The sequence below is a fragment of the Sorex fumeus genome, unplaced genomic scaffold, assembly GCF_029834395.1.
Source record: "Sorex fumeus unplaced genomic scaffold, SorFum_2.1 ptg000044l, whole genome shotgun sequence".
NCBI lineage: Eukaryota > Metazoa > Chordata > Mammalia > Eulipotyphla > Soricidae > Sorex > Sorex fumeus.
The window spans coordinates 9,501,905-9,626,623 of NW_026606101.1; the positions used below are offsets into that span (position 1 = coordinate 9,501,905).

The following is a 124,719-nucleotide window of genomic DNA, read 5'->3' on the forward strand; positions in this document are numbered from 1 at the left end:
TCTTTCTCTCTCTTCCTTTCCTTTCTTCCCTTTCCCTTTCCTTCCTTTCTTTTTTCCCTTTCCTTCTTTCATTCTTTCTTTTTTTTTTGTAGGAGTACTGCTATTTATTTAGCCACTGATTAGCAGATTGAATTGTGCATGAACTCCACCTTATTTTTCTTTTTTTCATTTTTTATAATTTTATTTATTGAATCACCATGAGAGCAGTTACAAAGCTTTTTTGGGTCTAAGTCTGTCATACAATGAAACACCCGTACCTTCACCAGTGCCCATTCTCCACTACCAAAAATCCCAGTATACCCCCATCCCACACCCTCCCCCCACCTGTGGGGCAGATGATTTCCACATTACTCTCTCTCTACTTTGATCACATTTAATATTTCAACACCAGACCCACCATTATTATTTGAGATTTTACCCCAACACTCAGATATGCTGAAAGGGCAACAGTAGACAATTTGTGTTCTATTGCTGGTTATGAATATCATAGGATGTCGCGTGGCTGCAGTAGGGCCATGTGATTTTGAAATTCCGAAATTTTAACACTTAAATTTGGAGGGATTTCTGCCAAAAGTCACTGGGTTTTGAGATTTGCTCCTGAGTCTCTGGGATCATGGCTGTTGAGCTGCTTGATCAGAAGCCAGAGAGGCCGTTTGTGGGCGATGACTTGGGGTCTCGTTGGGGTGGGGAGGACAGGCCCGGCTCCACCCCATCCCGTGAAGCCCAAGTTTCCTCACTGCGGGTCCAAGCTTGACTGTCCAATGGCCTCTGGAGGATGGCGGCCACCGAGCCACCAGGGGGAAACAGGCGGAGGGACAGCACCCTTTCCCCCCTGGGGTGGCCCGGCAACAGTAACCTACTGCAGGGTCTGGACACATTTCTGCCAAAAGCCGCTGGGTTTCGAGATTTGTTTGAGTCTCTGGGATCAAGGCCATTAAGCAGCTTGATCAGGAGCCAGAGAGGCCATTCGTGGGCGATGACTTGGGGTCTCGTTGGGGAGGGGAGAATAGGCCCGGCTCCCCCCCTTCCCCCCATCCCATGAGGCCCAACAAGTTTCATCACTGCGGGCCCAAGCCTGACTGTCCAATGGCCTCTGGAGGATGATGGCCACAGAGCCGCCAAGAGGCAGCAGGTGGAGTGACAACACCCTTTCCTCCCTGGGGTGGCCCGGCGACAGTAACGTACTGTGGGGACCGGACGCATTTCTGCCAAAAGCCACTGGGTTTTGAGATTTGTTTCTGAGTCTCTGGGATCATGGCCTTTAAGCAGCTGGATCAGGAGCCAGAGAGGCCATTCGTGGGCGATGACTTGGGGTCTCATTGGGGTGGGGAGGACAAGCCCGGCTCCACCCCCATCCCGTGAGGCCCTGTGTCTTGTCTCTGGGGGCCCAAACCTGACTATCCAGTGGCCTCTGGACGTTGGCAGCCACTCAGCCGCCAGGGGGGAACAGGTCAAGGCACGAAACCTATTCCCAACTGGGTTGGCCCAGCACCGGTAACCTACTGCAGGGACCGGACGCATTTCTACCTAAAGCCGCTGGTTTCCAAGATTCGTTTCTGAGTCTCTGGGATCATGGCCATTAAGCAATTCAATCAGGAACCAGAGAGGCAATGCCTCCAATTATATAGCTGAGCCGGAGGTGGTTTGTGGGTGTGTTTCCCACATACCTAACTTTTGGCCGTTTACTTTCTTGGTAAACTTTGCCCCAAGTTTTTGGGGTCTGGCCAAAGGCACAGCAGCAATTTTGGGGTATCTGGAAGTCTGAAGGTGTCATCAGGCTGCTGATGCACTCGCCTCACAGGTACAGATTGACCTGCTGGCGGCACCATACCCCCTCATTCTTTCTTTTCCTCTCTTCTTTAACAGCCAGGTCTATGCTGAAACCTGATACAAACAGAAGGATGGCATTAAGGCAATAGTCCACAGAAGAGAGTATTTCTAGGAGTAAAGAGGAATCAAGAAATGCTGCAGCTGGAGCAATAGCACAGCGGGTAGGGCATTTGCTTTGCACGTGGCCAACCTGGGTTCGATTCCCAGCATCCCATATGATACCCTGAGCACGGCCAGGGGTAATTCCTGAGTGCAGAGCCAGGAGTAACCCCTGTGCATCGTCAGGTGCGACCCAAAAAGAAAAAAAAAATACTGCTGAGCTGAAGCGATAGTATAGCAGGGAGGGCGTTTGCCTTGCACACTGCCAATCCAAGTTCAATCCCCAGCATCCCATATGGTCCCCCAAGCACCACCAGGAGTAATTCCTGAGTGCAGAGCCAGGAGTAACCCCTAAGCATTGCTGAGTGTGACCCAAAAAGAAAAAAAGGAAAAAAAAGTTGCATAGGGAATGGAGAGATAGTACAGCGGGTAGGGCATTTGCCTGGGATCAAACCCGAAACAGATAAGTTCTTCTGTGTCCCGCCAGGGGTGATCTCTTAGCACAGAGCAGGAGTAAGCCCTGAGCACCACCGGATGTGTCCCCTCCCCCCAAAAAAGAGCTGCATAGAAGAGACATCTGGACTGACACTTATTATTAATACTCAGAATGCTATTTACACGAGATTGGGAGGCTAGCCCGCACATGCATAAACCTGACTTGCCTTGCCTCTCCTATGAGAATACTTTTCCCCTCGGTGGAGATCGGGCTGCTGTCCTCCAGAAGTTTCTGTAGAGGGTTGTTATACCTGAATTCAGGGGAAGCCTGAGTCCATGTAGATCTCTCCATGAACACACTCTTCAATCCACCCTCTCCCCTGTTGTTTCCAAATAAACATAGTTGATTGTTGGAATGACAGCCGGCTCCCTCCCCACCCCCACCCTAGAGCTGGGGATGGAACTAGGACCTTGCATATACAAGGCCAGGACTCTACCACAGAGCGCCATCCACACTCATCAGGGTGGAACAGGTGATGGGGATGAGGGTGTGTTGAAGGGAGAAGACTGAGGCCGGTGGGAGAGGGTACCCCTGTGGCAAAGTCTAGTAGAAAAGCAGGACAGCATTGAGGGGTGGGATGAAGTCTGAAGTCATGGAGTGAGAGTGATAAGAGAGACAGTAGCTCACACGGAGACGTATGAGATTCGTGCACCTCTTGGGGACATAGGGAACCACGGAGAACTGGAAGCAGGGCAAGGACAGAGGGTGTATTGGATCTGCAGCATTCGTGGAAGCAATCTTCACGCTGTGCCTTAAAGTGGCAGCCCTGGCTGGGAACACTGTATTCTGTTCTTGGGACATTAACACATGAGGGGTTGAAGGAGTGGGGGTGTAAGAAGGAATTGGCACTGCTGTGCCCCAGAAAGGGATATTCAGGGAACCAAAAGCAAGTACGTGTTTTCAGAAGCCTACTGGCACCAGCTAGCTGGAACCATGGGGTAGAAATTTCAGGAAGGAAGATTTTCTCCCTCTCAGCAAAAAATTTCTCCAAGGCCCACAGCTGCTATGGAAGGATCACCACAGTCCCGTTCCAACCACCATTCCCATAGCCCACTCACGTTGTGGACTCCGCACAATCAATACTGGGATCATGCAAGAAAGGGAACATTTTGATAGTGCCTGGTGGTGCCAACCCAGACAGCCTGTTGTTGTCTCTGGGGGCTCCAAGTCAGCAAGATTGTGGACCAGGCACAAGCCAGGCTCCTGTGAGCACAAAAAGAGCCTCAGAGAACGCCGTGGGAGAGAACAATCTTGAGCTGGGGCTTAACATCAGAGCGCGGTGCCGGGGAAAGTCAGAGTAATGGGATTCCCGGGAGGTTGGACGTCAGCAAAGGAGCAGAAGCAAGGGGCTGCGGAGCTGCAGACAGTTGGGGGAGCTGGCCAAGAGGCTGCGAGGCTGCAAGGCTGCAAAGCTGTGCTCTTGAACTGAATAAGTGGCCACAGAAGGGGGAAGCGTCGGAGGAGCTCGGAGGACCATATGGGATGCTGGGAATCGAACCCGGGTCGGCCGCGTGCAAGGCAAACGCCCTACCCGCTGTGCTATCGCTCTAGCCCCTGCCGGTGGGTTTTATTCCTTGGTGGGGGGTAGAGCAGAGGGGACGGGTCCCAGCCAGCGCCCGGCCTGCTGTACTATCCCCCGCAACTTGTTGTAGGTAAGCAGATAACTAAGGGGAAACTTCAGTCTAGCTGCAGGGACGCGGCCTCAGATGATGACTGATGAGCTGTTTTTCCGGCCACAGACGCAGAGGGAGAGGACAGCGTGGGCAGATGCAGAAGGGGACGGTACCCGGGCGGGGCGTTAGCAAGATGAGATAAGCGTCTGGAGCCTAGTCAGGCGGCCCGGGGCGGCCAGGACGCGCGCGGCACGCCCGCAGTGCGCATGCGCCCAGCGGGAGGCCGGCGCCGGGGCGCGCATGCGCAACGCGCGCTCGCTCGGGAGTGGCCACACCCCGCGCATGCGCCTAGGGTTGGCGGGAGTTGAGATTCTTAGTTGGCGGCGCTTCCCCGCAGACTGCGGAGGTTGCGCCCGGCGGGACTCTTGAGGCGCCACCACGGAGGCTCGGGGAAGCGAGAGACCCCGCGAGCGCGCGCGCCTTGCTTTTCGCGGACGGAGCCTCGGGCCGGGGTCTCCTTGAAGTCCGGAAGTCGCGGGCCTTGGCAACTGGGGGCGGCCCCGCCCACTCCCGCACCTGCCTCTTGGCGGGGGGGACGCTCGCCTCAGCCTCCCGGGACCGGCCGCCGCCCGCTCCTGGGTGAGAGGAAGCCCGAGGCGGGCCGCGCCTCAGAGCCGGGCCCGAGGGTGCCGACCCCGCGCGCGCGTCCCGGGCTCCGGGTGGTGGTCGGAGGCTGAGGGCGGGTCTGGCCGGGCCCCGTCGCGCGGCCAGCTTGCTTGGGGTCAGGGACCCTCGCTGCTCCGAAACCGACTTCTCCTAGGTGCCAGGTGGAGTCAGTGAGGGAACTTGGGTGGGGGCTTGTGGCACGGACGACCGTCACCTTGAGCTCAGTTGGTGATGCCGAGGAAGCGCTTTCCGCCCTTCTGCGCCGAGAAGCTCGTCTCTTTGGTTTGTGTTTTGGGCTACACCCGGCGGCGGTGCTTAGGGACCCCTCCTGGCGGGTTTCGGGAGACCCTCTGGGGGATGGAACCCGGCTCGGCTGCTGCCGGGCGAGCACCTTTTCCCGCGGTCCTGCCGCTCCCGCCCCTCCATCCCTGCACAGGCTCTGGCCGGCAATAAGCGCTTCCTGAGTCTCTGCTTGTATTCCGCCTGTGTCAGTGCTGACGTCGGGTGTGTGGGGCGTTAGTTCCATGGCCTCCTGCGGCTGGTGCCTATTTTTGGTCTTGCTCCTCCACACTTAGAGTCATAACTCTCCACTATGTCCTCCCAGAGAAGAGGTTTCTCCTGAGAGGAGTGAGTCGGCGTGAAAGATGTGGCGATGCCTACACAACTGCTCCTGCCCACCTGTCTTTGGAAGATTCCAATTCGGTCTCTCTGGGGACACAGACCTCTAATCGGACTTAATCCGTCAGCGAGAGACCCAGGGTTGGAGTGGTCTGTGGTAGCAAAACAGGGTTGGAGAAAGCATCACATTTAAACTACTAAATTGGAAAGTGTGTGTGTGTGTGTGTGGTGGGGGAGGGGTGTGATCTGTTTTGCAGCAGCTGGTGCAAAAAATTCGAAAGTGGCATGAGAAGTGTGTGAGACAGGGCAGGAATTGGGAGGTTGGAAGTAACTGGTGAGAAGGGCAGAATATACCAGCAAACAGTTGTTGTTTGGAGAGGAGCAAATGCTGGATGGAGGAAAATTTGAGTGTTTATTGTCCCGATAGAGGTGGTAGAATTTGCGAGACCTGAATAGGATTGGTAACCTGGAAATGGAAAAGTCACTTAGACTGTTGGAGATAGAAAGGACAGTACTTTTGAGCTGGAGAGTTAAGAAGTCAAGATGATGTAATTTTTCTTAGTTTGGAAGGCTAGCACATAATGCTGTCAACTGAGTTAGGGAATTTCCTGGGTCAACAAAGTAATTGGGAAGATAGGTTAAGGGAGATATGAGTATTGCAGTAAATTGCACAAAAATTCAGAATAAAAGGTGCTGTCCCTGCTGATTTCCATGGAGAAGGTAGGTGGGGTGGGATTTGGGTTGGGCTTTGTCAAGTCGGAAAGATTTCGGGGGACTGGAATGAGCAGTTCAGAGGACCCAGAAATCTCGATCTTTAATAAATAGTCTTGAGACCCCTTAGTCTTGGCTAGGGCCGAAATATGTACAATATCACCCGTTGTTCTATTTTCAGGGTCTCCTACCCAGAGGATGACTTCCATGGCAGAGTCAGAAACTATAAAAGGTGAGTATTGTAGGAATATCTGAGCGTTCTACCTCTCAATCAATTTTAGGTTTCTAGTTAATGCTTTCCTAGGTCCTGGTGGATTTTTAATCATATTGACTTACTTGCAGAGATGCTTCTAGAGTGTTTCCTTGATCTGGGGGATACATTTTCTCTTTCCACCTTTGTAATACAGATACTTAGTTGTGGTGGGTTTGATTCTGTATTTTGACTTTTTTATAACAAGTACTGGAAGAGGAACCAATGACATCTAAGACTCATGATCAACAATTGGAATCAAATCCCCACCCTGTGGAAGTGTGTAAACCGTCTACCTCATTGGAGATGACTGAAGGCGCTTCAAAGGGAAGAATTCCCCTTGATTCTAGCCCTAAAGCTGGGGGACATTGTGATCTGAACCTCCTGGAGGAACTCCAGTCTGGATCCCTTCACTTGTCTCCCCAAATCCTTCATCAAGACAGGAGGCAGTCCTGGCGGCGAGCGAGTATGAAAGGCACGAACCGACGGAAGTCTCTTCCTCCCTTCCATCAGGGCATCACAGGTGGGGTGCTATGTACTAAGCTTGTGGAGATCCCGCTCAGATAAGAGGCAGTGAGGTCTGGAGGAAAGAGCACAATAGCAAACACATGACTTAGTGCATGACTGAGCAAATCGCTTCATCTCTCATTTTCCTTCTCTATAAGAGATACTCTAAGATGGCAGGTATTAATGAAAAGCATCTAGAAGTGTTTCATATTATTGCTATTTATATTGTTCCTTGCCTCTTGTCTTTTTGTTGTTGGTGGTGCTGTTGTTTGTTTTGGGGCCACACCCAGGGGTACTCAAGGCTTACTTTTGGCTCTGTTCTGAGGGATTACTCCTAGCTGTGCTCAGGGACCATAATGTGGTATTGGGGATCAACCCAGAGTCAACAGTGTGCAAGACAAAAGCTCCCTGCCCTCTGTATTATCTCTCTGGCCCCATATTTATTTTTATTTATTTTGATTTTGGGACCATAGCTGGCTGTGCTCAAAGCATACTCCTGGCTCTTTACTCAAGAATCCTCCTGACTCCATGCTTAGAGTACCGAATGGGGTTCCAGGGATTGAACCCAGGTTGGCTGTGTGCAAGGCACATACCCTATCCACTGTCCTGTTGCTTGAACCCCATACTTAAACGGTACTGTGTGACTTCTGTATCTCGAAGGAAATCTGTCTAAAAACAGTCACGTGGGGCTGGAGAGATGAAGGCCAGAATATGTGCTTTGCATGTGGGAGGCCTGGGTTTGATTGCTTACTCCTGCTTCTGTTCTTAGGGATTCTGGTGGGGCTCTGGGAATCATAGGGGTGCCAGGGTTTGAACCCAGATAGATTGTGTGCAAGGCAAGTATCCAATCTGCTGGACTGTCTGTTGTTTGGGCTTGGAAACTGTCTACATTTGTAGTCGTTTGAGAATTCAATGGCAACAGATAAAATGCTCATTCAGAGGCAGGGGAGAGAGCTCGATGGCTGAGCAGTGCTTTCATGCAGAAGTTTGGGTTTCCTGATCCCTGGCACTGCATGGTCTCTCACCACAGAGCCAGAAGTAGCCCCTGAGCACTGCTGGGTGTGACTCAAAAAAAAAACCACAATAAAGTAATATTCAGTTTAGACTCACTCATGGTATGACCTTGGGCAACCTTGGGCAAGTGACCCAGACCCCAGCCTTTCTGCCTCTGTGCCTTCATCTGTAAAATGGATCTGCTAAGATATGTGCCAAAAAAGTGTTAATGAAATATGTGTAGCATATAATAAAATAACCTTTAATTTATAATTTTTGTTTGTTTTGTGCCCTACCCAGCAAAGCTTAGTGCGTACTCCTGGTTCTGTGCGAAGGAATCACTCCTGGCTGTGCTTGGGGGGTGATATGGGATTCTGGGAATTAAAGCAAAGCAACCACCTTACCCACTGTACTTGTTCTCAGACCCCATAGTAAAAATATAGCAAATGTTTGACAAAATTACTATTAATGTTATTAAGTCATTTGTTAAGAGGAAACATGGTGTTGGTAGGAAAAACACAGATTTTGGTGAGACTTGCGCTTATATTCCAGTTCTACCAATTTTTGACCAGACAAGTCATCTCTCTGAACTCTGATTTCCTTCTCTGACAGTGTTATTTATTGTTTGCTTATTGAAGGGAAGCCTCAGGGTCCCAGTACTCCCTGCGGTGTGTAGTAGGGCATGTGGTATTGGGAATGGAATCTAGGTCTTTGTGGCATGTTCCAGCCCTTTGAGCCAACTTGGCCTCTTGGTGCAATGTCACAGCATGCTGGAATGTGTCATAAAGGTCTTTATCTATTTGTTTAATAGGACAAGATTGAATGCAGTACACAAATAGTCTTATACCTTCTTAAAGCTGACATAAAACATCATTCAGGGGGGGCTGGAGCGATAGCACAGCGGGTAGCGCATTTGCCTTGCACACGGCCAACCTGGGTTCGGTTTCCAGCATCCCATATGGTCCCCCGAGCACTGCCAGGAGTAACCCTTGAGCATCACTGGGTGTGACCTAAAAAGCAAAAAATAAATAAAAATATCATTCCTTGGCAAGCCTGGAAAAATAGGTGTGATTATATAAATAGTGTTTTCCATCTTTTTCTAACCATCACCCTTTCCACACTTGTTTTCTTCCTGAGTCCCCTCTCCTACTAGCTGGCCCTCTAGTCTAGTGCTGTGACTCCCGTTTACACAGTTTTTACTTGTGGACCCTTTGGAAGAGCCTAATGGCCCTAGGGAATGGCCTCTGGTTAAGAAATGCTATATATGAATTTCCCCTTAAATTATAAAGGCTTGCAGCATTAAGTCGGATTGTGTTATGAGGTAGGAAAGTTTATTACTTTGCTTCTAATTATGCTTCTAAATGGTGATATTTTATGTTAGAGCTCAGCAGATCCATCAGTGTCAACTTAACAGAAAGCAAACGGCTTGGTGTTCTCCTGCTCTCCAGTTTCCAGGTAAGGTTCTGTGGACTGGGAATCTTTACCCCCCCCCCCCCCAGCCCCCATCCTCCCCTTCTTTCATTGTTTTTTTTTTTCTGTCCTCCCCTCCCCTCCCCTCCCCTCCCCTCCCCTCCCCTCCCCTCCCTTCCCTTCCCCCACACCTGGAGGTGCTCAGGAATTACTCCTGGCTCTTCACTCAGGAATTACTTCTGCCAGTTCTCGGGACCATATGGGATGCTGGGAATTGAACCTGGGGCAGCCTTAGTTGAGACAAGTGCCTTGCCGCTGTGCTATCTCTCCAGCTTTCTCATCGTTTTTTTGATCCACACCTGGCAGTGCTCAGGGCTTACTCCTGGCTCTGTGCTCAGGGACCATATGTGGTACCCAGTATTTGGGGCCCAGACAAAGCAAGCGTTACCTCCTGTATTGTCTATTTGTCCTTGATTTGTTGTTGTTCTTGTTTTTTGTTTTGTTTTGTTTTGTTTTTGGTTCACATCCTGTGATGCTCAGGGTTAATTCCTGGCTGTGTACTCAAGAATCACTCCTGGCATGGCTCAGGGAACCATATGTGGTGTTAGGGATCCAACCTAGTTTGGCAGCTTGCAAGACAAACCAAACACCCTACCTGCTGTACTATCTCTTCAGCCCATGGTGGTTTTTGTTGTTGTTGTTGTTGTTGTTGTTTTTACTGTAGCTGTGACAGTCCTAAAGAGAGGTCAGTACTGAGTCATGTTTCTGTTAAGATGCAGATATTTCTCTCTAGTTGGAATTAATTTAGAAACCTGATATAATCCCAGCAGTTGGTTTCTTTTTGGATTGGGCTTTTTACCAATCATGTTGGTGCTGCCGCTAACCGTTCAGTTAATTAAGATTTTCCCAATCACTGGTGAAGGTACGGGTGCTTCATTGTATGACCGAGACTTAAACCCAAAAGCTTTGTAACTGCTCTCATGGTGATTCAATAAATAAAATTATAAAAAAGTTTTTTAAAAAGTAAGGTGGAGTTTATGCCCAATTCAATCAGCTAATCAGTGGCTGAATAAATAGCAGTACCCCTACATTAAAAAAAAAAAAGATGTCCCCAATCTAGTTTCTTATACCCTGGACTGCAGTTAATGGCTAGTGGGGAGGGACTAGGGAGAGTTCTGTGTTCTGGAGTGCATATTTTGCTGCCAGGAGCTCCCAGGTGTGTCACCAGAGTGTTTCTCAACCACTGATCCAAGAATAGGCCTCCCCACTACCAGCACCACCAGGTATGGTCCCAGAACCAAAACATCAAAAGTGGGTGGAGGGCCAAGCGTAGTATAGTGGGTAAGGTGTTCGCCTTATACACAACTGATCTGGGCTTGATCCTTGACACTTCATATTGTCCCTTGAGCACTGCCAGGAGTGATCCCTGAGTGCAAAGCCAGGAATAAACTTGAGCATTGCTGGATGTAGTCAAAAACCAAAACTAACAAAAAAGTGGGTGGAGATTAAAGTTTACATTGATATTTGATTCCTCACTTATTAAGTAAATAAAGCTCAAACATATAGCTTTTTGTTGTTGTTTTGGTTTTGGGCCACATGCCTAGAAGCAAGCCCCGAGCACTGCCAGGTATGGCCCAAAAATTAAAAAAAAAAAAATTGTGTAGTATAATAATGATAATTGTGATATCAGTTTAGACAAGACAGCAAATCATTGTATAAATTATCAGTTTTTCCCAGAATCAAAAATCAAGTTATATATAGTCTGAATCAATTTTTTTTTTTTTTTTTTTGCTTTTTGGGTCACACCCAGCGATGCTCAGAAGTTGCTCCTGGCTCTTCACTCAGGAATTACTCCTGTGGTGCTGGGGGACCATATGGGATGCCGGGAATTGAACCTGGGTCAGCTGCGTGCAAGGCAAACCCCCTACCCACTGTGTTATCACTCTGGCCCTGAATCAAAGTTTTGTTCTGATCTGTTTATGTGAAAAATTTGTTTGTTTTTAATTTGGGCCATATCTGGCAGTACTCGGTTTATTCCTGGCTTAGTGCTTATGGGACCACATCGTACCAGGGCTCAAAGCCAGTCCTCCTACATGCACAGCATGTGTTCCAGTCCTTTTTGCAGTCTCCCCATATATAAAAAATGCTAAGTTTAAAATAAAATCAGGGATATTTTAGCTCCACACCAGACAGGATTAGCTCTAAAACAAGGGATCATGTTTATATATGTTTACATTTATTAAACACTAGAAATTATATGAACTCAGAACTGTCTTGGAAAATATTTATTGTCATACTGAAAATGCTTCTTTTAATTTAGTTTTCTGCACAGAAACTTGAGCCTTTCTTAAAGGACACTAAGGACTTCAATCTCGAAAGATTCAGAGCCAAAGGTAAATTGCATAAATGTGTGTAAGTGGTGCTGTTGTTAGGGGTCACAGATGCACCACTCCTATGCTCCCCATTTATAAAGTGCCACTGCCTCACAAAACTGGCACTCCTCTTTTGAGAGGGGATTGCATTCAGAACATTTGAATATCTGCTTATTTAGTTCAGATGGGGTGAAAGTGGAAAGTAGGCCTCCTTCCCACCCCAGCTCCCTTCTCAGTTCCTCCCTCTTATCACCCACAGATACCATCTTCTCTAGCCTTGTGGAGGATATTTATTACATTTCTAAACATTTTCTTCACGAATCACGACCATCCTGTTATTCGTCGATTGCCTCGAGCAGGCCCCAGTAACGTCTCCTTCATCCTAGCCCTGAGATTATATTCAAGGCTCTTTAGGAGAATGAGACCCATCATTGTTACTGGTATTTGGCATATTGGGTACGCCACGGGGAGTTTGCCAGATTCTGCCGTGTGGGCAGACTACTTTCGGTAGCCTGCCAGTTTGTCCAAAGTAGGAATGACATAATATGATGTCATAATAAGATGTGGCGCAGCTGCATTCGCTGATTCCGGGAGCTGATTTTTATAGTCTCTGACCCTGGCCTACTGGAATTTGGAGGATCTGGGTGGAGGATGGTCGGCCCCAATCCGAGTAGGCTTGGAGATCTCGGCCCCGGAACGCGTGTGGCTTTGTCCCTCTGCCAGTACCTTCATGTGTGCGGAGAGTGGTCTCAGCATGGTGATGGCTGGTCCTGGAGGTCTTCGGTTGCCGGAGCCCTGGTCGGGGCGGGGAGGAAAGCTCAACCCACTTCCCTCCAAGGGGCCCCCGGCGAGGACAGTCAGGCGCGGGGGCAGGAGACTGCACTGTTCTCTTCCGGGAGCTGGTTTTTATAGTCTCTGAGTCTTGGCCGCTGATGGGATTACACGGCGCCAGGGGGCCAGTTGGTGGGTGTGACCCCGGCCTACTGGAATTCGGAGGATCTGGGTGGAGGATGCTCGGCCCCAATCCGAGTAGGCTTGGTACATTTTCTTAAAATTTTAATTTTTTCCAAGTTTTATCAAAGCACTGTGAGCTACAAAGTTATTCATAGTTGGGTTTTTGACACACAGTGTCCCATTACGGATGCTACCACCAGGGTCAACCTTCCCTCCACCATGTTCCCAGGTTCCCTCTCCTGCCTCACCCCTCCAAAGCTCTAGCTCCAGCCTGCCATCTTGACAGACCCCTTAAAAGTTTGGGTCTTGTGATTTCAGTGTCATTGATTCTGTGGTTTGAATATTTAATTCTGTCATTCCTTAATACCACCGACGTACCTGAATCCCCTTGGCCCCTGCCCCATTGTTCTCATGTTTCTCTTAGAATTGGATTATCATCAAGTAGATGTGCCAAGGTTATCTTGATATCTTGATAACTGTTTTATATCCTTTCTCCTCTAAATTCCTTACCTCTGTGATTTCCCAGATCTAAGCAGAACGATTTTAACCTATGCCCGTAATTCTTTGTCTCCTCGTTCCTTATTTCTGACTTTTTCCATTACATTCTTTCTTGGTGCCTGACTTCTTTTTTGGTTTTTGTTTGTCTGTTTTTGTTGTTCTTTGTCCACACCCAGCAATGCTTAGAGATTACTCCTGGTTTGTACTCAGGGCTCAGAAATCACTTCTGGTGATGCTTGGGGGACCATGTAGGGTGCTGGGGATTGAACTCAGGTCAGCCATGTGCAAGGCAAGTACTCTGCCCACTGTATATCTCTCCCAGGGTACCTGTCTTTTTTATGTACTTTCTAGTGAAGGCAGTTCAAATCTCTAGAAGAGAATGAAATACCTGGGCTGGGAAGAAAGCTCAAAGGACTGGAACATATAGCTTGCATATGTTGAGCCCAGTGTTTGATCCCCAGCACTATGTGGTTATCTGAGCTCCAGTGGGAGCAACCCGTGAGCACCACACTAGCGGTAGTTCCCAAGGTCTGCCAGGTACAGCCCAAAAACAAGTAGCAAAGCACAAAAAGAGTGAAAAGTCTGACTGGATATGTTGCAGTGGTGAAGCACTTGTCTGAGTCTGATACTTGGAATCAAAAGGAATAAAATGTTAATGTAGGTATTATTTTATTTTTATGGGGACCACATGAGGTTATTGGGGTGGGGGTAATGTGGATACTCTCCCCCCACCCCCCAAAATACTGTGATTAAAAGAAGTTACTTGGTTTTGAGTTTTGGGTTTTTTTCTGGGACCCTGGCAGTGCTCAGGGCTTACTCATTGCTGTGTGCTCAGGGATAGCTCCTGGTGATCCTTGAGGGATCATTCATGGTGTTGGGGATTAAACCAGGGGTGGCTACATGGAAGTTAAGTGTCTTGCTCAGGGTTTACTCCTTGCTCAGCGCTCAGGAATTTCTTCTGGCAGTGTTCAGGGAATCAGATGGTATTCTCGGGATTGAACCTGGGTAGACTGCATGCAAGGAGAGCACCTTATTTGCTATACTGTCTCTCCAGCTAGAACGCAAGAGTCTTAACCCCTGTATTATCTCCAGCCCCAAAAGAACTTATAAAGGGCCAGAAATGTGGCTTAGTGATAGAACACACACCTGTATGTTTGCTTCCCTGGAGGTCACTTAATCACTTAACTTCCCGTTAGTCGTCGATTTGCTTGAGCGGGCGCCAGTAACGTCTCCATTTGTCCCTGTCGCGTGCTAGTGTAGCCCAATGGTATCTCTTCGCTCCGGGAACATGGAGGGCCTCAAACCGATCGTTCATGATCTTGACAAAGAAGTCTGACCATCTGGTAGGTGGGCAGCCACGCGGTCTCTTGACATCCCGTGGAATCCAATCAGTAACAGCTCTAGTCCAACGGTCGTCTTTAAATCTCATTACGTGACCAGCCCATCTGATTTTCGACACCTTGGCATATGAGACAGCGTCCCTGATCCTTGATCGTCGACGGATGTCAGAACTCCGGATTCGTTCTCTCATTTGAGTGAAACGTGATATTCCAAGCATAGCTCTTTCTATTCTTCTTTGGGAGACCTGAATGGCGTTCTCATCTTGTTTGCGTAGGGCCCAGGTCTCTGAGGCATATGTTAATGCAGGAAGAACAGTGGAATCAAAGAGATGTGCCCGGAGCCGGAGGTTCTTCGTCCTCTTAGCTATTTCTTCGACGTTCTTGAAGGCGTTCCAAGCCGCTCTCTTCCTCCTGCTCAGCTCGGGTGCCAGGTCATTTCTCATGTTGACCTCTCGACCTAGGTAGACATAGCTGTTGCATTCGGAGATGGTCGTTCCATTGAGAGCGAATGGGGCGTCAGGAACAAGGCTGTTTCTCATAAACATTGTCTTCGTAAGATTCAGCTGTAGTCCTACCTTTCCACACTCACGGTCAAAGTCGGCCAGCATTTGTGCCGCTTGGCTGATGTTTGGTGTTATTAAAACAATGTCATCAGCAAAGCGGAGGTGGTGTAGTTGCCGACCATCTATCTTCACTCCCATTCCTTCCCATTCCAGTCGTCGCATGATGTTCTCGAGGGTGGCACTGAAGAGTTTTGGTGAAATGGTATCATCCTGCCGCACCCCTCTCTTGATATCAACGATCACTTCTTTGTAGAATGGTGAGATCCTGGTAGTGAATCCGCAATACAGCTCACGGAGGATCCTGATGTACTGGGCTTGAATGCCCTGATTGGCTAGGGCTTCAATGACCGCTTCCGTCTCAACAGAATCAAAGGCCTTCTTTAAATCAATGAACGTTAAGCAGAGCGGCATCTTGAACTCCCGAGAAACCTCAATGAGCTTGGTTACCGTGTGGATATGGTCGATGGTGCTGAATCCTTTGCGGAACCCTGCTTGCTCGCATGGTTGTCCTTCATCTAGTGTTCTGCCAATCCTATTCAGGATGACTCGAGTGAACAGCTTGTAGATGACAGACAATAGGCAGATCGGGCGATAGTTGCCAATGTCATGGATGTCTCCCTTCTTGAACAGTAGTACGGTCCTGCTGGTTTTCCATTGGGACGGAACCTTGCATTCAGACAGGTAGCGAGTGAAGAGCCGAGCCAGTGTATTGATGAGTACTAACGGCAGGTTCTTCAGGTGTTCAGGTCTGACCTTGTCTGGGCCGGGTGCTGTTTGCTTCTTTACCAACGAAATGGCGTGTCGGATTTCGGAAGGGAGAACGTTAGGAACGACATACCCATCCTGTGGAATTTGGTATGTCGGCAAGTGGACATGGCTATCGAAGAGATTTGAGTAGAAGTCATGGATAATCTTCTCCATTGCCGTTCTGGAGGATGTGATGGATCCATCAGGACGTCGGAGGGCAGTCATCTTGGTCTTATAGTTGGCGAAGGACAGGCGGGCGTTACGAATACTTTTCCCGGCTTCTGCCGCATCTACCAGTACTTCTGCTCTTCTCTCTTTGAGGTCTTCCTTGATCGCATCTCTGCACTGCTTTGCAAGCTCGGACGTTAGCTTGCGGTTGCCTGAGGCATGCGCCAAACCACGCTGGCGAATTAGCTCAAGAGTTTTCGAAGATAGGCGACTTTTTGTGGCTATCTCTCTCTTGGCGTTCCTCGCACATTCATGGAGGTGCTGAACCAGTCGATCGTATTCCTCGTCAATGTTGTCAACAATGGCATCTTCCCATGTTGCCGCAATAGTACCAAAGAGTTCCCAGTTGGTGGTCATTCTGGGAGTTCTCTTTTTGAACTTTGCAGCCCTTTCTCCCCGCTCTGTGAAGTAGAATTTTGCACGAAGGAGACGGTGGTCCGATCCCGTTCGAAATTTTGGGACAACAGCGACATCAGTCAGGCAAAACCGTCGATTGAATATGATGTGGTCTATTTCGTTGTGGAATCGTCCACCGGGAGACTCCCATGTCCATCGTTTAGATTCTGCCTTCTGGAACTGTGAGTTACCATGAATGGTCTTGGTCGACATGATGAACTCAGACAGTCTCTCACCCTGTTCGTTCCATTCTAGGCCATGGGTCCCGATGTGAAGTTCTTCAGCTGATCTTCTCGGTCCTATGTTGGCATTAAAATCACCCACAATGATCTTGTAGAAGGTGTGGTCTTCTTTATAGAACTTCTCCAGCTCCATGTAGAACTTCTCGATTTCTCTTTCATCATAATGAGATGTTGGTGCGTAGACAACGAAGATAGAAACTGCAGGCAGTGAGCCACATCTATTCAAATGTAAACGTCCGATTCGGGTTGTTAGGCATTCGAATGAATCAATGCTCTTGGCCAAGTTTGTGTTGACAAGGACACCGACGCCTCCAACACCTCTTTTATCGCATGTTCCGAGGAACAATTCTTCTCCGGTGTCGAAAACGGCATGGTGAGATTCGTGCCTTCTTGTCTCGGTCAGACCAATGATGTCGTACTTGATCATTCGCGCTTGTACCATCAGGTCCTCGATGGATGCATCTGATGCTAGCGTACGTGCATTGAAAGTACAGACGATCATTTTTGTCTTCCTTCGTTGTGGCAGCCTAGGTCGGCCTTGAGATTTTGTCGGCCTCTCCTTTCTCATCCTTCTCAGTGCTGCCATGTCGGTGAAGCCTTCAGGGTCAGGTGAATGAGACCAGTTGTAGTTACTGGTTTTGGCATATCGAATACACAGCGGATAGCTTGCCAGGCTCTTCCGTGTGGGCGGAATACTCTCGGTAGCTTGCCAGTCTTTCCGAGAGGTATAGAGGCTTTTGGGGTGACCTCTAATCACCCTTGTAGGTGTTACCATATTTGAACCCTATCAAATATGGTACGACAATTCCAGAAGATGGGTATTTAGTGTTTTATGATGTGTCGCGCGGCCACAAGCGGCCGAGCGGGTCCGGAAAGCGTCCTGGAGTGTGGCGACGGCTGGGTAGTGGAAGTAGTGTCGAGAGTGGAAATCTGCCAGTGGGGTATTTATCTGGGTAGGGTGGGTCTCCTGTGCACAGTTCGATCCCTGGGTAGTTGATGGAAGCAGACAGGGCAGGGTAGGGTGGGGCTCCTGATTAGAATCCCTTTGTCACCTGTGGTGGTGGGAGCAAGCAGAGAAGCTCTGTCCCTGGGTCCGCCGAGCCTGGAGTCCAAGGTCTCAGAGAGTTCCACTTATCTTGTTCTGTGGGTCTTCAGTTGTGCGTGGGTCTCGGCCGGAGCTGCCGCGCGGGTCCGGAAAGCGTCCTGGAGTGTGGCGACGGCTGGGTAGTGGAAGTAGTGTCCCTGGAGGTATGTTTCATATTTTGGATGTAATCTCTGGCACTGCAGTGGGGGGTGGAGGTGGGGTGTATGTGTATATGTGTGTAGGGGACATATCATAAAGAGGGATTTCTTCCATTGTATTTCTGTCTGTCCAAAGGAAATAGGTAAAATCCTCATTATTTATATTCCAGTCCCTCCGGTTTCCCCTCTCCTTCATTGTGGTTATCCATGTTACTGAGATGATAGGACTTGCATACATTGACATGACTTTTAGCTGTAGTGCTCATGCAGTTTCTTTTTGGCTGTGCTCACCAGGGACCATAGCACAGGCTGCAGTCCCTGCACTGTGAGCCTCAGTGTTTGCCGAGGTTTGCAGTCCTTTTGTGCTTGCACATGTACTTGCCAGGGGTCATACTATCAGTTGTGGCATACAAGTTATGTTGTGTGGGTGTCTCTGGAGGCCGCTGTGATGAGCAAAACCATGTTTGCAGATTGCCCTTCTTAGCTGTTGTGCTAACACATTTTATTCGTGGCAGGCAGGTGTCACACTTTTGGTGCCTTCACAAACATTGGCTAAGGGGCAGCCAGAAATTGCTTGTTGCACCAAGGATCACAAACAGTTGGGCTGCCAAGATTCTACTCAGTGCATGTGGGACATCAGGGGTCTGAGCTCCTGGCCTGTGTTTTCAGGACAGATGCTGTTAGTTCCTGCATGATTCTTTCTTTCTGCAAATTTATGGCACTTTTTTGAATGAATGAAAGGCCAAACTATTATAGAGAACACTGTATCACTGTCATCCTATTGTTCTACTCCAGCAGGCCCCAGTAACATCTCTATTCCTCCCAGTCCTGAGATTTTATCAGCTTCTTCTTACTTGTCTTTTCCCAACTATTGGAGGCCCTTTCAGGGTCACGGGAATGAAAACTATTGTCGTTACTGTATTTGGCATATTGAATACGCCACAGGGAGCTTGCCAGTCTCTGCCTGTGTGGGTGGGATACTCTCGGTAACTTGCTAGGCTCTCTGAGAGGCATAAATGGATAGGAAGTGTCTTATAATGTGTCATGCAGCCACAAAGCGGCCACAGAATCCAAAAAGCTGCCTGGAGTGTGGTGGTGGATGGGCAGTGGAGGTTGGCTGCTGAGGCTGGGTCCCTTGGAGTGGGGAGGGCTCTCACCCATCCCACAGCCTGGTGCGGAATTCTGGTGACATGGTTCTGGGAGCCTCCCTTTATACTCCCGTCTTTGAGGAGCATCCGTGAGTTCAGGAGGGTGGCCAATGAGATTATCTGGTGACAGCAGGGTGTGGCTTATGTGTGTGATCCCTGAGTCACCGGAGACTGGGGGGAAGCAGGCAGAGGATCTGTTTCGGGTCCTGTTGAGTCCAGAGACCAAGGTCACAAAGTTCTGCATTAGCTGGGTTCTGTGGGATTTCATAGAGAACCCTAGAGTATAGAATTGAGTATTATATCTTTGTCATTGGCTTGCTTTGAAATTTTTTTCATTATTTTTATAACAATTTTATTCTCTAGTATCCTCTGTTTCTGAAGAATTGAAACATTTTATAGACAGCTTGGAAAGTGATGGGACTCTACAAAAATGTTTTGAAGATTCAGAAGGGTAAGAACTGTTCCCTTTAAATTATAAATGAATTGTCTTTTATTTATTTATTTATTGTCTTTTTTTTTAATAGCCATTTACTTAGTAAACATTTCTGTATAGCATCTTCTTTGAATTAGGCTCTTTTCAATACTGGAGAGAACAGAATAAATCAGTAGTATTATATATATTTTTTAATTGATAAATATATAGAAAATAAGGATTTTAGACAATCAAAGAAGCTAGTAAATAGTGACTTGCGAGGGTGGGTAATTTTAAGGCGTTCCCAGTAACTGACCTTTCAACTGACTGCTATAAGATTGGAAGCTTGAAACAAAACCAGCCATAGGAAGATGGGAAAAAATACGTTCTTCAGACCTTTACTAAATTTGAAACCAGCCAATATTGTTTAATGTTGACAAGCAAGAATACTAGGAGAGGGACTGCAGTGATGGTACAGCAGATAGGACACTTGCCTTGTATGTATGTAGCTGATCTGGGCCTGCCTGAGTCCCCCCCCTGCAAAAAAGTTATAATGAATACTAAGAGAAATTTTCAAATACCACCTGCAGACTTCCAGTTCCTTTATAGGGCCTGGGCTCGATCCTCTTCCCCAATCTTCTGCTCACCAACAAACCATATTAGTTGAGTTAATGTCTTGAATATTTGAATTTTGACTTCACAAAATCTGATTTTTTCCATAGATCCTTAGAAATCACATTCCTTTTCAGAACATAAAAATTGTTTTAGATAACATGATATCCCTATGCATTAATAATGCAGGTTTTTAAGCCAAAGGCTGCTGCAAATCAGCTAAAGGTGTGTCACAGGCCTTGGTAGAAAAATGAAAGGTGACATCGCTAATAGATCTTCAGTACCTACTTCTTTTCCTTTAGAATTAATCACCCAGCTGAGTTTATATTGGTGTAAATATAACATAATCTCAGCCCATGGATGGATTCAGTTTAGGATTGAGATGCTATGTAAAGAGATTACTAGGCCTTAAAGTTGTTAAGGTTTTGATTAGTGGGAGAGTAGCACTGTAGCACTGTCCTCCCGTTGTTCATCAATTTGCTCGAGCGGGCCCAGTAACATCTCCATTGTGAGACTTGTTACTGTGTTTGGCATATCGAATACAGCACGGGGAGCTTGCCAGGCTTTGCCATGCGAGCGAGATACTCTTGGTAGCTTGCCGGGCTCTCCGAGAGGGGCAAAGGAATTGAACTCAGGTTGGCCAAGTCGGCCAAGTGCAAGGCAAACGCCCTACCCGCTGTGCTATCGCTCCAACCCAGTGGGAGAGTAAGAAACTAAAAAATTATATGAACAGGCATGGGATGTGGCTTAGGTGGGGTTGTGAGGTTATAAGTTCAAACCCTGGCACCACATGGTCCCCTGAGCTCTGCTGGGTTGTGGCTCCTATAAAAAGAAAAAATTGGTATGAATAGTAGTTTGGAGACCGAAAACCCCCAGGTATTTGAAATCCAGGCTAAATGGAATTAATGCAACTGCTAAAGAATAAAAAGAATCAGGGCCGGAGCAATAGTACAGCGGGTAGGATGCTTGCCTTGCTCATGGCCTATTTCGGTTTGTTCCTTCAGCATGCCATATGCTTCCTGAAGCACCACCAGGAGTGATTTCTGAGTGCAGAGCCAAGAGTAACCCCTGGGCATCATCAGGTGGTGTGACCCCCCCCTCCCAAAACAAACAAACATAAACTATAGTAAAAAGAATAATATGGGGCAGAAGAGATAGGTACAGCAGGGAGGGCACTTTCCTTGAATAGGGTTGACTTGGGTTCGGTCCCCAGCGCTCCATACGGTCGGTCTCTAGTATTGCCAGGAGTGATCCTATGTATAGAGCCAGGAGTGAGCCCAGAATACCACTGTGTATGGCACAAAAGAAAAAAAAAATGAAAAGAAATACAATATGGATCCGGAAAGATAGTACAGTGGGTGGGTAAGGCATTTGCCTTGCATGCAGCTGACTTGGGTTTAATCCCTGGAACTGCATATGGTTCCCTGAGCACCTCCAGGGGTGATTGCTAAGCACAGCTTGGTGTGACCCCCAAACAAAACAAAAAATAAAATTGATGGCCAGGAAAGAGTATAGAGGTACAGGTGCTTGCTTTGCATGAGACTCGCCTTGATTTTATTTTCTGTACTTTATATGGTCTCCTGAATATACTCGGGAGGGATCCCTGAGCACAGCTGGGTATGGCCCAAACCTCCCCTCTCTACCAACCTCCCCTCTCTACCAACCTCCCCTCTCCCCTCCCCCAAAGGGAAAGTTGATGAGCTGAATGGAACCAGAACAAGCCTTAAATGACTGGTTAAGGAAGGTTGACTTAATACAGAAAAACAGAATAGGGCTATGGGATGTCTAGGTAAGGAAAGAAAATTAGAGGACTATATAAGAAATATTAATGAGGTAAAATGAAAATGATAAGGAAATAATCTAAAGAGACTACTTAGTGTTACCTAATTGGGCTAAAGTAACAAGCGGGTAAGGCACTTCTCTTGCACGCTGCTGACCTGGGTTTGATCCCTGGTATACCGTGTGGTCCTGTGAGTACCACCAGGAGTAATTCCTGAGTACAGAACCAGGAGTAGTAATACCTGAATACTGCTGGGTGGAGTGGGAGGAAGGAAGGGAGGGAGGGAGGAAATGAAGGAAATAAGGAAGGAAATATTATCTAGGACAAAAGTGAGAATCCAAGAATAAATATTTTGGGGCCAGATAAGTAGTTCAGTGAGGTTTACATACAACTGACCCAGTTTTAGTCCCAGTCTTGCATATAGTCCCCCAAGCCCTGCCAGGTGTGGTCATTGAGTGCAGTGCCAGGACTAAGCCCTGAGTACAACTGGGTGTGTCCAATCCCTCACACACCAAAAGGTTTGATACTAATATTTCATAAGGTATCATATTGAAAGTAAGTGCTTCTTAAAAGATTTGTGTTAAGCTCAGACTTCTATCTGTATTACAGAAAAGTTCCAGATTTGTCTCTTGAAGCATCAGTGGCTGAGATGAAGGAATATATAACAAAGTAAGTGAAGTGAGTAAACTTTTGGTAGAAATGTAAGTTCATCTGCTAAGTCTGACAAAATCATCAATAAACATCTTGTTGAGAGTATTAATACCAGGGCCTGGAGGGATAGTTCAGGGGAAAGATTCAGCCTTGCATGGCTGACTGGGGTCTATCTCTGGTACCCCAAAGGATCTTCTTTGCCCTTCCAGGAGTGATCCCTGAGTACAGAGCTAGGAATAAGCCTTGAGCACTGCTAGGTATGGCCCCAAACAAACAACAGAATGTCAGTACCAATTTATGAACACTAGGAGTTGAAAAATTGAATGTTTGCACTTATTATGTTTTCTTGATGGCCAGTTCTATAGAATGCTTTCTAGGGCATAGGATGTTAATCGTATTTTAATAACTCATGTTTGGTTTGACCATTAATATCCTATGTTATCAGTCAGGCTACCTCATGCTTTAATGATGTTGATATTCACATTCCAAGATCTTGTATTTTTATTGTATTTTGTTATTGCCATGAGTGATTCAGAATGAGATGATAGAAAATTAACTTTTTTTCCCTCTGATTCTATAGATTTTCTTTGGAACAACAGACTTGGGATCAACTATTATTGCGTTATCAGAAGGAAGCTAAAGAGATAATATCCAGGTCAGATTTATCACTGGAAATAGGAAACTCTCTTGAACTTGTAGAGTTGTACTTGAATTGCTTTTTCTTAGCACAAAGGGAATGAGGACTTCTTTCTCATAGATCATTCAGGTCGTCAAAGCTCTGTGAAGGATGGATTTATGCTTTGTAAATGAAGAATGACAGGAGGGGAGAGAGAGTTGGTGTCACTATTTTTAGTCAGAACAGAATTGCCTCTGTTTTGTATCTTTGGCTATTATTATTCTGCATCCTGTGGGAGATAGGCAGGACTCTGCCCTGAACCAGCAACATGGGACTGGGCCAGGAACAGTGGGCAAGAGACGTCAGTTTCAGATGCTCGGACAGTTCCTGTCATGCTTTTCTGGAGATACCCAGACATGAAAGGGATTGATAAAAAGCATTCATGGAGAGAGGGCATTTGTGTTGGGTTCTTGTATAAGGTATAAAAAATTGGGGGTGGTGGACAGGGAAAGTAGGGAAAGCTAGATTTTGATTTAGTTGACCATGTGAATGATTTTAAGCTTATTTTTTCAAAAAGAATTTTTGCTAGAAATACAATTATAAATACCTTAGTCCAGGGCCAGAAAGATAGTACAGTGGGTAGGGCACTTGCCTTGTACGTGATTGACCTCAATTTGATTCCTGATATGGTCACTGGAATCTACTAGGCGTGATCCCTGAGGACAGAGCTGGGAGTAAGCCCTGGGAACTTTCAAGTGTGGCCACAAAACACAAAAATTCTGGACTGAGAGAGAATACAGGGATTATGGCATTTGCCTTGCATACAGCAGACCAGTTTGATCCTCAGCACCACACAATCCCCTGAGAACAGAAAATATTACCCAAGAACCACCAGGTGTGAGCCAAAGACCCAAAATACATATAGACATACACACATATATAAAAGCAATGTATATAAGTCTGAGCATAGCCTCAGAGTTTGATCTCCATTCTCAGTATCAAATGGCCTTTTCTGTCCTTCAGATTCTTCCCTTCTGATAACCATCTCAGAGTCTAAGAGTTATTTTTGTTGGGTTTTGTCAGTTTTCTTTATTTATATCCTACATGTGAGTAAAGGCCTTCGGTAATTGTTCTTTCATTTTCCGACTTAGCATAATCATCACAAGTTCTATTCTTGTTGTCACAAAGGCCAAAGATTTCATCTCTTCAAATAGCTGAGTAGGATGCATTCCATTGAGTACTAGATTATTTTAGATAATTGAAGTGGGCCAGGCAGAATTCTTCTTTATTTTAGTTGGCTTTTTTTTTTTTTTTTGGTTTTGCTTTTTGGGCCACAGCCGGCTATTTTCCTTGTATTTTATTCAAAGATTAGAGACTGGCTTCAGGATAACAAGCCTTGGCTTTGCTCAAACCCCAGGTTAGGGGTCCTGAAGTCCTAAGCTGGAGCAGTAGTATAGTGAGCATGGCGCTTGCCTTGCTTGCCTTGCTTGTAGTTGACTTGGATTTGATTCTGGAGTTGACCTAGGTGGACTTCTGATTCCCGCCCCCCCCCCCCCCCCCCGCCCCACTTTAGGTAAACACTGCAGTTTACAAAGTTGTTCATGATGATTTCTGATGGAATATTGATGACAGTTTATAGTCCAACACCAGTCCCACCACCACTATCAGCTTCCCTCCACCACTGTCTCCATTTTCTCAACCATCCCTCAAACCTGACCTCGTAGAAAGCCCATGGTAGTTTATTTTATATTGCTTGTTGTCATTAAATGGCTAACAGAATGATCATAAGATTATTTCCATAGAAAAAAATTGTGAAAATTGTTGTATCTCATCATGGGGACATTAAGTCCTTGTCTGAGGTTTTACTAGTTGAAAGCCTTCTGTGTTAATGTTTTTGTTAGTTGACATTGGTTGGCTTCTGTGTTATATCCCATTCAATCTGGTGTGCTCCCATGTGGTTTTCTGAGCCCTGTGAGGAGTGATCACTGAGTGCAAAGCTAGGAATAAGATTTATTTTACTGCTAGTTATGGCCCCCTGCCCCCTCCAAAAAAAAAAAAATACTCAGAAGTCAAGTTCAGAGTCCATCTTTGTAAATGGATCTAACTTATAGTTGGAATCAACGGACATGAAGCTTCTAGCATATTTTGGAGTCCAGTGGTATGAAATATTTATTATTAGATAGTGATTAATATTTATTATTAGATAATTGTTGGGCTGGAGCGATAACACAGCGGGTACGGCGTTTGCCTTGCATGCAGCCAACATGGCCGACCCGAGTTTGATTCCTCCACCCCTCTCGGAGAGCCTGGCAAGCTACCGAGAGTATCTCGCCCTCATGGCAAAGCCTGGCAAGCTCCCCTTGAAGTATTCAATATGCCAAACACAGTAACAACAAGTCTCACGATGGAGACGTTACTGGGCCCGCTCGAGCAAATCGATGAACAACGGGAAGACAGGGACAGTGACAGTGACAGATAATTGTTGAAAGAAACTACACTTACATTATTGTGGAAGAATAATTCTTTTTGTTTTGTTTTTTGGATTATATGCAGCTGTGCTCAGTGCTCAGCGATCACTCCTGGTGAGGCTTGAGGGACTATATGGGGTACTGGGGCTTGAATCTGGGTTGGCTGTGTGCAAGGCAAGTGTCCTCCCTGTTATACCATTACTCCAGCCCATATTGTGGAAGAATAATTGTTTAGATTAATAAAGTCTTCTAGAAGTTTTTTACCTTTTAGGTAATCTTTCTTATTTTTCCCACAGCATGATTAGAACATTTCTTGAGGCCCTTCTCATTTGTTTATTTTGTTTTAGATCAGCTGAAAACAAAATGACTGAAGTTGAGGTAGAGCCTACAATGTATCTTGGGTCTTCCCAGAGTGAAGTCCTTAATACAAAACCTGATTACCAAAAAATATTGCAGAATCAGAGTGAAATTTTTGATTGTGTGGAGTTGGTGGTAAGTTGGCTCATTTTTTTGGGTTGAATTATCACACGTTGGTACCTTGGTGATCTTAGAAATTAAAAACCTGGAGAGGGACAGGGGAAATAGCCCAGAGGGCTGGAGTACATGCTTTGCTTGTGGGAGGTCTGAGGTTCGATCCCCAGTAGGCATTGCACTGTGTACTTGCTGGCAGGAGACTCTGAACACAGCTGAGGTTTAGGTTGAAAACAAACAAATCAAGCAACACAAAACACAAAAGATACGGAGAGAGGCTAGAGTGATAGTACAGCAGGTAGAGCGCCTGCCATGCTTGTTGCCAACATGGATTTGATCCTCATCACCCTATATAGTCTCGTAAGCACAGTCAGGTTTGCCCCCAAAACAAAACAAACAACAAAAAGACCTGGAGAGTAAGCTAAGTATATTCAATTCTATCTTGGGGAATTATAGAAGAGACGATAGATATTATGTATATGACGTATCTATTGTATATGTATATATATGACATATACATATATGTATATGACATCTATACATATGTATATGACATACATAGACAATGTATATGCTCTGTGCTAATAATACGGGGCAAGCACAGAGGGATTTAACCCAGTGTTGGAGCACCTGCTTTGCTCAAGTGAGATCGCAGAGGTGGTGATTGATCCCAGCAGCACTGCTCTTTGAGCCCCCAGAGCCTCAATAAATGTGTCATCTGTAGTGAGCTCTATACCAAGTGTACAGTCGCTGAACATCACAACAGCAAAGGAATGGGAAGGTGGAGTGGATCAGGATATGGAGAGAATATGCAGGAAAGGCACAGGTTGCTTAAAGAATGTTGAGGCTTCTAGGTGCAAGAAATAGCATTGGGGACATTTGGGAAAACAGGGTGTCTATCTCAGTACCAGCAAGAGGCAGATGGCACTGGGTAGAGGGTCATACCAGAAGAGTTTAGGTAAAAAATGGTTATGCATAACATTAAGGGGTGGGTATGGGAGAAACATGGGTTAGTGAAAAATGCTGGAACTCAGAGAAAGTTGAGCTCTCTGTCCCTAGGCCTGAGAAAGAAGGAGAGGAGCAGTTACTTTGGACTCTGCTAGTGGGAGAAAGTCATAGCTGACTGCATGGAGCATCATGAATTTCAGTTGACAGATACTTCTAACTCAACCCAGAACAGAGCTGGGCAAAAGTACTCTAAGCTCATTCAGCTTCTTCCTACTTGCATCCCTCTAAGAAGCTTAATGTCATGAGATCCTATGCATAGAGGCTATACAGGTTGGCCTGCGGGGGCAGCAGCAGAATGCCTACATGGGTGTGGATTTGGAGGAGCAGAAAGGAATGTCTGGTCTAAGTATTTTAAATTGGAATAATAGTAGAAGTAAAATTTCTGGGTAGGTGATGCCTATGTTTAAGGAACCTCAAAGAAGTCCTGGATCCTTTGAATTCATTGCTCCTTTCTCTGCAGATGGATGAACTGCAGGGATCCATGAAGCAGCTGCATGCCTTTATGGATGAAAGCACTCAGTGCCTCCAGAAGCTGTCAGTACAGCTCGGTAAGCCTCTCTTATGGGGTACTGGGATGTTTAATATCTGCTTGTCCTTCAGATATATGACCTCAGTGTAAAACCTGTATAAGGTGACTTCCTTTTCCTTCACAGTAACTATAAGCTTTGGGTACTCTGGAGCTGATGGGAAATTTCTAGATGTATATACCACAGAAGTACAATGAGCTTCCTTTAATTCTTTTAAAGCCCTGTAAACTGTGTTGTTTAGTAAATACAGTTTCAAAGAAATATCTTTAGTTGGGGCAAGAGCCATAGTATAGCAGAGAGGCGGGTAGGGGTAGGGTGGGTAGGGCGTTTGCCAATCTGGGTTTAATTCCTGGCATCTCATATGGTCTGCTGAACCTACCAGGAGTCACCCCTGAGTGCAAAGCCAGAAATAAGCCCTGAGCACAACTGGCATGGTCAAAAAGAAAAAAAAAATGTATTTCTTTCCTTCCTTTCTCCCTCCCCCCCACCCTTGCTCTCTTTTTGTTTTGTGTTTTTTTTTTTTGTTATTGTTTTGTTTTTAGTATATGGGCCATATCTGGCAATGCTAGGGGCTACTCCTGGCTCCATGCTCCTGGTATTGCTTGCACCAGTTACTCCTGGTGGTGCTTGTGGGACTGTGTAGTACTAGGGATCTGCAGAGAACCCTTTCCAACTTTTTAAACCATTTCCCTCATTCATTTTTGCTGTTCATTCTTCTGAAGTTCCTAAAGGACACTGACATTTCATCTTCAATGTTTTTCCTGACCTTCTTCATTCCTGAGTTATTTGTTCCATCTACCATTATATCCCACTATATTATACTTGGAGCTAGCTCTCCTACCAGACTGCTATTTCCTTGAGGACAATGACTCTTATTTATCACTACTATGCTCTTCAGTGTCTGGTAATGTTCATGCAGTGTTTTTAATAAATATTATTTGAATTTAATTGATTTTTTTTCCCTTCTCTGCAGGGAAGAGAAGCACACAACAATTAGATTCCTCACCAGCTCGAAAATTGCTCAAGCTTCAGCTATAAAAACTCTTTGTGACACGTTGCCCTAGATCTTATTGGTCACCTCATGCATCTTTTCTGCAACTAGATGTTTAGAGTCCAGGAATGGGACTGGAATGTCATCCCTGTAGCAGTGAGCAGATGATTCCTGCCATTACCTTAAGGAATAACTGACTAATTATGGACTCCTTCAGTGTTTTTCTAAGAGTGATGTAATTTATGCATCGAAAAAAATGTTGTATAGACACTTTCCAAAAATGTGCAAAATACTTAAAACTGTTTTGGAATAGCATTCAGATTTATTTGCTTATTCTTTTTAACATCCATCTTAGTCTCTGCTCTTCCATCTTGAGGATATGATTTCAGTCTATGAAGACTAAATCCTGTGAGATATTTTAGAAGTCAAACTAGTTTCCAATTGTAAAGGGATAAAACTGCTTTTCTTGGGGCCGGAGAGGCAGTCCAGCAGATAAGGCTTTTGCCTTGCATGCAAAATCTGTATTTATCAGATGCTTATCAGTTGCTTATCCTCAGCACCCCATATGGTCCCTTCAGCACTGCCAGGAGTAGTCCCCGAGCACAGAGCCAGGAGTCTGTCCTGAGTACTACTGAGTATGGCCCAGATACAGAAACAAAAACTGCTTTTCTAATGTGACTCAGAAGGTGATTTTAGGTAGAGAAGTTTGAGCATTGTTTGTGTTATGTTTATACATATTTCATTTAAAATATCCACACTGAAGGAAATGCTACTACTCATTTTCTGTGTTTTCCTACATCCTCGATTATAGAAAGGGACTCCTTTCTTTGCTCTCTGTATTTCTTAATAGCCTGCATTATAAAATTGCACATGATCAAAAGTTCTCCCTTGTATTTTTGTATATCTTGAGTGTATTAGAAAAATTAAAAGACCAGTTTATGGAAGTGAGCAGTATTGCGGCCCTAGGCCTTAGCACTAATTACCAATAAAAGTACTAGTTCATTGATTGTTAATGTCACTTATTCTCTGGTTCTTAATAAGGAAAACTCATTTCATTCTGGGGCTGCCCCCCATGGACACTGCTAGGGGAGGGATGTTACTCTTGGAGGTGCTCTGGGGATAGACATTGCTGGTTGGGGCAGGGGAACTGAAACCAGGCTTTGCATTACCCCCATGAGCTGTCTACCTTGGCAACCTCTCTAAAATTTTGACCCTTAGTTTATAAGTTATTGAGAGGTGTTATCTCCTTGCTTTGATTTCCATTCTTATTTTTTTGTTTCTTGAGTCACACACATCTTGCTCAGGATTTACTTCTGGCTCATTGCCCAGGGATCACTCCTGGCAGAGCTCAGGGGACCATATACCGGGAATCTAACCCATGTTGGCTGCAGTCAAGTGAGTTACCCTGCTGTACTCTCTGGCCTCGACCTCTATTAATTATTTATTATATTTATGGAACATGGTCCCTCTCAGAGAGCCCAGCAAACTACCAAGAGTATCCCGCCTGCATGGCAGATCCTGGCAAGCTCCCCGTGGTGTATTCAATATGCCAAAAACAGTAACAAGTCTCAAAATGGAGACGTTACTGGTGTCCGCTCGAGCAAATGTATGAACGATGGGAGTACAGTGCTATAGTGCTAATTGGGAAGAGAAAAAGAACTAGAATGCTTGATACAGTCTACTAGACATGGGACAAGAAGATTTAACTGTAGAAGTGATACTTCAGTTGATTTGGGAATGATGAAAGAGTGAAATAGGGCAAGTATTTGCAGTAAAAAAGAATAACACTTTCAAATGAAGGAGGGAAGCATTCTGGGATACTAAAAAATTAGTATGTTGAGTGCCAGGAGTGATCCCTAAGTACAGAGCCAGGAGTAATTCCTGAGGATGTTGGATGTGGCCCAAAAATCAAAGGGGGAAAAAGAGTAGAATTTGAAGTGAATCTTCATCTTGAGCCCTCAATTTCCTTATCTGATAAAGTCACCTATCTCCAAAGGTGATTGTACTTTCCATATTTAATATATTACATGTTCCATTTTTCTGTTCAGTAAAAGTTTCTTAAACTCAATTTTTATTTTTTACAAAGTTATTCATAGTTGGGTTTTAGACAATGTTCCATCACACATCCTGCTCCCAGTGTCATCTTCCCTCCACCAGGAGGAAAATTTTTTTTACTTACCTTCAACCGCTAAATAGAGCACAGAAAAGATAATGTGTTCATATGGAGATGGTTGTCTTTACCAAGGGGACACATACACACACATCACACACAACATACAAACTTTAGTACAGACGGAAAAAGATCCAGTTTGGAATATATATAATAAAATGAAGTGCTCGAATCTAGTTTTCCCACTTTCCAAATTTGGTTCTGGAATTGTACTTGATGACATTTTTTTTTGAGGTCTTTTTTGGAGGGGAGAAGTACTAGATATTAATTAAACCCAAGGCCTCACACATGCAAGGAAAGTCCTCTGTCACTGAGTTACATTCCTGGCCCTAAAGAATTTTTGCTGCCCTTGGGATATATGATAATACTCCTTTCATTTGCACTAATTTAGTTAAGAAGGTGTCTTACATTTAGTCGTTAACATCAGTGGCTTAACTAAATAATGGAATGGGTGATGGTGGTGGTGTTGGTGATGTTTCATACATTTTGGTGGTGTTAAAGTTGTTGGCCTAAGCTTAATGGAGGTAAAAGGTAGAGCCTGATACCCTGATACCTCAAAGGGTGCATGCTCACCTGGCCCCAGAACACTGGTGGGTGTACCTCTGTGGCCCCCAGAACCCTGGCAGAGCAGCACCCCATTGAAGGCCAAGCACCAAACCAGGTCTAGCGCTTCTAGCTGCTATGAGAGTGACGCCCACTTCTTTAGTCTCGAAGGGGTGCATCCCCCATTTACTTCTCACATTGCTCTCAAGAAGAGATGGTATGAGGGCTTGGAGATAGTACAGCACTTGGGTTCCAGGAACCACATGGTCCGCCAGCACTGAGCGCTGCTGGGGGCCATTCTGGCGTCCATACTGCACCCCAGCACTGAGCATCTCTGGATGCAGTCCTAGAGGTCTCCGCGGTACTGCAGGGCTGGCGTGGGTTGTGCATGGCACTGCCTGCTCGGCCCTGGCACTGAGAGTTGCCAGTAGAGTCCCTGGGCCCCAAAGCACTAATTGGGAGCCCCCAGTTAAACAGAATCAAAACCAAAGAGAGGGTATGACTGGCAGTTGTTGGGAGATGTTGGAACAGAAGAGTGGGAATCGGGAGCCCTGAGTCTCTGGGCTCTGGTTCTGCAATGACTCAGTTCATTCAAAATTTACTAAAGCCACTTCCACCAGCCGAACCCTCTGCGAGACGCCTTGAAGCCAGCAGTAGATCTCTGCGCCTGTTAAAAGGAGGTGGCCAGGCCCCGCCAGGCTTTCCCCGGGCAAGGGGCTCGGCGGAAGGGGCGGAGGCCAGCCCGACGCAGCCCTCACGCCCCTCCCTCGGGGCAGCGCTAATTGAGGGTCCTCCGAGGAGACGCCGCAGTCAGAAAAACTACATCCAAGATGGCGCCTCCGGCCCCTCCCGGCGCCGCCACCATCATCTCGGTAGTTCTCGGGGCCGGCGGGCCTAGTGCGCCTGCGCGGCCCGGCCCCCTCAGCGCGCCTGCGCGGCCGCAGCGCTTCCCCGCTGCCCCCCGCCCCCTCCCGCCTTCCCCCGCCCCTCAGCGCCGCTGCTGCTGCTGCCGCTGCTGCCGCTGCCGCTGCTGCACTCACGGCGGTACCCGCGCCTCAGGTGAGTGAGCGCTTCGGTCGCGGCCGCGCGGAGGGGCGCCCGGCGCCGCCGGCGGGGCACGTCACTCCCCGAGTCTCGGTGACGCGGCGGGACCCGGGACTCGCGCTGCCTGCCCCGGGCCGGGGGTCTGCCCCGGCACCCGGCGTCCTCCTTCCTCGCGCGCGGGCCAGCCCGGCCTCCCCGCGGCCGCTCCCCCGGCCCGGGCTGTGAGGCGGCGGCCGAGCCTCGGGGCTCCCGGCGCGGCGACCCCCGCTCCGGCTCCGGCTCCGGCTCGGCGGGCGGCTGTGCTCCGGGTGGGCCTCGGGGTCGGGCATTCCCGTGCCCCGCCCGCCCCTCAGGCGGGGGACTCGGGGAGACGAGCTGGGGAGCGGGGCTCGCGCCCCTGCGGCCGCGGGTGCCGCCGAGAGCATCCTCTCTGGCGGGACCCCGACACGGCCCCGCGACGCGGCCGCTTCGGGAGTCCCACTTGACACTGTGAGGAAACTGAGGCACGGCGCGGCGGAGAGCCCGGGCTCAAGGTCAAGAGGCGGGGCTGACTGTTTGACCTCAGGGTCTCTCGGCTTCTCCCAGCCGGCGCAGGTGGAATTTGATCTTCCACCCTTGGAGGAAAAAAAAATTTTTTTTTTTTTAATCTACTTGTCATCTGTGGAGTTGCTTTTGGCGGCGTCCTAAAAGTCTGCTGCAAAAATAAAAAATGCATTTTCCTGTTAGTGGCGGAAGATTGAGGGGGCTCTGTATTGATGAAAACAATAGTTGTGCTCCTCATAAGCTCTAACGTTGGTCTAATGCGTGCAGTGGCCAGAGGTTCTTGGCTAAACCGCCCGTGCAGATTATCCCACTTGATACTGGCGCGCTGGCCAATGCAGTGTCTTCCCCAGGTTCTCTCCTGCAGCCTTTTTTTCTGCAGAGCTGGTCTCCCTGTCACAGGTAGACCGGGAGCCTCATGCTCTCCCGTGGCGCTTTCCTGGCAGAGCAGCGCGAAGCCGTGTCTGCCTGCATCCAGATTTTCCACCTAGCCTGGCCTCCAGAGGATATAATTAGCTTCCCCTTCCTTGGCTGCTAGCACAGGACTGGGGCGAGCTGGGCTGGTTGGATTTGGAGGTGACAGAGCAGATTTGGCCGACACTCACCTCATTCTGGGGCTTTCTGGCTCCTTTTCAGTTCTGGACTCAGTACTTAAGAGAAAGTCAAAAGAGACAGAACCTTGACAAAGTGGTGCTGAATGTGAGACACTGCCGTGATTTCAAGGCCAAAAGGAACAGCCATAAACATATGTGAATGCTTCATCCCCAAAATAACTTGCTGCAAATCTTTTTTTTTTTCTTTCTTTCTTTTTTCTCCCCTTCTTAGCAAATCCTCCTACACACTTCAAAATTCCACTAACTCACCACCTTCTCTGTGAAGCCTCCCTTGCTTGATTTTTCCAGTTAGGAGCACACACACATACTCACACACTCTCATGCACTGGAGGCTGGAGGCACAGTCTTCCCCTTAAGGTCCTTACCTCCTTGAGGTTAGGGTCCCTCTTTGCAGCCCCCCAGTGCTGGGCTCCTATTCCGGGCCCATGGGAAAGTGTCAGTGAATTTTCCACTGTTCCTTTTCATTATTCAGGCAAGGAGTGAAGGCTTTCTCTATCCTTCGGTTCTTTTTTCTTAGCCTTCAATTTTTCTTTGCTGTCCCTTCCTTTAGATTGAACTGATTTCTCCTGCCTCTTAGGCATCTTTGGTTTACTTTGCTGTTTTTGAAAATTTGCACAGGAGGATCCAATATCGGGTTTATCCCAACTCTGGAACTAGCACATGCAAGTTCAGAGTACAGGATAGTGTGTGTGTGTGTGTGTGTGTGTGTGTGTGTGTCTTTGTGTCTTTGTGTCCGTGTGTGTGTGTTGCAGCAAGATTGCCTTGGGATTTTTTTTTTTTTTGAGGGGGCAGTTTGGGTCACACTTGGTGGCAATGCTCAGGGATGGTTACTTCTGGCTCTGCACTCAGGAATTACTCCTGGTGGGCTCGGGGGACTATATAGGATACCAGGGATCAAAACTTGATTGTCCATATGCAGGGCAAACACCCTTTCCACGTGCCATCACTTCAACCCCACCTTATGATCTTTTAGTGTTTAAGTTTAGTCTGTCCCCAAATGTATATAAGATTCCTTTTGCATTCTTTCCCCTTCAGCTGGTTGACTGCCCCTGATGCTGACAAAGTAACTAATTCCATAAATCATTTCCTATTCTTAGTATTTATAATAATAAATATTTAAAAGGACCCTTTGGGTGATAACCGATCTGTGCTTTGGTTTTATATATAAGTAAGACATTCATTTATTTTTGGGTTTGGGCCGATGGTGCCTTGCAGTGCTCAGGGATCAGTGCTGACTCTACATTCATGGTCACTTCTAGGGGGGGCTTGGGTACCATATGGGGTTCTGGGGATTGAACCCAGGTCAGCTGCTTGAAGGGCAAGCACTCTACCTGATTTACTATCTCTCTGACTCCTAAATAAGGCTTTTAAAAGTTTTACCAAGTAATTTTCTGCAAATTGCATTGTTTGTTCCAGGTAATTATGTTGAAAGTGTTATGACTGAAAGATTCAGAGATGAATGAAAATATCATTCTTACTTAATGAATATCCTAGATAACTATGAAAAACCATGTTTATAATGGCAAATTTTAAAATGGCCACAATAGCATTATAAGCTAAACGACATGAAAGCATATGGGATAAGATATTATAATATGGAACATTTCATAAAACCAGCAATGTTCAGACTAAGAAGGAGTCATCAACTCTTATTATTTTGGGGTGCCATATCCCTGGCTGTGATCAGTACTTACTCCTGGCTTTGCCCTCAAGGATCACTCCTATCAGTGTTTAGGGGACCAAGTGGGGTACCTGGGTTGGCCCATGCAAAGCAAAAATCCCTACCCTCTGTTCTATAGCTCCAGTCTTCAAATCTAATTTAAACATCATTTAAACATCATTTACAAACCAATGCCTGAGAATTAAACTTGTCCAAGGTTATAGTGGCCTTAACTTGAAATTCCAGAGTTTGGGTGTGAATCTGGCCCCTTATGCATGCAGAGCTTATACTCTGCCACTGAAACACACCCCCGCCCAGAATTTCAGACTTTTTAATCCAGTCAGGTTTCTCAATATTGTTCTCAGTGAATTCATCAAAATTTAATTTATGTGCTTTGAGCAAGATTGAGAAAGCTATAAAAATATGATTCATATCTTTAAGGAGTTCTGATCTGTTTGGGAATAATAAAGATGGTCTCCAGCATTGAAGACAGTGTTTAATTGTGTGGTAGAGGGGTTAGGTATATCTTAGGAGTTGGGGGAAGGGCAAGAGGGATCTGTGTGATGTGTGGTAATAAGAGTACTCTGGGGGAGAAGTTAGGACTTTTTGGACTTTGACAGATCCGTAGGGTCAGAAAGCAATTTGAAACAGGGCCATAGAACAAGGTAACAATGCCTGATGTGTTTAAGGGACAGTGGAAGAAAACTGGCTTGACAAGGGTGGCTTAACTGAAATTGAGCAGTGGTTTTCAACCTTTAGTGCAGGTCAGACTCACCCTCATCCAGTGAGTTTAAAATGAAAATATTGGGAGATCCTACCTCTAGAGTTTCTGACTCTGCAGGTCTGGAGTATGGCCTAAAAATTTTTTTTCCCTGGGATTGGGGTGTGGACCCATATCTGGTGGTACTTGGGAGCTGTTCCTGGTTCTGTTTAAGGACTGCTCTTGGCAGTGCTCTGGGGACCATGAGGTGCCTGCTGGAGATCAAACAGGTCAGCTGCATATAAGGCAAGCACCTCCACTCTCTAGCGCTCTGCTTTGTTGTTATTGATTTGTTTGGGTGCCTAATCGGGCAGTGCTCAAGATTTACACCCAGTGGTGCTTGGGAGACTGTTATGTTAGGTTCTGGAGGTTGAACTAGGGTTGACTCCCTTACCGTGAACAACCTCTGACTCTGGCTCTGCATTCTTTTCTTTTTTTTTTCCTAGTTTTTGGTCCAAACCTGGTGATGCTCAGGGCTTACTCTTGGGAGGACTCAGGTGATCATTGTAGTGCCTAGAATTGAATCCAGATCACTGACATGTGCCTGGCTAACACTCTGGCCCTGCATTGTTTTCATATTGTGCATATGTAGCTTTTGTAGTTTAAAAGGCAATTAAGTCTTTTTTTGAAAATGTTTTCTATTTTAAAATATTTATGAATCAAGGAGCTTGCTAAAGCAATCTAATGTCTTATAACAAACATTTTAGTTTTCACTGTATGCCAGATGCTGCTGGGTTCCGAAAACAAAGCCTTCGCTCAGGCTTGCAGTCTGGTGATTGAGATGGGCAGATAATAGCTTACTGAGTATCATGTGAGCTTTCTAAAAGCAAGGACAATGGTCTAGCACTGCACCTGGGAAATAGTGGTAAATGAAAGAACAAATCCAGGCAATGAAGTCAGAAAGAATGAAAAAGGTTGAGTGGGAGTAATTATTGTATAAGAAAAAATAAGGACAAGTTGGGACCAGAGCAATGATACAATGGTCAGTGTACTTGCCTTTTATATGGCTGACCAGAGTTCAATCTCCAGCACCACACATATGGTCCCCAGAGCCCTCCGGAAGTGATCCCTAAGCACAGAGCCAGGAGGAAGCCCTGAGCACAGCTGGGTGTGGCCTAAAACAACAACAAAAACTGGACAAATCTGAGTAGGAATGATTAATGGGTGTATCAGGGACTTTCAAGTGCAAAGATTGATAATATTTTGGGTTTATTGCTTTACCATACATCAAGCCATCTATTCTGAAGAACCTATTTATTTAATCTCTTCTCTGTTTTTCTTTTTAAAGAGATTGTTTTGAAACAAATCCACTAAAACTTTACCTCGATTGAGAATGTACCAAACTTCCTCTGGTAAATATATCTGTCACTGTCACTGTCCTCCTGTTGTTCATCGATTTGCTCGAGTGGGCCCAGTAACGTCTCCATTGTGAGACTTGTTGTTACTGTTTTTGGCATATCGAATAGGTCATGAGTAGCTTGCCAGGCTTTGCCATGAGGGCGAGATACTCTCAGTAGCTTGCCGGGTTCTCTGAGAGGGGTAAAAGAATCGAACCTGGGTTGGCCAGGTGCAAGGCAAACGCCCTACCCACTGTGCTATCTCTCCAGCCCATCTTATTTGTAATCAGTGCTTTCTGTATAGTTTTACTGTGGTCAGTTGATGAGGAAGGATATTACATCTGAATCCATTAGGAATATCTTTATAATTTCCTACCTCTTCCCTCACTCCTTAGCCCAAAACAAACCAGACCTCTCACATAAAGAAAGATGCTTGGATCATAAATCAGATTGAATTTGAATAACAATTTTTCAGTCTTGGAGCGGATTTTTGAGACACATGCGTTCTTTTGTTTCCTTCTCAGTCTGGAGGTGTGTGCATTTTGTTTCTCACACTGGTAAATATATATATGTGTGTGTATATATATATATATTTAATCAATACTAATTCAGTTATATTTATAATATTTACTTATAATTTTTGCCAGTATTGCCTTATTTATTGATGTGAAATTAACAGATATATGGAACACTATTTTGCTTTGAGTCATCCAGGTGGTGCTCAGGGGCTGTCAGCTCAGTGCTTAGGTGAGAGTCTTCCCAGTGATGCTTAGGGCACCCCAGTTGAACCAGGGCTCCAGCATACAAAGCATGTGCTTCAACCCATTGAGCTATTTTCCTGGTCTTGAGGATGTTTTGTGTTTTATTGGGGGAGTGGGCAGGACCCATACCTGGCAGTGCGCAGGGGCTGATTCTGACTCCTGTGCTCTGGGATTGCTCTTGGTCTCTGGGGGAACCATGTGGTGCCAGGGATCCAACTTGGGTCTCCCATGCACAAAGCAGGCGTTCAGCTCCTTTGAATATTTAACCCAGGCCTCATTTTCTTATTTGCAAAATCGGGAGGATAACATTACCTGTCTTAACCTTTTAGTATCAGTATTGCAAACCAGTGTGTCCAAAAAGGGGGTGAGGAGGGAGGGAGAGGGGAGAGAGAGGAGGAGGGAGGGAGGAGGGAGGGAGGAGGTAGGAGAAAGAAAGAGAGACAGGTGTAGGGAGGAAACCTGGGACACTGGTGCCGGGAAATGTACCTGGTGGAGGGATGGGTGTTGGAATATTGTATGACTGAAATCCAATTATGTAAAGGTCTATATCAGTGATTCAATAAAAAAGTTTTTAAAAAAGTACCTGTCTTATAAATATGTTGGGAAGTAAAATGCTTTTCATGGTGTTTGGCATAGAATACGTGTCCAATAAATTAGGCTCTTAATTAAATTAAACATCTTAGGGCTCTCATTTGTCCTTTATCTCCACTCATACTGTCTCACAGAACAAATTGTTTTCAGGGATTCTGCCTTGCAGCTGGCATTAACCCTAAGCCCATCCCAAGAACACATACTAAGCCCATTGCCAGCAGTAGTTTTCTTATGTCTTGAGCTGGATCCTTCAAGAGTAGAGGGTGGGAGGCAGTGTTTCTACTTCCAGGGACTACTTTCAGCATGACCCCCCATATTAGAGCTTTGACTGGTTGTTGTGCATCTGGGATTAACAAAGAGACCCCTAGAATAATGTTTTGTTGCTTTGTTCTGGTAGTCATCTGTACCAGTACGCTGGAATTAATAAACTGGAAATATAGGGCAGACTCAGATTCCCAGCTTGAAATCTCTGCAAATCCCTCATCTGCCATCTGTTGTCAAAACATCCGTGATACAGTAGGAAGGTAGGACTCTTATAAAGGGCTCTGACTATCCTTTCCTTTAACAGAAACATAGGCATGGATGATCTAGGGCTGAGAACCAGTTGATGTTTCCTGCTAAAATGGAGGTCTGTCAAAATGAGCAACTTAAGCACTTCCCATTACTGACCCCTATCTTTGCTTATAGGGTAGCATCTTTGAGAGCACTTTTTTTTTTCTAAATGGTGAAGAGGAACCCAACTTTCCTTCATGAAGTGAAAAATATGCTGTATTTTATTTTATTTTAAAATTTTTTTGTCCATACCCAGTGGTGCTCAGGGCTTTGCACTCAGGACCAGGGATCCAGCCTTGGTCAGCCGCGTGCAAATTGAATGCCCTCCTCTCTGTACTATCTTTCCAGCCCCAAATATGCTGTATTTTAAAAAGTCATTGCTTCCTCCATGAAGCTGTGTGGTTTGGCTTGTTTATCTGGCTTTCTGGGGAGTCTCCTGAGAACCTTTCCTAAGGGCTCCCAGGAGACAACAATGAAACCAACATCCATTACCCTAGACACTTTAGGGGATGCTTATGTCGATAGTTTTATGATTAGATTAATTCAGGCTTCAGTCCTGACAAAACTTAAAAGTCAAGTCGTCAGATAATTCTGCTTCTTATAGACTGAAGTATGGAACTTAGCTCACTACTTTTGATATCTTCCAGAACCTAGATTAGAAGTTGTCAAAATGAGCAACTTAAGCACTTCCCATTACTGACCCCTATCTTTACTTATAGGGTAGCATCTTTGAGAGCACTTTTTTTTTTCCTATTCCAGCCTTATACCCAACCATCTCTGAATTTAGACAGATTGCTAAATTGCTAAATTTCCCATTTTTTTTTGGAGGATGAAGATATGATTTATGGTTCCAAAATGTTATAAGCAGTAACAATTACCTGTAGAACTTTAAAAACAGTACTTGGGAACCAGCAGATAGTTCAGAGGACTAAATGAATGACTTGCATACAGAGGCCCCGAGTTTGATTTCTGGTACCCCATTGCTGTCCCCCGCCCCCCCCCCCCCCCAAAGTTACTGGGTGACTCTGGTACGTTAGTGCATTGCTGGCCATAAGCACTGATGTCTCAGGCCTGTACAGCTGGGTCTAGTGTTGCTAGGAGGGGCCCCTAGGCTTCAGGGTGCAACTGGCTAGTCCCTCCTCCACCCCCCACATCCCCACATCTTAAATACTTGGCTCCATTCTAATTCAGTTAAATTAGATTTTTAGAGTTGAGACCTGGGTCTTGATAGCCTTCAAATTAAGCTTCCTCAGGTCTTTCTAATATGTATCCAAGGTTACACATGACAGCCATATCTCCCTGCCCCTTAGGAGTCCTCAGTACTGACTGTCCTCAGTAAAGTCTGATTCATATCGTCTGTGTTCTGATGATCTTTAGGATGATCTTCTTTCCCAGCTGTTGTTCTGCATCTCCTAGATATAGTGCCATTTCTTTCTTTCAGCCCAGATATCCTCACTTGGAATGTCCTCTCCTCTCTTTTTGCTCTCTGAAATGTAGTCATGCAAGGCCCATCATGATCTCTTTGGAAAACTCCTAGCCATCCTTGTTCTCAGTTATTTTTCCCACCTATGTGCTGCTTCTGAGCTTAAGACATAACATTCTGTCCTCTTGGAAAGATGGGACAAACAAAAAAACAAACAAACATTGTCCTCCTATTGTCATCGATTTTCTTCGAGCGGGCCCAGTAACTTCTCCATTTTTTTGAGACTTGTTGTTACTGTGTTTGGCATATTGAATTCGTCGCGGGTAGTATGCCAGGCTTTGCTGCGCAGGTGAGATACTCTCGATAGCTTGCCAGGCTCACTGAGAGGGGCGGAGGAACACCCGGCCCGGCCGGGCTGGCTGCACGAGAAGCAAACGCCTTACCGCTGTGCTATCGCTCCAGCCCTAGGAGGGGAAGATGGGACAAACGGAAATACCATTGGTTTGACCTAAACATTTAATTTTAATTTAATTTAGGGAGTTGGGCTACATCCAGCTGTGTTCAGGGCTTACCAAGCACTTTATCTGCTCTACCTTATCTCCAGCATGACCTAAAGCTTTTTTTTGAGAGGTGGGGTGGGGGGACCATACCCAGCAGCACTCGGGGGTATTACTGGCTCTGCACTCAGGAATACTGAGGGGAGGGGACTATATGGAGTACTGGGGATCAAACCCGGCTTGGCCATGTGCAAGGCAATTTCCCTACCCACTGTACTATCCCTCCAGCCCCTGAGCTAAACATTTTATTTGTTTTTGTTCTTGGGTCACACCCAGCAGTGTCAGGGCTTACTCCTGGCTCTGCACACAAAAATTACTCTAGGTGGCATTTTGGGCTATATGCCTTGGCAGGGATCGAACCTGGGTTGGTGCGTGCAACCAACCAGATAGATGTTTAACTATCTGTGACCAGACTGATGGACTTCTTCATCCTTATCTCCTATTTCCAACAAAATACTTCTGCTCTTCCCAGCAGACCTGTGTTTTGTATCTCCTTACTTTGTTTTTGCTTTGGGGCTACTTCTGGCAATATTCAGGGATCATAGGGGGTGCCAGAGACCAAACCCTAGTCTGCCTCATTCAAGGCAAATGCCTTACCTACTATGATACCTCTTGGCCCCACATCTCCTTACTTTCAAAGTTATTCTTCCTTTTTGGAATTTCACCTATTTTTTAGGGGAGGGGGCACACCTAGCAGTGCCCAGGGCTTACTCCTGGCTCTGTGCTCAGGGATCACTTCTGGCAAGGCTCAAGGGACCATATGGGGAGGTGGGGATTGAACCTGGGCCAGTTGCATGCAAAGTTAGCGCCTTACCTACTGTACTATTGCTTCAACCCTTCACCTACTTATTATAAGGGTTTGGGGGGAGCACATTCTGCAGTGTTTGGGGAGGATCTGTACCTGTTCGAGTATTTAGGGGCCACTCCTACTAGTGTTGAGGAACTATATGATACTGGAAATGGAATCTAGGGTTCCAGCATACAAGTTGTGCTTTAGTCCTTGAAGCCATCTCCCCAGACTTAGAATTTTGCTGTTCTTCAAGGATCAATTCAAGTATGAAGACCTTTGTGATTTTTTTTCTTTGTTTTTGTTTTGGGCCCACACCTGGCAGTACTTAGGGATTACTCCTGGCAGTGCTCCGGGAACCATATGGGATCCTGGAGATGGAACCCCGGTTGGCCTCATGAAAGGCAAACACCCTACCCACTGTACTATCACTCCAGCCCAACGCCCCCATTTTTTTTCTTATTTTCAACTTGCATTGACTGACCTTTGTTCTAAACCTCTGTGACCCTTAGAGCAGTGGTTCTCAACACTCTCGCAGTGTGCTCTGCAGAGAACATTGGGTGATACCTGGAATAAATTTTGGTTGTTGGGGAAATGTTTAACTAAGCAACTAATGGGTATAGAACAAAGATTCAGCTAAATATTCTACACTGCACAGAACAGTTCCTCATAAGAGAGAATTACCCAGGCCAAAAATGTCGGCATAGCCCTGGAAACCCCTGAGCATCGAGCACTGCCAGGGTGGCCTGGTGCTCCCTGGTGCCAAAGGGTCCTAGAAGCGCTGTGTCCTTGGGTTGTCTGCCAGCCAGTTGACTGAGTGCTGCTGGAAGCGCCCCCTCAGTCCTTTTGAGCACTGCTTGGGAGGATCCTACCCCCCAGAAGAAATGTGTTTTGTTAATTATAAAGTACTATAGTAATTATTCACTGAGCTAGTGATGTGTAAGGTAAGAAGTTGTGAGTAGGCTTACTGTAAATGTCCCACTGTTGACCTTTCCAGACTGTCCCCTGGCCACTTCCTGCAGCTTTTCAGCCCTTGATTCAGACTGAATGTCAGCTGAACCCTTCCAGCTCATTCTCCTCTGTAGTCCTCCTTTGTTTGCTGCCTTCATTCTTTTGTGTCTGTCTGACTCCATCTTGCCAAAAATCAATTATTGACTCTACCCCTAAATAGCACAGCGGGTAAGGCATTTGCATTGCACGAGGCGGACCCTGGTTCGATTCTTTTGTCCCTCTCAGAGAGCCCGGCAAACTACCGGGATAGAGAGTATCCCGCCCACAGGCAGAGCCTGGCAAGCTCCCCTTGGCTATTCAATATGCCAAAAACAGTAACAACAAGTCTAACAATTTGTTGTGAGATGTTACTGGTGCCTGCTCGAGCAAATTGATGAACAATGGGAGGACAATGCTACAGTGCTACCCCTAAATACAAACTAGGTAGCCTGGTGTCATTATATCCTGGAAAAACCTAATGAAGGCCAGAAAAATTACCTAGGTCACAGGATTAAGCTGCAAGAGAGTTTATAGTTCAGAAAGTCAGTACTGTGTCTTTCACTTTGTAACAAAGCAATGTTTTAAACATTAGAAATCTCAATGAACTTCCTTTCCTTTGGGTTTTGTTTTGTTTGTTTGTTTGGTTGGTTGGTTATTTGAGGTGGGTTGGATTAACACCTGACAGTGCTCAGGGGAGGGCCTCAGGGGACCGAATGAGGTAACAGGGGGCGAAGTTGCCCACTGCGAAGCCAGCACTCCATTCACTGTACTATTGCTCCGGGCCCTCAGTGAACTGTCTGTGACCAAATCATCCAGTGTGTGGTGAGCTTAAAGATTGAGAGCCTTGTATCTCTAGTTTTAGGCTTTCCCTTTGCTTTTCTGAACCCAGTCAGGTTAGTGACCTCTTACGGATTGCAGTGAGAGGCTAATGGGGTGGGGTTGGGGGGGGAGGGCAGTGTTGAAATTTAACCTGGGAAAGGATAGAATTACTGACAGGGAGTTTGTTCATTCAGCTTGAATGATGGCTTTTATTTGGTTTTGGTTTTTGGAACACATCCAGTGATGCTCAAGGATCCCTCATGGTGGGGCTCTGGAGACCATATGGTGCTAGGTTGGACACATGCAAGGTGATCCCCTCTGCCTACTATACTATCTCTCTGGCCCCTGTCATCCTGAGTAATCAGCCAGAAAGGTCATTTGATGAGCCAGAAAGGTCATTCTACCTATCTTTTTTTGCCTTGACCAATGAGAAACAGGACGAAAAAGAAAAACTGCTTAGTCTAGAGCTTTTCAGCCCGTTAAGTTACCACCTCAGCTTGGAGACCTTATCAAAGGTGTTTATGGGCTTTTCCATGATTAGAAAAACGTGGGCATCCATTTTTTTCTAAGTAAACCAGGTAGTACTACGTCTTTAAGCTGTGCTTTGTAGATCTCTGTGACCTCATCAGCCAGAGCCCCTACATTTTTGTTTACTGATTCTTATTTCAGAATTTTGGTACAAAAATTAAAGGTCAGTAGTATTGATTTTTAAAGGTTCTCTCACAGTGGGATCTCTGAATGTCAAAGAACATGGTTGTCTCTTTCATGGTTGTCTAGTAACATTTTAGCTTATATTTCAACTTAACAGTGTCAATTTCTGTAATTGTAAAAAGGGCATGACACAGTCAATGGACTTTTGACCATGGAGAACTGAAACTCATTTTTCCCAGATTTTAATGTCATTGTCTTTCACAGTCTAAAGATAACAGACCGTAACCGCCCCCCTCACCCCCTTTTGGTCTGTCTTAGCTTTTTTTTTTTTTTTTTTTGCTTTTATGGTCATACCCGGCAATGCTCAGGGGTTATGCGTTGCTGGGAGGGCAGGGGGGACTATATGGGATGCTGGGAATCGAACCTGGTTAGCCGCGCGCAAGGCAAATGCCCTACCCACTCCAGCCCATCTGTCTTAGCTTTTACAGTTTTCTTTCCCTGGCATGTAAAGCTCTCTTCTCCCTGGATTTATTTTACATTGTGTTTCTTCCTTTTCTCTTGTAGCTCTCAGTATTTTTTTTCTTCATCTGTTATTGCTTTCTTTTCCATCACAGATGTTGAGCTATCTTTTAGAAGAGTACATTGCCTCCAGCTATTTCTTATCTATGGTTTGGTAATCACCTACACTATTTTCCTCACTCTTCTCACTGCTACCCTGTCTTCAAATTTCAGCAGTGACTACAAGATGATTTTTGATTTTAGGCCAGTTTCTGTGTTTCTGAGGTAAAAGGCCTAATTATTAGCAACAATCCTAAGCAAAGATGGAAAAATGGGTAGAAAAATATTCATTTACTATCATCATGTCTTTTTCAAAAAGCTCCTCTTTCCATTTGTGGTGCCGTACTTTTTAAAATCCCTCTTATTAGAGACCTTAACAGCATCTCACTGTTTTTAATTATAAAATTAAAATTATATACAGCAACTTTATATCTTCAGATCTATCTCTGCCTCTTTCCCTCTTTTTTTCTCTTCTCCCTCTCCCTCCCTCCAAATTTTAGGGATTATTCTGACTCTGAATTTAGGATATCCCCTGATGGGCTGGGGGGATCTTGTGATATGGGTTTTCTTTGATGAGTATGATGAATCATATCTTCGTTCTAAGGTGTTTGAGTCACTGGTTCTATAGGACTGGGCTAAGCTTCTATTACCTTTACTTCAAGGAGGAGGTTCTGTAGTATCTGTAGAAACCTTTCTTTGAGAAAGGTTTTTTTTTCCCCCACGGTCCTCTTCCTAATAGATGGAGTCTGGCATAGATAGAACGGTCTAGTGTGGAAAGCAAAGGTTTTAAAATTCTTGCCCTGCTGCTTAGAGAAGTGCTACTGGCAAGTCACTTAACTTCTATAAGCTTAAGTTTCCGATCTGTAGAGTAAAAAATTAAGATCTACAGCTGAAAGGTTTACTGTTAGGAAGAGACATTAAGATGCTTAGATTAAGTTTCTGGCATGGACTAAGAATTTAATGTTTCCCTTTTTCCCTTTCTAGTCATTTGGTTCTAGGCTCATTTTCTAGAGTTAATTAATAGTCTTCAGATGACTGGTTTTTACTTGCCAGTCCTTTCCTCATAAAACTGGGGGGAAATGAGCATTATATTATTTCGTCGATTGCCTCGAGCAGGCCCCAGTAATGTCTCCTCCATCCTAGCCCTGAGATTCAAGGCTGTTTAGGAGAATGAGACCCATCATTGTTACTGGTATTTGGCATATTGGGTACGCCACGGGGAGTTTGCCAGACTCTGCCGTGTGGGCAGGCTACATTCGGTAGCCTGCCAGTTTGTCCAAAGTAGGAATGAGATAATAAGATGTCATAATAAGATGTCGTGTGGCCGCTATTATTTATTGCGCGGACATCTATTATTTAGTGCTGGTCATAAAATCCCTGTTAGCCTTTAAAATTTTTGGTTTTTGGGGGGCTATACTCGGTGGTTCTCAGGGGTAACTCCTGGCCTCTGCACGGAAGAATTACCCCTGATGGGCTTGGTTGAACTACATGGAATTCTGGGGATTGAATCAGGATCAACCTCGTGTAACGCAAGCGTGCTACCCACTGTACTATCTCTCTGGCCTCTAGCCTTTAAAAAATATTAATAGCCCTTAGTACCAGTTAAGAACTGGTAGACATAATTTATGCTGATGAAGGATCTATAGGCTCTCGATCCCAGGTGGGAGTCAGTATGTGTAACTGAGGGTCTATCTCTCTATGAGATGGCGTTTTCCACCATGTGATCCTAGTCTTGTAGGCATTATAAAACTGATCACTGACAGAGGCTCAGGACAACGAGAACTGAGCAAGAAATGACTCTCTGGAAGAAAGTACTAGGTTCCCTGTAATGTGGAAGATGAACATCTTCATCTTGTTGCTAATTCTCAAGTCCCATCTGGCAGTTTACTGTCCTGCGTAGAATCTGTATTGGCCCAGCTGATAGGGACAACCTTCTCATTTCATTCCTTTCGAGATTGAGTGTTTTTCTTGGCACAAATATAACCTTTTTCCCCCATCTTTTAAAAAATGCATTGGGAACACTAAGGTTAATGCCAGTCATTCTGGACCTGAGGGCAACTCAGGCTTTCTGGCTTTCCTCCACCCCTGAAGCTCCTTGACATTTTTTACTGTTGTTTGTTTTTTGGGGGGCCACACAAAGTGTTCAGGGATCACTCCTGGCAAGGCTCAGGCGACCGTTTGTAGTTCTGAGGATTTAACCCAGTATTGAGGATTTAAATACTGATAGTCAGGGGATCACATGCAAGGGAAGTCCCCTACCTGGTGTACTCTTTCTGATCACTTCCCCCACGAGTCTTCTGGAGAAGAATAATATTTGAATAATTAACACCTTGAAGTGCCCTCCTTTCAAATGAGACAATTAAAGTAAGGAATAATGCAGGTGAGTTGGAAAAGGAATTTCAGGTAAGCACCTTTTAATGATTTCCATGGGAAAAAAACTGAAATGGAAATAGTGGTTTGTTTTGTTCCCTCCCACATTCCCCACCCCCTCTCCTATTATTGTTGTTGATGAGGTTGTTGTTAAGACCAAGGTCACACACACCTGACTATGATGCTTGCTTGGAGTTGGTGCTCGAACACTTGGTTGCAGTGCTCACTGAGGTTTATTTGCCTTCATTTATTTTTTTGGTCTTTGGGTCATACCTGGTGGTACTCAGGGCTTACTCCTGGCTCTACTGTTAGGGATCACTCTTGGTGGGACTCAGGGGATCATTTGGGGTGCTGTGGATTGGACCCGGGTACACCGCATATAAGGTAAATGCCCAGTTTGTGTGCTTTTAGTTGCTGGTGCTTGCACATGTGCCAACCAGGGCTCTCAGTCATAGGTAAGGCACACTAGCTATGGTTGTGGTACTCATTGGTGGTCGCACTTCCTGGCAGGGACTCTTGCACATCATTTTAGTTGTAGTGCTCCACAGGGGTTGCACCCTTTTTTTTATGGTGGTTATACACACGTGGCTGTAGTATGGCCAGAAATTACTTGCAGCACCAGGGAGCACAAATAGCAGGGCTATTGAGATTGTTCTCGACACACGTGGGACACTGGTGATTTGATTTCATGGCCATATGGTTGCAAGGCAGGGACTATTAAGTGACTGCTCTTTCTGTGGGCCAGTAATTATGTTTATTTTGGTGGCAGGGGTTGAGGGCCCAACTGATGATGTTCAGGGATTCCTCTTAGCTCATTGCGCCTGAAGGTGCTCAGAGGATTTTATGGTGCTGGGGATTGAACCTGGGGTTTCTGCATGCAAAGCTTGCACTCTAGCCCATTGAGCTGTCATTCTTGCCCCAGAAATTATCTTTTGGTGGGAGGGTTATGAGTAAAATATCTTAATATTATTCCTTGATCCCATATCTTCTAAAGTCAGCACATACTGACATATTGTTTTTATAATAGAAAAGAACTAGTTTTTTTGTCTGCCAAGGGTAGAGCTTGGGCCTCATACATGCAAAACATGTGCTCTAACACTGAGCCATATCCCTGGTGCCAGGAAAAAGACTTTAAAATTGCCTTTTTTACTGAAGTGAAGTCCAGATGGGTAGCAGTTTATAGGATAATTAATAAACACAACAAGTAGATTGTTGTTAGGCCAATATTTTGAGAGTTAATTAGATCAAATACTATAAAAGATAATTGGAGATGCTGGTTGAAATTTGTGATAATAGGTTCAAACCACCTGCCTCATCCCATTTTGAAATGTGATTAGTATAAAATCAAGATAAAGACTTGCTCTTTAAGCCCATGTTCTCCCTTGAACACGTATCTCACTTGCTTATCTCTTTGTATCTTTGCTAGCTTTTTCTACTCTGGAGAAGCCTGTGTTTTCTCTTGAACATGTGCTTTTTTCTCTCCCCTCGTGTCTTTCTATATAAATTTCATTCAATAAAAATTGTGCTTCACTTATTAAAAATAAAATCAAGATAAAGTGGTCAGGGAGATCACTCAAAGGACAGGAGCACATGGTTTTCATATAGGATCCCTGATTTGATTCCTGGCACCAACGGAATGACCCCAGCTTGAGCCTCTACACTGAGTTGATAATGTATCCTGGGAACCACTGGGTATGACCCAAACAAACGAAAGAAGATAAAAATTTAGCTCAATCAAGTTTATAAGTCGTCTGGGATCTGAGTAGAGAATCATGACCTAAAGGGAGGTTAAATATCATTAGACTTATGCTAAGTGACACAAATGTTTCGTATGTATAGGTTGGTGTGTGGGGTTCATAGTTTAGAACTATTCTTGGAGGCCAGAGTGATAGTACAGTTGATAGGGCATTTGCCTTCCACACAGCTGACCGGGTACAATGCCCGGCATCTCCCGAGCCTGCCAGCAGTAATCCCTGAGCACAGAGCCACGAATAACCCCCTGACCATGGCCAGGTGTGCTCATAAAACCAAAAACCAAAACAAAACAGACAGCAAAGGAATATTCCTAACTAGTATCCTTTGGGTTTTATCAAAGGATGTCTTCCCTAATGTAGTCAGGAACATAATTTTTTTTGTATATTGATCATAAGACAGAAACGTGCACTGCCTCTAGTGGTAAGGTAAAACTGCAATCTAATTTCTTGGAGGGAAACCAGGAAAATGGAGTAATAACCTTATTTCTTGGAGGGAAACCAGAAAAATGGATTAATGCAGTTCACTAGTATCTTATAAAAGTTTGATTTCTACCAGTCAGAAATAATTACTACTCCTTTGAATTCCTCTGGCCCAACTTATTATTGTTTTATTTTTATCTTTTGGACCATACTCACTGGTGTTCAGGGGCTATTTCAAACTTGATGCTTGGGGATTGCTCCTGGCAATGCTTAGGGGATCATGTGGTGTTGGGGCTTGAACCCAGGTCTCTTGCATGTGCTCTAGCACTTTGAGCTATCTATTTGGCCTATCACTAATTTTTTTTTTAAAGTATTTGGCCACACATGGCAGTGCTCAAGGCTAAGTTATCCTGGTTCAGTACTCAAGGATCATTCCCAGCAGGGTTCAGGGCACCATATTGAATTCCAGGGATCAAACCCAGGTTGGCCACTTGTAAGGCAAGTATCATACCTGCTTACTATCCCTCCAGCCCTCCATCCAACTTCTTTCAAGTTTAAGTAGTTAGTTTTATTGATTGCTTGTTTTTGGGTCATGCCCAGCGGTGCTCAGGAATTACTCCTGGCAGTGTTCAGGGAATCAGTGGGATACCAGGCCATGTTCAAGGCAAGTGCCCTACCCACTAGATCCTACCCCTGTACTTTTTTTTTCTTTTTTTTTTTGTTTGTCACACCCGGTGATGCACAGGTGATGACTCTGCGCTCAGGAATTACTCCTGGCGGTGCTCAAGGGACCATATGGGATGCTGGCAATCGAACCCGGGTCGGCCATGTGCAAGGCAAATGCCCTACTTGCTGTGCTATCACTCCAGCCCCATGAACCCTGTACTTTGTTTTAGACCTGCCATCTCAACCCTTTGGAAATCTCCTAGAATCTTTACGAGGATTTTTTTGGTTATCTTCCATAATGCTTTGTACTGTTACCCAGTAAATATTTGTTGAATGTCTGAAATCCCAACTGTTGAATTGTAGTTTTCTAGATGGATGAATTCAGAGCTAAGGCAGAGGAGATGAACCCTAGATCTTTGGAATCTTGGTGGAAATTACTTGCCTGCAGTATCTAGATTTACAACATCTTCTCGCAACTTCCTGTACTGTTGCAAGGAGGAAGGATTTATTGTCATTACTCTGTCTTCGTGCTGCCAACTTCCTCTTCCCTCAGTACTTTTTTTTTTCTTTTTGGGTCACACCGGACATCGGCGATGCACAGGGGTTACTCCTGGCTCATGCACTCAGGAATTCATCCTGGCGGTGCTTGAAGGGACCATATGGGATGCTGGGAATCGAACCCGGGTCCGCTGGTGTGCAAGGCAAACGACCTACCCACTGTGCTATTGCTCTAGCCCCTGGGGGGTTTTGTGTTTGGGTCACACCCAGCTGTGCTCAGTGCTGATCCCTGGCTTTGTGCTCAGGGGTCACTCCTAGTGGGTTTAGGGGATTATTTGGGATGCTGGGAGATTAAACCCAGGTTGCCCGCATGGCAAGGCAAGTGTCTTAAATTTTGTGCTATCTCCCCAGCCTTTATTATCTGAAGTCCTGATTGGTGTTAGAAAGTACATTTTCACAGACTCACTCACATGCCTGGTGGATTGTTATTGGCAAGTTGGTTCCTCTCTACGTGGGCATCTTCAGAGAGTGCTCATGTGTGTTCACACACTATGCTAGCTTGCTGTTTCTCATTCTAGAGAGTGAAGACTTTAAGCAGAAACTATAGTGTCTTTAAGCAGAAGTGATAATACTTTCTATAACATAACTTCAGAAATCGCGTTGTTGTTTCTAACATAATCTGTTTGTTGTTTACATAGACTATCTTTGATTTATTTGGATGGAAGATTACGATCACATCACCACCATTATCACATCACGACCATCCTGTTGTTCATCAATTGCCTCAAGCAGGCCCCAGTAACGTCTCCTTCATCCTAGCCCTGAGATTTTTTAAAAAGTGCCATATTCAAAGCTCTTTCAGGGTTAGGAGAATGAGACCCATCATTGTTACTGGTATTTGGCATATTGGGTACGCCACGGGGAGTTTGCCAGACTCTGCCGTGTGGGCAGGTTACATTCGGTAGCCTGCCAGTTTGTCCAAAGTAAGAATGAGATAATAAGATGTCGCAAGGCCGCAAATGCGGCCGTGCGCTTCCGGGAGCTGAGTTTTATAGTCTCTGGGTCTTGGCCATTGATGGGATTACACGGCGCTAGGGGGTCAGTTGGTGGGTGTGACCCCTGCCTACTGGAATATGGAGGATCTGGGTGGAGGATGCTCAGCCCCGATCCAAGCAGGCTTGGAGATCTCAGCCCCAGGACCTGCATGCCTTGGTTCCTCTGCCGGTACCTTCATGCGTGTGGAGAGTGGTCTCAGCATGGTTGTGGCTGGTTCTGGAGGTCTTCGGCTGCCGGAGCCCTGGTCTGGGCGGGGAGGGAAACTCAACCTTCTCCCCTCCAAGGGGCCCCGGCAAGGACAGTCAGGTGCAGGGGCAGGAGACTCTGCACTGTTCTCTTATGGGAGCTGTGTTTTATAGTCTCTGGGTCTTGGCAGTTGATGGGATGACACGGCGCCAGGGGGCCAGTTGGTGGGTGTGACCCCTGCCTACTAGAATATGGAGGATCTGGGTGGAGGATGCTCAGCCCCGATCCGAGCATGCTTGGAGATCTCAGCCCCGGGACCCACATGCCTTGGTTCCTCTGCTGGAACCTTCATGTGTGTGGAGAGTAGTCTCAGCATGGTTGTGGCAGGTTCTGGAGGTCTTCGGCTGCCAGAACCCTGGTCGGGGCGGGGAGGGAAACTCAACCTGCTCCCCTCCAAGGGGCCCCGGTGAGGACAGCCAGGCACGGGGGCAGGAGACTCTGCGCTGTTCTCTTCCAGGAGCTGGGTTTTAGATTACACATGAGTACAAATTTCAAGAGATCAGTGGCATTGGGCTCATCGGATGTGGGCTACCTTACTCTTTATCTATTGCTGTGACTTTGCAAGAGAAAGTGAGGGAGTGCAGCTTTGATTCAACTCACGCTCCATTTCCATTGCCATTCTTAATTTCCATTGCCATCAAGACCCCTATTCAGTCTGGAGAGGTAGAACAGTGTTGCCTTGGATGCTGCCAATCCCATTTTGATCCCTGATAATGCATATTAATCCCCAGGCACATATTAACCCCCAGCTAGTGTGATCCCTAAGCACAGAGTCAGCTGAAAGTTGAAAGTACTGTTGGGTGTCCCAAAACAAAAACAAAATGAGACCTCTCACCAAACTCTTCAGTTTTAGCCTTCAGTTTTCCCACTCCCTTAATCTGTCATCGAGTTATTGCTTCCTGAGGTGTAGTTCTGAATGTACTGTTCTCTTCCACATCTACTTGACTGAAATATATGTTCTGTGAAGACAAAGACTGTTATTTGAATTCTTGTTGCATAAAAATGTAGCTCAGTCACGGAATAGGAAAGAATATTTACCCAATACCCATCTGATAAGGGGTTAATATCCAAGATATACAGGACACTAGGAGAATTGTACAAGAAAAAAACCTCCAATCCCATCAAAAAATGGGGAGAACTGAACAGAAGCTTCCTCAAAAAAAGAAATACAAATGGCCAAAAGGCACGTGAAAAAAAATGCTCTACATTGCTAATCATCAGGAAGATGCAAGTCAAAACAACAATGAGATATCATCTCACACCACAAAGATTGACACACATCAAAAAGAACAAGAACAACCAGTGCTGGCATGGATGTGGGGAAAAAGGGACTCTCTTTCATTGTTGGTGGGAATGCCTACTGGTACAGCCTTTTTGGAAAACAATATGGGCATAACTTAAAAAACCAAACCCTAGCCCTAACCCTTACTCATATGACCCCACTATACCACTTCTGGGAATATATCCCAAGGCTGCAGAAAAAGCACAGTAGAAATGACATCTGTACCTGTATGTTCATTGCAGCACTATTCACAATAGCCAGAATCTGGAAACAGCCAGAGTGCCTGAGAACAGAAGACTGGTTAAAGAAACTTTAGTACATCTACACAAATTTGTACATCTACTATGCAGCTGTTAGGAAAGATGAAAGTCATGACATTTATTTATAAGTGGATGATCATGGAGAGTATCATGCTAAGTGAAGTCAGGAAAAGAGAGACAGACATAGAATGACTGCACTCATTCGTGGAATATAAAATAACATGAGACTGATACCTAAGGACAGTAAAGACAAGGGCCAGAAATATTGCTCCATGGTTGGAAGCCTGCCTTATGAGCTGGGGAAGGCAGCTGGATTAGAGAAGGGATCACTAAGTCAGTGATGGTTGGAGGGATCAATCAGGATGGGAGATTTGTGCTGAAAGTAGATGAAGGACCAAACGCAGTAGCCTCTCAGTATCTGTATTGCAAATCATAATGCCCAAAAGTAGAGAGAGAGTATGGGGGAAGTTGTCTGTCATAGAGGCAGGGGGAGGGGTGGAATGGGAGAAGATACTGGGGACATTGGTGGTGGAAAATGTGCACTGGTGGAGGGATGAGTGCCTGATCATTGTATGACTGAAACTCAAACATGAAAGCTTCATAACTGTATCTCACGGTGATTCAATTTTTAAAAAATTGTACCTCAGAAGCAGAATATTTGTTTTATATGTGTGAGGCCCTGCATCTGCACCCAACCAACTGAAAAGAAAAGAAAAAAATCTATCAGGTCCCATTAAGCCACTAAGTTTGAAGTAATGTCTCTCTCTATATGGATATCACGGGGCTAGAGAGGTGGCTCAAAAGGCTAAGCACATGCTTTGCATGCAGGAATCCCGGTTTAATCCTTGGCACCACCAAGAGTACAGGGTTAAGATCTCTGAATACAGAATTGGGGGTAGCCTCTGAGTATAACCGGGTTTGGCCCCCCAAAAAAGCAAGCTAAGTATAATGACTTAAAAGAACACCCATTCTTTTTTGGGGGGGAGGGGTTGAACTGCACCTAGTCATGCTCAGGACTTACTCCTGACTCAGTGCTCAAGGGTTACTCTTGGTGGGACAAGGCAAGCACCCTACTATCACTCTCCAACCCAGAGCACCCATTTATTATTTCAGTTTCTGGGACTGAGGGTCAAGACTCAAGCATAGGTCTCCTGCAAGGCTGTTGTCAGGTGGGGCTGGCTTCTCAGAACTCATCCTGGGAGGGCATTTGCTTCCAGTGCATGTTTTGGTGGGCAGCATTCCCTTTCTTGATTGCTTTCAGTTGGAGCTTTCCACAGTTCCTTGCTACCTGGCCCTCTCCCAACATTTCAGCTTGCATCTTCAGAGTACATTTTTTTCAGCAAGAAAATTGTTAAAATTGTATATGAAATTATAATATACAGGTACTCATGCGCATTCCTTATCTTTTGCCAGATACTGCTAGTTAAAAACAAGCCACAGTTGCAGGGGGCGCTCACATGAGAAGGCAAGGATCTTGGAGCTTTTTATCTCTTGGGACTGAAGAGGTAGCACAGCAGATAGAGCATTTGCCTTGCACATGGCTGACCTGGGTTCAATCCCTTGTACCCCATATGGTGCCCCGAGCCCAGCAGAAGTGATAACTGAACACGGTCAGAGCTGTGACCCAAAACCAGAAACAACAACAAGAATTTGTCAATATTGTCCTGCAGTGCATGACACACTAAGCTGTAAGATTTGAATGAAGACATGTAATGTAACCATTTATTTAGCTCCTCCTCCTCCTCCTCCTCCTTCACCTCCTTTCTTCTTTCTTCTCCTTTTCCTTCTTCTTCTTCCTCTTCCTCTTCTTCTGCCTCTTCTTCCTCTTCTTCTTCCTCTTCTTCTTCTTCCTCTACTTCTTCTTCCTCTTCCTCTTCTTCTTTCTTTCTTCTTCCACCCCTGGAGATGCTCAGGGATTACTCCTGGCTTCGCAGTCAGAAACTACTCCTGGCAGTACTTGGGGGGGCTATATGAGATGTCGGGGATTGAACCCAAGTTGGCCACGCACAAGGCAGTTGCCCTGCCTGCTGTACTATTGCTCCAAACCCCTTTAAAAATATTTAGAGACATTCCTTGTGCTGCTCAGAACTTACTCCTGGCTCTGCACTCAGGGATTACTCCTAGCATGACTCAGGGGACCATTTTGAACGTTGGGGATCAGACCCGGGTTGGCCACATGCAAGGCAAGTACCCTACCCACTGTATTTTCTCTAGGGCCTCTCAACACTTATTTCCAGCTTTTCAATTTTTTTCTCTTTTGTTTCAGAGTTCGTGATTTATTCTTGAGAATCCTTTACTACCATTGTCCTCATGGATGAACTTCAGGACGTTCAGCTTACAGAGATCAAACCACTTCTAAATGATAAGGTAAAAATTGCTTGTTTTTACTAAAATATCTATTTTTCTTTGATTAGTTTCTATATTACTGGAATAGTAATGAACTCAAAATATACTAGCTTAACATTCTATGGGAGGAATTATTTTAGAAATATACTTTTATTTATTTATTTTGGGCCACACCTAGTTGTGCTCAGGGCTTACTCCTGACTCTGCATTCAGGGATCACTCCTAGTGGTACTCAAAGGACTGTGTGGGGTGCCAGGGATCGAGTCTGAGTTGGCTGTGTGCAAGGCAAGCACCTTACCCACGGTACTATCTCTCTGACTCCCTAGAAACATACAGCTCTTTTGGGGGCGTGAGAGTGTTTGGGCCACACTTGGTGTTGCTCAGGAGTGGAGCTGGAGCGATAGCACAGCGGGTAGGGCGTCTGCCTTGCATGCGGCCAACATGGCCGACCCGAGTTCGATTCCTCCGCCCCTCTCGGAGAGCCCCGCAAGCTACCGAGAGTATTCGATATGCCAGACACAGTAACAACAAAGTCTCCAATGGAGACGTTACTGGGCCCGCTCGAGCAAATCGACGATCAACGGGAGGGCCTTTACTTTACTTTTTACTTTTACTCCTGGCTCTGCACTCAGGAATTACTCTTGACAGGGCTCTGGGGATCGTGATTGAACCGGTGTTTGCCAGATAGTAGGAAAGCGCCCTACCCACGGTACTCTCTCTCTAACCCCACAAGTATAATTCTTAACATGATTTTTTTTTTTTTTTTTTTTTTTTTGCTTTTTGGGTCACACCCGGTGATGTACAGGAGTTACCCTTGGTTCATGCACTCAGGAATTGTTCCTGGCGGTGCTCAGGGGACCATATGGGATGCTGGGAACCGAACCTAGGTTGGCTGCGTGCAAGGCAAACGCCCTACCCGCTGTGCTATTGCTCCAGCCCCTTAACATCCTTTTTGATATCTTTTTTGCTCTTTTCTTTTTTCCAACTTTTGCTTCCTCAGATGAAATTTAGTCAAATATCTGGGGTTTGTTTTGTTTTACAGATATGAAATATTAAGGGGAAAAATAATATGGCAAATTAAACAAAGTATGAGTGAGATTTGACTTAGAACTAAGTGTCTTGACTTTGGTCTCCATCAATTTTCTTGAGTGGTGATGAACTATGATCTGACCCTCTTCCTAATGTCTGTCTGGCTTGTGCTGTGACCTTTCTGTCAGCATTGAGGTTTTCATCAGTGATGCCTGGATTTTGGTGAGATACTCGATATTATGTACCACCATGTGGTGATCAATAGCACAGCTCCAGCTGCCAGGATTTAGCCCAGTGGAATAGGGCGCCGATAGGAGCTATCAGTAAGCTTAAGGTTATTCTTTCTGGTTCCTCTTCAGTCAGTAAATACATCTGAGAGTTCTTATCAACCCTAATGTTTTTACTTCCTGTCGTGTTCCCTGTTAAAATACACCTGTAGTTTGATTGAGTGAGTCCATGACATTCTTTCTGAGGAAAATATCAATGGGTGTAAGGGTGAAGATGGGTGAGATGTTTGTGGCAGAGGTGGGGGGGGGAGGTGCGCCAGAGGATGCTGTTGGTTTCTGTTACCTTTTCTTTCCCAAAGCAAGGCCCTTCTTCTATCTCTGAATGCTGTTGTTTTTTTTTTTTTACTATGTTAATTGCATTTGAATCCTTGCAGGCCCCATTTTCTTTCCTGTGACCTTCTCTCTTGAGACCAATTCCTACCCCTCCTTCGTCATCAGATTTCTTGCTCTCTCACTTGGTAAACTTCACACTCTTTTAAACCTCCTACTGCTTCCCCCTCATGTTTTAAGAAAGTCTCTTCTTTAAGTGCTTTTTTTTTTTTGCATATGAAGGGCTACCCAAATATGGTGTGCTAGAAGAGACAGCAAGAAGTAAAACCTGAATCTGTGAATCTTAGTAATAGCCACAGAAATGACTTGTTACCAGGCAAATAGGGAGAGGCAATTTAGTACCAGGAATTTATAGTCTGCCCTAGACCTGACTGATCCTCCGTGTCAGTGGAGATTTGTTCAAAAATAGAGTTTCTGAGTTCTACTCCAGACCAAGTAAATCAGAATCTGAGAAGAGGGGTGCAGGGTGCTCAGAGATTACTCCTGGCAGAGCTTGGGGGACCTTATGGGGTTGTCTGTGTGCAAGGCAAACTCCCTACCAGTTGTACTGTTGTTCTGGCCCCTACTGGGGAAGAATTTTTTGTTTTTTGTTTTTTTGGGGTTTTTTGAGCATCACACCAGATGATGCTCAGGGAATACTCCTTGCTTTGCACTCAAGAATTACTCCTGGCAGTGCTTGGGAGACCCTATGGGTACTAGGGATTAAACCTGGGTCACCCGCATCCAAGGCAAGGATCCTATTTACTATACTGCTCTCCAGCCTCATACTTGAGATGCATTTTAGGTTACGGATGCTCAAGTTGTTCCTCCAGAGATTCTTACTGCATTGGTCTGTGATGGCAACTGAACTTTTATGAAAGGTCCCCAAATTGAGAATCATGCCTAGGAACTGGAGCAGTAGTACAGTGGGTAGGGTACTTGCCTTGCATGTGGCCAACCCGGGTTCGAGCCCCAGCATCCCATATGGTCCCCAAGTAATTCCTGAGTGCATAGCCAGGAGTAACCCCTGAACCTCAATAGGTCATGATCACGATCACCATCATCCTGTTGTTTGTCGATTGCCTCGAGCAGGCACCAGTAACGTCTCCTTTGCCCTAGCCCTGAGATTTTAAAAAGTGCTGTATTCAAGGCTCTTTCAGGGTTAGGAGAATGAGACCCATCATTGTTACTGGTATTTGACATATTGGGTACGCCACGGGGAGTTTGCCAAACTCTGCCGTGTGGGCAGGTTACATTCGGTAGCCTGCCAGGTTGTCCAAAGTAAGAATGAGATAATAAGATGTCACGGGAACTGGGTTTTATAGTCTCTGGGTTTTGGCTGTTGATGGGATTACACAGCGCTGGGGGTTTGGAGGGGCAGTTGGTGTGGGTGTGACCCCTGCCTACTGGAAGATGGAGGATCTGGGTGGAGGATGCTCAGCCCTGATCCAAGCAGGCTTGGAGATCTCAGCCCCGGGACCCGCTTGCCTTTGTTCCTCTGTTGGTACCTTCATGCGTGTGGAGAGTGGTCCCAGCATGGTTGTGGCTGGTTCTGGAGGTCTTCAGCTGCCGGAGCTCTGCTCGGGGCGGGGAGGGAAGCTCAACCCACCCCCCTCCAAGGGGCCCCTCAATAGGTGTGATCCAAAAAAGCACTCCCCCAAAAAAAAATTTAAAAAAAAAGAGAGAATGATATCTAAAAGGATTCTGATTAGCCTTTGCTGGAAACCCCCAGATAAGAGGAGGATCTTTCCCTGACTCTGAAAGTCCACTGGATGCTAAGCAGGTACCTCCATGAAAGAGCTTCAGGAGTTCATCGACTAGATACCATAGAGGAGGCATCTGGAAGAGGAAAGATTCATTGACTGCTCATTATAGAAAAAAAATGTTTAATTAGCATCTAAGTCTTTCTCTCTGAGGCTCGAGTCATACTCTGCATGTTTGAAGGTGCCCAGTACTGTGAATAAAATTGCGACACCTTAAAAACAAAAATGTCACCCCTCCCCAACTCGACCCCTGCAATTTGTATCTTGAATCCCCTTTCCCCACATTGCTAGGGAGCAGGGGGAGTACTTTAAGGAGGTGAGTAAAATTATGAGATTAAAATTATTAAGGAAGTAATTAAAATTATGAAGCCCTGAACCTGTAGAAGTGGTAGATCCATGAAAAGAGAGCAAGGGAGAGGAAGGAGTTCTCTCTCTCACCCCATTATGTGAGGACACAGTGAGATGGCAGCCATCGTTCTGCAAGCCAGAAGAGCTCTCTGAAGAAATCAAATCCTGCTAGAACCTCTCTTGGATTTCCAGCTTCCCGAACTGTGAAAAAATTAATTTCTGTTGTTTAAGCCACCCAGGCGGCTTGAGTGTAAGACACTAAGCAATGTCTCACTTTTTAACATCTGTTAGCTCCTCTTTGATATGCCTGTGCTGTTCCTACCCACTTCCCACGCTCCATCTTGCACCTCTCTCTCCCTCTGAGAAGCCCTCCTATCCCATAACTATTCATGAGAGCACCCTGCTCCAGTGAGCTGTTTTGGACATCAATTGGCAGGAGGCCTTCTTTGGATGGTGGCGTTCTTTTGGGGGGATGCACAACCGGTGGTGTTCCTCCTGGGTTGGTGCTTAGAGACACTCATAGTGGTGTTTTGGGGGTCCGTGTTGTGCTGTGAATCAGACTAAGGCCTCCTGCCTGCCAAAGCATGCACTCAACCCCATTGAGCTCTCTCTATCCCCAGATGGTAGCATTCTTAAAGAATATTACCACACCAACCTCCCCCCCCCCCAACTTTGGTATACTTTGTTCTTTGCCCAGGGAGTGGATGCTTTTTATATAGTCACATGTCATTGTGAAAGGTGATACGATGAGGGCTGGGGAGATAGTACAAGGGTTAAGCAGTTAGTTGCCCAGCACCACATGTGGTTTCTCAAGTACCAGCAAAAGTCAGTCTTACTCAGAACCAGGAATTGCCCCTGGATGAGACTCAAAAAAAAAAAAAAAAAAAAAAAACCTGAGTGGGAAACCAGAGAGATGGTAAGAGAAAGATACTTGTCCTGCTAGCAACCTATTCAGGTTCACATGAACCTGAGCACCACCAGGACTGATTCCTCAGCACAGAGCCAGGAGTAAACCTTGAGCATAATCGGGTGTGGCCCAAAACCAAAACAAAGAGATGCATAATGATGAATATCCCCTCTCTTTCATGATTGTGTTTGAACCACCCAGCAGATATTAGGAGCCCAGATCAGTCTATTCTCTTATTGTCAGGGAGGAAACTGGCTAAGAAAGGGAGCTTACTCAGATTGTGTACAGAGGAGTGCTTGCCATGGGGCAGTTTTCATTCTAGGCTGTGGGAATGTTCTGGACTAGGTAATTGTGGGGGACTGTCCTGTGTATAACAGGCATTTAGTGGTATTCTTGGCCTCTGCCCACTAGATGTCAGTAGCACTCCCAGCCGTGGCAGCTAGGCATGTCTCAAGATACTGCCCTATGACCCATAAGAACCTCTGCTACTGAGATATAAATTGCCTTCCATGTTTGAATAGGAGTACATGTCGTGAGGTTTTTTTGGTTGAAAGAAAGTTGTTTTGTCTTGTTTTACCCCCTGCCTGCAATAAATTTTGACATTTTTACAATTGTAAAAATACCTGACTCGTAAAAGGTACTTGTGCCAGAAGTAACCCCTTTTAAAAAATTATTAGAGTATTCCTTTGAAGTAGATTGTATTTTTCTCTGCTTAGCAGATGAAGAATCTAACAGATTTTTAAAAAGGCTTACTTACCTAGTCTACAGGTGGAAGTCACACTGAAATCCAGATCTTTCCTACTCCACTTCATTGTGTTCATCCTACTGGTGTTTTCTCATCACCTCAGTGACTTACCTTGTCCTTCTTTGTTGGTTTTTAGTGTCTGAACCACACCCAGCAGTTCTCAGGGGCTGCTCCTGACTGGTGCTGGGGTTGGGGTTGGGGAATGAACCAGTGCCTCCGCATGCAAAACGATCTCTCTGACTCTTACCCTGCTGCTTAAGGACCAGTTTGGGGATGTGATTATTTTACCTTTTAGTCCATTCTCCTTATACTTTTAGTCAGAGACATTGCTGGGTCCTTCCAAACTTCAGGGAGCTTAAAGAAGCCTAGATACAAGCCTAGAAGCCATTTGTCCTGAGATGACTACAAGGAAGCATTCTCAAAATAACTCTGAGGCTTATATTAACTTTTCTCTTGTCATTTGTTGGTACTTTTCCCATTTAATTTTAGTATGCCTATAATTTTTGTCTACAGCTTAGAATTGTGAAGAAGTGACTAATTTTACCATGTTTCTTTTGGCTCTGGGGATGAAAAGAAGCAATTGCTGGTACTTACCTTTGTTTTGGGGGACAGAAATTGCACAGACATATGAAATTTTTTTTGAACTATTAACCATTCTGACAGATATCTCATTTGATTCTCCCAACATCTGAAGTAGTTGAAATTCTTTTCTTGATTTTGGCCCACAGCTGGTGATGTTCAGGAAGTATTGTTATCTTGGTGCTTGGGGATGTGCAAGCCTGGCAGAGCTCAGGAGATCATGTGGTGCCAAGGATCAAACACAGGGGTCAGAGCAATAGTACAGCTAGTGTAGTGTATAGGGTGCTTGCCTTGCACACAGAGAACCCCCAGATTCAGTCCCCAACATTTCATATGGTCCCCTTTGCCCGCCAGGAGTAACCCCTGAGCACTGCTGGGTGTACCCTCCCCCCCCCCAAAAAAAAAGGATCAAACACAGCCCTCTTGCATACAAAGAATGTGCTGTAGCTACTATCTCTCCTGTTCAGTTAAAGGTATTTTTAACTTCATTTTTTCAACTGAGTCTCAGAGATTATATGAATTGTTAATAGTTATTTTTTGTTTGTTTGAGGGGTGGGACACACAGTAGTGCTCAGGGCTTACTTCTGGCTCTGTGCTCAAGGATCACTCCTAGTGGGATGCGGGGAATCATTTGGGGTGCTGTGGATTGAACCTGGGTCAGGTGCATGAAAGGCAAGCACCTTACCTACTGAATTATCTGTAAGGCTTCCAGAGTTACTGTTTAGTAAGGTGAAAAGGCTCAGACTAGAACCCACAACTGTTGATGTCAGCCTGGATTGGGGTCTGAGGCAGTGGTTTTCAGTGGCCAAACTTCTTTCTGCCTTCCTTTACGTAACGTCTTCAGATACTCCTCAGCCTGGTGAAAGCCAAAGGCTAGAATTAAGGGGGAAAGGAGGAGACCATAGTTGACTTCTGTAGGCTAGAAAAAAACATCAAGAAGAGGAGAGCATATTTATGATGGAGAAAAGAAACAAGTTAATTTCCTTGGTTGTTGCAGTAGAAAGTGAAGTAGACCTACTAGAAAGCAAGTGGTTGTAGTTTCCCTTCCTATCAGTACTGTTGCTCAGAGGCCTGGCTCAATACTTGGGGATTGTTCCTGGCAGTGCTTGGGGAATCATGCATGTGCTGTCAGGAGCTGGGCATTGAGTCTAGGCCTCTCAGATGCAAAGCATGCACTCTAACCCTTTGAGTTAGCTCTCAGACCCTTAAATCTTTTTCTTTTTTTGAGCTCAGAGAATATGACTTTAATTGGCTATTGTTGAGTATAGGACTAGCTAGTTATCTCCATTCAGAAACTTTGGTGCTGAGGGCCCAGAGCGATAGTATAGCAGGTAGGGCACTTGGCTTGCAAGTGGCTGACCCAGGTTCGATCCCCCGAGCCTTCCAGGAGTGAGCCCTGAGTACAGATCCAGGAGTGAGTCCTGGGCACTGTGATGTGTGGCTCAAACTGTCCATTCCCAGATTTAAAACAAAACAGAAAACCAAACTTTGGTGTCAGACACTGTCAAATAGTTTTAGCCTTTCAGCAGTCTGATCACTAATGAAACATGAAACAATCCAAGAGTACTGGTATCTCTTTAAACAAAGTCAAGAAAACAAGCATTTAAGAGTCATTTTCCAATTGTTCTTTTTTACTGGGAGTCTAGCAATATATATTGAGTTAATAACATGTTCAAGAAGAAAAGATAGGGTCTGGAGCAATAGTACAGTGGGTAGGGCATTTGCCTTGCATGTGGCTGACCCGGGTTCCATTCTCAGCATCCCATATGGTCCCCCAGCACCGCCAGGAGTAATTCCTGAGTGCATGAGCCAGGAATAACGCCTGTGCATCACGGGTGTGACTCAAAAAAGCAAAAACAACAACAACAACAAAAAAAAAGAAGAAAAGATAAATTTAGTTTCAGGAAAGAATAACCTCTTGGGCATTTCTCAGTTCACCTCAGGGGCATCAGTGAAACTATACACTTGATGACTGTGATTACATGATTGTGAGGAAGGGGGAATTTTTCTTTGTTTTGTTTTTTTCTGTTTTGACACCTAGCAGTGCTCAGGGCTTACTCCTGGCTCTGAGTGCATGGATTTCCTCTGGCAGGATTTGGAGAACCATATGCAGTCCTGAATAGCACAGCAGATAGGGCGTTTGCCTTGCAAGTGGCCAACATGGCCAACTCGAGTTTGATTCCTCCGCCCCTCTTGGAGAGTCCGGCAAGCTACCTAGAGTATCTTGCCCGCACGGCAAAGCCTGGCAAGCTACCGGTGATGTGTTCGATAGGCCAAACACAGTAACAATTGTCACAATGGAGACGTTACTGGGCTTACTCGAGCAAAATCAATGAACAGTGGGAGGACAATGATGCAGTCCTGGGAACCAAACCGAGGTTACCCACATGCAAGGCTACTTGCTGTGCTATTGCTCAGCCTGAGGTAGGGAATTCTGCATATAGTAATAGCAGCTTCCCAAATGGCTCATCAGAATTTCTCCTTGTTCATGACCAAGACTTTTAACTTATTTTATTTTTCCATGACCATTAGGGATGGGGATGTGTGTGCATCATCAGATCATCTCTCATCAGAGAGAGAGAGAATGTGGGATTATAATTATTTTCTCTACACTCTTATAATGCGCATGTAATTTAAAAAGGGGGCCAGAGAGATAGAACATAGCCAACTCCATTTGATCCCCGGCGCCACATATGGTCTGCTTAGCCCTGCCAGGAGTAACCTCTGAGCACAGAGCCAGGAATAAGACCTAATACCAGTAGATGTGGCTTAATAAACATAACTGTGCACCCCTGCTTTCCAAACCCAAAACTCTAGAATGGGATTTGGTAAGGTACAAAAATATGTGTAATAATATTTTGTCAAAAGAATATCCATTTAATCTACTGAGGAATAATTTATAATAATGTCAGAACATATATTAGGCCTTCAATCTTAGTGAAGTCCCAGAGGATTCTATAGAGTAATTAGAGAAAACATTCTAGTCTAAACTAAAAATTTTGGGGGAGCCATGGCCACCATCCTCTCTCTCTCTCTCTCTCTCTCTTTCTCTCTCTCTCTCTCTCTCCCCCCTGCTCCCTCTCCCTCTCCCTTTCCCTCTCCATCTCCCTCTCTCTTTAGGGAAATAAGATCATTTTTATTGAAGCTTATTTAGAAAGATGTGAGGGGGAGAAAGAGAGAAGTATGTATTTAAGAGAGAACACAGGTGGAGCCAGCGTGATAGTTAAGTGAATAGAATGCTTGCTTTGCACAAGACAAACCTAGGTTCCATCCCCTAGACCCCATGGTCCCCATACCTGCTAGGAGTGATTCCTGAGCACAGCTGAGTGTGGCCCAAAAATCAAAATAGAGATAACACAGGCTTCCCTAGTATGGAAATAGGCAAGCAAAGAAAGAGACAAGCAAATGAGATACATGTTCAAAGGAGAATCTATTTAGAAATAACAACTATCGCTAATGTTTGGTTCTAGTCTTGTTTTTCTAGTCTTATGTTTTTCTTTGGGTTTGTTTGTTTTTGGTGCGGGGCACAACCATCAGTGCTGGGGGAAGATAGGGGATGCTGGGGATTGAACCTGGGTTGGCAACATGCAAGGCAAGCATTCTACCCTCTGTACTGTATCTCCAGCCCCTGTTTGTTTGGGGGCCACACCCAGCAGTGCTCAGGGCTTACTCCTGGCTCTGTACCCAGGGTTCACTTCTGACAGACTTGAGCATCCATATGCGATGGGACGCCAGGGATAGAACCCAGGTTGACCACGTGCAAGGCAAGTACTCTACCCACTGTACTATCTCTCCTGCCCCCAAACTTATTTAAATACATACATACATGTGTGTGTGTGTGTGTGTGTGTGTGTGTGTGTGTGTTTATGTGTGTTTATCTCAAGCACCTGATTTATACCAAGACCTGTGTTATATGTAGAAGTGCAGTTTGAATCCGGAACCAGGAACTCATCAACCGATTGTTTATATCCTTTTTTTGTTTTTTTTTGGTTTTTTGTTTTGTTTTGTTTGGGGGCCATACCTGGTGGTTCTAAGGGCTGACTCCTGGCTCTGTGCTCCAGTATCACTCCTGTTGGTGCTTGGGTGACTATATGTGATACCGGGGCTCAAACCCAGGTCTGTTGAGAGCAAGGCAAGAGCCCTCCTTGCTATACTATCCTGCCCCCATGGTCTTGGTTTTGCAACTAAATTCAGTGGTACTTACAGGCTCCCCTAGCTCTTTGGGAGTCGCTCCCCGTGGTGCATGGTGCTATGGGCCCATATGGTATTAGGGGTCCAACCCAGGCCCCCCTCATGGAAAGCATGAATACTAGCCCCTTGAGGTATCTTCCCGGCCATTTTAGTTTCTATTGACATTATCTATCTTAATCCTTAAGGACCCTGTCTTCTCATAGTCTAACAAGAAATTTAAATACAGTGACTTCTCCAGCATTTTATTAGACTAGAAGGAGCCGTGGAACATTATGATCCTTTTTAGCAATGGCAGTATCCTTCGAAATTGTTACCCAGCCCCATCTGCTCAGTATGTTAGTTGTTTTTCTTTGTTGTGACCACTTTTATATTGTGAATTCTATCTCCAGCCAGGAATAATACTTTAGACTTTCCCCCTCTTTGCTGTTCTCACTATCATCTACAGGCTCTTGATTGGTAATAAATATGTTGTGATTTTACTGCCATCTTTAGAAAAACTCTAGTTCTTCTAAAGGCTTTGTATGTGTACAATACCCTGCTGTCCAGTAGACATGTCTGTAGTAATTAGAAGTAATCTCGGTGCTATCTAAAGATGTAGTAGCAACTAGCTGCGTATATCTGTTGAGCATGTGAATTGTAACTAATTCAACTGAGAAACTGAGTTTTTAATTTTCATTGGCCTATTTGGCATAGTGGCTGCCATAAGAGGTGGTACTATTTTAGATTATCCCAGTTGGTTTTCCTGGTTCTTCTCATAAAAGGTAAAGTGGCCCTCCCATTGTTCATCAATTTGCTCGAGCAGGCCCAGTAACATCTCCATTGGAGATTTTGTTGTTACTGTGTTTGGCATATCGAATACATCACGGGGAGCTTGCCAGGCTCTGCCATGCAGGCGAGGTACTCTCGGTAGCTTGCCGGGCTCTCCGAGAGGGGCGGAGGAATCGAACTCGGGTCGGCCATGTTGGCTGTGTGCAAGGCAAATGCCCTACCGCTGTGCTATCACTCCAGCCCCAGGTTTTTCTCATAAGGATGGAATTTGGTTTCTTTGAGAGTGTGCATGCATGTGTGTGTGTGTGTGTGTGTGTGTGTACATATGTGTGTGTCTGTGTTTGTGCGTGTATCATATTGGACTGTACTTCTCTTTTTATTTTATTTGTGGTGCCTGGATTAAATGCAGGCCTCACATTTGCAAGACATGGCCTCTGCCACTTAGCCACATGCTCAACCATGAGCTATGTTTTTAAACTCAGTTTTGTCCTGTTAGCACTGTTTGTTGGGGTACAGAATTGTTTCTAGACTGGGGTTGGTACTCTTTATTAGAAACAGACATGTGAATTTTCTTTAGAGGATCAACCTTTGGGAAGGTGTTTATTAGCAGCTCATAGCTTCTCTAAATTGTTATAGATGGAAGAGATAAAGTATGATAGCACAGTTTTAAGTAAGAGGCTTTTTTTAGGGAGATGCTAATATTCTATGAAAAAAACAAGTTGAAAGGTTTTTTCCCACCCCGGAACATTGCCCGGTAACTTTCAGTGCTCTTACATCAGTCTTGCGGTTTTGGCATCTGAAATGCTGCAGAAATGCCTGAGTCATTGTCATTGATTGTTTCCTTTCAATCAAATGTTACTATGATATAATCTCTTTTTAGAAGCTTGATGGCTTTTCCTTGGCTCTTTTGACTGTTCCACTTTTTAAATGATTCAGTGATTTTTTTTTTCCTCCTCCCAGCAGTTCCCTGAATGCTGCAGATAAACCACTGTTTTAGGAACCTGCTTCATCTTCCCTCTTCTCAATTAGTGACGAATCTTTATTTCCTGTTGAATTTTATATCTTCTGTTTCTAATCCTTCTGTGGCTTTGTCCTTTCTTTAATTCTTCTGTTGTCCTTGTTTCTGGACACTCTGACTCCTGCATACTTTGCTCCTCTAAAGGTTGGTCTTCAACTTCTTTCCTTCTGGGTACTTCATGTGTGGGTTGTGAGTGTACACTTAGACTCTCATCCATGTTTAACCCCCTTTCCAGAAGTTCTCACTGTTCTTAGGTGGGAAGTAAGGAATTACACCTTTACTGGGAAACCAAGCTTCTTTTCTCTATCTGCATAGTTACCCCAAGGAAGTGTAATTTCCCCTCAAAGACTCACCCTTTACTAACACATTAGTCAACCCTGCCTCTGTAGCCTTTTGACAATACCGTTGTAGTTTTATGGCAGTTTAGAGGTTGCACATGTGCTGCTTTCACTGTGAACTGAATTTGTTGCACATTTGGGGAAGCCACATGGGAAGCTGACTGTGTTTTCTGCCTTCTGTTGACAGAATGGTACACGCAACTTCCAGGACTTCGACTGTCAGGTAAGGACTTCCCGAGCATCAAGGAGAGCTGTGTGCAGGATCTCTGCAGTGCTTCCCTCCTGTGGTCTTGTAGAAGTGGACCTCTCTTCTGAGCTCATCCTAACTCTTTTGTGTTCTTTTGGTCATTGGAGCAAATTGAAATAAAATTATTGGCTGTAATGTCCACAAAAATTATTGGCTGTGATGTCCACAAAATGCCTGCCAGGTACTGTTGTATGGTTGTAGGAGCTATCTCTCCTTTCTTTAAAAGGTGTTGGAAATTCCAGTCACAGATGTCAAATGGAGATTTGTCATCTCACTGCAGAGAAGTGGGGGAAGGACAGTTTGTAAGGGACAAAAACTAACAGCAACATCCTTTACTAAAGAAAAAAGACAAATCAAGTAAATTTGATTATTACGAAATGTAGATTTCTTTTTGACATATGTTTGGAAATGCAAACATGACACATTAGTATTTCCTTAAATGATCATCTTCCTAGTCTGCTTTTGCCTGTAGCTCTGTTACTAATTTAAAAATCAATAAAATGAGTCAGCAACTCTCCATTTACCATCTCTTAGACTGATTCTGAAAGAAATATGAGGAAGAAATGAGTGCATGAGAATGATAGTCTCGTAAGAACCTGACTGAAGCCTGCCTCTCCTATTTTTTGGATAGATGTCCAAGCAGTGGTTGTAGAAACGACCTGAAAGTAGATTGAGAAGATATTGGGCAAGGATAGGGATATCAGTTATTGGGTTATCAGCTTCCTTGCTTAAAGGATTTAGCGACCCTGTACATGCTTAGGCAAAACTTTCAGATACACATTTTATGTTGAGTAGGGTGAGCTATATGGCATTAACATAAAAATGAGGGGCTAGGGGCTGCAGCCATAGTACAGTGTGTAGGGCATTTCCCTTGCACACAGCTGACCTGAGTTCTGTCCCTGGTATCCCATATTGTACCCAGAGCATTTCCAGGCGTGATCCCTGAATGCAGAGCCATAATTAATCCCTGAGCACTGTCATTCATGGCCCCAAAATAAAACAAAAATGAAGGGCTAATGTCTACATCAAACAAATTCTTCCTGAATTCATAGCTATTCTTTCCCACCTGGAAATTTCTGGAGCTCAGATGTTGTAAGGGCTTGAGTTGAATTTGCAACTGAGGTTCACTTTGAATGGTGTAGGCTTTTAACCCTGTTACAGATTTCTGAATCCCAGTACAGAGCATTTTTTGATATTTCACAAAAAATTATCAATATAGTGCTGTTAAGAAATCATTTACTATAGATCCCTTGCTCAAAACCAAGAAGCTGCTGCTGGGGAGATAGTCCAAGGGCTAAGGACTCGTGCTTTTTATATGTGGAACCCTACTTTGATCCTTGGCACCATCTGCGCCCTAGAGCACCACTAGGTGTGGTCATGGTGGCTTCCATATACTGCCGTGATGGCCTTGTCCCAGGTGAGGTACAACTTGAGCAGCATTGCATCCCTGGGCCCTAGCATTGAACTGTCTAATCTGTGGCCAGGTGTCCAAGAAGTCTAAGCAGATAGCCTTAGGTACTGCTTAGGAGGCCCCCCCAAAAAAAACAGAACCAGAAACTATGAATTTTTATAAATGGTGGTAGTCAAGTTTGTACTTAGTTGGGCAGTTAATTTGATTAACTTTGTTTGTGGTTTGGATCCCAGGTTGAACCTGCTGAACTTGGTCGCCGTTAATACTTGGTATTATTTAACTAGAGAGAAAGATATTTGAGAGAGAGTGACTATAAAACTCAAGGAGAGGCATTCCCATTACCATCTAAGTCTATTCCTGTATATGCTTCTCTATCTAAAAACGGATAGAAGCGTTTTCATAAAACTGAGCACTTTCCCAACCAAATAACATAGGAAACATTATAGATATGTTATAAAATAGATAAGAAAAAAATACAGTTGAAAAACAAAAGTTGTTACTAATTTTTGGTTTTGGGGCCATACCTGGCTGTGTTCAGTGCCTACTTCTGGATCTACATGCAGGGATCACTTCTGTAGGTGCTCAGAGGCTGCCAAGGATCAAACCCAGGTTGGCTATGTGCAAGGCAAGCACCCTGCCTGCTGTCTATTGCTCAAGCCCAAGTTGGCTCATTCTTCTTGGTTGAGTTATGCAGCTTTGTCACTTTGCTACTATTAGAAAATAAAGGACTGGAGTGGGCCAGAGAGATGTACAGGAGGTAAGGCACTTGCTTTGCATGTGTCTGTGGTGGCTGTCACCCTGGTTCAAATCCCCAGCACCACATAAGGTCACTGCCAGGGCTCAGTCTTGAGCACAGAGCCCTCAGCACTGATGGGTATGCCCACCCTCCAAAATAATAATAATAATAATAACAACTCACAGTACCTGACAAGGATTTAGGAGATAGCTCAGAGGACTGGAACATGGGGCTGGAGCAATAGCACAGCGGGTAGGGTGTTTGCCTTGCACACGGCCGACCAGGTTCGATTCCCAGCATCCCATATGGTCCCCTAAGCACCGCCAGGAGTGATTCCTGAGTGCAGAGCCAGGAATAACCCCTGAGTATCGGCTGGGTGTGACCCAAAAAGCAAAAAAAAAAAAAAATTGTCTAGCATCATAGACCAGTTTACAACTTCAATTAAAATCTTTCCATTTTCTTTACTGTGTGCTTTGTTTTCATTCTGTAATTAAAAAGTATAATTAGAAGTCAACCATTTCTCAGAACTAGAGAGATAGCTGAGGGCATAAGGTACTTGCCTTGCATGAAGTTCACCCCAGTTTGATCCCCAGCACGACTCATGGTCCTCCAGGAACTACCAGGGATCACTCCTGAGCACAGTCAGAGATAGCTCCTGAGCATCATGTAGTGTGATCCAACCCCCACTCGAAAAAAGTGCACTATTTCTCTCTGTTCTTTAATTTTCCTAAGTGACTTCATTGCTGTATAACTCTCCTATAGCAAACAACCATTATCTTGGGTTACAAGAGTAATGAAAGAAGGGGTGATTAGAGGTGACATCCTCTAGTTGATGAGGAAGGAGAAAGCACTGGCTGCCGGATAAAACAGTGAGTCAACCAGACTTAATGTCTTTCATCCAATTCATTACTCTTAATTCTGTCTCCTGTGAACCTTTCTTTTTTTTCCCTGTGAACCCTTTTAAAAGTTTGAAATTAGAGACTGGAGAGGTAACCCAGGGTCTAAAGTGCTTGCCTTGCATCCCTGAGACCCATTCCAATCTCATGACTCTAGAGTATTGCCAGAGGTCACTCATGAGCACTGTGGGTGGGCCCCTCATCACACACGCATAAAGATTTTAAAAATTAAGTTAAATAGATTGATATCGTTTCGGCCCCAAGACCTCTAATCATTTGCTTTACCAGATAAAACTTGTGTGGATGGTCGTGCGAGAGCGCCAGCACAGCGGTAAGGCTTTTGCCTTGTGCGATAGCATAGCGCTAAGGCATTTGCCTTGCGTAGGGCCAAGCCAGGTTCGATTCCTCTGTCCCTCTTGGAGACCCCGGCAAGCTACTGAAAGTATCTCCCCCGCGTGGTAAAGCCTGGCAAGCTACCCGTGACATATTTGATATGCCAAACACAGTAACAACAAGTCTCACAATGGAGACGTTACTGGGCCTGCTCGAGCAAATCAGTGAACAATGGGAAGACAGTGCTACTGTGCTTCAGACTAGTTAAATAGATAGACTTTTAAAAGTTTGGAATTGGAAGGGCTGGAGACCTAGTAGAGTGGGTAAGGTGCTTGCCTTACACACACCTGACCCAGGTTCAATCCCCATCATAACATATGGTTCTCCAAGCACTACCAGGAGTAATTCTTAAGTGCAGGGCCAGGAGCAATCCCTGAGCATTGCTGTGACTCCCTGCATCCTCCACGACCCCCGCAAAAGTTTGGAATTAGAGGGTCTGGAGAGAGAGTGCAGGAGGTAAGGTGCTTGCATTGCACGTGGCCATCTTGGCCAAACTTGGTTTGATCACCAGCACTGTCTGACTCTTGATCACCACCAGGAGTTCCTAAGCAGAGTCACCCCTGAATACTCTATGTGACCAGAACATAAACAAATAAAACATTTGGAATTAGAGTTCAGATAAATGTTACAATTTCTCTGAATATTATGTTATGCTGATAAATTGCTTTAAAAGACAACACTGGAATGTGACTTAGTCATAGAGTGCTTGCCTCATATGTGAGGCCCTGGGTTTGATTCCAGGCACTGCCAAAAAAAGAAAAAATAAGAAAAGAAAAAGCCACCAAAAATATCTCAGAGAGCAAAGTGCAACAAAACAAGATATACTGGTTCTTTGTATTAGATATGGGTATATCATAAACTCTCAATTCTTAAGCTGTTTTCCTTCTTTTTGAACTGCATCTGGTGGTGCCCAGTGCTTATTCCTGGTTTAGTTTTTAGGGTCTCTCCTGGTGGTGCTCAGGGCAGGGCATGGGATCCCTGACTTGGGGGATCCCCAGCAGTGGTGGGAATCAAGCTTGAGCCTCTCCGCATACAAAGTATGTGCTCAGGCTGTTGAGCTGGATAAGTACTTCCAGCCCTTAAAAACTTTCAAAGTACATCTTAGATTAAGAGGCACAACTTAATACCTCTACTGCAAACCACAACACCCAAAAGGAGAGAGAGCAAAAGGGAATGCCCTGCCACAGAGGTGGGGTGGAGGGGACGGGGTGGGGGGGTGGAAAGGATGCTGGAACCATTGGTGGTGGAAAATAGGTACTGGTAGAGGGATGGGTACTCGACCATTGTATGACTGAAACGCAAGCACGAAAGTTTGTAAGTCTGTAGCTGTACCTCATGGTGATTCACTAATAAAAAATTTAAAATTACTACTAAATATTTTCAAGATACTCCACTTATGGGCCGGAGCGATAGCATAGCGGGTAGGGCATTTGCCTTGCACGCAGGCGACCTGGGTTCGATTCCTTCGCCCCCTCTTGGAGAGCCTGGCAAGCTACCGAGTATTCCGCCCACATGGCAAAGCCTGGCAAGCTACCCGCGACGTGTTTGATATGCCAAACACAGTAACAACAAAGTCTCACAATGTAGACGTTACTGGTGCCTGCTCGAGAAAATCAATGAACAACGGGAGGACGGTGCTACAGTGTAGTGCTACTCCACTTACAGTATAAAACTTGATAATTACAAAAGCCATGCCAGTTTACTTAGATATTATTCACCTTGTTCACAAATAATTAAACTAAAATTTGGATAAAAAAAAAAAGAGAGAGAGAGAAGTATGTCATGGACCAGTATGATTTGAAAGTTATTTCATAAGCCTGAACTAATTAAGGGCTCTGCTACAAGACATAGATAGCTTTGGAGGTGGTAAATAAACAGAGCCCTCAGAAATATCTCTGACCAGAGCCAAATTGACAGTACCTTGGGCTGTGCACTTTGAGCAAGGGCTCTCATTATGCTGTCACACCCTTTAGAATGCTGGGTGAAGGGTTGAGGTAGTTGAGAAACAGCCGCCTGTGACTTAATAGTTGATCCAGCAAAAAGGTGGCCTCAGTATCATCCACTGCAGTGGCCTGACCCTTGAATGATCTTCCTAGTTAGGGTCTTTGCACACTCACCCACACTCCAGATGGATACTTGTTCAAGCTACTTAAAAACAAGGACACCACTGAGACGGTTACAAGTCCACTTGGAGGTGAGTGTCTCCTTTCTTTTCATATTATTTATGCTAAGGCCATTCACACACTTTGAAAATGAAAAGAAGTGCTAGGAGACCCTGGTAACCAGGCAGTTAGTGCAAGTGACAATTGAATTGACCAGTAGGACCCAGATCTTCAGGCTCTTGATTCTTCCCTAGTTACACAGTTTGAGGGAACATTTTAATATTACTGGGAGATAGGAGCTGAGATATTCTTAGAATGCTTACTCTTTGAGGGAGGTGACTTTTAACTGATCTGAATTTCATCAAGATTGTGAAGTGACATTATAGCAAGTTCTCACTGGTTGTCAGAAGGTATTTAGAAACTGTGACTTTAAGCGAAATGACAGTCTCTCTCTCACCCTCTCTTCCTATCTCCCAAAAGGAAACAAGGTCCTGAAGTTCTTGTCCTCCAAGTTTTGTTTTATTTTGAGGGGTTGGCTCTGCACTCAAGGATCATTATGGGAATGTTGAGAATTGAACCTAGGCTGGGTCTGCCATGTGCAAGGCAAGCACCCTGTTTGTATTAGTGAACTGTACTAGTTTACTGGTCCCTCCCGAGGTTTTTATATATCTTACAAGTTTTTATGTATTTGTATGTAAATATACATAATTTATAGGTTTTTGTTTGGTTTTATTTTGGACCATACCCAGCAGTGCTCTACACTTAGAGATCACCCCTGGTGGGACTCAAGAGACCATTTTGGGTGCCAGGGATCAAATCCAGTTTTTTTTGCCCATTTATAAGACAAGCACCTTACCATAGCCCTACACTATCTCTCTGATCCTAAATCTATATTGCTTACAAAATTTATTTTTAAAAAAAATCTGAGTGGTACATGATACACAAGAGTGGTACAAGATATACAAATCTATTTCTACCCAACATCATGTTTTTAAGATTGCTCTATCTAGTCATATGTTTTTAGTTTGTCATTCTCTTTCATTATATGAATTGTAATTCATTTATAGTTTCTATGTTGATGAATATTTAGACTATTTATGAATTTTTTTCTTTAACATAGTAAATAAGTGCCATAACCTTTGCTGGGCTTGTCTTCTTCACGTGTTAGATTATGTTTGAGTATTTCTTTAGATGATACCTGTAAGTTAAACCTCTATAAGAGAACACATCTCACATCTCTTTTGTTCACTCTTTCCTCACAAGAATTCAGAGTCTAGTATTGGTGTGGCAAGATAAGGATTATTTAATGGATGAATCTGGTGGTGACAGGGGAGGATGTGAATGCTATAGGAGAAGTGTTTATATGATCACGATCACAATCACGACCATCCTGTTATTCGTTGATTGCCTCAAGCAGGCCCCAGTAACGTCTCCTTCATTCTAGCTCTGAGAATTTTTAAAATGTGCCATATTCAAGGCGCTTTCAGAGTTAGGAGAATGAGACCCATCATTGTTACTGGTATTTGGCATATTGGGTACACCACGGGGAGTTTGCCAGACTCTGCCGTGGGGACAGGTTACATTCGGTAGCCTGCCAGTTTGTCCAGAGTAGGAATGAGATTTGCAGCCGCGCACTTCCAGGAGCTGGGTTTTGTAGTCTCTGGGTCTTGGCCGTTGATGGGATTACACGGCGGGGGTGGGGGTGGGGGTGGGGGGGCAGTTGGTGGGTGTGATCCCTGCCTACTGGAATTTGGAGGATCTGTTTACATGATGTCAGAGATTTATTTAAATTTAAAGTTTTCCCATCCAAACCCTGTGCTTTATTTTGTAATCAATTCATAGATGAGCTCCTTTCCGTTTCTTACTTCCCTTCCCCTTTTCAAGCCTTTGAATAGAGAACAGTAGAAATAATGTCACCTTGTGGTTTGATTTGTAGACTATCTGCTCTATTTGGGGCCTATGTTTTAAAATACATATTCAGTTAGCTTAAGATTATGTTCTGCCCCTCATCAGGAAAGAAATGAAACAGGACTGGAGCTATAGTAGAGGGGTTAAGACTCTTGCCTTGCATGTGACTGAGCCTGGATCTGTCCCATACCACATATGATCCCTCTCCCAAGCACTAAATCTAGGAATGACCTCTGAGCACAGAGCCAGGAGTAAGCCCTGAGCACTGCTGGTTATGGCACCCACAAAATAAAAAGAAAAATAAAGGGCCAGAGTGATAATATAAGCCACTAAGGCATGTGCTTTACATTTGGTTAACCCAGGTTTGATCCCTGGCACCCCATAAGGTCCCTGATTACAGAATGAGGAATCACAAAACAAATCACAAATCATCCTGTTATTTGTCGATTGCCTCGAGCAGGCCCCAGTAACGTCTCCTTCATCCTAGCCCTGAGATTATATTCAAGGCTCTTTAGGAGAATGAGACCCATCATTGTTACTGGTATGTGGCATATTGGGTACGCCAAGGGGAGTTTGCCAGACTCTGCCCTGTGGGCAGGCTACATTCGGTAACCTGCCAGTTTGTCCAAAGTAAGAATGAGATAATAAGATGTCGTAATAAGATGTCGCGCGGCCGCATTCGGTTCCGGGATCTGGTTTTTATAGTCTCTGAGTCTTGGCCGCTGATGGGATTACACGGCGCCAGGGGGCCAGTTGGTGGGTGTGACCCCCGCCTACTGGAATTTGGAGGATCTGGGTGGAGGATGCTCGGCCCAAATCCAAGTAGGCTTGGAGATCTCGGCCCTGGAACCCGCGTGACTTTGTCCCTCTGCCAGTACCTTCATGTGTGCAGAGAGTGGTCTCAGCATGGTGGTGGCTGGTCCTGGAGGTCTTTGGCTGCCGGAGCCCTGGTCGGGGCGGGGAGGAAAGCTCAACCCGCTCCCCTCCAAGGGGTCCCGGCAAGCGAAGACAGTCAGGCGCGGGGGCAGAAGACTGCACTCTTCTCTTCCGGGATCTGGTTTTTATAGTCTCTGATTTTAAGGTCCCTGATTACAGAATGAGGAATAAGCCCTGAGAACCACTGGGTGTGGTTTAAAACCCAAAAGAAGTAAAAAGGGAAGAAAAAAACTAAAGTTTTAATGGGGGTATTTATTTATTTATTTGGGGCCACATCCAATAGTGCTCAGGGGTTACTTCCTGATTCTGCACTCAGGAATTACTCCAGGTGGTGATTGGAGAACCATATGGAATGATGTGGATTGAACCCAGTTCAGTAGTGTGCAAGACAAGTGCTATAACTACTGTACTATCTCTCTAGTCCTCTAATAAGGCTTATTACTAGAGAAGACATTTATTTTGGAAACGCATGCCCACCTGACTCCAGTAAACTCTTAAATTCTGCAAACATGGCAGCCAAGAGGTACTGCAGGGTGAAGCTTCTGGTTTTGCTCCTTTATTGTTGTGTTACTGAGTTTTAGCTGGCTTCTTAAACAATTTACTAATCTCTTCCATAGTCACTGTGATATTTCCCCCCTATGTAGGACTAAACCCAAAGCCTCATACATGCAAGGCAAGCGCTTTTACCATTGAGCTACATCCCGGGTCTTTCAGTGTGAATATATTTTTAAAAGATCCCTGACTATGTATGTAAAAAGGTATAATTTTCTCCTGATTTGTTTATCTGGAAGAAAAAGTTTGGATATTCAGTGTAACATATCTAAGGAATGCTTTATAGTTCAGTAATACGCATTCACCTTAGCTAGTGAGAATAGTGGTGAATGAAGCTTATTGAAATTTCAGCAGTCTGAGATGTCCATTCTGCCTTTGCTGAGACCTACATTCTCTTGTTACAGGAGCACGACATAGAAACAACTCATGGTGTGGTCCACGTTACTATCAGAGGCTTACCAAAGGGAAACAGACCAGTTATTCTGACCTATCATGACATTGGCCTCAATCGTATGTATTTGATCTTGTACCTCCCCTCTTGTACTTAGTACTTAATCTTGGTATAATTTTTTAAAAGAAGCAGAAAGAAATCCCAGTATCCGAATAGAGCTTGGGTTTTTTCCTGTCCACTTTAACTTTCCCTCCTTATTTTTGCAGATACTAAGAACTAAGGTTCCCAGGAAATATGCAGGAGAATATGTTTGTGGAAGCAGGGGATAATGCTAGAATTATAGCTATATTGCATTTGTATCATATCCACTAAATACTGAAGATTTTATGATGAGCTAGTTAAGGATAACCAGTTTGTGGGCAGGTTGTTTGATTGAACTTACTTCTTTCATGTTTCAGGTTGAAAATCTAGAATTTAAACTTTATTGTGAACTCTTTGGTGAACTAGTAAAAGTATTCTTGCAATTGCCCATCATCAGTACTTTAAATGTACCTTTCATTTTTTAAAAGTGGACTTTAGATGGTAGCAGAAGATGCTGGCCTTAGCCACAGGGGCACAGATACTATCTGCATCTGTTTTCTTTCACGCTTATCTGGTTTTTCAGAGGTAGCCCACAGTTGCTACTACCATCTGGGGCTTAAATTAATTTTTGTTTTGGGTCCACACCCGGTGATGCTCAGGGGTTACTCTTGGCTCTTCACTCAGGAATTATACCTGACATTGCTCAGGGGACCATGTGGGATGCCGTACCTGGGTTGACCACATGCAAGGCAAATGCCCTACCCACTGTATTTTCACTCTGGCCCCAAATTAAGTTTGTTTGTTTATTTTATTTATTTATTTAGTTTTGCCTTTTGGGTCACACCCGGGCTATGCACAGGGGTTACTCCTAGCTCTGCACTCAGGAGTTACTCCTGGCAGTGCTCAGGGGACCATATGAGATGCTGGGAATTGAACCTGGGTCGGCTGTGTGCAAGGCAAATGCCCTACCCGCTGTGCTATCTCTCCAGCCCCAAATTAAGTTTAGTCTCTTTAGCATGAGAAGTGACTTTTAACAGTTTAACAGGGTAGAAATTGAAGATCTTCCCCTCCCTGTACCCCCAGCAGTTTTTTTGAGGGTCAGTCTTCTCCTTGGTAAGTGTAAACAGTCCAGAATGTTTACTGTAACCAGGTTCTTGGTATTAGTCAACATCTCTCAGGCAGATAGGGGCATAAAGTAAAATTAGAAACACAGGGCCGGAGAGATAGTACAGTGGGTAGGGCACTTGCCTTGCATTCGGCTGACTCGGATTCAATCCCTGACACCCCTTGTAGTCTCCCAGGAGTGATCCCTTAGTGCAGAATCAGGAGTAATCTTTGAGCACTGCTGAGTGTGACTTCCCACGCAAAAAAGGGACAACCTTACGGATGTAAGATTAGTTTTTGGAGCACCAAGATTGATTTCCACTTCCTTGACATAATGTAGAATTAAGAAATATGTTCTTTTGGGGGCCGGAGCGATAGCACAGCGGGGAGGATGTTTTGCCTTGCACGAGGCCGACCTGGGTTTGATTCCCAGCATCCCATATGGTCCCTCAGGCACCTTCAGGAGTGATTCCTAAGTGCAGAGCCAGGAGTAACCCCTGAGCATCGACTGGGTGTGACCCAAAAATTTTTTAAAGAAGAAAGAAATAATGTCCTTTAAAACTCACGGAGAAGCACATTATTCATCCTTGAGGGTTGCTTGACTCATGGTGTTTAGATATCTCTCTTTAGCAGTGATTGAAAGAGAGTGAAAGGGTGATAATGTGGTTTTGAATAGGGGGTGACTGGGAAGAAATGGATAATCTGTGATATAAGAGTATTTTCATTTTTGCAGATAAATCCTGTTTCAATGCATTCTTTAACTTTGAGGACATGCAGGAGATCACGCAGCACTTTGCTGTCTGCCACGTGGATGCCCCAGGCCAACAAGAAGGTGCACCCTCATTTCCAACAGGGTAAGGCCACAGGCAAGGTCTCCTGAAAGATCTGCACTCAGATGAACAAATAACCAAAACCCTGTAGGAAGAGTAGCATGTTCTTCCCTTCTCAGTTTATGCTAGCATAAGTTTTAGATTATATTTAGCAACCAATAATCCCCACATTTTCTCTCCTTGCTCTGAGTGGACTGTTACGTGCAGTCTATTGAGGAAAACAGCATGTTTTTCATTACCCAGGAAAGAAGGCTCTCAGTAGAATTGCCTCTCTGTAATCACAAGACAAGTGTGTGGATCAGACACTTCTAAGCATCTTTTTTTTTTTCTTTTTTTTTTTTTTTTTTTGCTTTTTGGGTCACACCCAGTGATGCACAAGGGTTATTTCTGGCTCATACACTCAGGAATTACTCCTGGCTGTGCCCAGGGGACCATATGGGATGCTGGGAATTGAACCCGGGTCGGCCGGGTGCGAGGCAAATGCCCTACCCGCTTTGCTATCGCTCCAGCCCCACTTCTCAGCATCTTTTATCTCTTCTTCCTCACATCTTTTAAAAATCTCTCACTTCTGTGTCCTTCCCTGAAACTTTACACTGAACTCAGCTTCCTTTGAGCTTCCTGGGAGTATCTTGGCCACTCTTTCCTCCCAGTGTGGTGGCAGGAATTTGAATGTCTGTATGGTCATTTATTCTGAAAAGCTGCCCTGAATGTAGAGATATATTTTGCCTGAATTTGGGGCACTGAACCTCATTCTAATCCTGCTTCTCATGGACAGAGCTACAGTGATCCTCACTCTTTAAGAGAGTCTTAGGAGGAGGAATGAAATTGCAAGCTATGAACGCTAGTTCTTCCCTCTACCTTTATTCATCTTCAGAGCTACTCTTGCCAGTGACTTGGGAAATATACCCTTTGAATGATAGCACTTAAAACTTTTCTGTTTTGTTTTGTTTTGTTTTGTTTTGGCGGGGTTGGCTGGAGAAAGTTTGGCCACAACTGACAGTGTTCAGGAGCTACTTCTGTCCCTGTGTTCAGGGTTCAGTCCTGGCAGTGCTGGAGGACCACACGTGCTTATGATCAAACTGGGGGTTGTCTGCGTTGTTGTAGGGCAAGTCCTTCTTAACTTCCATACTCTCTCTAGTTCTCACAGTTACAAACAGTTTAAATGCTATTCCTGATTCTGCTTTGAATTATTATTGTTTTTGTTTGTTTGTTTTTTGGGCCATAGGGTAAGAGCTCAGGGATTACTGAGCTCTGCTAAAAGCTCTGCACTCAGGGATCACTCCTGGCAGGGCTCAGAGGACCAGATGGGATGCCAGGATTGAACCTGGGTCAGTCACTTGCAAGGCAAGTGTCCTATCCACTGTAGTTCTCTTTGACCCCTGCTTTGAACACTTTTCACTTACTTCTCACAATTCTAAGATAGGCTTATTTTTGTTTTACACGTGAAGAAAATAAGGTTCAAAGGTACAAGTAACTTAAGCAAGATTAAATAACAAGTAGCAGAACTAGGATTCCTCCTAGCCCCACCTTGGTATTTTGGATCACACTTGGCACTGGGGGATTGGACTGGGGTCAGAGAGCTGGGATTTTAACCCAGACTCTCTCTTTTTTTTTTTTTCCTTTCGTTCCACTAGGTGATTGGACTGGGGTCAGAGAGCTAGGATTTTAACCCAGATGATCTTTTTTTTCTTTTGTGCCACACCTAACTGTGTTCAAGGAACACTCTATGTCCATGTGGCGTGCCAGGGATCAAACCCGGTTCTGCTGCGTGATTGGCAAACTCCCTGCCCGCTGTACTATTGCTCAGTACAGTCTTGAGCCCAGAATATTATGGTACTGTGTTCACTTTATGAAAATAGATTTGTGACCAGTTCATCTACTAACAAAATTTAAATCCAGTTTGTTATTTCCCCCCCATTTTGTGCACAAGTGGCTCACGAGTATTTCATTACCTAAAGTGTTTCAGACAGAGTATGACTGACTTCCCAATCAGACATAGAACAGATTTGCACCTCAGATAAGATTGTCTTAAGTGCCCTTCTAGCTTTGATTCCTATTTTGTTTCTTATTGCGGGAAATTTCTAAGTCTGAGTCCCAACTGAAGTGATGGTTAGAGATTTGGAAATAGCCCTGAGAGAGAGCCCTTCTTATGACTCTTTACACCTCACTTTCTCAGATCCCAGAATATATAATCCTTTCCTTCTTTTTGTGGCAGAGAAGTCATAGAATATACTTCATGGTACCACGTTGCCTCCTTTGAGCCTTTGGTGAAGCGAATGCTTTTATTAAGACCCCTTTATTTTTCAGGCCAAAGTCATGGTATAGCACTTTAGGGCATTTACCTTGTACGTGTCTGCCCCAGGTTTGTTCCTGGCACCACATATCAATTCCCCAGTCCCACCAGGAGTAAGCCTTGAGCACAGCCGATATGACCCTATTTAGGAGGGAGGAGAGAGAGAGAGCGCACACCCTTTACTTTTCTAGCTCAGTTAGTATTATTGGGGTTTTTTGGTTTTTGGTTTTTTTGTTTTTTTGCTCTTTAGGTCATACCGGTGAAGCTCTTGGCTCTGCACTCAGGTATTACTCCTGGAGGTGCTCGGGGGACCACATGGGATGCTGGGAATGGAACCTGGGTCGGCCATATGCAAAGCAAACACCCTACCTGCTGTACTATTGCTCCAACCCCTCTAGCTCTACTAGTGATCGAAAATATTACTAATTCAGAAACTGTCCCTCTGATTTTCAGATACCAGTACCCCACGATGGATGAGCTGGCTGAAATGCTGCCTTCTGTTCTTACTCACTTAAGGTAGATTCCTTCTGTAATTCTTCTACACCATGCTTTTGTTGTTGTTTTCTACAAAGACACTGTGTCTAATCCAGGAAATAAGATGGTTTTTGGTGATTGCCCCAGACAATTCTTGGAAAGCCCCAGGGTCCCCTCCCAGCTGTTCTCAGGCAACCGGGTTGGTGGTCCATTAGGAGAACCCTGCAGTCAGTTTCTGGGATTACCCAGACTACCCCAGCTGGGTTGGCCGCCTCCAGGGCTGCAGCTCAGAGCTGGGTAGCGACCTTGTAATGCCAGGAATCTACTGAAATCTATTGCATGCAAAGCATGTGCCTCAATCCCTGTACTATCTCCTGCACTAGTTTTGTTTTTATCATTGTTACTGTGTATTTCCCAGTTTAGTCTTTTTAAAAGGATTTCTCTAGGTATGTATATTGCATACCCCCAATAAAGCAGAGGATATGCTACCAGCCAGAGGTGGAGATAGCTTAGAGCACTGGAGTACTTGCCTGCAGTGCAGATACCAGCACAGTATGGTTCCCCAGAGCATGACTGGGGCGAGTTAGTGGCCCTTGGCATTAAAGGGTCCAAGTAGCATGGAGCATAGAATCACCAAGAATAGCCCCTACCCCCCTATTTTCTTGGGCACTGTTTTGGAGCACCCCCCCTCAAAAAAAAAACAAAACAAAACAGAATGATGCTAATTGTGGTGAAAATATGTTGGAGACGAGTATAAGAAAAAAGGCAGGGAGACCAGTTAAACTATTCCAGTAGTCCAGGTGAAGAATAATGAGAGCTTTGTACTAGGTGCTGTTGAGGTGGATGGAGGAAAGTAATTGGAGGTAGAAATATTCTGAAGGTGACTGTAAGCATATTTGAGAGTTGGACATGGAGGTGATGAGTGAGCTGTCAAAGTAACTCCCAAAGTTTAGTTTTTAGTCATATTAAATTAATTTTTAACTCTTAATATCATGTTAGAAGCAGACAGTCATATTCTTGTTTTATAGATAAGAAACAGACCTGGAAATAAAATATACATATATTTTTGGTGGGGTGGGCACAGGTGATGCTTGGGTTACTTCTGGCATTGCCCTTCAGGAATTACTCCTGGTAGTTCACAGGGATCCTGTGCAAGGCAAGTGCCTTGCCTATTGTACTATTGCTCTGGCCCCTGAAAATTAAATCTTAATCTAATTCTATATTTAATATTACAGTCAGTTGTATTTTCCCCATTAAGTATGCTGTGCCTCCTTCAAAATAGTTAACACTGTCAATGTTGGTATGTCCTCTTGCAGTCTGAAAAGCATCATTGGGGTTGGAGTTGGAGCTGGAGCCTACATTCTCAGTAGATTTGCAGTAAGTACATGAAGGATTGGTCTCAGCATCCCCAAGAGAGGCACTGCCCTGTCATTATTCTTAACTGTTGTCCATTGACTAGAAACTATGTGGGTCTTAAGTCAACTTTTCTATACACTCTTTAAGCTATAGATACAGGTTTATATAAAGCTATGTTTACCCGAGAAATGAAAAAAATGAGGACAGTATATCTTTTAAAAATTATTCTTATGATAGTTCTGATGGAATTTTGTATAGCCATTAACACTTTCGACTCTTTTTTGGTTTTGGACCACACCTGGCAGTGCTCAAGAATCACTGGAGTGACCTGACTTTGTGCTCAGGAGTAACCTGGCATTGTGTTTAGGAATCACTCTTGGAAGACTCAGTTTCATATGGGATGCCAGGGATTGGCTTGGGTACAAGGCAAACTCCCTACCCACTGTACTGTTGCTCTGGCCCTAAGCTAGTAACAGTTTTTTAAGATCTTAGGATTTGTGATTTGTAATTTATAGATAACATAATATAAACCAGAGAAAGTTATAATACTCATTCACATAAAGTTTATCATAGTCATAGGGAAGGATTTAGAAGGAAATATATAAGAATATTAACAGTGATTGATGTTTTATGGTAAAATAATGAGTTTTTATTTTTAGTTTTTGGGTCATACCTATCAGTGCTCAGGGCTTACTCCTGACTCTGCACTCAGGATTTATTCCTGGTAGGGCTCAAGAGACCATATGTGGTGCTAGGAATCAAACCTGGGTCATCTGCATTCAGAGCAAGAGTCCTACTAGCTATACTGTCATTCCTGTCCAAGGTGTTTTGTTTTGTACATATTTTTTCTACTTATAAAATTTTATACAGTGAATATAATCAGTGCTATGTTACACAAAGAAAAAGTAAGCTAGTTTTTAGTTAACACAAATGCTATTTTAAAAATAGATAAATAAATAAATGTTCCTATTTTTATTTAAGAGACTTTTTTTCTGAATGCCTCCTGGATGATCACAGTCCTCTGAGGACAGTATGACCTGTTCATAGGCTTTCAGGAAAACAAAACAAAGTTTGAGAAGCCCCTATTAAGATGAAGGGATGAGAGTAAAGAACCCAGTCAAAGCTCTCCAGCTCCTCTGCCAGGGCACCTTCCCTATAGGAAAGACCCTCCCTGGAGGCAAACAGCTACAGGGATGCCAGCTTCCTTTCTCTGTTCTAGACTGACACGTGATTCCTCCACTAGATTTTTTTTTCAGCAGGATTATTTGGTAGCAGTTTTATAAGCTCATTTTCCACGTGCTAAGTCAAATGTATAGAACTGTCTTTCAAAATATCATCCCTGGTATCTGAATATTTCAGACCTGAGGTGTTAAGGCATAAGAATAACCATGCTGCAGATATTTTTTAGTAGTACCTTCAGAGTAGAACTGTCAAGCTAAATTGTCTCTTGCTTCTGTTTCAGCTCAATCATCCAGAGCTTGTGGAAGGCCTTGTGCTCATCAACGTCGACCCTTGCGCTAAAGGCTGGATTGACTGGGCTGCTTCCAAAGTAAGCTCCAGAGGGTGTCCATTGGCCCTCATCCTGTTCTCTTCTCAAAATGGCTTCCCTGTTTTTTTGTTGAGGTATATACAGAAAAGGACAGATGTATTAAGTATACTACTTGCTGAATGTCTGTCTATCTATCTATACACCATATAAGTTACCATTAATCAAAATGTTGAGTCTGTTCAGCACTGAGAATTTCCTTTGTGTCTTTTCTTTTCTCTTCTTTTCTTTTCTTTTCTTTTTTCTCTTCTTTATTTTGGGACAACATCTGGCTTTGCTGGAATCTATTCCCACTCAGCAAGTGGAGAACCAGGAAGTCCCAGCTGTGTAGACTGTACCCTGGACTCCAGTATGCCTGCCAGCCAGCCAGTTGAGCTGTCTCTTCAGCCTTTGCATTTTTCTAGTCTTCTCCTTCCCAGAACTAGCTGTTACTCTGACTTTGCTGTAGATTGGTTATTTCTAATCTTAAACTTCATGAAATAGGAATAATGGGATGTGTGCTCTTTTTAAAACATTTTTATGTAATTAAAGAACTGTGATTTGCAAAGCTATTGATAGTTGAGTTTTAGGCATATAGTTTTCAGTATCAGTCCCACTACCAGGGTCAGCTTCTTCTGCCAGTATTCCTATATTTCCTCCCCAGATATGTATTCTTTAATTTCTAGTTTCTTTTATCATTTTGATTCTTATTTGTGTTGTCTGTAGTAATAGCCCTTTTAGATTGGTTTTTATTGGTCTATTGTATATGTACACAAAATAAGTTATCTTGTTTATTGTAAACAAAACTCCAGTGCACATTGTTTTACATCTTTTTCAGTAGACAGCACAGTTTTCTTTTTGTTGTTATTTTGGGGTTGGGGCCATACCCACAGTACTCAGAATTTACTCCTGACTCTGCACTCATTCCTGGCAGTGATCAGGGGACCATATCGGATACCAGGGATCAAACCGGAGTTGGCCACCTTCAAGGCAAATGCCCTACCCACTGTACTATTGTTCTGGCCTCCCTGTTTTCTTTGGGGGTGAGGACTTAGGGCTCCCAAGCAGTGCTCAGATCAGGGATCCATTCCCAGTATTGTGTCATACTTGGCTCTGCTTTGAGCAAGCATGGTGATGCTGGGGGTCAACAGGGCTACATCTGGTGGTACTTAGGGAAATGTGTGCCGAACATATGGTCAAACAGACATGCCTGGTATGTGTTCAAACCTTTTGAATATCTCTTGAACCTCTTTTTTTTAAATTATTATTAATTAGGGACTGGAGCAATAGCACAGCGGGTAGGGCGTTTGCCTTGCACGCGGCCGACCCAAGTTCAATTCCCAACATCCCATATGGTTCCCCAAGCACTGCCAGCAGTAATTTCTGAGTGCAGAGCCAGGAGTAACCCCTGAGAATTGCCAGGTGTGACCCAAAATGTTTTTGGTGCCCTGAGATCAGACTTCTCTCACTCATGCAGGGCATGCATTCTTACCAGTGTGCCATGTCCCTGCTCCTCTTTCCTCTTCTTCTTTGGGGACTGCTCCCATCAGAGACACACCTGGCATTAGGTCAGTGGTACTGAGGTCATTGGACCATGTGGGTTACATCTGGCAGTGCTAGGAGTCACCAGGGCCACAGCCAGATTTCTGTTTTTCCATTTGGTTTTTGGGCCACAACCAGCAGATCCGTGAATTACCAAGGATCTAACTCAAGGTCTGCATATGCTAGGCAAGTGCTCTACAACTTGATTCATCTCATGACTCCCACATACACATTTGTGTCTCGGGTCCAGACCTAGAAGTGGAACTGCTTAAGTCATAGGACATCAAAATGTTAAGCTTTAGTTAAATATTGCCAGTATTCCAAAGACGCCAACTTAAAAGTTCCATTCATTTTTGCATCCTCAGCAGTGTTTAATAATCTCAAGCGCTCTAAAAATGAACAATTTGTTGTTGTTGTTTTCTACAGAGGTCACATCCAGCAGTACTCAGGAGCAGTATGTTGAGGGTTAAACTCAAAGGCTCACACATGCTAGGCATATATGTGTTCTACTCCCTAGTCCATGAAAGATGAGCAGTTTCATTTGTTACATTAGGGGGTTTTATTGTTTACTTGTAATATTAGTTTTCTTTATATGGTATTCATCACAAAAATGATTACGAGACCGTTTTTAATCATAAAATCTTTAAAAATTTAAGCTGTCCTTGTGCAGGATTTTAAGGACCTATCACATGACTCACATTTTCTATAACTTGTTGATCATTTGAATATCCTCTTGGAAATGACTTTTCTTTCAAGTCATTTGAAAATGACCCCCATTTTTAAAAATCAGATTATTGATTTCTTTTTTTCCTTTTGGTTTTTGGGCCACAGCCAGCAGGCATTATTCCTAGCATGTACTGGGGATCATATGGGATGCCAAGGATTAAACCTAGATCTGCATACAAGGCAGCATCCTACCCGTTGTACTGTCTTTTCGGCCCTTGATTTTTTTTCTTATTACTCTGCAAGGATTCTTTACATAATTAGGCTTATGAATTTTTTTTGTTCAATACATTAACTACTTCTCCCAGATGGAGAAGTATCTAAATCCATATTTAGATACTATCTAAAATCCATATTTAAAGGGTCAGAGAAAGTTCATCAGACTAAAACAAAGGCTTGGCATGCAAGAAACCTCAGTTTGATCTCCAGCATCCTGTAGTCTCCTTAGCACCTCTAGAAGTGACCCCCAGGGACTGAACCCAGAGTAGCTCTTGAGCACCACTGGTGTAGCCCAAAAATGAAAAGCCAAAATCTCTCCCCAAGGAGATAGAAAACTTGAATGTTTAGGGTCTCACAAGTATAAATGATTACAATAATAAATGAAAAGAGGGAGGGAATAGAGAAAAAAGCATTACATGGTGTCTCATTTGCATTGAACTCACTGATGCTAAATAATAGCTCAATGTTTTTAGGTTGGAAAGGAAGCAGTTTTGCAACATTTTCCCTGCAGAAAAACAAATGTTATTTGTATGTTGTTTAATCTTAAATTGTGGGGTTTATTAGTTTAGTTTTGGGGCCACACCTGGCCGTGCTCAGGGGGCTGTTTCTGGCTCTATGCCCAGGGGTCACTCCTGGTGGTGCTGGGCACCATATACAGTACCACGGATTGAACCACGGCAAGTGTCTTAACAGCTGTACTGTCTCTCTCCAGACCCCAAACTCTGGAGTTTAGATTAGACGAGTGATGATGAAAACTCTCTAGACGCATTCTGAGCCCTGGCCAATAGTGTGCCTTAGCAGAAAAGTACGTATTTTGTAGACATGAGATCTGAACTCAATTCCAGCACAGGAAAACAGAAACTAAGAAACCTGAGCTTTGGGGACTGGAGTGATAGTACAGCAGGCAAGATGTATGGCTCTGATTTGATCCCTGTCACCCCATTGTCTCCCTTGAGCTTTCCAGCAGTGGTTGATCCCTAAACACTGAGCACTAACTACCAGGTGTGGCCTTAAGAAAAAAGAAAAACAAAAAAAAGAACTGAGCTCTCACTGCTTATTAAAAGATTCCTAATATAAGTATATTCATTTGAGGGGGTCCACAGTTCTGGCATTTTCTACCTAATTTGGCCGGTAATTCAATGCAAGGGCCCAAGGATGTGATGCCGTTCGGGCCTGGGCAGTGCAAAGGATCACCTGAACCACCCACGGGTGCTTAGGAGACAGGGCTCTACCCAGACATGTTCCTGGAACCATGTGGTACCAGGAAGCAAACTAGAATTGACTACATGTAAGTTATGCACCTTAACCCCTATGCTATCTCTCTGGTCCCAGTAATCTTAATTTTTAAACAATTGTCTACTTCTAAGTACTTTCAAGCTTAATGTTTTTTTCTAATACTCATTGGAGAGTATTAGAATAAACATTGTTGGTTTGGTGATCCAGAGTAACACCACCAGTTGTATTACATCAAAATCTGTAATAACACTTAATCATGGCATTTAGCAATTTGAGATGTAAAAACTGAAGGATAATTAGTGATACTTTGAAAGGTTTAGGTAGAGGGATATGTATTTAAAAAAATTTTTTTATTGGTAAGAGGTACTATAGTTGGCAATACTCTTTTTGTTGTTGTTTTTGTTTTGGGGTCACACCTGGCGATGCACAGGGGTCACTCCTGGCTCATGCACTCAGGAATTACTTCTGGTGGTGCTCAGGGGACCTTATGGGATGCTGGGAATCGAACCCGGCTTGGCCATGTGCAAGGCAAACGCCCTACCCGCTGTGCTATCATTCCAGCCCTTACTCTTAAAGTAATTGTTTCAGTTTTAGAGTTGCCAAGCTTCTAAATCAATTTCTCCGCCAGTGTTATAAGCTCACCCGCATTATTCCACAGTTCCTTATTTTTGTAATTTTTTTAATGAAACCCCATTTAGTACTTACTGTGTATGTCACAAATCACAAATCATCCTGTTATTTGTCGATTGCCTCGAGCAGGCCCCAGTAACGTCTCCTTCATCCTAGCCCTGAGATTATATTCAAGGCTCTTTAGGAGAATGAGACCCATCATTGTTACTGGTATGTGGCATATTGGGTACGCCAAGGGGAGTTTGCCAGACTCTGCCCTGTGGGCAGGCTACATTCGGTAACCTGCCAGTTTGTCCAAAGTAAGAATGAGATAATAAGATGTCATAATAAGATGTCGCGCGGCCGCGAATGCATTAGCGGCCACGCGGTTCCGGGATCTGGTTTTTATAGTCTCTGAATAAATAAATTAATAAAGCGTTGTTTATTAAGTAAAAAATACAGAAAACTACATGAGTGCCAAAAATATGGAATAACAGAATTGTTCTACAGCTTCAGAATAGGATACTTTATAACTTTCTTTAAGTAACCTAAGTATATTCTTGGTTATTTAAAAAAATGCAGGGAGGGGCTGGAGCAATAGCACAGCGGGTAGGGCGTTTGCCTTGCACGCGGCCGACCCAAGTTCAATTCCCAACATCCCATATGGTTCCCTGAGCACTGCCAGCGGTAATTTCTGAGTGCAGAGCCAGGAGTAACCCCTGAGAATTGCCAGGTGTGACCCAAAATGTTTTTGGTGCCCTGAGATCAGACTTCTCTCACTCATGCAGGGCATGCATTCTTACCAGTGTGCCATGTCCCTGCTCCTCTTTCCTCTTCTTCTTTGGGGACTGCTCCCATCAGAGACACACCTGGCATTAGGTCAGTGGTACTGAGGTCATTGGACCATGTGGGTTACATCTGGCAGTGCTAGGAGTCACCAGGGCCACAGCCAGATTTCTGTTTTTCCATTTGGTTTTTGGGCCACAACCAGCAGATCCGTGAATTACCAAGGATCTAACTCAAGGTCTGCATATGCTAGGCAAGTGCTCTACAACTTGATTCATCTCATGACTCCCACATACACATTTGTGTCTCGGGTCCAGACCTAGAAGTGGAACTGCTTAAGTCATAGGACATCAAAATGTTAAGCTTTAGTTAAATATTGCCAGTATTCCAAAGACGCCAACTTAAAAGTTCCATTCATTTTTGCATCCTCAGCAGTGTTTAATAATCTCAAGCGCTCTAAAAATGAACAATTTGTTGTTGTTGTTTTCTACAGAGGTCACATCCAGCAGTACTCAGGAGCAGTATGTTGAGGGTTAAACTCAAAGGCTCACACATGCTAGGCATATATGTGTTCTACTCCCTAGTCCATGAAAGATGAGCAGTTTCATTTGTTACATTAGGGGGTTTTATTGTTTACTTGTAATATTAGTTTTCTTTATATGGTATTCATCACAAAAATGATTACGAGACCGTTTTTAATCATAAAATCTTTAAAAATTTAAGCTGTCCTTGTGCAGGATTTTAAGGACCTATCACATGACTCACATTTTCTATAACTTGTTGATCATTTGAATATCCTCTTGGAAATGACTTTTCTTTCAAGTCATTTGAAAATGACCCCCATTTTTAAAAATCAGATTATTGATTTCTTTTTTTCCTTTTGGTTTTTGGGCCACAGCCAGCAGGCATTATTCCTAGCATGTACTGGGGATCATATGGGATGCCAAGGATTAAACCTAGATCTGCATACAAGGCAGCATCCTACCCGTTGTACTGTCTTTTCGGCCCTTGATTTTTTTTCTTATTACTCTGCAAGGATTCTTTACATAATTAGGCTTATGAATTTTTTTTGTTCAATACATTAACTACTTCTCCCAGATGGAGAAGTATCTAAATCCATATTTAGATACTATCTAAAATCCATATTTAAAGGGTCAGAGAAAGTTCATCAGACTAAAACAAAGGCTTGGCATGCAAGAAACCTCAGTTTGATCTCCAGCATCCTGTAGTCTCCTTAGCACCTCTAGAAGTGACCCCCAGGGACTGAACCCAGAGTAGCTCTTGAGCACCACTGGTGTAGCCCAAAAATGAAAAGCCAAAATCTCTCCCCAAGGAGATAGAAAACTTGAATGTTTAGGGTCTCACAAGTATAAATGATTACAATAATAAATGAAAAGAGGGAGGGAATAGAGAAAAAAGCATTACATGGTGTCTCATTTGCATTGAACTCACTGATGCTAAATAATAGCTCAATGTTTTTAGGTTGGAAAGGAAGCAGTTTTGCAACATTTTCCCTGCAGAAAAACAAATGTTATTTGTATGTTGTTTAATCTTAAATTGTGGGGTTTATTAGTTTAGTTTTGGGGCCACACCTGGCCGTGCTCAGGGGGCTGTTTCTGGCTCTATGCCCAGGGGTCACTCCTGGTGGTGCTGGGCACCATATACAGTACCACGGATTGAACCACGGCAAGTGTCTTAACAGCTGTACTGTCTCTCTCCAGACCCCAAACTCTGGAGTTTAGATTAGACGAGTGATGATGAAAACTCTCTAGACGCATTCTGAGCCCTGGCCAATAGTGTGCCTTAGCAGAAAAGTACGTATTTTGTAGACATGAGATCTGAACTCAATTCCAGCACAGGAAAACAGAAACTAAGAAACCTGAGCTTTGGGGACTGGAGTGATAGTACAGCAGGCAAGATGTATGGCTCTGATTTGATCCCTGTCACCCCATTGTCTCCCTTGAGCTTTCCAGCAGTGGTTGATCCCTAAACACTGAGCACTAACTACCAGGTGTGGCCTTAAGAAAAAAGAAAAACAAAAAAAAGAACTGAGCTCTCACTGCTTATTAAAAGATTCCTAATATAAGTATATTCATTTGAGGGGGTCCACAGTTCTGGCATTTTCTACCTAATTTGGCCGGTAATTCAATGCAAGGGCCCAAGGATGTGATGCCGTTCGGGCCTGGGCAGTGCAAAGGATCACCTGAACCACCCACGGGTGCTTAGGAGACAGGGCTCTACCCAGACATGTTCCTGGAACCATGTGGTACCAGGAAGCAAACTAGAATTGACTACATGTAAGTTATGCACCTTAACCCCTATGCTATCTCTCTGGTCCCAGTAATCTTAATTTTTAAACAATTGTCTACTTCTAAGTACTTTCAAGCTTAATGTTTTTTTCTAATACTCATTGGAGAGTATTAGAATAAACATTGTTGGTTTGGTGATCCAGAGTAACACCACCAGTTGTATTACATCAAAATCTGTAATAACACTTAATCATGGCATTTAGCAATTTGAGATGTAAAAACTGAAGGATAATTAGTGATACTTTGAAAGGTTTAGGTAGAGGGATATGTATTTAAAAAAATTTTTTTATTGGTAAGAGGTACTATAGTTGGCAATACTCTTTTTGTTGTTGTTTTTGTTTTGGGGTCACACCTGGCGATGCACAGGGGTCACTCCTGGCTCATGCACTCAGGAATTACTTCTGGTGGTGCTCAGGGGACCTTATGGGATGCTGGGAATCGAACCCGGCTTGGCCATGTGCAAGGCAAACGCCCTACCCGCTGTGCTATCATTCCAGCCCTTACTCTTAAAGTAATTGTTTCAGTTTTAGAGTTGCCAAGCTTCTAAATCAATTTCTCCGCCAGTGTTATAAGCTCACCCGCATTATTCCACAGTTCCTTATTTTTGTAATTTTTTTAATGAAACCCCATTTAGTACTTACTGTGTATGTCACAAATCACAAATCATCCTGTTATTTGTCGATTGCCTCGAGCAGGCCCCAGTAACGTCTCCTTCATCCTAGCCCTGAGATTATATTCAAGGCTCTTTAGGAGAATGAGACCCATCATTGTTACTGGTATGTGGCATATTGGGTACGCCAAGGGGAGTTTGCCAGACTCTGCCCTGTGGGCAGGCTACATTCGGTAACCTGCCAGTTTGTCCAAAGTAAGAATGAGATAATAAGATGTCATAATAAGATGTCGCGCGGCCGCGAATGCATTAGCGGCCACGCGGTTCCGGGATCTGGTTTTTATAGTCTCTGAATAAATAAATTAATAAAGCGTTGTTTATTAAGTAAAAAATACAGAAAACTACATGAGTGCCAAAAATATGGAATAACAGAATTGTTCTACAGCTTCAGAATAGGATACTTTATAACTTTCTTTAAGTAACCTAAGTATATTCTTGGTTATTTAAAAAAATGCAGGGAGGGGCTGGAGCAATAGCACAGCGGGTAGGGCATTTGCCTTCCACACAGCAGACCTGGGTTCAATTCCCAGCATCCCATATGGTCCCCTGAGCACTGCCAGGGGTAATTCCTGAGCGCAGAGCCAGGAGTAACCCCTGTGCATCACCGGGTGTGACCCAAAAAGCAAAAATAAATTAAATAAATAAATAAATAAATACAGGGATAGCCCAGTGGATAGGGCACTTGCCTTGTACGCGGCTGACCTGGGTTTGATCCCTGGTCCCCCGAGTATGGCCAGGAGTGATTCCTGAGTGCAGAACCAGGAATAACCCCTGAGCACCACCAGTTATAACCCCCCCCAAAAAAAAGGAAAGAAAGAAAAGAAATGCAGGGGAATTTTTGTTGTCATTTGGGCAGCATCTGGTAATGCTTTCAGGGCTATTTCTGGATCTTTGTTTGGCATTCACTCCTGGAGGTGCTCAGGGGTTACTCCTGGTTTCACATGCCATTTGCCTCCAACATACAAAAATAGGTGCTCAGCTTGTTGAACTATCTCTCCTGGCCCCCAGATTCTCATGTTTAAAAAGTCTTAGGTGGGAGAGCCCAACAAGCTACCGGAAGTATCTCAACCACACGGCAAAGCCTGGCAAGCTCCCTGTGACGTATTCAGTATGCCAAACACAGTAACAAGTCTCACAATGTTACTGGGCCCGCTCGAGCAAATCGATGAACAATGGGAGGACAGTGACAGTGACAGTGACAGATGGGTAAGAAAACTACTACAAGTAAGGCTGCCTTGATCCACACATACTACAAGGGGTCACTTCTGAACACAGAGCTAGGTCTTAGCTCCTGAACATTGCCAGGTGAGGATTAACAAAAGAAAACAAAACTGACTTAGGGTTAGGGAGATAGTTCAAATAACTAATATATATGCTTCCCATGCAGGAGGCCGATGTTCAATTCCTAATATCTTAGGGCCCCCAAGTACCTCCAGAAGCAACCCCCAAACATTTAGCTGGGAAGTAGTCCCTGAGCACCAGCAGATGTAACTCATCCCTTCCCTCCCCACAAAAAAAAAGAAAATTCATAATACTGAGGATGTGGCTCTGTGGTAGAGCACCTGCCTTGTGTATGTGAGGCTGTGGCACTGAAAAAAAAACAAAACACTACCAGGTGTGACCTCTGCCTCCTCACCCCCAGCCTCTTTTAAAAAAAAAAAAACCCTTAAGAATGACCTTGTGGAGGCCAGGGAGATGCTTAGAGGGCTGGAGTGTGTGCTTGGCTCCAGGTTCAGCTACCTCAGCTCCTTAATGGCCAGCCCCACATGTAATGCCTGGAGTACACTCTCTCCCCCCAAAATAACAGCAATTATCATCTGTGGGGAGGAGGGTATTTTGGGGGCAACAGTCATCAGTACTCAAGAACTACTCCTGGCTCTGTTTGACAGTTGTTTTTTGTTTGTTTTTGTTTTTTTGTTTTTTGGGTCCAGCAAGCTACCCACAGCAGAGCCTGGCAAGCTACCCGTGATGTATTCGATATGCCAAACACAGTAACAACAAGTCTCATGATGGAGACGTTACTGGGCCCGCTCGAGAAAATCGATGAACAACGGGAGGACCGTGGTTCCGTGGTTACCCAGCGATGCACAGGGGTTACTCCTGGCTCTGCACTCAGGAATCACTCCTGGCAGTGCTCAGGGGACCATATGGGATGCTGGGAATCGAACCTGGGTTGGCCTCATGCAAGGCAAACGCCCTACCCACTATACTGACAGTTATTGTTCAATGTTCACTTATAGTGTGTCATTCTCTGCTGACCTATGAGAAGACTTCAGTGCATCTTAGACTTCATTCTTCTTGATTTTTTTTTTTTTTTTGTGAGAGGGCCACACACAGGTCGAGTATGTGCTCTGTGACTGAGCTACATCTTTAATCTTTCTGGGACTAAATGTTCTTCGACACATTCCCAGGGATCTCATCCTCTTCCTTCCCCTTCTTCCCTACTTTCAACTCAGTATTTCACCTCTGATTAAGTCAGGGGTAGAATTAAATATAAAAGGACTAGATTAAGATAAGAGTACAGGAGTTAAAAGCATTTGCCTCATACACAGAGATCCCTAGCACTGTCTGGACCCTCAAATACAGCTGAGGACAATCCCTGAGCACCATTTGATGTGATCCCAACCCCTCCCACAAAAAAATAACAGAGAGAGTAAGAAATTGAGCATAACTCAAAGATGTGCCTTAGAGTATCTGCCTTGCATGTGTGAGGCTCAGGGTTTAATAGCTGGCACCATTTAAAAATTAAAAAACTAAGGAAGAAGGCTGGAAGGAAATCAACATTATTTGAGTTGGAAGTCTTCTAAAAGTAAACTAATAGTCTTCAGATTTACACAGATTGCTGTACATCAGAGTGTGATATGCATTGTTTTGAAGTGGGGAAAATTAGGAGAAAAATGTTCAAAATGCAAGAACATTCTGTAAACATAGTTACTTCCTCCCACTCCCTGAAATAAAGATAGCAGAAAACTGGAAGAATTTTCTTTTTTAATTGCTTTTGTCTTGGGGCCAGAGAGATGGCTCAGAGAACTGAAGTATATTTTTTTGCCGAGCCTCAGATTCTTTCACACACACACTGCGCGCACAAACACAAACACACATACACTCTGCATAGTGCCTGGTGCATCTCTAGGAATAGCCACTGGGAACCACAGGTGTGACCCCAAAACAACAACAAAGAAAAATTTCTCTAAGCCAGAGCCATAGTTCAGTGGGTAGGGCACTTGCCTGGCATGCGTCAGACCCAGGTTTGATCCCTGGCATCCCATATGGTCCTTCGAGCATCATCAGAAGTAATTCTTGTGTACAGAGCCAGAAATAACCCCTGAGTTTCACTGGGTGTGGCCCAATCCCCCGAGCCCCCCCCCAAAAGAAAATTTTTCATCCAATGGCTTGGGAATGGTTCTGAGTCAGTTTATAGTAGTCATAAATCTAGTGTAAGCATAGAAATAATAGGATAATAGGCAGGAATGAAGTAGCAAATTGTCACGAGTTTGTTTGGGAATTTGTTTGGTTTGGTTTTGTTCCACACCCAGTACACTTAGGTGCTTCGGGCTGTTCCTGGCCTTGGCATTTGGTGGGGCTTACTTCTGCTAGTGCTTTGTTTCACCAACCCTTTGAACTATCTCCTCATCTCATAGTCAACGAGCTGTTTGTTTTTCTTTTGGTTTTTTGGCTACACTTAGTAGTACTCTGGGATTACTCTTTTGTAGTGCTCAGGGGGACTGTATGTGGTGCTGTGAATTGAACCCAGGCAAGTGCCTTCCCTGCTGTGCTATCTCTCCAGCCTCCCTTATGCACTTTATAATCCTCTTCCTTTCTGCTCACCTACTTCCCCGTGTGATTTCCGTTTGTAACCAAAGGCCAAGAGTTTGTCATCATTATATATTATCTATTCCCTTGTTTCATTCATTTCATTCATCACTGTCACTGATGAGTGGAGATCGTAAGGTATTGGTTCTCCTTTGGAGTTCTTTTAACATAATGCCATCCAGTTCTATTCAGGTTACAGTGAACTCTAGGGTTTCATCTTTTCTTATAGCTTAAGCTGGCTATAATTGGCAAGGCAATTTATTTTCAGTGACTCTCTTATTCTCATGCCTCATAAAACCACTGTCTCATGAAAATGTGCAATGCTGAGTACTGTTTTTGTTTGGTGAAGCGTGACACCACTCAGTGCTAGAGTTCACTCCTGCATGTAAAGTATGTACTCCAGCTCTCTCCTTCAACCAAGTATCATAATCTTAAGTGGACAGCTTGGCAGGGGTTTTTTTATGTGCTTACTCCTTTGATAGAGAACCCTTTTTTTTTTCCCCCCCCCAGCTCTCAGGCTTGACAACCAATGTTGTGGACATTATTTTGGCTCATCACTTTGGGCAGGTAAGTACTTATTTCACCCAGGAAATCTACATTTATTGGTTTGCATACTGAACTTTTACTTACCTCAGGAAAAAGTGATACCTTTGAATTTACCTCATCCTAGCAGGTAACACGTCCAGTGCATTGTGAGCCATATGTGCCTAGCAAAGGCCAGTTTTGGCAGAGAGGTATAAACTCAGTGCCACATGACTCTTGGCACTTGGAAAGATGAGAGAAGGCTATTATGCCTTGCCCCCCACCTGTTCCCTTTAAACTGCATGCCATCTGTTAATGTTTGACAACATCACATGCCCACAAGTATCTGTAGAGCTCTGGGAAAGTCTTCACAGAAGTCGTCTTCAGAGAAATTTAGCACAAAAAGAAAACATGAAATGTTCCTGCTACCAGAAGGCAGAGATGATCTAGTTCAGTCCTCACTTTACTCCTGAAGTAACTGAGGTGGAGAGAGGAGGTGACGCTTTTTGGACAGTAGCTGTGTGGGAGGTGGGACCACACAGTCCTCTTTGCAGAGGTAAAAATAGTTGTGTAATAATGATTATGACACTAAGTCTTAATACTTTTTTCCCGTAATCCAAACAGTTCTCAGGCGCCAACTGAGTATGCTGCATTTCATGTCAGTGCTTACACTACCTCAAGGTAGCATCTGATCCCAGCCAGAGGAATCAGTCCCAAAAGACTACTTCCACCCTTCTTTCCATTCCCCATGCCCAGCCAGAAGACCAGGTTGTCACCTGTGTGGCTGACTCACTGACTGTAATTTCAGAATACCAATACTGCCTTCTTAGGTTAAATAATTTCCTGCCACTACAGAATACAGCAATTTTTTTCCCCTGAGGGGCCAGCACATTGATTTATTTTTGGGGTGCTGGCGGTGGAATCAGGGCCTCCTCCATGCCGGGTGGGGCCTGCACACGGGCTCATTTTGTCCTCGGCTCCTGCAGGCTCCTGGTTCTCACTCACTCACTCTTGTGGGGGACGGAGGCCCAGCCAAGGCAGTGGGCAGTACCCCCAGTGCACAGCAGCATGGGCAGTCGGTATAGGAGGCTGTCGATGCCCCTGCCTTTCAAGTGCATGAACCTTTCAAGGTCATTGTCCTCCTGGAAGAGTTTCTGTTTCTCTGCCACTCTGTTCTAGAAGCGGTTTCAGGTGCTGTTGCTGAAGCCACGAACCAGTGCCCGGGAGATCCGCGGGGCTCTCATTCTGTCCTTCTCTTCTGCCGGTGTCACCTCCCCTCTCCGCCCAGGGACAGGCAGTGACGTCCCCTTCAGCAAAATGTTTAACTAAATGGATTATTCATTTATTATAAAAACAACCTAGAATAATAACATGGATATTTTATGCTCATAAACATATCAGAAACAGGCAGGTGAGGAAAAAATGCTTCAGGCAAACTACCTGGAAAGAGCTTTCATGCCCTTTCCAGAGTGTTCTCGGAACACAGTGTGCTCCCAGAGTCACCTCCATTCCACCACTCTGTTCCACCTGTTCATTGGTCACTCCTGGCTGGGTCACAGCAACATTTTGATTGCTGGGGATTGAACCACCACTGGACTAATGTAAGGCAAATACCTTACATCTGTTCTGTCTCTGTAGTGCCACCATTTAGGTTTTCATTGATTGATAAAACTCGTTGATCAGGCATGATTGATTAAATCATTGACTCTGAGCCGTCAGCAGTGGAGCTTGAGCTCCACCTCCTCTTAGGTTCCGGATAGGACTCACAGTCTCAGTCAGCCCTCTAATCGCATGGTTGCTTGCTCCTGGCAACCAGCCCCTGTCACCAGTAGCCTCATTAGACTGTTTTCCAGCACCTCTTCTTAAAAACAAGACAACTTGGGCTCAATAGAGAATCCTCAGCCCTGCCAGAGATTGGTCCCCTAAGAAACACCAGGGGGCACTCCAGAGCACAGAACCAGGAATAGCCCCTGTGCACAGCCACAGCTGGCCCAGCAACTGTCGCAGAACTTATGTCAAACAGAACCATGGGGGAGGGGGAGGGATTAGGGGGTCGGGGAGGAGTGGGAGGCGTGTCTTTTCAAGTTCTTGCTATCGTCAACAAAGAATTTAGACAGATGGGGTAAAGAGTTGGAGCAGAGCAAGGGTTTACTTGAAAGAAACACGTGCACTCTGTAAAGCAGGGCACACAGCAGAGTGGCTCGTGAGTTTTAGGGCCTCTTAATATTATGGCCCAAAAGTCAGAGAGGGTTTCCAGGGTGGTATCGGTGGCCTGTTGAACATCTGAGGACTCTTGACAGGTCTGGATTGGCATGGGTGGGCTGTGTTACAGGACCCCTACAGCTGTCAGCTGTGTCAGCATCTCTAACTTCTGGCATTTGACTGCAGAATGAGTGGAGTAGTGTTGTACTGTCGCTTTGACCCAGATGTAGGTGATTGTTCCCTATGTATACTGCCTATATCATATATTTTCATCATTGTGGATATTTCAAACTCCGTAGTCTATTTTTCCTTCATTAATTTAGATTATACTTTATCATAGTAGGACGCTTTCCTTGCACGCACCAACCCAGGTTCAATCCCTGAAACCCCATATGGTCCTGCAAGTCTGCAGTTCAGGAGTGACCCCTGAGTGCAGAGGCAGGAGTAAGCCCTGAGCACTGCCTGGTGTGGCCCTAAAAGAAAAGATCAACTTATTTACACCAGATTACAACTAACAGCATAATGAGGGGAAAGATTTAAAGCCAGGCTTACCTGGCTATGAAGTTTTCTTCTTAGTACCATGTCAAGGTGGCCTTAGGGAAGGGCCTAGAGAAATTAAAAAACTGGAGTTTACTTCTACTTAGGGTATCAGGAAAAGATTCTAGCTAGAGGGGGCAATCAGAGCTGGGTCACATTTTATAATTAATAAGAAAGGGGGACATCCCAGGGATAATTTACTCAGAAGTTCAGCAGAAGGGGTTGTAAGATGTTTTCAAGGAGGGTTAAGTAACCTGGGAGACACTTTGTATAATACGCCTGCGGAAGCTTGATTATATGGGGCAGTTATTTCTGAAGCCTCTGGACAGGTCCCGACATGTGAAAATAAAGCTTTAAGATGTTTGTGTTCAAAATGTTCTTAGTATTTCAAATAGGGAAAAACTAAAATCATAATTTTAATAATTTCTATAAAATAAGAACTTTTGCAATATATTCTTAATGTGATGAACTTAAATATGTGGACTTAGTGGGTTTTCTGTCCGTGAGTTCCTGTGCAAAGAACCCATGAGCTTCACCAGGTATGGTTCAAAAATCAAAACAGAATATTTATTTGGAATCTAAATGGGCCAGAGAACATAGAATACAGGGCCTGAAGATAGTTGCCTTGTATATGCTCACCCCACTTTGATCTCTAGCACTGCATATGGTCCCCTGAGCACTACCAGCTGTAATCCAGAAAAAAAATTTTTTTAATATAAAGGTAAAGGTAAAGGCCCTCCCGTTGATCGTCGATTTGCTCGAGCGGGCCCAGTAACGTCTCCATTGGAGACTTTGTTGTTACTGTGTCTGGCATATCGAATACTCTCGGTAGCTTGCCGGGCTCTCCGAGAGGGGCGGAGGAATCGAACTCGGGTCGGCCATGTTGGCCGCGTGTAAGGCAAACGCCCTACCCGCTGTGCTAATATATGCAATAAAATTTAAACAAGAAAAAGGGCCAGGAGATGCATAGAAGTTTGTGCCTGTGCTATCAGCTAATCCTTATTCAATCCCCATTATCCCAAGGCCCTTTGAGCATCACCTGGCTGCCCCTGAGTATCCCTGGATATAGCCCTGGTGGCCAACACTGCCAGGATGGCCCTAGCAGCAACACATTCCTCAGCCCCTGGCATTGAACTGCTGGCCCAGTTGGCGGAGTATATCTGGCAGTGTGCCTGGGCCCTCAGCATTTCTTGGGAGCCTACCCCCAACGAAAAAGGGGGGAAATTTTAAGAAGAAAATACTTGTATTTTATTGCTTTGAAATGGCAACAAACAAGTGTGTAAACTCACACAAAGTGGGGGGCACGGCACTCACACAGCGGCGGTGGCTCTATCTCTCCCGCCGCCCGCGTTCGGTGGTCTCACCCTTCTCCCACCCCGGAGAGGTCGATGGCGATGGTCAGGCAGAGGAAGGAACGAGGGCCAGGCTGGTAGGTATTAGTTGTAGTTTATTCTGATTCTCTCCTCATCTGTCTCTGCTCCTGTCTCTCTCTGTCTCTCTCTGCCCCCCATTCTTCCTCCTCCAGCTAATTCATTCTCCTTCTCCATCCCCCTTCATCCTCCTCTCTCTTCTGATCCTCTCTGAACTCTCTTCTTCCTTCTCCCCCTAGCCCACTCCTACAGTACAGTTAAATCCTTTCTCCATGAGGAATTGGGGGAACAATTACACATAGGTGTGGTCACAATCAATAGGGGTAGAAATCAATAGGGGTAGAAATCTTAGCCTCAGGGAAGACCACTCCTAGGACAGATCCTTCCTCAGCAGGAGGACCCACCCTAGAGCATAATCCCATGGGCGTGCCTCTCCTCTCCTTGTCCGACAAGCATGTAAGAATATAATATAAATCATTTTGTATGGATACAGTAAGAAATATCTTAAACTTATAGAATTGCTCTCCTAGGGCCATCTCGATCTCAGACTACGGTGCTCAGGCCAGATAGTCTTTCCCACCCCTAGCAGGATCCTAGTCTTGTCGTTACCTTTGGATCATGACAGCATTTGTCTATGATCAAACTCTTAACTTATAGTTAAGAATCGTGGCACTTTGGCCTGGCCCATTTCGCTGCCAGGGTAGCTCACCGCTTGCCCTGGGTCCATTCAGTCCCTCGTCGGGACCCTGCTTTTGGGGTGTTAGGAACTAAGGGCAACTGAAGCTTAAGTCGAGAAAGCAGATGCCCGGGAGTGAATAATATTCAAGGCCAATCAAATCCTAAGTTACAAAGCATAATGTTAACGGTCTTCCTGTATCTATACAAAAAGGATATTACTTTAAAGTAAACTGTTCATAAGGCATAAGGAGAGGAAAAAGGCAATATTTCACTTACACATATAAAATCATAGATTTCTGGGAAACTGATCTTACAAATTAACAAAATCTGATTAAGGGGAAAACTGATTAACTGGGTGGGAAGGAGAGCATAGGGAAGACTGTTTACAGATAAACACGATGGAAGTGGAAGTGCTTCAGGAGCACTGTGATGGGTGTAACCTGATTGATGGGTGTAACCAGATAAAACCTAAGCTTCTTATAGAGGGACAAAGCAATGTTACCCAACAAACAAGATTTTTATACATGGGCCATGTTTATTATCTTCACTATTAAGAGGCCAAAACCAGTGTTAGAGGCTGGAGAGATAGTAGATAGTATAGAGGGTAGAGCACTTGCCTTGCACGTGGATTTGATCCGTGGCATGCCATTTGGGTCCCTCAAGCACTGTTAGGAGGAATTCCTGAGTGCAAAACCAGGAGTGAGCCCTGAGCATTGTGGCGCAGGAACAAATGAAAGCATAAGTGAAAGTCTCTTATAATCTATCCAATTGTCAAAAAGAGTGATTTTGTACTAGCAAATGCTTAGGGAAATAAATAGTAATTCATATAAATGAGACAGCACTATATGTTCTGATAAGGAAAAATCTCTATTGTACCTTTAAGTGGAAAAGCAGATTATAGAACAGTATGTCTAGGAGTCTACAATTTGTGTTTAAAAAGCAAAAGGTGTTGGGGAGGTGGCAATTTATGCATAACAGCTTTGCCTAAGGTGTTCTATTAGCATTTAAGTCACGTTTATCTATTCTTTTAATGGTTTATGGTTTTCCTGCATGCAAAACATTTGCTCCGACCCTTTGAACAATATCCTTGGCCCTTGAACATCCTTTAGTTATGGTGTCACTGGGAGTCACATCCCTTTTGTGGTGCTTACGCTTTCCTGGCTGTGGTGTGGCCAGAAATGAACTGTGGTGTGAGGGATCACAGAGCAGAAGCGCCAGGATTGTGCAGGAGGGACATCAGGGCTTTGAACTCGTGACTGTGTTCTTGTAAAGCAGGTACTCTAAGTCCCTGGGCTATTCCTCCAGATCCACTTATTTTTTCTATCCCCCCCCCCGCCCATTTTGGGGGGTTCACACCCAGCGTTGCTCAGGGGTTACTTCTGGCTCTGTACTCAGTAATCGGTGCTCAAGGAACTATATGGAATGTCAGAGATCGAAGGTCGGCCTCATGCAAGACAAACGCCCTATCTGCTGTACTATCGCTCTGGCTCCATTTCTTCCCTTTTTTGTCTCAAATTTAGCTACTGAAATTCCTCTCCAGTCTTCTGGGTGGAACTGACTCAGTTATTTCTTTTCTAACTACTGCAAGCTTAAATTGTTGTTTATATAAAAATAATAATATAAAGGCCCTCCCGTTGATCATCGATTTGCTCGAGCGGGCCCAGTAACGTCTCCATTGGAGACTTTGTTGTTACTGTGTCTGGCGTATCGAATACTCTCGGTAGCTTGCCGGGCTCTCCGGGAGGGGCGGAGGAATCGAACTCGGGTCGGCCTTGTTGGCTGCGTGCAAGGCAGACGCCCTACCCGCTGTGCTCATATCTTTAACATTTACCAAGTTTCCGTGGAATGATTGCAGTTCCCTTCAGGTTTAGACTCTGATCCACCTGGTCAGTTTTCTGGCTCACATCACTCATGTGCAAGCAGATATTTCCTTATCTCAGTTTCTGTACAAGGCTTGAGGGCAGTCTTTACACATTATACCTGGATTAACTGATTTACCATTACTGATACATGTCTTTCTCCCAATGCAAATAGCTCCCCAACTGTTTAAAATGGCTCACTGAGAAGTTGTGTATGTGTATGTGCACATATACATGTAATTTACTTATATGTAATGCAAGGTCTTGACAACTAGTTCTAATGGCTTTTGAAAAGGTCAACAGAAAGGACCCGGAAGATGACTTAAAGCTCAGTAGTTTAAAGGACTGGCCCAGCAAGCACAAGGTCATAAATTCATGTTCTGGGGTGATTGGGAGACTCTGCTGTTTGTGATCCCTGAAGAGAAAGACCCAGTAACTGGCACCATGGCTTAGGAAGCACCTAGAACAAGCATTAGACATGAGCTTTGTCCCTGATGCTGTGCGTGTACTGAAGCGATCCTGACCACCTCAATATCTGGGGTCCTTAAAGAGGAGGGGGGAAAAGCAGTGAGACAGGAGCCACTGGACAGTGGGTGATGGGCAGGTTTATTGTATTGACCATTTTGTTTCCTTTATATTTTTACCTTATCTATAATGACAGATGCACTTAAACATCGCAAATAGGGCATAATTTATAATTCTGTAATGTACATTATTAAAACATGGGGTATAAGTAGGTAATGAACTGACTCTGAAGGTGGAGTACTTTATTCAGATGAATGGCTATTAAGAAAATGCTACTTCCACTTACATATTTTGCAGTATACATAACTCTTCTTTTTTTTTTTTCTTTTTGGGTCATACCCGGCGATGCTCAGGGGTTACTCCTGGCTCTGCACTCAGGAATTACTCCTGGCGGTGCTCAGGGGACCATATAGGATGCTGGGATTCGAACCTGGGTTGGCCGCATGCAAGGCAAATGCCCTACCCGCTGTGCTATCTCTCCAGCCCCGTAACTTTTCTTTAAAGGACTTGGAGAATTAGCTCAGTGAGCAGTGCCCATGAAGCCTAGGTTCAGTCACCAGCACACCTGGTCCCCAAGCACTGCTGGGAAACAGTCCTAGCACAAAGTGAGGAGTAGTCCCCAAAGCACTGTCAGGTGTAGCCAAAAAAAAAAAAATCTAAAAGGAAGAACTAAAAAATGTTTTCTTTCATTTTTGTCTATTTGTAGATACTAGGGGAGAGGGGGGAAGCAAGGCTACACTTGATGCCGGGGGAGAATGCGTGATGTCAGGGATGAGACCCTAGACACTGTGTTCCAGGCGTGTGTGCCAGCCCTGTGAGCTATCTCTCTACCCCCTATACAATTTTCCTTAATCTTTCATATTTTTTTTTCTCCCCAGTGCCAGGGATTGAACCCAGGGCCTCACACACATTTAAGACTTAGCTTGTTCTATTAAGCCATATCTCGGGCCCTGCTTTTTTTTTTCTCTTTTTGGATTACACCCGGTAATGCTCAGAGATTATCCCTGGTGGTGTTTGGGGGACCACCTGGGATGCCAGGGATTGAACCCAGGTCAGCCACATGCAAGGCAAACACCCTACACACTGTACTATCACCCCAGCCCCAGGTCTTACTTTCTTAATCTGTAAAACAGCTCTTTGGGGTTGGAGCCATAGTACAGCAAGTAGGGAATTTGCCTTGCATGCCAACCTGACACTCCCTATGGTCCCATGAGCACCACCAGGTGTGGCCCCCAAACCAAAAATAAATAAAACTGCACTTTCAGGTAATCATTTAGTCTCTTCATTGGGGGGGAAGGAATGTTAGGACTACACCTAACAGTGCTCAGGAGCTATTCCTGGCTCTTTGTTCAGGAATCACCCCCAGCAGTGATTAGGGGACTATATGAGGTGCCAGGAATCAGCGCTAGGGTGGCCACATGCAAAGCAAGCACCTTAACACTCTGTACCATCTCTCAAGCTCTAGTCTCTTATAGATGTAACCTGTTTTGACGAGAACAGATTAAGAACAAATAAAAATGAAAGTAGGCCTCCAAATATAGGTGTCTGAGTTCACTAGTTCCACATACTTGAATGTTACTCTAGTACAATTTCTGCTTTTCGTCAGAGGTTAAGAAATGCAGAATGTGCCTTTAAGTTTTTGCACTTAACATTGAGTTGACTGCCAGCCTTTTTCCATTAGTTTCTTTGGTCCCCTCCATTGTCACAGAGTATGACAGCCAGTGTGATGAAAATAAAGATTTCAGAGCTAAGGATATGACTAACATGTGAGGCCTCAGTTTCAGTCCCTGGTATGACCAAAAAACTGAGAGATGGTTCAGAAGGCTGGAGCATGCTTTGCATGCAAGAGATCTGGGTCCAATCCCTGGCACCTCATGGTTCCCTAAGACCACTGGGGTATGGCTCAAAAGAAAAAAGAAAAAAAATTTTTTTTTTAGTCATTCAGTCTACCAGTGGACATCTGTAGACTCCAGATCTGCCCCATTACAGGCCTTGCATTGGGAGTGCAAACCAAACAAAATAAATCTGTTCTATGCCTTAGAAGTTTACCTGTTTCTTCTTTTAATTTTTTAGGAAGAATTACAGGCCAACCTGGATCTGATTCAAACTTACAGACTCCATATTGCCCAAGATATCAATCAAGAGAACCTCCAGCTTTTCCTGGGTTCCTACAATGGGTATGGTTGTCTCTTGTTTGCTTACCTAAATGCATGCCAGGTCTAAAATGATTGCACTTTGTTCAGTGCTCTGTGGCAGGATTGCTTTTGTACTTTCTCTCCATAGTAGAAGTACTCTCAGAGAAATATGAAAAAAGCTTTCAAGGATAATACAAATGTGGGAGAGGTACAACAATGTACACCAAAAACAGAAACATTAACACTATTGTAAATATTACATATGTACGTTTTATATGTGTGTTTACTGGGGCCGCTCAAGCAAAGTCAGTTATGTATATATGACTGTACACCATTACGTAATGACCTGAACACCATTTAATTAGGGGCCAGAGAGATAGTACAGTGTATCCACTTACTTGCCTTACACACAGCTAACCGAGGTCAACCTCAGCACCATATGGTTCCCTAAGCTCTGCCAGGAGCCAGAGCACTACCAGGTATGCCAGCCATCAAAAAAATGTATAGTTTAGGTAAGATGATTACAGTAGTGTTTGTTTACAGCGTTGATGTATAACGTTACTGCCCACCACCACCACCAAAGTGCCCATGACCCTCCATTTTCCTTATGTCACCTCTGATAGATCTTCATTCTCATCTTTAAGATGTTTTAAATCAAAATAATAAAATACAGAAGGAGCTTGAGGTAATTCAGAAAAATATGAGGAAGACAAAGGAAAGGACATGAGCCTTGACTTTAGATTTAGTTTCTTTCCTGGTATCTTGTCATCAGATAGAATACATATACACCACTAGTAAGCTCTCTTTTGTATGTGTGTATCCAACCTATTGTTAAATCTCCCCTAATTACAGAGACAGCCTGATTCTTATCTTGGAACCAATTTCTCCAAGATGAAAATGTTAGCTCTTTCTGTCTCTCTGGGTTCTGGGCACATAGAAAAAGATTAAAGAAATAGGTAGGTTGTAGTTTCCTAAAGTCACACAGAGTCCTTGCCAGCAAGGAGCAAAACAAGTTTTTTAACCTCTTCGTAATATCTTCCTCTGAGTAATGGAGCCTCGTTTTAGTTTTTAGTTTCAGAAAAGCTAAAGTATCATTTCAAACTTTGTTAAGAGAAAAAAAAAGTGCTCTTCTCTTAAGGAATTTATTTCTGTAAACTGGGCTGGAGCAATAGCACAGTGGTTGGGCGTTTGCCTTGCGCGCAGGCAGCGCGGCCGAGCCAGGTTCAAGTCCTCCGCCCCTCTCGGAGAGCCCGGCAAGCTACCAAGAGTATCTCACCTGCAGGGCAAAGCGTGGCAAGCTACCTGTGACGTATTCAATATGCCAAACACAGTAACAAGTCTCACAATGAAGACATTACTGGGCCTGCTTGAGCAAATTGATGAACAAGTGAGGGCACTGGAGGACAGTGCAGTGCAGTGCTTTCTGTAAACTAGTTGAAAATTTAAACAAAGCTTAAGGATTTCAATATTAAGGATTGGTGTTGAGTTGAAGTTGTCTCCTTTCAGTATCACTTTATTTGGAGTGACCCACTAGAAGGAAAGTCCCCCAACCCTGTGCATCTCTCCCCAGCCCTTTAGTGTCGCTTTATAGCACCTCTGGGTTGGCCCAGGAGCCTTGTTATATTCTGCACCAGATAGCATGCCCTGATATGGCTCCTAGTGAACCAAATGCACAGGATCTCTCCCACATCAGGTGTGAAGGAAAGATCTCTTTCGTGTTGCTTGATATATTTTGGCTTGTACGACCAGGACCTAACTCAGCTTGCTATAATTTTACCTGAAATTTTACTCTGCCTCTAGACGCAAAGACCTGGAGATTGAACGACCCATGCTGGGCCAAAATGATAACAGATCAAAGACGTTGAAGTAAGTGAGAGCTTCCTTCCTATGTGGCTGATAAATTTTCTCTTTTGTGGAGGGATTCAGTGTTCGTTGGGGTACATGGGGTGCTGCTGAGTGTCATCTCTTGTCTTCCCCAGGTGTTCAACTTTACTGGTGGTTGGAGACAATTCACCTGCAGTGGAGTCTGTGGTATGTACTAATGTGAAGATAAATGAAATTAAAATATGGTAAACTGGGGCTATGGAGTTGGCTCAAGAGTGTATGTATGCCTTACTTGTGTGTGCCCCACATTCAATCCCGGCACCACTGTGAACAGTCCCCCAGCATTGCTGCATGTAGTACAAAAAATGAAGTAAGATGCAGTAAATTGCATACATCAAAATGCTGATGGACCATCAGTCCAGAGAGACAGTAAAGTGCTTGCCTTGCACATGGCCAACCCGGATTCCATCCCTGGCATCCCTTTGCTCCCTTGAGCACATCTGGGCATGCCCCCAAAACCAAAAAAAACCCAATGCTACATATGGTCCACTGCACATTATCAAGAGTGATTCCTAAGCACAGAGCCAGAGTAAACCCTGAGTAATGCTGGGTGTGGCAAAAAAAAAAAACCCACAGAATTGGCTGGGCGGGTAATGGAAAGATAATACAGTAGATAGGGCCCTTGAACACAGCCTGCCTGAACTCTATCCCTGGTACCATATATGGTCCCCTGAGCACAGCCAGTATGCCCTCTCCTCTCCCTCCCCCCAAAACAAAACAAAACAAACAATCATGCATATCAAACATTTGCTGGTGATAAATCATAATTTTAATAACAAATATTCGTGTGACTCAGGACCAAATGCATTGCTGGGGATCACACCAAGATCTGATACATTCAAGGCAAATGCCTTAATCCCTGTACAGTTAGTATGAGCTGTACTAGCTCTCTGGTCCTTAAAAAAAAGAATTAGGGGGTGGTGGTCTGACCCGGGTTTGATCCTCAGCATCCCATATGGTCCCTCAGCACCACCAGGAGTAATTCCTTTGTGTAGAGCCAGGAGTAACCGCTGAATGTTGCCAGATGTGACACAAAAACAAAAAAAATATGGCAGGGCAGGGTGGGGGGGTGGTGCACTCAGTGGTGCTTAGGGCTCATTCCTTATGGGGTTCAGGATGCGAGGGAGCGACCTCATGCAAGAAAATCATCCTACCACTGTGTGATTTTCCAGCCCCAAAACAAAATTCTGATTTAATACCACCTGCCCCTATTGTGTAACTCCATGCAGGGTCAGAGACCCACAGTTTAAGAAGCTAGAACCTGGGACCATGTTGTCCACCCTGCCCCACCTCTCCAAAATCCTCCTGGGGGCAGGAAAGAAAAAGCAACTTGAAGGACTGAAGAGATAGTACAGCAGGTAGGGCGCTTGCCTTGAACCAGGCTGACCCAGGTTCAGTCCCCAGCACCACACATGCTCAGCCTCTGAGCACCACCAGCCATGATACCTGAGTTCAGAGCCAGGAGTAACCCCGGTGCACCAGCTGGTGTGGCCAAAAAATATATAAAGAATGGGGTGGGGGGGAAGTAGCTAGAGGGACTAGAGCAATAGAACAGCGGGTAAGACAAACTTCCTTGCACACTACGAACCGGAGTTAGATCCCTGGCACCCCATTTGGTCCTCAAGCCCATCAGGACTGATCCCTGAACACAGGGCCAGGGTAAGTCATGAGCACCTCTGGGTGCAGCCCAAAAACAGAAGAAAAAAGCTCGACCCTAAAGGACAGAAGGCACCTGGGGTTGAGTGCTGTAATGGACACTAATGCACCCGACCTGATCAACGAGTAGTTCTTTAAGGACTGCTGTAATAGATAGAAAAAAAATAGATCAGCCATTTCCAGGTGATTTAGAAACATCTGCTGTGAAGTGCATTGTCTCTCTCACTTTCATGTTCCTCAGACTGGTTCAGCCATCTCTGAAATGAACTCAAACGGAGGTGTTAATGTGGGTCATTTTATTTTAAGAGATTTTATTTTCGGCACCATGGTTTGCAATACAGTGGTAGGGTTTCATAGCACAGTCACTCACCACAACCTCCCATAGACTGTCCACTTCCTTCCACCATTGTCCTATCGTCTCCGCCTCATTCTAATGCCCCCATCCCTCCCTTGTGGTAAGTTTTAGAATGTCATTCTTTATTGTTCATTTTATTTTGTTTTGGGGCCACATCTGGCAGTGTTCAGGTCTGACTCCAGGTTCTGCACTCAGGGATCACGACTGATAGGCCCAGAGACTATATGGGATGCTGGGGATTGAACCCGGGTTGGCCTCATGCAAGGCAAGCACCCTGCCCCCCGTACTATCACTCGGGCCCCATGGAATGTCATTCTGATGCCAACCATTTCTTTACTTTTCTAATGGTTTATAAAATTATTTTTCCTTTTTTCTTTTTTTCTTTCTTCCTTTCTTGCTTGCTTTCTTTCTAGGTTGAATGCAATTCTCGCCTGAACCCTATAAATACAACTTTGCTAAAGGTAATGTGTCTTCTTTCCTCATTGTCAGTCATTTGTTAATGATTTGTGCATCATGAGAACTACTATATTTCTGGCAAGCTCCCCGTGACGTACTCGATATGCCAAACACAGTAACAACAAAGTCTCCAATGGAGACGTTACTGGGCCTGCTCGAGCAAAATATTTCTGAGCCTAGGAGATGGCTTAAAGGACTGGACTGCAGACTTTGAACCGGATTCAATCCCCAGCAGACATGGTACCCTGAGCTTTTCTGGGAGTGCCCCATCCTACCCCCAAAAAATTAACTCTACTTCTGGAATAGATGCTTAAGGGGAGAAAAGGGGGAGATTTTCTTTTGTTTGTTTGTTTTGTTTTTGGGAGTCACACCCGGCGATGCACAGGAGTTACTTCGGGCTCTGCACTCAGGAATTACTCCTGACGGTGCTCAGGGGACCATATGGGATGCTGGAGAATTGAACCCAGGTTGGCTACATGCACAGCAAATGCCCTACCTACTATACTGTCGCTCCGGCCCTCTTTCACTTTTTTTTGTGTTTAAAAATGTTTTTTCCTGAGTACACTCCTATAAAAATTTGGAAAGATGGAAAACAATGGAATAAAATATACTAATATAAACAAACTCTCAGGCAACAACAAAAATCCCTAGACTCAGAACTATGGTTATCCCCAGGGGGAAAGGGAGTCAGGAAATAAGCAAAGGAGGTCTCTTGGATGACCAGAAGGTGTCTTCAGGATGGTCCTGAAAATTTGGTGGTGGGAGTAGTGACAGTTACAGTTATAAAGCTCAACCCCTGAAATGCCTTAATATTGTAGCCTAACGATAAGTCAATGAAAAATGAAAAGCTTGCTAACACAGAATCAGAGAGAGAGCACAGCAGGTGAGGTACATGCATCACACATGGCCGGCCTGGGTTCAGTCACTGTTACCCCCATATGGTCTTCCAAACCCTGCCAGGAGTAAGCCCTGAGCACTGCTGGGTGTTGCCCGAAATCCAAAAAATAAAATCAGAGTATTTGTAGTCCATTATTTTATTCTATTTTTTGACATGAACATCTGCCTGTGTCATTGAAATCTTTATAAAGATTATTTGTTTTGCTTTTATTTGGGTTTTTTTAATTTAATTTTTTTGGTTTGGGGCCACCCCCAGCTGTGCTCAAGGCTTGTTTCTGCGTCATATGAGGTGTCTGGGATCAAACCCAGGTCAACCATATGCCAGGCAAGGTGCTGTGCTATTAGTTCTGGCCTCTATAAGCATTATTTAATGTGAGAGTTAATTGCTGAAAGTTCTTTACATGCTAAATCCATTGTACTGGTAATAAAGATTTATTACTATTCTAGTGATGAGGGTGGGTGCATTTTCTACAAATAAAGGCAACTTTTACATTAAATAGCTGGAGTTTGCACCATATTTCTTCCTCTTTTAATCATACCCCAGGCCAAGTTTTAACACCACTTTTTCTGGTATCTGACACCTAGTTTGAATTTATACTACTTTACATGTAAGTGCTAATCTTATGATGCTTGCTGCTACCTTCTCAGCCAGAAAGACCTCTGCCTTCCGCCCTCTCTTTGAAGTGTGCTTGAAGGGAAATCTTATTATCAAAAGCAGCCCTTAGTTCCTGGGAATAGAATAGGAGGTTATGTGGGTGGGGGGGATACTGGGGTCATCGGTGGTGGAAAATGGGCACTGGCAGAGGGATAGAGACTCAAGCATTGTAGACTGAAACACGAGCATGAAAGTTTGTAAGTCTGTAACTGTACCCCATGGTGATTCACTAATAAAAAATTTTAAAAAATAAAATAGAACAGGAGGTTAATGCTTCAAGGTGATGAAAGTCAGTGTTCAGGACTCCAGATTATCAATAAATTCATCTGATCTATGAGTTTATATAGTTTTTGTACTCAGGCATCAAAGGCAGAGCTTTATACATGAAGGTATTTGCTCCTACACTCCTATATCTCTAGTTAAAATGTGTGTTTCTTTTTTAAATCTATTAGTTTTTCTCAGAAGGCTTGAATCAGTATTCTAATGGACAAAACAACTATATAATAACCATTATGTGGTAATCGGTAAAAAGGCCCCAACTACAGCAGCATGGTTGAATTGATTCTTCACATGTGATAGCCATTATGTTGGAAATAGTATGTCCCTTTGCATGTGGAACTGCTTATTGGGTCTGATCAATTTTCAACTCCTAAGGTTCATGAAAATACACACTATTCCAATTGGACCTGTTTTACAGTAAAATCAGATATAAAATGTTTCTCAACTTATGTTTTTCAGTGAGGGGCCAAGCAAAATGGAATGGCAGATAAGGTGCTTGCCTTGCACACAACCCAGCCTGAGTTCAATTTCTGGTTCCCTGAGCCCTGCTAGGAGTAATCCCTGAATGCAGAGCCAGTAGTAAATAAATAAACAGTAAATAAATAAACTTGAACATAGCCAGGCATGGCCCTAAAACAAACAAAAATTTATTTAAAAAAATTTCTTTCTGTTAAACATAAAATAGTGCAAGGATTAAACACAAAATTAAACACAAAATAGTGCAAGGATTAAGACACTTGCCTTTGCATACTGCCAACCCCAGTTCAATCTTCAGCACTGCTTATGGTACCCCAGTGTTGCCAGGGATCACAGAGCCAGGAACAACTCCTGAGCACCTCCAGGTATAACCCAAGGCTCCATTCCCGAAACCCCGCTTTTCTTCCAAGGGAACGTGTTTCTTTTTGTTTGTTTTTGGGCATACTCAAGTGGCAATGTTCAGGGGTGACTCCTGGCTGTGTTCAGGGGACCATATGGGATGCCAGGGATCTAACCCAGGTCAGCCACGTGCAATGCAAGTGCCCTACCCACAGGCTCCAACCCCAGTTTTTGGACATTTTGTTTGGTTTTGAGCTATACTTGGCCGTTCTTAGGGATTGTTCCTAACTTAGTGCTTTGGATTCCCTCCTGCCAGTGCTTGGAGAACAATGTGATACCAGGGATTGGAGCTTATTGAGTGCTTTAATACTTGAACTATGCCTCCGGCCCCAAGACTTTTATATGTGTCTAAAGAACCTGGGATCTAACCCAGGGCCTCATGTGAGGCAGCTGGTTTATCTCTAAGCTCCATCCCCAACTCTGTAGGCCATGAAAGTAACATTCTTGGGCAGGAGAGACAGCTGAGAGACTGAGCATATACTTGGCCTATGGGGAACTCAGATACAATCCCTTGCACTGAATATGGTCCTGTGAGCACCACCAGATGTGTGAGCCCCACCCCCTGCAAAGAAGGAATTTAAAAAATGAAAGTAGGGGCCAGAGAGATAGTTCCAGGGTTGAAGCTCTTGCCTTGCTCATGGCCATCCCCATTTCAATCCTGGCGTCACATAACATTCCCTGAGCACCACCAGATATAGCCCCCAGGAAGTTATAAAACAAAATTAATGTAGCATTCTTCAGTTAGAGGCAGGACCATGATTTGAAGGTTAAATTTCCTGTTACCCATAACGGAGAAGTTTGAACACGGGCCTAAAGCCAGGCTTTGTATCTTAACTGATTAATCTTTCCAGATTTGTATCCAAAGTTATCACTAGAATTTAAGTCTTGTGTTAGAATGCGGTAAGGAGATGCACTCTTGAGGCAGTTAACAGTAAGTTACAGACCTTAGGCTCAGTCCTGTCCTGTTTTAAAGGATTCCGAGATGTTGGACTATGGCCTAGTTAACTCATGTATATTCTCTTCCAGATGGCAGACTGTGGTGGACTGCCCCAAGTAGTTCAGGTAAGGAGATTTTCTTATTTTCTTTAAAACACCGACTTTGATTTTGTCTCTGCCTATGTAAAAATTAATGCCCTTTTTTGTGTGTGTTTCCCCCTAGCCTGGGAAGCTCACCGAGGCCTTCAAGTACTTTTTGCAGGGAATGGGCTACAGTGAGTAGTACACAACTTTCTCTCTAGCAAAACTATCCATGGTGGGGTTATGTTGGCATCCAGGGAGCCCACAGTTCCCAGGGCATTCACTGCTAGTTATCCCGAGGTGATGTAAACCCAAACATTCCCGATGTGTTCATGCGTGCATATGTATTGGTTACTAGGCACTTACCTTGTTCCAAGCACTCTGCAATTATCACCTCGACAGGTAAGTTCTGTTATTGTTCCATTTTTTAGAAAAGGAAACTAAGGCTCATATCAGAGGCTAAACTAAACAATTTCTCTGCTACAGCACATGTCTTAATTCCTGGCATTCTGACTCCAACTAATGTTTTCAACCAGTGAAACTTAGCCTGTCCTACTTGTGAACCTGAAATTATGGTTTGTGTTTGAACTCAGCTGGTAGGTGACTCCTGGCTAGAGAAACAGAGTGGCCCCTCCAGCAGTAAAGGTACTGACCGTAGGCAGTGAGGGTGCAGAGTGTGTTAGCGTGAGGCCAGGGAAGCACCGTGTGCTGCTGTCCTGGTCTCCCAGACTGTCAGACCTCTGGGCTCTCTCATTCACCACAGAGTTTCCATGTTTGCTCCTTTCCTGCACTTTTAAGAACAAAAATCCTTCTGCCCAGGTACAGAGCTCTTTACCCAGCAGGGTGAGTTTTCTCCTGTCTGTGTTATCTATGGATTATGGCCACTGGGCGGCTGCCATGAACAGCAGCGGGTCCCTGGGTATAGCCCTGTACCGAGCAGGTAGCACCATGTATGTCTTGTCATCTCAAGTGACTCTGTTGTCCCTGTTTGTGAGCCACTACCAATCAAGCCCATACCCATGTCTCTGGCTCACCGAGATGAGCAGAAGTCCCTCTCCTCCCTGTCTGCGTCCCTTTTTTATCCTAAACAGAAGAGCTCATCCCGGTGGAGGGCAAAGCATTGCCAGTGAGAACAGCCTTCTACACGCTGTTGAGACAGTCTCACCTCCTAGCTGGGACCTGAAAATAAAACTGGCTTAAGAGTACCCTGTCACTGTCTCCTCGGCAGCCGAGGCTATCACTTGGCACGCTCAGGTCACTAACCCGCCTTTTCCTGTGTCCCTCCTGCTTCCAGTCCCGTATGTGCAGCTCAGTCACCTGGGCACCGAGTCAGGTACCTTCCTCTGTGCTGCCCCTCCCCCACCCCGCCTCCCAGCCACGCTCTCCTGGCTGCATTGGCTGCCTGCAGCATGTCCGCGGTTTTCCTGTACAGTGAGAGCCCGATAGAACGTGGCTCGTTGTGCCCCAAGAGGATTAGCTTGCAGGCCTAGCCCTCATCCTTCCTGAGGAAGACCGGCCTTGTTTGCCAGAGCAGCACCTGAAATTCTGTAGACAAGGCTCCTGTTCCTCCAGTCTCCTGATCCATGAGTAGGCACTGTAGGCAGCCTCGATTCTAAACTAGTTGGGGAGAGCCTGTGTTCAGAGAACCCTGCAGGGCTTGGCCTCTTCTGACCCCCAGCATTGAAATGACAGCCAGGAGTGTGGCTGGTGCCTCAGGAGAATGAGCAGGGAGGTTGTCCGAAAGTGCCCTGTCCTGGCTGAGCTGGAAGGACTGTAGGAGTCACAGCGGTGGCAGGAGTCAGAATGAGAGACCCACCCCATCAGAACTCTTCCTTAGCAAGCAGCCTGCTCCTCACTGCCAGTGCCAGGCCCCTCCACTCGCCCACGTCTGTGCCTTGCTCCGCCCCTCCTCCCAGGTAGTGTAGCCTATGGACACGGGTGGTAGTCTCGTTGTATCGGGCTTGCACTGTGTTTGTGAAACACCTTCATACTTGTGTGGATTGTCTTTTGGTTTAGTTTTGCATGCACTGCAGGTTTGGGGTAACTGTTTGTGTTGCCAAAGCCACCTTCCCACTCACTGTGTGAATGTCATGAGGGGCTCTCTTCTGGACTTTATTTCCCCTTGGTCTGCTGTGGTCTAGAGTTGACTGAGTCCAACCAGATCCAGAGGAGTAAAGTAGCCCTGCTGGTAGCTGCTCCCTTAGAGCCAGTAATGCAATATGGAGACGGCTGTCTCTTGCCCGGGGTGTCACCCTCCTGGGGCTGAGGAAGCTATACAAAGCCCTTGGTGCGTCATGTGGATTGGCCAGGGCTTCATCTTCTAGTCTTCTCGGTTCTATTTTACAGTACCGTCTGCCAGCATGACTCGACTCGTCCGATCTCGAACCCATTCCACCTCAAGTAGCCTCGGCTCTGGAGAAAGTGCCTTCACCCGATCTGTCACCAGCACTCAGTCAGATGGAACTCAAGAATCCTGCGAGTCCCCTGATGTTCTGGACAGACCCCAGACCATGGAGGTGTCCTGCTAAACAGATGCTCCTCCACGGGATCACACATGTCCACCTTCTTCAGATGACCACTCCATAATTTAACATGTCACCCAGCAAACTGGCATCTACTCTCTTTTACCTCCTGCATGGCCACTGACTCTCTGGTACCCTGGATCTATCATCCTTTCTGCCTGCCCACCCTCCTTTTTGTATGTACCAAGAACCACTTCCATGACATTTCTGTCACATTCCAAAATCTTTAGCTTATTGATCTCCTTCTCTTGCCAGCTTTTTCCCGTGCTTTCCCAACTATGTATCTGATAAGATTCTTTGATCCTGACGTATGTATGTGAGCACGTGTGTCTGTGTTTGTGTGTGCATAGTTCCGTGATTTTAGACATGCTTTCTTGTAGAGCTTCTGCAGAAAAAAAAAAAAGAAAAAAAGGGATCTTTTTCATTTTCAGTGGTGTTTTTAGGGGAAACAGATTTCTAGGTTGAATAGGCCGCTACACTCATGTGGTTCCAAATCGATCCACAAGATTTGCAAAGTGACTTCAGGAGAGAGCAGCTCTGAGGAATGTGGCGGATCAGAATCCCGGTAGGACTGTTGGTTGTGACCAATGGGATCATGCTGTTACAAAGAAAGAGGCAGGTAGCTAGCGCCCGCCCCTGTGTAATGAATTCACAGCCACTCTTCGGGACAGAAAGGGAAGGGACATAATTCTGCTAGAAGTCCACAGACAAGGAGGTTCAGATGCAGCGTGGAATTTTCCCCGGGTAGTGAGTGCTGAACTCTTCCGAGAGGAAAGTGGGAGAAAAATGCCGGCCTCCACCCTGCCAGAGCAAAACCACAGTCCCTGCAGTGTCTCATTGGACAGCTGCCTTCTGTGACAGTGTTCTCACGTCTCACCTCCCCGAGAGGACAAGAGATTGCCTGAAGATTCTGTCACTGGTGAGGGCATGGCTGGGGTTGGAGAGGAGCACTTCTTATCTGACTGTCATGTTTGATACGAATAGTTATGATTTCTGTCACCTCACTAGAAGCTAGGTTATACTGAACAGAGATTCCAGGTGCTCCTCAGAAGGATTCTTAATTCTGGCAGCTCCCTTTTAGTCAGAGGCACGAGCTTGTCAGTACAGGCAGCCTTTCCAGGTAAAACTGCTCAGCCTCCTTCCTGTCTGCTGCTCTGTGATGTGGTCACAGCCCACCATGGTGTCGCTGGGGGCAGGGAACCCACAGCTGCACAACAATGCCAGCTCAGGGCTCAGGTTCAGAACCTCAGAAAGGGGCTTGTGAGACAGTGTCCGCTTTCTGCTGAGACTGGGAATGCGTCACTCTGCCAGAGTAAAACTTTTTACACATTATTAAATAAAGCTGTATATGTCTCATTGTTACCTGGTTGCTGGCATTATTTCTCACGAGCCACGCGTGGGGGCTCAGGGCAGGGCCTGGTGACTGAACGTGTGCTCCCTGCTCAACATTGCCACACACTGGTCATTACCTCCTCGGTGAGGAGTGGAAGACTCAAGAGAAGTCATCTGCTCCGAACTGTGCCAGCTCAGTTCGGATTGAACCCCAAGTCTCTCTGGTGCTTATATTCCTCTCGGACCAGAAGTTGCGAGACACCCAGCACTGGGGTTCAGCATAAAGGAGAAGCTGTGGTCTTGGGAAAGTGTTCACATCCCGGCTCTGCCATCTGAGGGGTGGTTATGTTCCATACCTAGTATGGTCTTCAACCATTAGTCCAGGTTCCTCAAAGGCTCGTTTCAAGAAATTACTTTGAGCCAGAGTCGTCACTTGACGGGCTGAGCTATCTTTGTATGCTGTATCTTGGCTCCCCTGAGCACTACCAAGTGAAACCCAACCTCCACCCACCCTCTGTATCTAGTTTACAGATGATGAGGAAACTAGCAAGCTGCGGTTAAGGCGTTTATCTTTTATTCCCACAGTCCTTCCCTGTTACCTTACAGCGATGACTGCAGGCTCCCACATACCTAGATTGTGGTGCTCACCAGGGTCTGCGCATGGAGTTGCCGTGTCTGACTTCTCAGCCACAGTGCTCAGAGTGGGGTTGCATTCCTTCCGTCTTGGTGCTTGAGCACAGAATCTGCTTGTGCTCACATATACTTGCTGGGGGTTGGGGAGGACACGCTTATGGTACACAGTGCTCAAACACCCAGCTGTGGTGCTCCAAAGTTCACATGTTCAGTTGTGCCAGGGTTCCAGTCAGAAATTCCAGCGGGGGACTGAAGCGATAGCACAGCGGGTAGGGCGTTTGCCTTGCACACAGCCAACCCAGGTTTGATTCCCAGCATCCCATATGGTCCCCCAAGCACCACCAGGAGTGATTCTTGAGTGTATGAACCAGGAGTAACCCCTGAGCATCACTGGGTGTGACCCAAAAAGCCAAAAAAAAAAAAAATCCAGCAGGACGGCTCAGCTTCCATGGGCTGCACCTGGGGTCAGTCTCACGCCTTCACACTTACAAGCTAGTTTCTTTTTGTTTGGGGCCAACCTGGAGGTGCTTAGGGATCCCTGACAGTGTTCAGGGGCCCATATGCAGTGCCAGAGATTGAACTTCTTGGTCAGTGCAAAGCAAGCACCTCCCCCCTATATTCTTTCTAGCCTGAGCCATACCGCCCCCATCACTATCCTTTCTAGATATGGGCGGTACCTCCTTTGGGAAAGGGAAAGTTTATGGTCAGGTTTTGGTTTGAGTTTTGGAGGTCCAGTGGCCACACCCACCAGGGTATTACTGGTTCTGTGTTCAGGGGTCACTTCTGGTATTCCGGTGATCACAGGTACCAGGGATCAAACTGGCAGCACTTTAACCTCTGTTCCCTCTCCAGCCCAGGGTTTTATTTGTGTTTGGGCGGGGAGGGAGTGTGCTCAGGCTATTCCTGGCTCTGCTCAGGAATGATGCCTAGTGTTGCTTCAGGGATCTTATATAGTACTTGGGAAGGCTGCCTATAAGGCAAGAACCCTACCTCCTGTACTATCTCTCTGGCCCCTTCTTCCTGTCTTATCTTTTTATAAGTTTTGGGGCCAGAGAGAGAGTACAGCAAGTAGGGTGCTTGCCTTGTATAGCTGACCTGGGTTTGATCCCCAGCACCCCATCCGGTATCCTGAGCACCATCAGGAGTAATCCCTGAGTGCAGAGCCAGAAGTAACCCCTGAGCATTGCTGGGTGTGGCCCCCAATTTTTTTAATTGAGCTTTAATTTTAAAAATACTTGTTTTGGGGTCTTGGGCCACACCTAGCGGTGCTCAGGGCTTATTCCTGGCTCAGTGCTCAGGAATCACTCCCAGTGGTATTCAGGGAACCATGCAGGGTGCCAGGAATCAAACCTGGTCCAGGCCCTACCCACTATCCTATCATTTAGCCCCCTTTTTATTTTGGTTTTGGGGCCACACCTGATGATGCTCATGGCTTACTCCTGGCTCTATGCTGAGGAATTATTTATGGCAGACTCGAAACAGTATGGAATGCCAGAGATCAAACCCAGATCAGCCGCATACAACCTGCGTCCCTTTTTAAAAAGGGACCAGAGATAGTCATTTCTACTTCCTGTGTCATACATAGAGCCCACCGTGAGGTCAGTCTGAAAGTCCGCCTGTCAAGTGGAGGTAGAAAGTTATGGAGCAGGAGCTAGGGCATCCTGTGCCATTCCCTCACCGTAGCTACGTTCCTGAGTGCCCTGTTCTGATTCATCACTGGAACTTTCTTGCAGAGGATGTGCTTCTGCCATCTTTGGCTCTCCACGCTAAGTGCCTGTAGGTGAAATCCCTAACCCATCTCCCTGGTGAGTTCCAGTCTGAGTTGGAATCAAAAGCCACCTTTTGACTCTGGATGGTTTTAGGCTAAAAAGCTGCAGTCACCAGAAATAGCAAGGTTGGTGTAGTTATTCCAGTAGGAATGAACCTAGGATTGATTGACTTTCTGCATGGCGGATTAGTTATGAGTGGTCCAAGACCCGGTGGTGCTCAGGGCTTGCTGTTTTCAGAGGTCACTGTCAGAGGTTGGGGGACAATCTGTGGTATCGGGGATAAAACCGGGGCCAACCACATGCAAGACAAACACCTTACCCGCTGTACCATCTCTGACTCCATTTAAGGTTTGTTCCTGTTGTGGGGTGTTGCTTTTGAGCCACATCCTGGCTCTGCACTCAGGAATCATTCCTGATGGTGCTCAGGGGACCATATGAGTTGCTGGGGATCAAACCTGGGTCAGCCACATGCAAGGCAAGCACTTATCCGCTGTACTCTCTCCAGTCTCTTGCTTGAGTTTGGAATGATACCAAATAGGCAGTTCTGTAAAATTCCTTTGTTTTTCATTTTTTGGGGGGCTACACCCTGCTGTTCTCAGGGGTTAATCCTGGCGCTACACTCAGGGATTACTCCCGGTGGGGCTTGGGGAACTATTTGGGGGGTCGGGTTGGCTACATATACAGCAAGTGCCCCTACCCACTGTACTATAGCTCCAGCCCTTCTATGCCGTTCTTGATCCTAGACAGGTGATGGAGCTTGAAGCATGGCACCATCACCCTGGGACAAGCAGGCCCACCACCTGGGGGCGCCCTGGGGTTTCCCAGTGAGTACCTCAGAGATGGGGCCTTTAAACTTGCATATTGAATAAGCTCCCAGGAATGTTGGGCTGTTGGTCTGCTCTCCAGCATGGGAGAACTCGAAGTCGGATCTTCATCCCAAGGAACTGGGCCTCACCTATGAATAGGGCATGCAGACCCCTGTGCCCCTGCCCCCTCGTCACCAGGCCCACTGGACCAGAATCTGTAGTTGAATAAGATCCCAAGGATTCCCACCTACCTCAGAGGTGGACATACTCCCTCCAAATCCCAGCGTTTCAGGGAATGTCAGTGGGGCCAGGGAGGTGGCTCAAAGGACGGGAACAAAGTGCATCAGCTGGCAGAGCACCTGTGTTGCTGCCAGTGCGTGTGATACCCAAGCACACGTGATGCTGCCCAGCGTGTATGATGCCCGAACCACCTGTGTTGTTGCCTGGCACGTATGGTGCCCGAGCATATGTGTTGCTGCCCAGCATGTGTGGTGCCTGAGCACACGTGTTGCCTCCATCTCCCCTCTTGAGATGTGTGCTTTCCTACTTTAACAGTGGGATATGTACTGGCCCCCACCCCTCCACTCTGGATAAACCTGCGTTCTCTCTTGAGCATGTTATTTCCTCTCTCCCCCCTCATACCTGAAAACTTTCAAATAAAATCTGTTTTTACTGGGGCTGGAGCGATAGCACAGTGGATAGGGCATTTGCCTTGCACGCAGCCGACCCGGGTTCGATTTCCAGCATCCCATATGGTCCCCCGAGCACCGCCAGGAGTAATTCCAGAAGAGCCAGGAGTAACCCCTGTGCATCGCCGGATGTGACCCAAAAAGCAAAAAAAAAAAAATCTGTTTTTACTTATTAAAAAAAAAATAGGATTGAATGCTTGACCTGTGGATGAGCCCCAGGCCCGCTGGGAGTGGCCCCAAATAAAGAGGAATCTCTTGGGAATGCTGGGTTGCCTCTCTAGTGACTGTGACCTGGGAGGCAGAGGGTGACCCATCCCTCGGGTGCTGGCTCGGATGAGGCAAGCTCAGAAACGCCCCTCGTTGGTTCGCTCAGTAACTGAGCTCTGTATTCCTGGGGCCAGCCCAGGCCTGGAGTGGGGGTGGGACCCTTTCCGTCCAGGATCATGACACGGCAGCTGCTGCTCCCCAGAAACCGGAACTTGGGGAAGGTGGCTCCTCCACGGAGCGTGAGGCTGTCAGAGGAAACGGGTGGTTGTGAGAACCACAGAGCAGCAGATGTGAGCGAGGAAACCTGCAGACTCGGCAACGGAGGGCCCACCCTGCTCTGCACCCCTCGCCACCTCCCTGGCCCCAGCCGCCCCCAGCACAGGGCCGCTGCCCACCAGGTGTGCAGACTGCCGGACTGCCAGCCACAGGCTCACGTGCCACCCATCCCCTCCCTGGCGTCCTCTCAGATCCAGGAGGTTCTGGGCTTCCTCAGGCTAAGGACACCGGCAGGCCAGGAGGGGCCCCCCGAAGCCCCAGCCAGCACCTCTGGCCGGAGCAGGCATCTCTGCTGAGCCCACCCCGAAACCTCTGGTGACAGGAAGCTGGTAAGTGTGCTTGCTTTTGTTTTCCAAGGGCCTGGGGGCAGCAAGGAAGGAAGGACGGTCCCCTCAAACTCTACATGGGGAGCCAGCAAGTGTTTAGAGTCGAGAAGAGGGGCTCCAAGTGAGGGAGCGTGGTTCAAGGCTAAAACGGGTGCTGAATGCCACCTCCTACACCAGACTGGCCCCCTCCGGCCTGACTTCATGCTGGTCCCAGCTCCGTCGCCAGCATGGCTGTGGGGACTCAGCGCCCTTCCCCAGGCCATCGCCTTCCCTTAGGAGGGTAAGAGAAGTCTGGGCTGGAGAACAGAATCCCTTTAGCCCACCACACTCACCTCCGCCCTGGAGGAGCTCAGCTAAAGCACAGAAGGACCCAGCCACACTCCCCAGTACCGGGCCCGGAGGACTGGATTGTCCTCCCGGCCCTGCTCACTTGTATTTGACGGGATTTGGACCTTGCTGGCCCCTCAAAGGGTCAAGGGCGCCGATCCCCCAGCAGCCCTGGGTCCCTATCTCTGCGCCTCCGCTGTTCCTGCCTGGGGCCCCTAGGAGCACCCATCCTCCCCCAGAGAGGCTCAGCGCTCGTGCTATTCGTGACTAGGTTCTTTGCAACTTAGTCATGGCCCAGAGACGTAGCTTTGAACTGAACCGGTCATGGCCTACAGGAAGAAGGCCCTGGTCCAATCCTACTGCCACAGGATCCCCTGAGCACCACTGGGAGCGACCCCTGAGCGTGGCTAGATGTGAAGGGGTCAGGGAAAGCTGGGGGCTGGCAGCCGGAGGACCCCTTTTCCTGCTCCACCTACAGCAGGAGGAATTCTCGGGGCTTAGTGAGGGAAGGTGGTGACCGTGATGAATTTGCCGGAAGGGGATGGGAGCTTAACCCTGACCAGCCTCTGGCATCCTCCAACTATGGAGCAAAAGGCAGCCCTGCCTCATAGATGCGACTCAGAGCGTGACCCTCTTTGCCCAAAGCTACCAGCACAGGCCCCACTGGGGAGAATGACTCCCTCCTGGGCACAGCTGGGCTCCAGCCTGCTCAGGATGCAGGGCCCCGAGGC

General features: G+C 45.1%; 2 protein-coding genes across 3 annotated transcripts; both read left to right on the top strand.

The window, feature by feature from the left end:
• The first annotated feature begins 4,665 nt into the window (after positions 1-4,665).
• DSN1 (DSN1 component of MIS12 kinetochore complex) lies at positions 4,666-29,397 on the top strand. Its single transcript, XM_056121488.1, has 11 exons — positions 4,666-4,677; positions 6,215-6,265; positions 6,492-6,806; positions 9,165-9,238; positions 11,514-11,586; positions 19,287-19,374; positions 22,337-22,396; positions 22,959-23,033; positions 25,810-25,954; positions 27,402-27,489; positions 28,442-29,397. The coding sequence occupies exons 2-11, from the start codon at positions 6,232-6,234 to the stop codon at positions 28,504-28,506; spliced, it is 1,017 nt and encodes a 338-aa protein (XP_055977463.1). The 5' UTR covers positions 4,666-4,677; positions 6,215-6,231; the 3' UTR covers positions 28,507-29,397.
• A 2,736-nt stretch (positions 29,398-32,133) lies between these two features.
• Positions 32,134-118,925, top strand: NDRG3 (NDRG family member 3). 2 transcript variants are annotated; one of them, XM_056121486.1, is made up of 17 exons: positions 32,134-32,231; positions 55,635-55,735; positions 68,184-68,219; positions 77,582-77,687; positions 79,487-79,607; positions 82,330-82,392; positions 83,667-83,727; positions 85,169-85,255; positions 97,649-97,705; positions 106,905-107,008; positions 108,767-108,832; positions 108,946-108,997; positions 111,275-111,322; positions 115,051-115,086; positions 115,184-115,235; positions 116,336-116,374; positions 117,388-118,925. In XM_056121486.1, the coding sequence occupies exons 2-17, from the start codon at positions 55,679-55,681 to the stop codon at positions 117,567-117,569; spliced, it is 1,167 nt and encodes a 388-aa protein (XP_055977461.1). In that variant the 5' UTR covers positions 32,134-32,231; positions 55,635-55,678; the 3' UTR covers positions 117,570-118,925. The 2 variants fall into 2 exon arrangements, with proteins under 2 accessions (XP_055977461.1, XP_055977462.1); XM_056121487.1 differs by lacking the exon at positions 116,336-116,374.
• Positions 118,926-124,719: the final 5,794 nt, after the last annotated feature.

Bases quoted from the DNA above. Each gene is read 5' to 3' on its own strand.
- DSN1 (XM_056121488.1), top strand. From the start codon at position 6,232: ATGACTTCCATGGCAGAGTCAGAAACTATAAAAG. The intron at 19,375-22,336 runs GTAAGAACTGTT...TCTGTATTACAG, and splicing joins TGTTTTGAAGATTCAGAAGG to AAAAGTTCCAGATTTGTCTC. The intron at 23,034-25,809 runs GTCAGATTTATC...ATTTTGTTTTAG, and splicing joins GCTAAAGAGATAATATCCAG to ATCAGCTGAAAACAAAATGA.
- NDRG3 (XM_056121486.1), top strand. From the start codon at position 55,679: ATGGATGAACTTCAGGACGTTCAGCTTACAGAGATCAAACCACTTCTA. The intron at 85,256-97,648 runs GTAAGCTCCAGA...TCCCCCCCCCAG, and splicing joins TTGACTGGGCTGCTTCCAAA to CTCTCAGGCTTGACAACCAA. The intron at 108,998-111,274 runs GTATGTACTAAT...CTTTCTTTCTAG, and splicing joins CACCTGCAGTGGAGTCTGTG to GTTGAATGCAATTCTCGCCT.